The 132,425-nt window shown below is 44.9% G+C and overlaps 1 protein-coding gene and 1 long non-coding RNA gene across 2 annotated transcripts; both read right to left on the bottom strand.

Moving 5' to 3' along the window:
- Nucleotides 1–19,324: 19,324 nt before the first annotated feature.
- LOC146007035 (uncharacterized) lies at nt 19,325–27,057 on the bottom strand. The gene is made up of 3 exons (XR_014444206.1): nt 26,984–27,057; nt 22,690–22,795; nt 19,325–19,563 (listed from the first exon to the last, which is right to left on the bottom strand). It is a non-coding gene; the product is annotated as an uncharacterized LOC146007035 (long non-coding RNA).
- Nucleotides 27,058–27,203: 146 nt separating this feature from the next.
- RBBP8NL (RBBP8 N-terminal like) lies at nt 27,204–91,155 on the bottom strand. The gene is made up of 14 exons (XM_083150078.1): nt 90,850–91,155; nt 85,546–85,676; nt 79,375–79,470; nt 79,102–79,214; nt 57,404–57,476; nt 44,696–44,853; nt 43,105–43,138; nt 40,553–40,688; nt 38,852–38,885; nt 34,574–34,647; nt 32,137–32,282; nt 30,040–30,850; nt 28,336–28,426; nt 27,204–27,211 (listed from the first exon to the last, which is right to left on the bottom strand). Exons 1-14 carry the CDS (start codon nt 91,153–91,155, stop codon nt 27,204–27,206), a joined length of 2,211 nt encoding a protein of 736 aa, XP_083006204.1.
- Between the last annotated feature and the right edge of the window lie 41,270 nt (nt 91,156–132,425).

Below are 132,425 nucleotides of genomic sequence, written 5' to 3'. Positions count from 1 at the left end.
CACATCGCAGACTGTTAAATAAACTTGAAAGCTTGGGATTGGATATCAGCAGTAGAAAGAAAGAAGTAATAATGCCACTGTATAGGTCATTGGTACGACCTCACCTAGAGTATTGTGTTCAGTTCTGGAGGCCATATCTCCAGAAGGATATAAATACATTAGAGACTGTACAAAGAAGAGCAACTAAAATAGTGCATGGCCTACATCACAAAACGTACCAGGAAAGACTAAAAGATCTTAATATGTATACTTTAGAGCAGAGAAGGGAAAGGGGGGACATGATAGCAACTTTCAAATATATCAAGGGCTTTAACAAGGTATAGGTGGGAGACATTCTTAACAGGAAGAGGAGCAACAGAACACGAGGACATGCACTGAAACTAGAGGGAGGAAGATTCAGGGGAAATGTGAGGAAGAATTTTTTCACAGAAAGAGTAGTAGATAAGTGGAATAGCCTCCCAACAGAGGTGGTAGACGCAAATACAGTAGTACAATTTAAACATGCTTGGGATAAGCATATTGATATCCTTACAAAAAAATAAGGATCAAATATGGTTTGAGGTAACATGTTTAAAAAAAGGGGCAGACTAGATGGGCCAAGTGGTTCTTATCTGCCGTCAAATTCTATGTTTCTATCAGTAGTTAATGTTTGGGATGTAAAGTACAATATCTATTACAATGTAGTCTGTACATTTTCTAGGAACTAGTGACATGAATTTTTGTAGTCTGTTCATTTCAAATTGGTTTCTAAAAGTTAGCATGGAAAAACGGGGCTAAAATCAGTGAGGGGAACTCTACAAAATAAAAAGAACTAAAACTTAAGGCCCATACACACTGGGCGATTTTGAGCTGGAAGACGCTCAAAAGAGCCAGTTTGAGCGGCTTTCAGCTCAAAGCCGACCAGTGTGTATGGCCCGGCGATGAGCAGTGATGAGACTTGCTTTTTAGAATTGTACTTCATTAAAAAAGCACCCATCAATCAATTATATGTGTTTTTGAATTGTTAATTGGGTACTTTTTTCCTAGCACGGTGCCCACGATATTAAGTTGTACAGCATCTCATCGCATCACATGCGGGCGTATGGCATGCGATGCCACACTATATAAAATCAACTCCACGCCAACGTGGATAGTAGGGGTATGAAAAGGTCGGAGGAAGCGTACCGCAGCCGCTTGCCACGCTTTGGGTTGGCGTTGATAGTACGGGTGGCGTGGGGCTGCTTTTAATATTGTAAGCACCTATTACGGTGCTTATACAATTATTTATCTTATAGGGGGCACATTTAACATTGAAAACACCCATTAGGGTGCTTATACAATTTAAAATCGTATGCCATTGTATATGCCATACAATGGCATACAATTCGATGGTATACAATTTAAAATTGTATAACATCGGCTAACATCGCATCGCATACCATCGTATGCCTTATGGTATGCAATGCGATGGGCGCCGTGCTAGGAAACAAGTACCGTTAATTGTACTACACTATTGTCATATTACTACATACCTGCGTCATCCATACATGTTTTTGTACTTTATTTGCATATACCGTTACACAGAGTAAAAGATTAAAACTGAAATAGTCAGGAGATTATAGTGTGGTGTTTTATATTTTAGTGCCAATAGATGATGGTAAACATGCCTGATTGGTTAGAGACACCCAGTGGGTGGTGTTAGACATGCAAAATTGGTGGTGGTAGGCACACCCCTTTGACAGCGCACCCCCTACTAAAATGTGCTGCGCACACCTATGATATGAACATTCATATTTGGCTTACGGACACATTTAGTATGGCCCTATGCTGTAACTTTTAGTTGCCAGGAACACCCCTTCCTTTATGGGTATAATGCATATGAAAAAAAAAATACTTTAGCCAAATGCATTATTAGTAAGTTTAATTTGTATAGCCATAGGTGTGCGCAGCACATTTTATTAGGGGGTGCACTGTCAAAGCGGTGTGCCTTGCACCACCTATTGGGCATGTCTAACACCGCCACTGGGTCTGTCTAACACCGCCAATCAGGCGTGCACTCACTACAATATAAAACGTCTCTCAGCCACACCATTATATCCTGCCTATTTAAGTTTTGTTTTTATATTTTAATTTTTATTTGCGTTTTAAAAATTATGACAAACAACAAGGACCGTCCATTTTGGACCTCCTAGTGAAAGTACATTATATAGAGTCAAACACTGTGACATTTACATATACATACATACAGTTATACATCTAAACAAACTACAAACATTATTGACAGGAAGGATCACTATAATATCTTACTTATTAAACTTCATCATATATTACCGAATCTAATTTACTGCTTTCCTATATCTATATGCAACAATATGGGAGTTTCTACCCCTGGGGCCTCTTCTATGTACTTCGTATTAGAGTCCTCCATCTGCTGCTCTCTTCCGAAAAGCCTCCCAGTCTATCCATGATTTTACAATTCTATCGCTCTGATTTTTCCCTAAGGTCTCCATCTTATAACTATAATGGATCTTATTTATTACTCTCTGGGCGGTATTCAATGAGGCAGAATCGCCAAGTTTTATGGCGATTCTGTGTTTTTTTCGTGTGTGCCGGCGATTTTTGGAGCTGAAAAAGCGAATCACCCTATTCAACGACCTCTATTCGCCGATGACGACCGGTGAATGAAGCACCAATCGCCAAATGTTATTCTCTACAAATCGCCGGTTTTTGTCTATAGGAATTTTCATGGGGATTCGCCGGTAGTCGACGGGAATCACCATGAATCGCCAAAAGTGTATTCAATGAGAAGTTGGCGATTCTTATTTCTTGTTTCATATCGCCGTTCCTCACCGAGTGTCCCTCGTCATCTTTTTATGGTGAACTTTTATAGGAACCTGTGAAATAATTGGTTTTAAGTGTTCAATTTAACTCTGCAAGTGTAATGTATTATTATTTGCTGCCCTTGTGTGATGTGATGGTCGTAGAAGTGCTATACAAATATATATTTAATTTTTTCTGGTATTTTTTTTTTCTCCCACAAAGCACTGTTCTTACCCATGGTGCACCTCACTTACCCATGATTCTCCTCCCCACCTCACTCCTTCGTTTGGCCTTTGAGGAGATTACACAGCTTTTGCAGTCTGCTGTATTGGAATCGTTTTTTCAGGGTAATTTGCATTTTTCTTGCATTTCACTGCAATTTCTTACAGTACTGAAGCTGTTTAGGGAAACGCCGGATTGGCTGAGAATCGCCGTTGGGGGCGGCGATTCTCAGCCACGTTGAATAGGGTGACACAGCTAGTCCCGGCGACTCCCGACGAATCCCTACGCTTGGCGAATCGACGTTAAAAAACCGGTGAATGGCTGGCGAATGTAAAATCTGAATCGCTGTGACCAACGATTCAGGTCATTGAATACCGCCCACTGAGCGGATGGTGCCTGTTCTTGTTTCCACAATTGGGCAATAATAGCAATTATTGCAGAAATTATTTGGTTTAAGAGATATTTCTTCGAAGAGGTTAGGCTTGATGGGAGGATATGCAATAATATCAGCTGTGGTGTTAATTGTACTGCCAGGCCCAAGCTCTCAGAGAGCAATATTTAAATATCCGACCTGTCTATTAATTTTGAGTACTTTAGTAATGATTATTATTAATTATTAATTATTAAATATTTAGGTATCATTTATTGATTTAATTTGAGGGATTTAGTTGCTGTTGTTATTTTTGTGTCTTTATGTTTTATGTGAGTATGTCCCTTTAAGGATTGCCGGCTGCTATATTGATATGATAGCTACTGTGGTACATATACAACAAATCAAATAAAGAGGCAAAAAACCAGCATGAGATTGAGGCATGGTGGATTTTCGATGGGCATAAGGACTATGAATATAGTTACAAAAGAATATAATCCGTTTTTCAGATATACAAATGAGGCTGGTATTTGTGGGCTAATAATTGCGATGATCCCGGAGCACAAGTGAGGCTTAAAGCGCAAGAGACAAAATGGCCGCGGGAGCCTATAAATACATGCAAATGATAGTGAGGCTTGGAGCGCAACCCGGAAGTGCGGGTAAAAGGAAGGGCGCGAATATCGCCGCTATAAAAATGCTTGTTTTACATCTATGGGCTCAGACTGAGGAAGCCGCCGATTCCAGTGACAGGCGGAGAAACGCGTTTTTGGGCCCTATTCACCGTTGTTCCTGCACATATCCTATAAAGAGCGCATCATACGTGGATTACAAATTGTTCACCTAGCTGGCTGGTCCAGCAGGAGAAGGTCCCCACTGCAGCTAGTCCGGAGTTTATCTCTGGTAATTCTTGGAGAGACTGACCTGAGTTCCACTTACTTTTACAATAGCGCTATCTAATGGAATCAAGTGTACAGGACCGGTAACTATAAAAAACACCTTATAAAGCCTCATAGCTATTTTTCATAAAGCCTCATTTATTACCACAAATATAAGTGACTGAATCAAACGGCAATCCCAGCTAACCAAGCTTTTATTATATGTTTATTGTTGTTTGTCTTGTCTGTCTGTCATATTGTGCACATGAATTGTATGGGGGGGATTATAAATTGTTATGTTATGTTGTTTTAATAAAATGCTTTATATATTTTTTGCTAAAAACTTGGTCATTTATTACTGAGCAGATCAGCGCTTCTTAAAGTGACAGACGCTATTTTTAGTGTCTGCCACTTATTCTCTATATCTTGTACACTCTAAGGGATCGACACTCCCTATTAAGGAAGCAGCGATTTCTGCCCAGTTAAATAAATAATTGATTAAACTACGGATTTATATAAACATTGCTGATAGACCTATATAAATATTGTTTTTCATATTGTTGAATTTATACCCATTGGGGAATTACATATCACCTTATTGGGAGTTGGAGATCTGGCACGACTAGCGCTACGAAGTGGCCCCCGGGTCACTTAATTCTTTCTGGTTGTGTTTTATATCCGCTCTTTCCCCACATCTCCAGCACCCATCTGGGCTGTCTGGGGAAAAGCTGTTAATTTTAGCTGGGGTGTAATAAGTTTGGTAGAAGATTTTAAAATACCTTTCGGTATGCAATATGGATTTAGACATGTGATTCACTGTATTAAATAATTGTGTCCATTGCGAGATGTCCCATTCAAAATTCAAGTCTTTTTCCCACCTCTGCTGCCATGTGGTCTTCCTCTTATACTCTCCATTTTCTTGTGTTAGGGTTCTATACCAAAAGGTGATTCCCCCCTTCTTCTTCAGGCCATAGATATGGTGTATGCATTCTATAGGCAATGATGCTAATTCTCTCGAGACAAAAATATCTGATTGTAGGCAGTGCCTAATCTGCAGAAATTTATAAAAATCGGAGTTTGGCACTCCAAATTTGTTCTTGATCTGATCAAATGACATTAGTTGTCTGTTATCATACAGATCAGCGAGTGTTTTTATAGAGAGCTTTCCCCATTCCAAATTGAGGTTTGGGATTATTTTTGTTAAGGCATCTAAGGGTAGATGGCCTATAGGGGAGCCCAAGAGATTCATCGTTTCTAAGGGCAGTATTCAATGAGAAAATTCTCCGTGCATGGAGAGCGTTTTATTTCGCTCGCCATGCACTCTCCGTGTTTTTGCGGAGATTCTCCATGTTTGGAGATTCTCCGTCACGGCACTTTATCCACTATTCAATGTGGCTGATGCTCGCCGCCACTCGCGGCGAGTCTTAACCCCTGCAGCGGACGAGCGTCCGCGGCAGGGAGCTTTCAGGAAGCCGGGGGACGGAAGCAGCCAGAGAGATTAAAGTCTCCCTGGCTGCTCCAGAGGAATGTGGAGGGGAGGAGGGCTCCCCAGGACCCAGGCAGCACAGGCTGCCCCCCCCTGTAGCCAGCGGGGGACCCAGTATTCCCTGCACCCGATCGTGCATATTAACGATCGGGTGCAGTGAATATATGAATATCTAATGAGCGGTTCGAGCGCTCCGGCCCCCTACTGGCTGCACTGTGTAAAAAAAAAAAAATAATTAATTTTTTTTTTAATTAAATATATATTCATGTGCTATAAGCACATGAATAAAAATAACATGCCCCTTCACAGAAAAAAAACCTGATTTTTTGACACCAAAATTAAAAAAAAAACCCTTTTAGTTTAAAAGTTCACATTCCAGATCTCCATCAAAAGATGGAGAATTTCTACACGGAGAGAGACGGCGAAAATCACTTAGAAAGACGGAGAATATTTCACATTGAATAGGGTTGCTCGCTTTTGGAGAGCAAAATGCTCCGTCCAAGGCGAACAAAGCACAAATTCTCCATAAAACACTGAGAATTTTTCTCATTGAATACTGCCCTAAAAATTTATACCAATTCTGAAGTATGGCTCTCGTACTCTTTGATAGCTCCTTACAATGACTTCCAAATGAAGGTGGGAGCCATAGTAAGTATTCGAAGGGGATTATTGGCATATTGTCCGCTTCTGGGTCTAATCGAGTCCTTTCCGCTGGGACCACACATCGATCTGATTTGATCAATTAACGCGGCTGATTGGTATATTTCTAGGTTCGGGAGACCAAGGCCACCTCTATCCTTCGGAAGCATTAAATATTTCTTAGCTATTTTGGCACGTTTATTCCTCCAGATATATTTGTTAAATATGCTGTTAAATCTAGCCACCCAATATTTGGGTAGTACTTTTGGAATGGCCCGATATAGATATAATATCTTAGGGAGTAAGAACATTTTTAACATGGCGATTCTACCCAAGACTGATACTTCTATATTCATCCAGTTATTCATTTTTGTGTTTAATTGGTGAAGAAGAGGTGCATAATTAAAATCTATCAGGTTCTTTTCATTAGATACCAATTGGACACCCAAATACTGCAGAGCATTCTATTTACATCTAAATCTGTATCTTTCTTTCAAAAAATCTCTGTCATCAGGCGCGAGATTCAGTGAAAGGGCTTCAGATTTGTTTGTATTAAGTTTGTAATATGATACTCTTGAAAATTACTGAATAATATTCAAGAAGGGGGTCAAGGTCTGCTTAGGATTTGTCAAAAAAAGGAGTACATCATCTGCATATAGTAGTATTTTATGTTGACTTTTATTTATTATAGGTCCCGTGAGTTCTATTGACTGCCTAATGGTTTCCGCTAGTGGTTCAATCGCCAAGACATAAATTACCGGAGAAAGCGGGCAACCTTGTCTTGTCCCGTTTGTGATCTGTAGCTTCTGTGACAGGAAGCCATTGCAGTACACTCGTGCAGATGGAGCGGAGTATAGCGAAAGGATAGACCTCAAGAAACTCCCCTCAAATCCATATTTTTCCAAGGTTTTTTCCAAAAATGCCCAATTTAAGCGGTCAAAAGCTTTTTCTCCGTCTAAGGACAGAACCACCAGCTGAAACTCTTTCCTAGATGAATATTCCATAATTTGAATTGCTCTATAGATATTCTGCGTGGCTTGTCTGTCCTTGACAAATCCCGCCTGTTCTATCTTTATTAGATCTTTTAAGATTGGGGTAAGTCTATTAACAATCACCTTGGCAAGAACTTTAATATTACTGTTAAGTAGTGCAATTGGCCGAAAATTAGTGGGGACTGTGAGGTCCTTCCCCTCTTTCCCTATCATGACTATCCTTGCTTCCAGCATTTCTTCGGGGAATTTACCCGTTTTATTTGTTTCACGGAAAACCTGGAGTAAAATGGGAGCTATTTCTTTTTGGTATGTTAGGAAAAAATTATTAATAAAGCCGTCTGGGCCAGGTGTTTTGTTTATTTTAAGGGTTTTGATTGCGCCCACTACCTGCCCCAGATTCCACGGGGCGTTAAGCTTTTCCCTCTGTTGCTGGGATAGTCTTGGTAAGGCTATTTTAGAGAGAAAAGTGTCTATCTCCTGCGGGGTCGGTTGGAATGTGTCTCTATCTTCACCCAAATTATACAGCTTCCTCAGGTAATCTGCAAATATTTTGGACATTTCTGCTGGATTGGTTATTTTCACACCATTCTTATTAAATAATGCTGTTATTGAGCTTTTAAGCCTTGCTCCTTTGATTTTCCTAGCCATAAACCTAATAGCTTTATTAGCCTCCCCATACAATTTTTGTTTGAATCTATCCATTTGTCGATTTATTTGTTTAATATTTAGGGATTCTAATTCTTCTCTTAATTTGAGGAGATCTTTTAATATTTGATCATTGCCTGGTTGTGCTTGGTGACTTCTTTCAAGTTCTTTAATTTGCTCTTCAAGGTCTATGAGGGCTTGTCGTTCCTGTTTTTTTAATCTGGCAGTGATCTGAATAATTCTCCCCCGCATTACTGCCTTTAACGCGCACCACATATTGGTCGCGTTAGTCTGTTGAGGGTTATTAAATAGCAGATATTCATCCAGGGCTTCTTTTACTAGGTTTTTGGTATCTTGTGAGGAGAAAATATAATTTGGACAGCGCCAAATTCTAGGGGTTGTGTTGAACATCATTTGTTGCCATAAGATTAAGAGGGGTGCATGGTCAGAACACGTTTTTGGCAGAATGTCTGCTCTTTTTATATTTTGCAGTGTTATCCTATCTGTAAACACAAAATCTATTCGGGAATAAGATTTATGAACATATGAAAAAAAAGTATAATCTCTAACAGTTGGGTGGAGTACTCTCCAAATGTCATGCATTCCAGCTTTGTGTATAGTCTCATTAAACGTATCCACCAATCTTTTAGATGCGTGGGCTGAATTTAAGCTTTTCTGTTCTGATTTATCTAATTTCAGGTCTCTAACTAAGTTAAAGTCTCCCAATACAAATAGAAATCCCTCTGCTACCGAATTGAATTTCTGCCAAAAGGTTCTTAAAAAACTAATTTGTGAAGTATTTGGTACATATACTGAGGCGATTGTTACTTTTTTGTTGTTAAGGCTGCCCTTTAATATTAGGTATCTTCCTTCTTTATCAGTTACTTGTAAATCTATCTCTATCTTAGGGCCTTATTCTGGTTGCGGCAGCCAAACGTACGTTCCGTATCAGCGTACGTTTACCGTACGCGGACGTTGAGCGAAAGTCCACCCACAAAACATCCGGACGGCCACAAACACCGACAAAGGGGAGTGGCGTACACTTGAGCGTACGCCACCGTACTCGGACGGATCACCGCTTATACACCGACAACTGGCGTACAACAGAGTGTACGCCACCGTTTACGGATGGGACTCTTCCGTTTTCACACCGACATGTTACGGCTATTTGAGCGTTCGCCCCCTTGTACGGACGGGTCTCGCCTGTTTTCAATGGAAAACTCAGCGTATGTCACCGATCGTGAGAGTTAGCATATGTCCGTGCATGCTGGCACACCCTTCACATATATGGCCCTCATAATCTAGCCTTTCAACTATGATTAAGACAATTAAATGATTTATTCTAATTGTTATTCAATGATTGTTTTATGTATTTTTATCAAAATGAAAAAAAAATTGTTTGTATTCGAGTGAAAACGTTGACACATGTCGACTTGTGTAGATTGAGTGTGCTGCTGTTTAAAGTATATGAAAACACTTACTGAATGTGTGTAAATGGTTACCAAATAACTACCTTGGCATATATAAGCAGGTCTTAAAAAGACTAAATCTTAACTAAAATTAAACCAACCTTTACATGTAGAGAAGTGTAGAAAGATATGCTTCCAATGTGTTTAAGTGCTGTGTGTGGCTTGTAGGTAGTGAAATAATGGTTTGGACTTAATAGGCTGCAGCATTGCTTATTACATTCAGGTGTATGTAAAATGGGGGGATGGTGAACTGGATCTAAGCGCTGTAGGTCTGCAGGTGGATAAGGAACACGCGTGGTAACCCCGTACCACAAAATAAGACTGTCAAAGGGTAATGTGTACTGGACACATAAATTGTGTTCCAGAAATCCTCCTGCGAGCTCAAAGGGATGGGGGTGAAAAACAACTTTCCTATCTCACAAAGAAACGTTCCTCTTCTCCGCCTTAGGATGACCGTACGTGTAGTTACCACTGTGTATTCGTGTCTGGAAATTCTTAAATCAAACTGGTGTTTGACCCTTCACCACACTCCAAAGTAGAAAAGATACCATACATCCCTTGTAAGGGATTGGCGTCTCCTCTTCTCCGAACGAATGCGTTTCTTAGATTCACTGATTATTCAGAGGCTCCCATTTTCCACAGTACACTCCATGTGCCAAAAGACCATATAGGGACATAATAGAACCAAATATAGTGTAACACAGTTTTTATTTTCTCACAACAGTTAAAAAGTTAATCTGAATAACATGTATAAAAGAATATATAAAATATATAGAAAAACTTCTTTTCTCTATATCAAAGATGGTTAGTGCGCCGTATAGGGGAATTCAACAATTACCAGATGAGGTGGAGAACTTGTTGAAAAAAGTTCTCAATCGTGCATGAAGGATGAAGGTCCCGGAAACTGTCACATCAGGCAAGAAAACACCAAAAGGTTCCGGCAGAAGGTTCCCCAAGTTGGCGTCACCAGGTAAGGTCCAACGCATTTCGACCGTCTACTACGGTCTTTGTCAAGGATGTAGGCTTTTAGATTGTCGCTCTCTATTTAAAAGAGCAGGTATCCAATCAGGTGGAGGCACTATTCCGCGCCAAAAGCTTTCCGGCGTGTTTTTTTTTTTATAACGTTTTTATTTCATTACACAGTTTCAGATATACAAGACAATAGACCATTATAAAATACACCACGTACACAGACAAGAGAAAAAAAAAATAATCCAAAGAAAAATAATAAAACACAAAACCAGACACAAAACATATAGTCATAGCATCTCTACATTATACTAAATACGTAGGAGTACCTACCCCTCCCTCATTGTTTATTCCTCCACTTAAAGGCCTGCCCACATCTTCATTTATCAACAGATTGGATACCTCCCTGCTCCCCCATCCTCCACTGTCCCCCGGGCTCACTCCTCATTTCCCACTCGGACCCGTTTACTCCCTTACCCTCCTGAGGATCCGATCTCTGACCCCACTACACCACAGTATACGAATGACAGAGGGGGGGGGAGGGAGAGGGATAGAGATAGAGAGGCCAAACACAAGATCAGCAAAAAAAAAAAAAAAAAAGAGAAATAAAACCCAGTACCCTACTATGTTCCCTATGAAGAGGGTGTCTAGTGAGGCCCCATTACTGATGCCTCCCCATCAAGTATGGGGAATTGTGTCAATTACCCTTTAGGGTTGAAAATAAGTGGCGCCCTGCCCCCCATACGATATGTCCTCCCCCCGCCCTCCCTCTCCCCCTAACATCAGGAATGCTCTTGTTACTACCCCTGTGTAAAGGCATAATCAGTGCCCGCCCTCAATAGTAACCCCGTACTATGCTTCCCTACTATGGCGACAAATCAAAAAAATATGTGCCCGTGAATCCTTTATGTGAACGTGCATATTAATTCAGTTCATGTATATATAGGGGCTCGACCTCCGACCTCTAAAGCCGTCCGAGGTCGCCCCGTGCCCTTGCCCTGCCCTCAGTGATACTAACCTCCACAAAAAAAAAAAAAAAAAGGAAAATAACCCTGCATGTATTTACCTCCCCTCCCTCCCCCCTCCCTCCCCCCCTCTACATATTAGTCCCCACCCTATTACTACCTTTATAGAATCCTGATCTATTCCAGGGGCCCCAGGTTCTCTGATACTTAGCGAGCGTCCCTCTTGATGCATGTAGGTACTTTTCATGTTCACTGGTCTGATTTATCAGGTTAACCCATTCCCCATGATATGGAGCCAGTGGGGACAGCCATCGTCGAGCTATTGCTTTCCGGCGTGTTTGCCGGAAGTTCTCCTCATTACTTCCGCCCCACTTCCGTCATTTCAGCCAGGGCGTCAGTGCCACACTTCCGGTCCCGTCTCAGACGTACGGGAATACTGATGAACATGTATCTGCTGCGGTCTTTATAATAGATGTTAGTTGTTCATCCAAATTAAAATGCGGATGATGCAGGCATTTATGAATCACGATGTCTGTTTCCATGTTTGCAATGGATGCGGATATCTAATATAAAGTGCGGAATGTGCAGGCGTTTCTGGATATAATTTCCTCCAACAAATTAATACAGATTTTGAAAAAAAGAGAAATATAAAAAAAGACATATTAAAATCCAGGTACATTCAAAATGAATAAAATACGACAATTCAAAAAACATATTAAAACTGCAGGCATAAAAATGTTTTAAAAAATCTATAAGAACCATTTAATCTCAAAGTCTTTATTGAGGCCATGCGGGTGTAGAGTGTTGAGGTTAAAGATACACTTCATTTCTTCTTTTGCCAGCTGAGATACTTTATTCTTTTTTCTTGGGTCATCTTTAATCTCTTTGATGCCCAAGAATCTGACAATACGGCCTGATTCATCTGAATCGGGTGAAATCGTGCCCAAATCGCATAATGTATGGGGGCCTTAAGAAGTGTAGGGCCGTGCTAGTGCCTGGTGGGGAGACCTCCAGGGAATACCCAGGTACTGTATGTGTGTCATTACATGTGACACACCGCCATAAAGGGACCACACTGTATTGCAGGAGTGTCTATTACTGAAACAGCATCTTTCGGACAACAGACATGTATTGCCGGGGTCCCATCCCTTGCTTGTCTACATAAGCCAGAAGAAAGCACAAGTACATATAAAGCGGTAATCACTGTGTGACCAACCACATATCAACGTGTGCGCTGTCACTCCTTAAGCCCTTAATAACAGCAGATTAATAGCATAAGTGTCGGAGTGGGGTGAATTCCCCTTGTATTACGATACCATCTCCGGGGTAGCTGAGGTTCCTTCTGTGTGTGGTGTATGCAGGCAAAAGCAGGCTCCCGTGTCTCTAATGGATGACGGGAACCGGGTCCCGTTCTGAGTCCCTCCACGATGGGTGCAGCGCAGGGACGTGCAGTCAGGGGAGGCAGTGCCTCCCCTGTCATTAATGATCAAAATAATGCAAAGAAATTACTTATGACACATATTCTGTGTCATAATTATCTTCTTTATATTACTGTCATCATTTTCATTGCTGCACAGTTTTTAATTGATTTAGGAGGCACCGAAAGCAGTGCCTCCAGCTTACCATAACAAAAACCTGGAAGCAGGGGGCGGGCAGTGGGTGAGGACAAGCAGAGGGCTCCAAATGCCCATTAAAAATACTACTAGAAGTGGCACCATTACAAGTGCCTCAGTGACAGGAGCGTGCTTTCAGCCAATATGAAAGCACGCCCCTGCCACTGAAGCCGATGTGATTGGGCCACTCAAGCACCATGTAAATAGGGGAAGTAGCAGTGGTGCAGGTACCTGCGTATGGCGTTCCTTTAGAGTGCGTATGGTGATGTAGTAGTCAGCCTCTGCCCACTGACTTCAGTGCTGTGTGCAGAGTTAAATAGAAGAGCCACCGGCACCTGTCACCCACCACCCGTCCCGACAGAACAGCACAGCGGCAGCATTGAAGTGGCGCACAGTGAGTGGCTTCTCCAGTCCTTTCCTCTCCTGTCCTGCTTTCTTCCCTCTCTCTCACAGCGCTAAATGCCCTGCAACACAGCCTCCTGCACCTCCTCACACAAATTCCCCTCACAGCTCCAACTCTAACCCCCCCTTCATTTGCGGCACCCGCAAAACCCCCATTCAAGGCACCCGCAACCACCCTGCCCCCCCCATTCACGGCACCCTCAACCCTCCCAGTCCCTGCCCCAATTCACGGCACCCTCGACTCCCCCATGCCCCCCTCCCCCATTCGCGGCACCGGCGAAACCCCCATTCGCGGCACCCGTGACCACCCTGCCCCCCCCATTCGTGGCACCCTCGACCCCCCCAGTCCCTCCCCCAATTCATGGCACCCTCAAGCCCCCCATGCTCCCCTCCCCTAATCACGGCACCCGCGACCACCCTGCCCCCCCAATTTGCAGCACCCTCAACCCCCCCCCCCCCCCACACACACACAAGATACCATTTCTTGTCTTCTCTCCCCTCTGCAGCAAGAGCACCAGGGACACATCTAATCTACAAGTTACAGTACATGGGATGCAGACTAAAAGACTTAACAACCAACACATACTATACTTTGCATCAACAGTAGCAGATATACACACTGTATCCTGACAGTGACATTCTGCTTCTTGCAACTGAGCAAAAAACAATCTGATTGGTCAAACACCCCCCCCCCACCCCTGTGTTACCCCATCACATAGTCCAACTGTGCTGCACATAGTAATGAATGGCACCGCACTGGCTTTGCAAAGGGGCAGGGGTACCTGCTGCAGCAGCTCACCGACCAGCGGTTCTGTCAGTGCTGTACAGGCCAAGAGGGAGATTGTGGCGGTGAAACGACTTCAGCTGCGGTATTTGCCTCACCAGCCACTGACCTCACCGCACGTCACTGGTGCAGCGTCTTGTCCGGCTGATCTGCTGACCTGTCACCTCAGTCACGTGATTGATTTGTCCTGACGTACGTTTCGCTTTGGAAAAGCTTGTTCACAGCTTGTGGGGAGACCTCCAGGGAATACCCAGGTACCTTATGTGTGTGAGTACATGTGACACACCGCCATAAAGGGACCACACTGTATTGCAGGAGTGCCTATTACTGAAACAGCATCTTACGGACAACAGACAGGTGACCCATGATTTTAATTACCATCATACGGTCACAATTACTACATGGTGAAATATGACGGTATGATTGACGGTCCTCCTAAGGCAAACATTTTAATACAGAGGACATACTTTGTCCTCCAGCAAGACTGACCATAACATCACACAAAACTGTGTCAGATTGATCTACAGCTAATAACTTTGCAATAGCTACGCAACAGGCAGTAGGGACACTACTATTTTTTAATTAATAACTTAATAAAATGTATGTTTTAGCAAAAATTTAATACACAGGTTTCCCGGTAAGTGTGCTTCCACAAAGGGCAGTATTCAATGACAATACTCGGCATGTGCAGTGAATCCTGTTTAGGATTCGCTGCACAGTCGCCATGTTCAAGGGAGCTGGAGCCTTCGCTGCCAGCCTTCGCTGTCACCGTATTCAATTCCGCAGGGGCACGCTGCCCCTGACGGTGATTCTTAACCCCTGTAGCGGACACCGCAGGGAGACGGGGGACGGCGGCAGGCAGGGAGATGGAAGCCTCCCTGCCTGCACCGTACACTGTGGGGCAGGAGCAGGGCTCCCGGGGACATAAGCAGCAGGAGCTAGCAGGGGACGCGGGTAGGGAGCAGCTTGCACTGCTCCCGATCGTGCATATGTAATGATCAGGAGCAGTGATTATGTGAATATCTAATGAGCGTCTCTCGACTCCCGGCCCCCTGCTGGCTGTTATGTGTAAAAAAATAGAACATGGCGAATCAGCCTCATTGAATACTGCCCAAAGAGTAAACCTTTTTTTCTCCTTTTTACATACAGTCTTTCACTTATGTCAGGCATACCATCCATAGGCATAATGAGAATGAAATGAGACAAATATTGGCAAAAGGAACAAAGGTCATATATTTATATAAACTTTTTATTGACATTCTTATTAAACAATACAGTTATAATCACTGAAGAACTGAGCAACTTCCAGAAGTAATGCCCATGCATATTTCAGATGTCAGCAGGGCATGCTGGAAATATTACTTCCACAACTGGAATGCATAAACCCAGTGACCAGGATCCTCTATTTTATTATAACCAAAGTGTTACAACCATTAAAGAAATTAACATATTATATTGTATTATATTATATGAATCTATTATATGAAATAACATATTACAAAAAGACAATCATCTTTAATATTATTACATGATTAGATAATTAATGAATGTTCTCTAAACCCATCATAGTGGCAACTGGGAAAACAAACTGTTTGTATCAGCTGAAGATGTGTCTCTGTTGCTTGGATGAAATGAGGGGACATAGGGACAAGAATGTGCTGTTCTCCCACCAAAGCAATGCTTTTAATTATTAGATATCCATCTACATTCTTTTATGAAACAGTTCAAACGGTCAAGCAGACATTGATAACCAAAATATCAATTATTTTCCAGCTTGTTCACTGTGCTAAATATTTACTGGATGCCGAAACAGCAGATAAATATGTGAATAGTTTCTATTAATATACATAGCTGTGGAAAACCCATATAGGCACAGCTTTAGGCTTACCAGCCAATGTGGCAGATGTATGATGCCTGAGATAAACTGTAGCTAAAGTGGATATAAAGTGAAAGGTGATAATGCACCATCCAATCAACTCCTAACTGTCATATTTCAAACATAGCTGATTGGCTGGTGCATTATCTTCTTCCACTCTATCTCCACTTTATCTACAGTTTACCTCTTTGCCAGGCTAAATACATGTACCCCAATATTCCCTATTAAAAATGTAGGACAATAAGGCCGCACCAAATTTTGCTATAACAATGCCTAGATTGAACAGATCAGTTCCCAACAGACCCCATATTTTTTCTGTACTATCTATACATGTAGGGTTGGCATGTATAGATAGCTCAGAGCTGCAGGGTTTCAACAGGTGGCAGACTTCCCTTCTGTTTATGCCAGACCTCATAGAGAATGCATTATGCTGCTTAGTACTGTTAGAGTATATATATGTATTCATTCTTTATACTGATTAGACATTGTGGTGGCTGCAGTCCAAGGATTTACTGATGAGGAGGGTAGGAGGAACGTGGGAGAGAGTTCAGTGGCAAAAAAATGTAAAATCTCTCAATGTGTACAACTTCAGACACAACGGAGACTGTCATTTTTATGGCTAAACCGAAGAATGTAAAAATATATGTCCCAGCATGCTTGATTCAGGACACATCACTGTGTGGAGATAATGTGCAATAAAAAACACCGCCTTTAGAATCTAAATAACCTGCCGTGTATGGCAGTGGCGTGCGGTGGGGTGAGGCACAGCCTTTCCTGTCATACTAACATATATGCCGGAGTTTTATGTCAAAAATACAAAGAATATATTAAAAAAATCTTATTTTTATTATTCTAATAATTTTTGTAGTCAAAACTCTGGAGTAAAAAGTCTATGGCAGGTGAGGCAGTGCCTCACCTGGCTACCTTTTCTGCACATCTCTTATTAAAACTCAGCGAATCTCCAGCAGTATATACTTCTGCACTTGTGTATAATGCTGGCATGTACCCCATGGCTCATAAATCGGGTACAAATCTGGCTCTGGTACTTGCCAGGGACTCCTCAGCCATTTACCCCACCGCACGTCCCTGGTGTATGGTCTCTGGTATGTTGCTGATCAATGTATAAAACATCCTCTGCATTGTCTTGTACCCTGCCCCTTCTGAGAGTAATTGCAAAGTTGTATGGTGAAATACAGTATATTGTTCAGCTATAATGGGGTTTGTCTGTTTAGCCTGACACTAGGAGGTTCATTTACTAAGACAGGAGTTCTATTGAAGATATTGCTATGGGCAACCAATTAGAATCTATTTCTTATTTATTTGGCACCTTCTAGAAGAAAATAAATTGGATTTGATTGGTTGCCCTTCGCAACATCCCATCTTCAAAAGAATGCTCATCTTAGTAAATAAACCCTTAAGGGTCTGATCCAGGAGAGTGTGCATTCTAACCCAGTGGTAGGGAAGGTAAGAGAATCATAAGTGCTTTCACATATCTGTATCTGTTGCAGTGATGGGGAATACTAACTACACCTAGAGAAGAATTGTCAGGTCTGGATACATTACTAATTGGAAATGCTTTACAATATGGTCCTAACCTTGATCAACCCTGAACATACTGTATGTAAATGTTTTAAATACGATGCCAAGATACATCCAAACTATATTCAATGCAAACTATATGCACAGTTGTACTGGCCTTAAGGGGTACAGGAGAAAGCCCTAATGGGCCATACTGCCCCTACTCATCCTCTAGAGTTCAGGTTCCAGGCACCTGAATCATATTTTTTACAATGTTAGGAAAGGACTATGGTGTATTCTCTTATTCTCTACAGGGCATTGTTGGTATGAATCTAGTGTGAGATATGTATATATATGTGTATATATATATATATATATATATATATATATATATATATATATATATATATATATATATACATATACACTAATGGTTAGGCTGACCAATGTAGTGGCTGGCCTCAAACCATCTGTAGATTGGCCACACCCACAAACCCAGGCCTTACCTCTGCATTTTCCTGTGGGCTTTATGCCCCAGTTTGACCATATGCCATTCGCTGGACAGAGATCAAGACTGTTCTAAGAAAATTGGAAGACCCCCTTATATTTCTGGCACAGCATGGGTAGAGTATGTTCGGCACTTGTGTAGTTTCACGGCGCCAGCACGTGTTCGGTACTTGTGTAGTTTCACTCGCTTTGCACGCCCACGCTGCGGGCTCGGTGGCTCGCTATGCTCGCCACGCTATCTAAAATCAACTCCATGCTAACATTGATAGTGGAGGTATGAACTACCCATGTTGGCATGAAGTTAAGTTACTTTATTTTACATAGTTTGTGGCGAGCGTACAACCCGGAAGTAGCTGGCGCCGTGAAACTACACAAGTACTGTATGTTCTCTTTTTGTCCTTGTGAGGACTTCCATGGGTAGATTTTATTGTATAGATTATACTTTCTCTAGGCATATTTAAACAATATATTAACATTAACATTGCCTAACAATTTAACAAATAAATAACATATGGAAAGGTATTTAACCTGTATATCGTTTATTGTGCAAAAGATTTAATGCAATTAACATTACTACTGAGCTCTGTATAACAAGAAGTGTTTGGGGTTGTATAGTCTATGGCAGCATAAAAGATCATTCCAATGGGCCAAGTGCTGTTTTGCCACGCAATGCTCACTTTACTAGAATTTATATATACAAAATAATATAATATACTATAATCCTAATCTATCCTGCTTTCATTGTGTCACTCATTGCAGGCTCTTTATGGGCCTTATTCTGATCGGTGCGGCCCGATCAGGAATATGCGGCCGCGACCGTGCAGGCGAATCCCCGCCTTCCATACGGATCGCCACCTCCGTCCGTACGCGGATATGTGGCGATCCGCATGAAATTGGACGGGGATACGCCTCCTCCGTCTTGGGAGCAGCCCCTGCATTCGATGGTCGCCGAACATCGAATGCAGGGCCGCACGCTCCACCAGGTCCCGCCAAACAAGACCACACGGACACTTGTCCGTGTGAAATCATGTATGGGGGCGGGCAGCTGACATCCGGCGATGTCAGATGCCCGCCCCCTACACACGCGTCACGGCCTCATTACCATGCATACGCCCCGCGTTTGCATGGGAACGCCCATGAAACGCGGGGCGTATGCATAGGGTAATGAGGCTAAGTAGCCCCTCACGCCCCTCTACGCCCCCTGTGCGGCGTGTCAAGAATACGTGCGGCGAAATCGCCTGCACATGCGCAGAGTGACCTCTGCACATGCGCAGACGATCACCATCGGCGGGACGTACGCATGCGGAGAAATCCGCACCGATCAGAATATGGGCCTATGTGAGGTCTTTGTTTATAACATTGTCTTCTTGGGAGGTGTCGCTCTCTGCTGGTAATTCTAGGCTTTTCTTTTTCCTCAGCCATTTCTTAGAGGCTAAAAAACATAACATTTAAAAATGTCACTAAATGTATTAGAATTATACATTTCTTTCACACACACACACACACACACACACACACACACACTTATGTTAGTGATATATATATATATTCGGTACTTGTTTCCTAGCACGGCGCCCATCGCATCGCATACCATAAGCCATACAATGGTATGCAATGCGATGTTACGCGATGGCAGCCGATGTTATACAATTTTAAATTGTATACCATCCCATTGTATGCCATTGTATGCCATATACAATGGTATACGATTTAAAATTGTATAAGCACCCTAATGGGTGTTTTCAATGTTAAATGGGCCCCCTATAAGATTATTAATTGTATAAGCACCGTAATGGGTGCTTACAATGTTAAAAGCACCCCCACGCCACCCCCACTATAAACGCCAACCCGAAGCGTGGCGCACGCAGCGAGCCCGCGAGGGGCGGTGGTACGCGTCCTCTAACCTTTTCATACCCCCACTATCCACGTTGGCGTGGAGTTGATTTTAGATAGCCACGCTTCGGGCTCGGTGGCTCGCTGCGCTCGCCACACTATATGAAATCGACTCAATGCCGACGTGGGTAGTGGGGTTATGAAAAGGTCGGAGGACGCGCACCGCCGCCCCTCGCGAGTTTGCTGCGCACGCCACGCTTCGGGTTGCCGTTGATAGTGGGGGTGGCGTGGGGGTGCATTTAACATTGTAAGCACCCATTAGGGTGCTTATACAATTAAAAATCGTATAGGGGGGCCATTTAACATTGAAAAAACCCATTAGGGTGCTTATACAATTTAAAATCGCATCGCATGCTGGTATATGGTATGCGATGCAATACAATGCATAAGATGCCATACGACTGAATATCGTGGGTGCCGTGCTAGGAAACAAGTACCATATATTCTCTGATATGTATTCACATTTGCTGTCTGATGGTTCAATGGGCGTAATGGGCATTGAGTCCTGTTGGAGAAAGTGCGCTATATAAATTAAACTTACTTACGTACTAATTCATATATGCACACACATGCTTTAGCATGCACAATATATCTCATTTTCACAAGGGCCAGACCAGGGGAACTCCCAGTGAAGGAATGCTGTTTAGCAGTACTGAATTACCCTCCTAGTGTGCACAAAGTTAAAGGAATTAAAATTAATGAATTAATTGTTTTACTTTTAAGATTAATGTTATATTTTGTGTTCTATGTTGTATCTTAATGTATGGAATTTAAATGGTTTTTAATATTATTTCAAATTAATTAATTGATGAATTATGCTCAACTGTTAAAATATGTATTGTGGTCAGTGATGCATTTATTGTCTTATACTGAATTTTTTATCATCACAGTTTTTTTTATTGGCACTAGAATAAATGCTGTTGATTAGATTAGGGAAATGTATACAGGGACTTGCTCTATGTGTACGCGTACTAGAAAGTAAAGTAGGGACGTCATAAGCGTACGTTTTTCACGTCCTCAGAATCATTAATGCCGATTGGCTGATGATTATGTCTTAATTTTTTAATCAGTCACTAGCCACGCCGTCTGATAAAGTCGTATGACAAAACGTGTTATTTTCTTTGTAACGTTTGTGTTTACTTTGCCTGCCCGTCTTCTCAGTTGTCTGTTCCTGATGTGACTTCGATCATGCTGCGTTGCCTCTCTGGTACCGGCAGAGGGATTTTGAGATTCCAACTAACCCACAGTGTCATTTTATTTGGTACAAGCACTCTTATGTGCACATGTGTGATGTCCTTAAATAAAAATTGTAAATGCATTATGGAGCACATTTCCTGTTTTACAAGACAATCTTGTGCCAATGGATCCTGGGGACTACATATTGGAGGGAGCAGATGTCCGGTCTATCAGACTTTAGTGCTGTATTCACCTATATTCATCGTTAGGTGGTGGTATGCTGGACGGAGACCATTATTGCAGTATTTTAGTGCTACTTTCTGACAAAATAGTTTTTATTATATGTATATTATATTTATTATTAAGATTTTGTGCAAATGTTATTTTCACTTTCATGTTTTATGTTAATTTTTAAAAGCTAGTAGTTTAATATAATTTATTTAATTTAGTGTCATATGACGGGGTATGTGGATTTTCTATGGGCACTATATAGAGCTACCATTAGGCCTCAGATATGATGTGAAGGACAGAGAAGACTCTATGTCAATTTGGGCCCCATAGCAAAAGTTTGTAATGGCCCCATTCCTCACCTAATGCTGAAAAATGGATATAGCACACGATACTTTGACAGGCAAAGTGGGTCCCTCTCAGTTCTGGGCCCCATAGCAGCTGCACCCCCTAGTATGCTGTTAAGTTGAACAATGCCAGTACGGATGTTTAGTAACGAGAACCAGCATCTCCAACTTGAGTGCCTTCCATGATACTGTTTGTGCAGCGCTAAGGGCCAAAACATCATTGCAAGAGTAGTTTATTCAGATTTCTGCTCGCACCCCAGTAGGAGTGCAAGAAGAAATTATGTCAGTCACAGCAATGCACTAAATCTAATATCTCTGGGACCTTCTTCTTGGCGCTATTATCTACGTGCTGAATTGCATTGACCCCACATTGTATATTATAGACACCAGCTAGCTCATTTATATCATTCTGACTTGCAAAAGGATTCATGTTCTTTCAATAGTGCAAATCTGAGTATTCAATTAACTGCAGAGTTTGCCCTGTGACAAATTGCTGACAATTATTCAGCTGCAGTAATGTACTTTATTCTGTATGTGAAGTCATTGAGGTATTGGGTCTGTTTCCGAGATGGACGCAGTTCACATCACTGCTGTATCTTTAGATGTAGCAACTGTGTGAAAATATGCAAAATCCATAGGAGATTTCTGAATGAAAAAGACTCCAACATTGCATATCTGAGTGAGGTGTCCTAAAATGCAGCATTGGATTACCTGCAAGACCATCGGCCATCTAAGAAACCCTGATGTTACTAAGAGTGTATCTGATGATGTTGGACCTATTCGGCATGTGCTAAGAATGGGTCTTGCAAATGTGCAGGCACTCCAACCTCTGAATCAGGCCCTTTGTTGTGTGATATTAGATACTGTAACAGACTTCATGGGATAGACAGAGCAGACGTTTTTGTTATTGTTACCTTGAGATGTTCTCCTTTTCCATTGACCTTTGACTGGTTTTCTCTCATTTGTATAACTGGCTCGGGACATGTCTGCTTGAGTTTGCTCTGGTATTCCCATTTCTCCCTGTAAAAGACAGGAACATTTACAGTATGAGTACAAGTGTTCCGAATATTGTAAAATATACAATGGCGGTAAAAACGTTTTTGCCCCCTCCCTGATATCTTCTAAATTTGCAGACTTAATTGGTTTAAATCTTCAAACAAACTTAATACCAAGCTACCCAACACCAACTTGCCCTGTGTGAAATATTGATTGCCCCCTAAGTAACTCATTCAACCAGTGAACAAATCTGAACTTATAATTAGGTTCAATTAGACTAGATACAATGAAGCTTGATTACTACTCACCCTTTTGAATATAAATGTCACATAAACAGAACCTTTCCAGCAATGTGAAGTTGTCTAAAAGGCCTCACCAAGCAGCAAAGTATGCCATGATCAAAAGAGATTCCAGAAAAGAAAGTTATTGAAATAAATCCGTCTGAAAAGGGTTATAAAGCCATTTTTAAAGGTCCGGGGACTTCAGAAAATGTTAGTGAGAGCTATTAGCTCTAAATGGAGAAAGCTAAGAATAGTGGTGAATCTTACCAGGAGTGCCCAGCCTAACAAATGTCATCCAAGTACACATTAATAACTCATCCAGTAAATCAGAAAAGAACCCACAAAGAAAGAGATTGGGCAAAAATGGTATTCATTGGAGAATGACAAGGCCCAAACTACCGATAAGCAAGAGGAATATAAAGGCTCATCTCACAATTTCCAAGAAAATACATTGATAATCTCAAGCCTTGTGGGATCATTTTCTGTGGAATGATGAATCAAAAATGAAACTTGAAAGATATGGTTCCCATTAAATCTTCGGTAAAGCTAAAACAACATTCCACAATAGGAACATCATACCAACAGTAAAACATAGTGGCGGTACTGTGATGGGGATGCAGTTAAAATACTGGCGGTCGGGATCCCGGCGGTCGGGATCCCGGCGTTCAGAATCCCGACGCCGGAATCCCGACGCCGGAATCCCGACCGCCGAAATCCCGACACTTTCTCCCTCCGTGGGTGTCCACGACACCCCTGGAGGGAGAATAAATTAGCGTGCCGAGAGTAGTGAGGCACTGGGCCCGCTGCGTGGCGAGTGCAGCGAGCCCGCAAGGGTGGGCGATCCACGTCCCCCCCTTGTCGGGATTTCGGCGGTCGGGATTCCGGCATCGGGATTTTGAACGCCGGGATCCCATACTGAATCCCTGTGATGGTGTGGTGATGTTTTGCTGATTATGGACTTGCCATAATTGACTTAATCATGAGAGCTGAAGCTCTCTATCATCAGAAAATTCTGAGGTAAAATGTCAGTTACTCAGTCCACAATCTAAAGCTCAAGAACAATTGCCTATTCAGCAAGTCTGCCTCTGAATGGCTCACAAAAAACAAAATTAAGGTTTTCGAGTGGTCTAGTAAAAGTATTGTCTTGAATCCAAATGAGATGCATTTGCAGTACCGTAAACAAGCAGTTCATGCTTGAAAACCCTCCAACTTGGCTCTAAAAATTTATATTTAGATTTATATTCCTCCACAACGATGTACTGTACAAGACTGATCTTAATTTATCTATAGTATTTGGTTGCAATTGTTTTGATTTTGTGGCATAACTTATGAAACCTTTGAGTGCCAACACCTCTGGTAGAGATGTTCAAATTATCCGCTTAAAATGGTAGCGCCGCTCACGTTTGTTATATAGATTCAAACAAAAAATGTTGTGTAAAAAAAAAGATTATGATTGACATTTAATGAGATGCGAAAATGTGATTTGTGCGATTTATAGTAAAAAAAGTCTGAAATTTTCAGAATTTGCATATTTAATGAGATGCAAAAACCACGTTTCTGAAGGTGCGATTCACATTCTGAAGGTGTGATTTTTAGTAACGGCAGAACTAGCATCCAGATGTTTTTGCATTGAAAAGTATACAAATCGCATATTTAATGAGATTGCGAAAATGGGAAAATGTTACTAAAAATCACCACACATGCAGACCAGGTTATGACAAGCGAATTGGACTGGTCCTGGTTCCAAAAATACAGGGGACAAAAATATTTTGAAACCAGCACTGGGCTCCAACAGCCCGCGGTGTCATGCCACAGCCGGGGGACACTTTTTACATAAGGTCCCCCGGCCGTACCATGAGCACCGTGGCTGGTCAGCCTTGGACGGGGTCCCTGGCTTCACTGGCCCCAGGCTTCACCCGTCCAGAGACAGCTCACCCCGCACTGACAGCGGGGTGAGCCGGCTTCCTCCCGCACTGATCACAGCTTCTATAGCACTGTCCCAGCGCTACAGAGGTTGCTAGCGTGGTTGGTTGATGCTTCTCCATTTGCTGAGCTATGTGTCTCCATGGAGTCACATTGAGCCAAAGACGCTAGCAGCCTCTGTAGTGCTGGGATAGCACTATAGAAGCTGTGATTAGCGCCGGAGGTACCCGGCTCACCCCGCTGTCAGGGCGGGGTGAGCTGGCTCTGGAGGAGGGTCAGCGCTGGACCCTGGGTCGGTTAGTATATTGGTGTAAAAGTGAGGTGTGTGCTTGTGTGTGTAATAAAGTTCTACTTTTCTGAGTGTGTGTGTTTTATTTTAACATTCTTTTTGGGATTTTTGGGTGGTTTACTCTTTTATTATTTTTTTAGTGTTAGTGGGTTACATTAGAGTGCCTGACAGATGACCAATTTTTTTTCCCTCCAAAATATTATCACTTTGTTTTTGTGCTCCACTATCTCCTGTTAATCTATATGCCCGGATGGCGCCTTTGGGCAAATATGCTTCACTTACTGTAGCAAAGGGAGCCTGTACTTTCTTATCTCTCACAGTACGTATATCAATATATGTATGATCTAAATACTGTTTCATTTCATATGTCATTTTGTCTACTATGTCTCTGTCAGGACTTCCATGTTTTTTTATGAAAAATGCAATAAAAAGCACTCAATTAAAAAAAAAAAAAAAAAAACATTCTTTTTACAGCCCTGCATGCTGGGACTTGTGGTTTGCCAAGTCCCAGCATGCGGGGGAGGCCTGATTGCACTTGTAGTTCACCTGTATAAAGCAATGTTATGAATGAGTGTTTTAACCCTATCAGGCTGGCGTCCAAAGCCCACAGATGCCGGTGAGAGCCCAGGGCTGCAGCCCTGGAAGGGTGAAGCCTGGTGGGACTCCTTTATTGGGGGAGGTGTCCCCAATCCCCCAGGGACCCTGTCCAAGGCTGACCAGCCACGGTGCTCATGGTACGGCCGGGGGACCTTATGTAAAAAGTGTCCCCCTGCTGTGGCATGACACTGCGGCTGTTGGAGCCCGGTGCTAGTTTCAGGATACGGAGGACCCCCAGATTTTTTGTCCCCTGTATTTTTGGAAACAGGTCCAGCTCAATGAGCCCAGGGCTGGTTATGCTCAGGAGGGGGGACCTCATGCCATTTGTTTTCTTTTTTTTTAACACAAATTCAAACATTTCCTCAAATTCACACATTTTCATGACTAAAAATCGCACATTTTCATGACTAAAAATCGCCCATTATCGCACTTTTTTGCCCGGAACACGTATCTCATTAAATATGCGAATTTGCTGCAAAAATCGCGATTTCAAAAAGTTCGATAATGGGTGATTTTGAAATGTTACTAAAACTCGCATCCTATTAAATGTTACCCTATATTTCCTATATAAAGTAAACATTACAGATCGCTATGAAGAATACAAATGTTTGCTTGCCAATTTTCACACCTATTTGACAAATTCACTTTGCATTCAAAGTGTTAAGTTTAGGAAAGGGCAATTCACATGGGTAATAAAGGTGTTGGATCATGGGGACTCACTGTTCATGTCATATGACTGATATGAAACCTTTACAGTGAATCATTTTTGGGGATATTATAATTGTTATCTAGAAGTTACATTCTGCAAAAAGCTAGTGCATGATATACAGCCAATCTTTGATGTAGTATGGTAAGGGGCCTCATTCATAGTATTATATTTCCATATACATATTTGTACCTGAGGACAGGCATGGAACCTTATATGCATAAGAGGTTATAGCTGTATTGTTGCATGTGTGTGTGCAACCAGCTGCACAAATGGAGCCTCAAGAGATATGGCAAATTCAACCTGACCACTTAATTTTTGTACACATAGCCAAGTTCAGTATATATCAAGGTTTATGTGATTACTCTAAAATGCTGGTTCTCAATGTGTGTGGCCTTCACAAGAGGATTACAAACCTCACTCCCCGATGTGTCCAATTCTTCATCCGTGTTTTGGTGCGGAGAAACTCTCAATTGTTCCTCTTCTTCATCTAGTGTAGTAGGATTGAAATGTAATATTAAACATTTGGTGTCATACAAAACATTTCACTCCCCATTTCTTGATTCACAAGCAAGTCCCCCCCCCCCCCTTCATGAGATTTGTATTGTCAAACAATGAATTGTTTAAAGTACATCTTCAGAAATCTATAATAAATATTAGGTGCATTGGTAGATGCTGAGGCCAATTGGAACATTGGTGCAAAGTTAACCCCCCCTCCCACAGGTTCCCCACCCCTGCATTATGGCCATAGATGGTCATTGATGATATTGTGACCATTGCTCTGCACCTGGAGACTGTAGTAATTTCAGCTGACTGTGTTATATAGTGCGCTCATGTTATCTCAATGCACATTCATAGTGTCAATAGTCACAATGTTAACACTGTGGGGTTTATTTACTAAGATGAGAGTTCTATTGAAGATGGGATGTTGTTATAGGCAACCAATCAAAATCTATCTTTTATCTTCTAGAAGGTGCTAAATAAATAAGACCTTTTGGTACTTGTTTCCTAGCACGGCACCCACAATATTCAGTCATATGGCATCTTATGCATTCTATCGTATCGCATGCCATATACCCGCATGCGATGCGATTTTAAATTGTATAAGCACCCTAATGTTTTTTTTCAATGTTAAATGGCCCCCCTATATGATTTTTAATTGTATAAACACCCTAATGGGTGCTTACAATGTTAAATGCACCCCCATGCCACCCCCACTATCAACACCAACTCGAAGCGTGGCGAGCACAGCGAGCCCGCGTGGGGCGGCAGTATGCGTCCTCCGACCTTTTCATACCCCCACTATCTATGTCAGTGTGGAGTTGATTTTATATAGTGTGGCGAGCGCAGCGAGGTATCCGTGTCCCCTCGCGGGATTCACAGCTATCCGTGACCCCACGCGGGGCTCGCTGCGCTCGCCACGCTTCGGGCTCGGTGGCTCGCTGTGCTCGCCACACTTTCTATTCTCAACTCCACGCCGACGTGGATAGTGGGGGTATGAAAAGGTCGTAGGACGCGTACCGCCGCCCCTCGCGGGCTCGCTGTGCTCGCCACGCTTTGGGTTGGTGTTCATAGTGGGGGTGGTACAGTAACAAATGGCCTTTGGGGTGCATTTAACATGATTTTAACACGTCAATGATTTCTGTGAAAAATGGCATCGCATGCGATGGTATGCGATGCGATGCGATTTTTTCCTATATGATGCACATCGTGGGAGCCGTGATACTACACAAGTACCAAAATTTCTTTACCCAAAACCTTTTCTCACCTGTTTCCAATTCCAAACGTCTCTTGTGTCCTTTTGTTGATATATTAGTGGTATTTAAATCTCTTTCCATGTCTGAGACGGAATTGAAATCCTGAAAAAGCATTACAAAGGCTTTCATGTTATGTATGTACATTGACCATTGCATGTATAACTTTAGAAGGATAAGCAGTATGTACAGATATGATATGAAGGCACTTGTCCCACTTCTTCACTCACTGATGACACTTACTGATAGTGGTGTGGGAATTCATTCGGCACAGGGTGGGGTGGGTTGGTATTAGATAATGTTTGACTGTGAGCCTGGCTGTGGTTGGTTGGGAGTTTGAGTAATTGTGGACTAGGTAGGGGTATTGGGTGATGTGTTTTAGGCCCTCGGGCTACACCGGCCAGGGAATGAGAGGTGGTGATTACTGTGTGCTATCTGCAGAGAACTGCGGGCCTAGGATTGATCTGATCACTGTGTGTGTGTGTACATTGCTTGTTCAATTGTCAGTTGTTGATGCCAAATGAAGAACATGATCAACCACCACCTGACTGATTCCATTTACACCTTTTTATTAGTGAGAGCGCTGTGCCTTAAATACTAAAATAAACATTTCACAACACATTAGAGACTTTGAAATAATGAAGTAAAGAGAGATAAAGTAGCAGACAATTATCTCTCTCCAAGGCTCTCTTCCTCTCTCATAGGCCCTTATTCTGATCGGTGCGGCCATAGCCGCATATGCGGCTCCGACCGCACAGACGAATCCCCGCCTTGCATACGGATCGCCACCTCCGTCCGTACGCGGATATGTGGCGATCCGTATGAAAGTGGACGGGGATACGCCTCCTCCACCTTGGGAGCAGCCCCTGCATTCGATGGTCGCAGACCATCGAATGCAGGGCCGCACGCTCCACCAGGTCCCGCAACACAAGACCACACGGACACTTGTCCGTGTGAAATCTTGTATTGGGGCGGGCAGCTGACATCCGGCGATGTCAGCTGCCCGCCCCCTACACGCGCGTCACGGCCTCATTACCATGCATACGCCCCGCGTTTGCATGGGAACGCCCATGAAACGCGGGGCGTATGCATAGGGAAATGAGGCTAAGTAGCCCCTCACGCCCCTATCCGCCCCCTTTGCGGCGGTCAAAAAAAGTGTGCGGCGATTTCGCCTGCACATGCGCAGAGTGCCCTCTGCACATGCGCAGAGCGAAAACATCGGCGGAACGGCCGCATGCGGCCGTTACCGATCCGATCAGAATAAGGGCCATTATTATCTCACAACCTATTTCACACACAACCAATACAGTGGTCTAGTAACCAATTCCCAATATAACCTGACTGGATTAATGTGCTCAATGATCTGTTATTTGTCATTACTCTGAGTTCTTTCTATCCATACCCCATATACATATTTTATTATTAATTATTAAGTAAAAAATACGTTTAGAAGCAGCTTTTCAAAAGACTCCATTGTTCATATGGATTGAGCTGAAATTTGAAGTTTCCATTAAATATGCACATGGTTTGTGTAAGCAAGCCTCCACCTAAAATAAAATATATATTCTGGCAGCTGCATTTCACTAACCATATTTTATATTGGATTAGATTGGAAGCTTGTTATGAAGTTTAATGCAGATACAGCAGCTAGGCCCAGCACACTCCTATCTATGGCTAATGCTAAGCCACATCCATTCCCACCAGAAATATGGACTTACAATCAATTCATCTTGTACTTCTTCCTCTGTATTCCTCTCTTGTTCACTTTTAGACACCAACATCATGTTTTCCACCACGCTTTCATGTACCTGGTCAGAGCTTGACGCCCTGATGGGAGGGGATGGATTATTTCTGGATGTTGGGCGTGCATTGTGATCTTCACAAATATGCTTCTGTTCTCTCTTAAAATTGTTCCAGTTGCTGTGCTGCCCTTTCCTACCGTCAGACAAGTCAAGTGGCTTATCTGGAGTGGCCGAATCCTCATGTTCTCTCCTTTCTAGTTCTGCACACTTTACCTCTTTCTCTTCCCAGTCTTTCTCTTCTTCCTGATTGCTTAGACGCCTGCTGTTCTTCCAACCTGCATGCAAAGCCTGTATGAGAGACAGTTCCCTTTCTTCATGACTTTCCCGCATGAGACATTTTGAGACACCAGCTGGTGAATTTGGTGCTCTAGTTACTTGATTCCGCTTGGTTAAAATGTAATGGAGCTTTTCTCTCTGCTTGTTCTGATTTATTCTATTTTTTAAACCTTGATCCCTCACATATAATACAGCATTGTGAAGCTCTGCCATCACTGCCTTTTCCTCCCATTCATCTTCAGAACGTTTCTTTTCTAACACAGCCTCACGATTTTTAGCTAATAAATAATGTGTAGATCCATCGCTTGGTGCTCCTGGTCCTCGTTGTGCAAGGCGCTTTTGGGCAAGGTGTTGTCTCAGAAGGTTAAGTTGTTCCTCTGGGATAAAATGCTTCAAAGAGTCAAGTGGAGAAGGGTCCTCACAGGATTCCACATATCTCTCTTTCGAATGTCTGTGAAAAAAACAATCAATATTGAATGTTTGACTCTCCCTTAATAGCCAAGTATAGAAATAACCATTCTGTTACTTAAGGCCATATCTAAATGGTGATGAATAAAAAGATATATAATGCAAACATGGGTACTTGTTTCCTAGAACGGCCACAATCGTGAGTGATCGTGGCTCTTAATTAAGGGACACGATCCTCACGATGTGGCCGATTTTTTACAATTTTTTCACTTTGATTGACAGAAATCGGGTCAATCGGTCGGTCGCGACCAATTAAAATCGGCCGCGATGCGACCGACCGATTGACCCGATTTTTCCATAGACTTCAATGTTAAAAAATCTTTTAACATTGAAATCGGTCGGTCTTGTGCCATTATAATGGCACAAGATGAGATGGACTTGATTAAGTCCATCTCACATAGGGAAAAATGATAAAAAAGGTGAAATGGGCCAATATGACCCATTTCACATTTTTTATGTGCCCGCCATGACCCCACGATAGACGTGAACCCGAAGCGTGGCGAGCGCAGCGAGCCCGCGAGGGGCGGCGGTGCGCGTCCTCCGACCTTTTCATTCCCCTACTATCCACTAGGGCGTGGAGTGAGAATATAATAGTGTGGCGAGCGCAGCGAGCCACCGAGCCCGAAGCGTGGCGAGCGCAGCGAGCCCCGCGAGGGGACGCGTATACCTGTGAAGTTAGACGCGTCCCCTCGCGGGGCTCGCTGCGCTCGCCACGCTTCGGGCTCGGTGGCTCGCTGCGCTCGCCACACTATTATATTCTCACTCCACGCCCTAGTGGATAGTAGGGGAATGAAAAGGTCGGAGGACGCGCACCGCCGCCCCTCGCGGGCTCGCTGCGCTCGCCACGCTTCGGGTTCACGTCTATCGTGGGGTCTAGCACACTTATTAACATTTGGGGGGGCAATTTAAACAAATCTGGTGAAAAAAAAAAAAAAATCGGGTGAAAAATCGGTCGATCGGATCGGTCGCATCGTATGCGACCAAATCGCATGCGATGCGATCGATCCGTTTTTTTATCTTACGACCACAACGATCTAAATCGTTGTGGCCGTTCTAGGAAACAAGTACCCAAACATGTAATAAAGGTTACTGTTGCTGTAATTGATTTACAATGTCTTATATTTAACCTCTTAGATCCACCCTACAACTAACATGGCACCATATGTGCCAATATGAAGTTGTCCCATGATGCAGCTAAATACTGTAGCTGTTTTTTATAGTAATTCTTAACAGCACATTCACATTAAAAAATCATGTTATTTTACTTACGGGTCATTGTTTAAGTTGCGCTTGTGAAGGGATGATGTTGCCATATGTCCACTTTTGGCTCCTGGTCTCATAACAGCGATAGTGCCATGAAGTTGGTTGGAGATTCTTTGCTGACTATGTGTATTTAGTAGCACTTTCTGCATGTTCTGGAACATACAGTAACAAAGGAAAACAGGTCACTTTAACCAAAAAACACTTTTGTAAGCTTATATGATGGACAAATGACCATAGATGCATGCCATGGGAAGCTATCTGCTCTCTGATTGATGAATCATTGGGGCAGATGTATTAAGCCTTAACAAGAGATAAATGCAAGGGTGATAATGAGAGATAAATGGCCAGCCAATCAGCTCCTTACTGACTTTTTTCAAACACAGCCTGTAACATGGCAGTTAGCAGGTGATTGGCTGGATGTTTATCTCTCCTTATTACCCTTGCATTTATCTCTTGTTAAGGCTTAATACATCCGCCCCATTATTATTATGTTTTTTTTCCCTAAGGTGTCACAAAAATCTGCATTGCTAGTCAGGGAAGCAGTATGGAACACATAACAGAGATACCAAAATGTGAAGAAATGAACAAACAGAAAGCATAATGTCATGTATACTGTAAGACAGATTGGCAGGATGTATAAATGGTTTCATAAAGGACATACAAGAGTAAAGAAACAGGGATACAAAGGACAGGGAAAAAGCTGGCAAGAATGAAAGGAAGGACCTGATTGTGAGAACTTACAATCTAATGGAGAGGGTTTGGGGGAGGCAACAAGGAGTTTTCATTGAGAGTTGGGTGTGAAACTGCAGAATTATGCTCATGCCAAAACCATTGTTGTGATGCCCACTGACTTGTTTGTCGCTTGTGTACAAAGACATCTCTAGCTCATCGGGTGCACTACTGAACGTCTGGGCAACCATAGGCTGATCAAAATGTCCATCACAAGTAAGCCACTGGAGCCTTTGCAATTGCATATGAATTCGCAGCCATAGGATCAGACACATCAACATTTTTAAGCTGCAACCATTAGTTCCCACAAAAGGCCACTGCCTGATACTCACTTTGCAATGGTATAATCATTGGCATTGCTTCCACCACTAAATTAGTAGATGTGGTTGTGGAGAGGCTGAGACAGTGGGAGTGGAATGAAGATGATTGATAGTCAGTTATTGGTGAACATGTGAGATTGCAGTGTATGAAGAATTGGAGTCTGGTTGAGAGTATGATTGCATGTGGAAGTGTATTCCATTGGGATGGGGTGGGGAGTTAAATTGCAAGTCATTGTCAGAAAGCAAAGGGTGGGACGCAGTGTTTGATTTATTAGGGGCAAGATGTAATGGAGTCTGAGACAATCGGGATACCAGAAAATCTTTTAATATAAAAGGTATCATTTTGTTTTGTAAATGATTGCCCCTTTCTTTAAAAAAAAAAACCTGTGATTGTCCAGCATCCGGCACATCCTGTGTTATCGGACTCCATGACATCGATCCCAAGGTTAGAGATGTAAAGGCGGGTTACTGAGGAATTTCTACAGGGAAAGAGCATGTATTGGCAGCTGTTGCTACAGCATTCAAATTCACTTGAAGAAATTTAAAGAGGTGATCAAGAGGTAAGCCATATATGAGGAAGTTGCGGTATTTGTAGAAGCACTGGATGTGGGGAGGGAAGAGACAATGATGAATCTCAGCCAGAGAACATTAAAAACAGTGTTGTCCTTGACGAGGTGGGAAGCTTGTAACACTCATGAGGTACTATAAGGAAGATGATGAGCTTATGTTGAACCATGTTGGGCTTAAGATACTATTGGGACAGTCATGAGCAGAGACACCTGGACAGAGAGAGGGGAGAAGGTTAGTTAACAGTGGTTCATAGCAGTTAGTTCACCAGTGAAGATGTGTACAGAGAGAAGCAGACAGCCAAGGGGGAGATGAGTTGAGGAGTAGTTAGAGACAGAAATAGAGACAGAGTCAAATCAGCCAACCCCAATACATACAACAATGGGCACTTAAAGAATATTGGGCCTTATTCAGATCTGAGCTCAGTACAAATTTGTTTGTAAAATGGGCAAAACCATGTGCACTGCAGGTGGAGCAGATGTAACCTGTGCAAAGAGAGTTAAATTTGGGTGGGGTGTGCGCAAACTGAAATCTAAATTGCAGTGTAAAAAGAATGCAGCCAGTGTTTACCCTGCATAGAATCAAAATAACTCACACAAATCTAACTCTCTATACATGTTACATCTGCCCCACCTGCAGTGCACATGGTTTTGCCCATATTCCGAACAAATTTGTACTGAGCTCAGATCTGAATAAGACCCATAGACTGACCCACATCCTTATGACATTGTTGTATAATAAGGAGGAATGCCTCTCCCATTCATTAGGGCTCACCAACTTGATGGCGTAAAAAAAAAATGTATACAGTCGTTGCACACATAACATACCAAGTCAGCCTGTTGAACTTCACTGCCGATTGTCTTCACTCCTGGAGAAAGTCTTAACACAGCTGCATATGTTTCTGTTGTGGAACAATATGCATATCTGTCATTCTGTGTAAATCACCCACTCACTTATGTTTTGGCACATTTTTTTTTACCACTTCTACTTTTTTTATGACCTTCTCTTGTCTTCAAATATATATAAATCCAGGTACAGACCAATATCAATGAAGTATGAATAGAGGCACTCCCCAAGTTTAGAAGAAAATGGTATTTAATACATCACCAAATATAGTCGACGTTTCAGACTTAAGGCAGTCTTTTTAAGACAATACAAGAGATCTACGTGACACACCAAACTTTATTTCTAAGATTAAGGAGATTGATCTACCTTCGTAAAAAGTTTGGTTAGTGACAATGGATATACAGTCTCTTTATACCGGTATACCACATCAGGCGGGTTTGGAAGCGACCTGACAACAATTCATATCCAATCACTAGACCGAACCCCCTATTGAATTTTTTATGACACTCATTGAGCTGACACCTCATTTTTTCATGTATGGGCCAGACTATTGTGCCCAAGTAAATGGCACAGCGATGGGGTACAATTTGGCCCCATCCTATTCCAATTTGTATAGGAATTGGTATGAGCAGGGCCGGCGCAACCCACTCAGCGAGGGATGCAAAGCAGGTAGGCGCCGACCAGTAGAGGCGCTTTTCCTGCTCTGCACCCTGCTGCTCCTGCCGGCTGCCACTGCCTGTCACACGCCATGACAGAGACAGAGGCGCCGGTAACATGATGCTCTCAGCCACGCCGATGATGTCCTGCACGAGGGTCAGGGGAGGCAGAGCAGAGGAATGTGATCTGCAGAGGAAGGCTCTGCAGTATTTCTAGGAGCCACTAGATGCCCCCATGTGATCCCACTGTGTGGAACTGGGGCCTTATCAGTGGTGAGAGAGAGAGGCTGTCCGGGATCCTACAGAAGAGGAGCTACCTCCCTGACTGACTGAGTTTGTTTTTATGTCTGTCTGTCTGTCTATAGCTATCAATCTCTCTACCCCTCTCTCTTTCTCTCTGTCTATACCTGTCTCTGTGTGACTCTCTCTCTCTCTGTCTATACCTGTCTCTGTTTGTGACTCTCTCTCTCTCTGTCTATACCTGTCTCTGTGTGACTCTCTCTCTCTTTCTGTCTATACCTGTCTCTGTGTGACTCTCTCTCTCTCTGTCTATACCTGTCTCTGTGTGACTCTCTCTCTCCCTCTCTCTGTCTGTCTCTCTCTCTCTGTCTATACCTGTCTCTCTCTCTGTCTATACCTGTCTCTGTGTGACTCTCTCTCTCTGTCTATACCTGTCTCTCTCTCTCTCTCTGTCTATACCTGTCTCTGTGTGACTCTCTCTCTCTCTTTCTGTCTATACCTGTCTCTGTGTGACTCTCTCTCTCTCTCTGTCTATACCTGTCTCTGTGTGACTCTCTCTCTCCCTCTCTGTCTGTCTCTCTCTCTCTGTCTATACCTGTCTCTCTCTCTCTGTCTATACCTGTCTCTGTGTGACTCTCTCTCTCTGTCTATACCTGTCTCTCTCTCTGTCTATACCTGTCTCTGTGTGACTCTCTCTCTCTGTCTATACCTGTCTCTGTGTGACTCTCTCTCTCCCTCTCTCTGTCTCTCTGTGTCTATACCTGTCTCTCTCACTGTCTATACCTGTCTCTGTGTGACTCTCTCTCTCTGTCTATACCTGTCTCTGTATGACTCTCTCTCTCCCTCTCTCTGTCTTTCTCTCTCTCTCTGTCTATACCTGTCTCTGTGTGACTCTCTCTCTTTCTGTCTATACCTGTCTCTGTGTGACTCTCTCTCTCTGTATATACCTGTCTGTGTGACTCTCTCTCTCCCTCTCTCTGTCTCTCTCTCTGTCTATACCTGTCTCTGTGTGACTCTCTCTCTCTCCCCCTCTCTATTTCTCTCTGTCTATATCTATCTCTGCCTTCCTGTCTCACTCTCTCTCTCTGTCTATACCTGTCTCTGATTGACTCTCTCGCTCCCTCTCTTTTGGGGTAGATTTATTATCATGTCCCTAATGTTCGTTATGCTGCTAGCCTCGCTTTCAGCATAGCGGTTTCCCTGACACGCGATGTGTCACCGGCACTGGGACAGCTTATGCTTCAAAAAAAGGTTTTGTTAGCATACCTCTTCCCTGTTTGCTGTCAGAGTAGCGTAGCGCTGTGAAGTAGCACTAGCGGGTGTCGGGGGTCAGGACAGCGGCAGAATTTGCATATTTTTTTTATGGGCTATGGAAGGGAAGGCGCAAAATTTTAGGTTGCAGGGAGGCGCCAGACACCCTAGCACCGGCGCTGGGTATGAGCAAACATATATTTTGCCGAAATACAGTACCTAGCTTATTAGTTTACTGGAGAGTGATCTTTTGGCCCGTATGGGGATGGTGAAAGGATGAACCACTGATGAGTCCATGGCACGTAATGCAACTTGTGCAACGGAAGCAACCTTTTCTGGTCAGCAGCCATCTCTTATCAGTCGACGGGCTTGGAGTGACATCAGGCCGCAATAATAGATCTTTCAAATTTTGCCCACGACGTGCCGCAATCAAAGGGGGTGCTTCAGTAATTCCTTTGAACACCTGATCAGTGCCCAAAATACGCCAGTTGTTTTTAATGGATCTCTCCATGGTTTTCAGCCTGGTGTCGCATTTCATCACCACTGTCATGCGTTTGGAGTTGCACTTTTTTATCAGGTTGGGTGAAGTGTGAATCTCTCTTGCCCTTCTGAGGCTACTCTGTATATCTCTTTCAAGATATCCTCGTACCCGAAATCTCTCACAACATTCCTTTATTTGTTGTTCAGCTGCCTCTGGTTCGGAGTTGTTTCTATACACCCGCAGCAGTTGCGATATGGGCAGTTTTGATTTTAACCTATCAGGGTGATGGCTTGATGACCACAGAAGTGTGTTCCGATCTGTCGGTTTACGGAAAAGTGTGTACTCCAGATGAGTACCTCTCCTCAGTACAGTCACATCCAGGAAGAGATTCACACTTCACCCAACCTGAAGAAAAAGTGCAACTCCAAACGCATGACAGTGGTGATGAAATGCGACACCAGGCTGAAAACCATGGAGAGATCCATTAAAAACAACAGGCGAATTACTGAAGCACCCCCTTTGATTGCGGCACGTCGCGGGCAAAATTTGAAAGATCTATTATTGCGGCCTGATGTCACTCCAAGCCAGTCGACTGATAAGAGATGGCTGCTGACCAGAAAAGGTTGCTTCCGTTGCACAAGTTGCATTACGTGCCATGGACTCATCAGTGGTTCATCCTTTCACCATCCCCATACGGGCCAAAAGATCGCTCTCCAGCATCATTTGACATGCACTATGGATCATGTGGTCTATTTTCTACGCTGCCCCTGCGGCCTCCTCTACGTGGGGAAAACGATACGAACATTTCGCGAGCGCATGAACCAGCACCGGTCATCAATTCGTTTGGCGTATGCCCACCAGTTCACTGATAAACCGGTGGCGGCGCACTTCTTGAAGTATAAACATCAGATTTCTTCATTAAGTTATATGATCATTGATTGGGTCCCCCCGTTGTTAAGAGGTGGAGATCGGGGGTTGATCCTACTCAGGAAGGAGGTGAAATGGATCCATAGGCTCGACACGGTGGCCCCTAGGGGCCTTAACGAGAATAATTCTTTGTCTGTTTTCTTGTGAAGTGGTTCTAGTAATTTCTGGATGGTCTGAGCAACCTTAGTGACAGTGTCCTTTGTACTTTTGTCTTTTTCATGTACAATGTATATATTTTTTTGTGTACTAGATATTTTTTTTGTTATATTTTGTATTACTATTTTTGTACTTTACATTTTACCACTAGGTGGCAGTATATTGTGTGTGCTTTGTATGGTCCCCTCAGGCAGTAACAGTACGCAGTTGGCACCCTCGTTGTAATACTATTGCTGACTACTTGTGTAGGGCTGCGCTAGTTAGATTAGGCAGTTCATCTTTTTTTTCTGATTAATATGGTATACATGGATCTTATAATGCCCCGTTGGGAGCGCAATGGAACGCAAGCTTCCTAGCTGTGCGTTCCATGCGCAGGAAGTGACGCTACGCTACTGTACATGGACGTGGATGGAGCGCACGCTTCCTAGCTGTGCGCTCCACGCACGGGAAGTGATGCGTTACTGACGCACTTCCGGGTACGGCGCTATGCGCTGGTGTTGTGGATGATGTGTGGAAACTTGCCCAGGTGTGCGGCGCTTCCTATTTACCTGCGTGGCAGGCGAGAAGTTTGGCGCCTGTTACCTGTAAGGTATGGAGAAATGTTAAGGCAATAGCTTTGTGTTAAGCATATGTTCCAGGGCTGATCCTGGTTTTTGTACATGCTGTGGGGGAGTGTGCTGCTGCCTGTGGGGTGGATATAAGGCACACATGATGTCCTGTGGGTTATGCACTTTAGGAGGAGATAGTGGGGGCCTTGACAAAGGTCTGATTGGCAGACCGAAACGTTGGCCCTAGGCCCACTGTCTTTATCTGATGTGGTGATATGGAATAAAATTTCTTTGGAAGAAAGACCGGTAAGTGTCCTCATCTCTGTGGCTGTATTTATAGAACTGGACTTGTCTGGGACCCCTGAGCTGACACCGGCAGTTGCCACTATTTGGAGGAGAGTGTGGTCCTTACCCTTGGATATATGGAAAGTGGAACTCTTTCTGGATCTGAACCCCCGTTTACTGATTGGCTGATTTCTAATCGCAAGTTTACTATTTATACTTTATAGATATTGATTGCCTTACTGCGGTTGTTCTCCTGCTTAGTGTTTTAACCATTTATGATTTAGTTTTTGTATTGTATTAGTGTTGTGTGTCTTAGGATAGGTTAATAGGTTGCTCAGTTAATTGCACCGTGTCTACTCGTTTTGTACCCTCTCTATGGTGGTATGTCGCAGGCGTCTAATTTCTTTGATGATGCCTCTCTCAGTGAAGCTGAGAATGTGCATGTAAGCATCACTGATGATGAGGTAGATAGAGTACTTTTTGATCAAACGGATTTTGAGGAATTGCCAGCTGAGACCCCTAGTGACCTCTTCTTCAAATTAAATCGCCTCAAAAGACGGGAGGTGGATTTGGCCCTGCATGGGCAATTTTTGAGTGAATACTATCGGAAGAAGAGGATCCCTAGGGGGTTCAGAATTAATAATGTGCCCACCATAGGCCGAAAAAGTTCAGCATTCTGCATCAAATGGTGCGGGGTGCTGAACAAATGTTCTTCTGATTTAATGGTCCTTGTAATAGAGGAAGTGGGAAATGAGTTAAAGAAAATTAAAAGTGACATCAAGGAATTTGAAAAAACGTTTAACCCTACATTGGTTAAGGACAAATCAGGCGACTGGCTAAAAAAACTCCAGGAACAGATAGATAAGTATCGAGGTGATCTATTAGCATTTAAGAGAAAGAAGTGGGATACCGTTGAGATAGACTATCAGAAACATTCAGTCTATCGGTGGTTGAGTGGGGAGTCTTTTGACAATCGCCGCAGATTTAGACCCCATTTTAGAACAGGCTACCAGGGCCCCCGTGGGTCAGACTCATCCCCAGACTCTGACGCCTCCGCTAACCGACCCCCACTTGATCATACATCGTCCTCCACTTTTTTAGGGAGAGAACCCAGACCAAGAAGGGTAAAAGATCAAGGAGCAGGAGGTTACACCCGCGGAGGGGGAGATACAAGAGGCGGCAGATGGGGCAAGAACAGGAGAAATTGATATTCAACTTATCAGATCATATATTAACAGCGCCTGAGGAGTCCTTACTAATGAAGGGCTTAAGTTTCATTCCCACGTGTAAATTTGACACCTTTGACTGGTCCATTAATCATTACAAAATGGGGCGCAAGTTGCGCTTAAAAGAATTTTTTTCCAATAAAGCTGATCAGGGATCCTCGGCACCTATTTTTATGTCAAAACCTAGTACCTTTGACCCACCCTCTGTGAATCCCAGCTTAAAAACTTTTTTGAAAGTGGTAGATAGCGAAGTCAAGGGGAAACATCCACAGGATTGTAGAACATTTGACAACTTGACGAGAGAAGAACGCAATGCTCTGAGAGACCTGAAAGGTAATAAATCCTTGGTTATTAGGAGTGCGGACAAAGGGGGGGCGGTGGTACTGCAGAACTTTTCTGACTATGACCGTGAGGTCAGAAGGCAGTTGGGGGACACTGATACCTACCGCCCGATACCATCTAACCCCATGAGTATGATCAAAAAACAGATTGATGTGATCTTGTCGTATGCCCGCAACATGGGTTGGATTGATGATACTGTGTTCAAGTTGCTACAGGTGGAACACCCTAGATGTCCGATCTTTTACACTTTGCCTAAGGTGCATAAGTCGCTTGAGGCTCCTCCAGGGAGACCTATAATTTCTGCATGTGGCTCATTATTACAACCGTTGGCCCAGTTTGTAGACCATTTCCTGCAGCCAAGTGTGCAGGCAGGCAACAGTTATATTAAAGATACCAGCCACTTCCTGGAGGGCCTCAGCGACTTATGTGACCTTCCTGAGGATTGCATTTTAGCGTCTATGGATGTTTCATCACTGTACACGGTGATTCCGCATGAAGGTGGAATACAAGCTGTACGTGAGGCCTTGGCTATAGGACCGTATGAGGGACCTCCTGTGGAGTTCATATGTCAATTGATCGAACTGGTTCTGACTAAGAATCATTTTTTGTACCATGGCGGTTACTATATGCAGATATCAGGAACCGCCATGGGTTCTAATTTTGCGCCGGGGTTCGCCAACCTTTATATGGCGGCCTACGAGACGGTGCATATTCTGGGTAGACACGGTGCAAACATCCTTTATTTTAAAAGATTCATCGATGATCTGTTTTTAATTTGGAGAGGCACTATTGAGTCCTTCCACTGCATGGTGCAGCAATTAAATGAATTGGACAGTCCCATCCGGTTTACAGCAGTTGCTGACCGGGACAGTATGAACTTCCTGGATGTGACTGTACTGAGGAGAGGTACTCATCTGGAGTACACACTTTTCCGTAAACCGACAGATCGGAACACACTTCTGTGGTCATCAAGTCATCACCCTGATAGGTTAAAATCAAAACTGCCCATATCGCAACTGCTGCGGGTGTATAGAAACAACTCCGAACCAGAGGCAGCTGAACAACAAATAAAGGAATGTTGTGAGAGATTTCGGGTACGAGGATATCTTGAAAGAGATACAGAGTAGCCTCAGAAGGGCAAGAGAGATTCACACTTCACCCAACCTGAAGAAAAAGTGCAACTCCAAACGCATGACAGTGGTGATGAAATGCGACACCAGGCTGAAAACCATGGAGAGATCCATTAAAAACAACTGGCGTATTTTGGGCACTGATCAGGTGTTCAAAGGAATTACTGAAGCACCCCCTTTGATTGCAGCACGTCGCGGGCAAAATTTGAAAGATCTATTATTGCGGCCTGATGTCACTCCAAGCCCGTCGACTGATAAGAGATGGCTGCTGACCAGAAAAGGTTGCTTCCGTTGCACAAGTTGCATTACGTGCCATGGACTCATCAGTGGTTCATCCTTTCACCATCCCCATACGGGCCAAAAGATCGCTCTCCAGCATCATTTGACATGCACTATGGATCATGTGGTCTATTTTCTACGCTGCCCCTGCGGCCTCCTCTACGTGGGGAAAACGATACGAACATTTCGCGAGCGCATGAACCAGCACCGGTCGTCAATTCGTTTGGCGTATGCCCACCAGTTCACTGATAAACCGGTGGCGGCGCACTTCTTGAAGTATAAACATCAGATTTCTTCATTAAGTTATATGATCATTGATTGGGTCCCCCCGTTGTTAAGAGGTGGAGATCGGGGGTTGATCCTACTCAGGAAGGAGGTGAAATGGATCCATAGGCTCGACACGGTGGCCCCTAGGGGCCTTAACGAGAATAATTCTTTGTCTGTTTTCTTGTGAAGTGGTTCTGGTAATTTCTGGATGGTCTGAGCAACCTTAGTGACAGTGTCCTTTGTACTTTTGTCTTTTTCATGTACAATGTATATATTTTTTTGTTATATTTTGTATTATTATTTTTGTACTTTACATTTTACCACTAGGTGGCAGTATATTGTGTGTGCTTTGTATAGTCCGCTCAGGCAGTAACAGTACGCAGTTGGCACCCTCGTTGTAATACTATTGCTGACTACTTGTGTAGGGCTGCGCTAGTTAGATTAGGCAGTTCATCGTTTTTTTCTGATTAATATGGTATACATGGATCTTATAATGCCCCGTTGGGAGCGCAATGGAACGCAAGCTTCCTAGCTGTGCGTTCCATGCGCAGGAAGTGACGCTACGCTACTGTACAGGGACGTGGATGGAGCGCACGCTTCCTGGCTGTGCGCTCCACGCACGGGAAGTGATGCGTTAATGACGCACTTCCGGGTACGGCGCTATGCGCTGGTGTTGTGGATGATGTGTGGAAACTTGCCCAGGTGTGCGGCGCTTCCTATTTACCTGCGTGGCAGGCGAGAAGTTTGGCGCCTGTTACCTGTAAGGTATGGAGAAATGTTAAGGTAATAGCTTTGTGTTAAGCATATGTTCCAGGGCTGATCCTGGTTTTTGTACATGCTGTGGGGGAGTGTGCTGCTGCCTGTGGGGTGGATATAAGGCACACATGATGTCCTGTGGGTTATGCACTTTAGGAGGAGATAGTGGGGGCCTTGACAAAGGTCTGATTGGCAGACCGAAACGTTGGCCCTAGGCCCACTGTCATGCACTTTGCACTTTATCTGATGTGGTGATATGGAATAAAATTTCTTTGGAAGAAAGACCGGTGAGTGTCCTCATCTCTGTGGCTGTATTGGAGAACTGGACTTGTCTGGGACCCCTGAGCTGACACCCCGGCAGTTGCCACTATTTGGAGGAGAGTGTGGTCCTTACCCTTGCTTCACTGAACGCCTGGATCACCATACATATGGACATTATTTGTAAATTCTAGGCGCCACACCACAGTTGTGTATATATATATATATATATATATATATATATATATATATATATATACACAATTGTGGTGTGGCGCCTAGAATTTACAAATAATGTCCATATATATGGTGATCCAGGCGTTCAGTGAAGCAAATCAGGAAAGTTCATCCAAAAACTTGTTTATTTTAGTCCTTCAAGTTGTCACAGGCAAAACAATATGCAAATGTTTCAACGCGTTTCGTCTATAGTGACTTCATCAGGGGTACAACGTAAAAATCTTCCTAGAAAGAATTATCGCTCCAAGTAATTCTAGAAGAGAAAGATATCTCGTCCTTCTATGGATCTCATATATCACGCCTCTACTTGACTCATAGAAGCTGGATTTATGTGATATCTGCTAATACACATGTGGATACAAAACCAATATGGGTTTTTGGATGAACTTTCCTGGTTTGCTTCACTGAACGTCTCGATCACCATATATATGGACATTATTTGTATCGGTCGCTGTTGACACTTAGTTCCCCACTAGTAGGAACTAACACTTCCAAAACACACCCACAATAGTGTCTTCAGCGCCCTAGCTTTGTGATGTCTTCTACAATAATTCAATAAAATGAATAAATCATATAATAAATGAATAAATGATACACTTGTAGCTTCTTTTTTTGAAGAATAATTTTCTTTTATTTTCAAGAGCTATAGATCAGGGTTCTGATCTAAAGCTCTTGCAAAGAAAATAAAATTTGCATTGTGATTATTAACAAATTGTGTGATATTGAATGTCCACGTATTTTATCACTTTTTAACATTTATTATTAATTCTTTATGGAATTTATGGAAAATATATTGTAAAGGATACCGTTCTCACTATATTTTTTTCTCAGCCTGCGCTGGTACACCACCTTGTTCTTTCGCCTGTACTAATTTGGGACCTGACAACCCCAGTACCAGCTGCAGCTAGTAGCGCACCGATCAAATTCTCACTAAATATTCACATTCCACTGGCGAATCGCCAGCATATGAGAGATACAATATGAGATATGAGAAAACTATGAGAGATAGCAGGCGAAGGTTATTATAATTCACATTGATGCAGGATAGGTAAAGCGTGACTGACCTTCTGGCATCTGATGGCTGGCCGCATTTTCTGGGGTGTCTCTATCTTTGCATGGTTTGTCTGTGTTGTTTTTCTGATTTGCATGGGAGATTACAGGGTGCTGTCCATCTGAACTGGACTTATTCTCAGGCGTGTTACTTCTGGATCTATTTCTCTCACTACAGAGTAAAATACAAAGTAACTCAAACTTTATTTAAATTTATAAAGGGCAAGTGCACACAATTGTGTATATAGGGCCCTATTCAGACCTGATCACTGGGCTGTGAGTTTTTCAAGCCCAGCGATCAGGTAAACACCACCCCGTGCCACCCCGCACAAGCGAATTCCCGTCCATGTGCACAGCTGCAAATTAATTTTACCTTCTGATCACACCACCGTGTAAGCCAGTACTTCCTCAGCGCTATGAGGGCCGTGGGGAGAAGAAGGCCGCTGATGATGTCAGTGGCCCTCCCTCCCAACAGCCAGGGAATGCCTGCATTTATGGGGCACTCCCAGGAAATGCTGGGTTACCACCCCCAAAAGGGCAGCAGGGTGTCAATCACCCCGCAAGCAGCCAACGATAGCTAGTCATCACTGGCTGCCTTCACACGGGCAGCTCGCGCATGCACACAGCATACCAGGCATATGCGTGGTCATACGATTATCGGCAGGGCAGCAAATTCACTGCCCTGCATTAAGATCCCATAGTATTTTTGTGTAACAAACTTCATCTAAGTCAGTCAAATTTATTTTCTGTTGAACAGAGAAGCTCATTTATAAACCAAAAGAAACATAAGCACACGCCTCTTCTTTCTTCAGTGTGAACCTCACTAAAACATTATACTTTCAATTTTTTTAATCAGAAAAAACTGCAAATGATAGAATGGTCATTTCTACTATTCTACATATGTAAAAACAATTTTACATATATATCACAACAATTTTACATACAGAAACATATCTTCACAATTAAACAATCATTTTGTATTTTTAGCATAAAATTAGATCCTTCATACAAAGCTAATCTTAACAACTATTAAGCATGTACTTAAGAACAACTTTGTATATTCTATCAATATATATGTATATTTTATTTATTTATATATTTATTTATTATATATTTATATCATTTGTATATTTTTTATTATTTACGCCTTTATAAATATTTTTAAGTGAGTTGATTAATTCAGTGTAGCATCACTTGGCTTGGCCCTTCTGGTTATATATCTTTATATCTCTATCTATCTATCTATCTATCTATCTATCTATCTATCTATCTATCTATCTATCTATCTATCTATCTATCTATCTATCTATCTATCTATCTATCTATCGATAGATATAGATAGAGAGATAAATATATATATATATATATATATATATATATATATATATATATATATATGTATCATTATATAGAAAAGCAGTGTGACCTGGCACTGTGCAAATCCAATATATCTGGGTCTGGTGCCCTCACATTCAAATACAGGAGGGTATACAGCACAACAAGCATGGCACTCAGGACAACTAGTAAAAGATCACAGAGACACTGATGACCTCAGCGTTTTATCAGAAGAAGCGGCACTCAGTGTTTCAATACATCATTTTATCAAGCACTTGATGTATTGAAACATTGCATGTTATTGCATAAATTACCATTGAATGGATTATTTTGGAGTGCCGCTTACCTGTATCTGTTCCCTGTATTATCTATTTGATGCGGGCACCCACCATCGCCATGTACTAAGAGGCTGTGCCAGACATCCCAGGTTCTTTATATATATATCTCTTTAATAATTTATGAGAATATTTTTATTCATAGCAGAAAAAGGGATTTTTGTAAGAACTTACCGTTCGAATCCCTTTCTCTGATATGGTCCTGGTGACACAGCTTCACATTGGGATGTAGGAGGGTCCACAGGAGCCAGGCACCTATCCTAAAGCTTTTGGAGGGTAGGCTCCTCCCCTACTGCATCCCAGATTCCTCAGTTCAATCTTTCAAAGCCACTGGAATACATTAACTCAGTACAAACACCTGCACATATTATATGCACAATTTTAAATTTAACTTTTCAACCAATTATAACATGAAACATCCTAACACTGGCATACTTACTGAGCGTAAGGGAGGGATCGCTGTGTCACCAGGACCATATCAGAGAAAGGGATTCGAACGGTAAGTTCTTACAAAAATCCATTTTTCTCTTTCAATGGTCCTGGTGACACAGCTTCACATTGGGACGTTCCAGAGCCGGTCCTTTGGGTGGGTACGCTCAGGTCTGCAGTTCTCATACTGCCCGCCCGAATGATGCGTCCACCGACGCGAACTCATGGAACCTATCAAATTTGGCAAAAGTATGAACAGATGACCAAGTGGCAGCCCTGCAAAACTGCTCAGCTGCTGCCCCATGTCGAACCGCCCGAGAAGGTGGCGACTGATCTGGTGGTATGCGCATTAATCCTGGCTGGCACAGGCCTACCAACTTTAGTATATGCAAACGCTATAACAGAGCGCAACCAGCTAGCAATGGTCTGCTTAGAAGCAGGCCAACCATTATTATGTACATCATACAAAACTAGCAGAGTATCAGTCTTCCTGACACTCTTTCCTCTGTCCACATAAATGCGCAAGGCGCGCACAACATCCAAATTCCTCAATTTGCCCCTTTTCCTTGAACCCTCTGGGGTTGAAACACAGGCAGAACTATCTCCTGATTTAGATTAAAAGCAGAGAGTACTTTTAGTAAAATCTTTTGGGGTACTGTCCGAAAGACAGCCCTATCATCATGATATATAAGGGAGGGAGACTTGCAGGACAGAGCTCCCAACTCCGATACTCTCTTTGCTGACGCCACCGCCAACAAAAATACCAGTTTCCCTGTAAGGAATATAAAGTCAGCCGACCTTAACGACTCAAAAGGCGCCTTTTGAAGGTACTCCAGAACCAGATATAATTCCCATGGCGCTACTGGTTGCTTGTAGGGAGGTTTCAATCGAGAAACCCCCTGCAGGAAGGTCTGCACTTCCGCTTTTAACGCAATCCTTCTTCAGAAAGAAATTGACAAGGTCGAGATATGTACTTTGAGTGACTGACGGCCTAACCCAGAGGAAAGGCCATCCTGTAATAAACTCCAACAATTTAGCCATTTTAAATCGCGATGTGTGTGACTTCTGTCTTTCACACCATCGAATATAGGTCTTCCAGGCCCTATAATAATTTACAGAAGACACTGACTTTCTGGCTTTACTCATTGCGTTAACCACCGCCTCTGAAAATCCTATATTCCTCAAAATGGCGTTTTCAACAGCCAGGCCGTCAAAATTAATCGAGCTGAATCCAGCTGGTTGAACGGTCCTTGTTTTAGAAGGTCTGACCTCAGAAGTAGACGCCACGAGTCCACAGAGAATCTCTGAAGCCTCGAGTACCAGGACCTCCTTGGCCAATCTGGGGCCACTACAATTACTGGAATTGTCTGGGCCTGTATCGTTTTCAACCCTCTAGCCAGCATTGGAACTGGCGGAAAATCATAAAGAAGATTCCCCTCCCAGGGGATAGTCATGGCATCCACTGCTTCTGCCAGTGGATCCCACGTCCTGTCATAAAACCTAGGTACCTGATGGTTGAACCTGTATGCCATCAGGTCCCTATCCGGGGTTCTCCACCTCATTGTAATCTAGTGGAATACTTGTGGATTCAGCCTCCATTTCCCTTCCATCAGTTCCTCCCTGCTCAGGAAGTCGGCCTCTATATTCTCCACTCCTGGTATGAATATTGCTGATAATGCTAGAACATTCTGTTCCGCCCACAAGAAGATTCGGGACACCTCCCACATGGCCAGTTTGCTGCGTGTGCCTCCCTGGTGATTCAGATACGCCACAGCTGTGACGTTGTCGGTCTGAATGCCTAAAAGGGAGCCCTTGTAATCTTTTCTCCCGCCAGAGAAAACCTCTTCCACACAGCCCTCAGTTCCACGATGTTGATCGGTAAGGCAGACTCCTCTAAAGTCCACAAGCCCTGCAGACGCAGGCCACGACTACTGCCCCTCAGCCTCTGAGACTGGCGTCGGTAGTGACTACCAGCCAGCTCCAGGACTGCAGGGACCGACCCCACCGAAGGGAATCCACCTCCATCCACCATTTTAGGAAGGATCAAGTTTCTGAAAACAACACCATTTGTTCTGACATCATGGTCTGAGTATTCCCTGACCAGCCTGTCAGAATGTTCCACTGGGACACTCTAGAGTGGAACCTGGCGAACTGTAACGTCTCGAAAGACGCCACCATCTTCCCCAGCAGTTTGAGGCACCTCCATACTGCTGTGCTCTGAGACCCTGGCCTTTGCCTCTGGTAGAAACACCCGATGCAACTGGGTATCCAAAACAATCCCCAAGAATTGGAGTCTCTGTGACGGCACCGATTGAGACTTTTGTAAATTTAAAAGCCAGCCGTGAATCTGCGAAACCTGATGGTTTCTGCCAAGTGACTCTTCAACTTGTCTGCTGACTCCGCTTTAACCCGCAGGTCGTCCAAAAATGGAATCACCATGATTTCCCTCAGTCGAAGCACAGCCGCCATTTCTGACATTATTTTGGTGAATACCCTTGACGCTGTGGCCAGACCGAAGGGCAACGCCTGTAATTGCAGGAGAAGGTATCCTATTGCACACCCCAATAGAGCCTGATATTCTGGGTGGATAGGAACCTGCAAGTATGCGTCCTGGACCTCCATGGACGCTAAAAATTCTCCCTGGTCCAGGCTTAGCAGCACAGACCGTAGAGACTCTATTTTGAAATGGTCTACCCACAATTGGATATTAATGCCTTTAAGTTTAGGGTCAGCTGAAAGACCCGTTTGGTTTGGGCACCAAACACAGAGTGACATAAAAGCCTTTTTTCCACTCCGCTCTGGGGACCGGGACTACCACACCCTTCTCTAAAAGAGAATGAGCCGCTCCCAAGAGAGCTGTACGGAGCTGAGCCTCCTTTGGTAGTGGTGTAGGAATGAACCTTCTTGGTGGAAGAACTTTGAAGGAATCTTTTAACCCTGGGTTATATTTCTAACCCAAGAGTTCCGGTCTAACAGTGCCCCTGCGTCTTTGAACAGTGACAGACGTCCCCCCTCCTTAATCACCGCCGGGCAAAACCCCTGGCAGTCATGCGGAGGATTTGTCCTCTCCTTTGGTTTCTTATAAAAGGAACCAAATTTTGACTTTGGGGCCTTGCCCCTGGAGGACTGAGACTATCCCTTAAAAGACTGTCCTCAAAAGGACGCACCTCCTCTAGGGGAGGGCCGAAAGGATGGCCTGAAAGCAGAAAACCTTGATGTCTGCTTGGCTGCAGGGGTAGGCAGGAAAGTGCTTTTTTCCACCTGTGGCCTGCTGTTAGGAGAAGGGGACCCCTGCCGGACCCTAACTCCGTTGCCTCAGACAGGAGTCGGCAGCTGTGTGCAGAGCTAGGCTTCGCCTGGGCCCGTCTCGGCTGGGGAGCGAGTTAGGCCCGCTCCGCTCCGCTACAGGCAGGTCTTAAGGGTGGACAACACCTGCTGCCGAGGCCAGGAGAGCGCAAGGGGATAACCTAACTAACCCTGAGATGGCAAGGGACCCTAATCCCACTGAGAACAATGGCTCAACTACGGGCGTAACAATACGCAAAGGTGTACCATAAATCCAAAGCAAGTGTAACAATACACAGAGGTGTCTCAGTATAACCAAAAGCACAGTAAAGGAGGTTTGGGGGAATACCCCACTTATCTGTGCGCAGCAGGACAGGTCAGCTGGAACCAAGGAAGGACAGGAGACTGCACACCGACACCGGAATGGCTGGATACTGGATACAGACACTGGGAACAATCTGGAAGCTGCACACGGACACACAGATGGGCTAGATACTGGATGCGGACACTTGGAACAAACTGGAAGCTGCACATGGACACACAGATGGGCTAGATACTGGATGCGGACACTAGGAACAAACTGGAAGCTGCACATGGACACGAGGATAGGCTGGATACTGGACACGGACTCAGGAACAGGATGGGAGCACAGGAACACTTCTAGCAAAGACTGAAGCTATAACCGGCAGGAAGTAATAGATGAGGAAGGTTTATATAGTGAACACCAGGAAGTGATCAACACACATAGCCTGCAGGTGAGCATAGCAAGCTAGCAGTTGATGAGAACACCTGAGCCCTAATCACACACCCACACAGACAGAGTGAGCTGCAATGGCCCAGGCTGACCACCGGAGGTCACCAACAAGCAAATACCAACACAGACAGGAAAATACACAGGGAGCCAACACACAGGGGAATGCGTGAATCTGCGCATAACACCGATCCGCTGGAGGCGGATCGTAACAGTATCCCCCCCTAAAAAAGGTGGACTCCGGACACCTTAGTAGGATACGACAAAGACAGAACAGAGCTAATGTCTCCGATGAGACTTCTTCTTCTTCTTCTTCTTCTTTGGTAAATTGGTACAGGAAGCCGTCCCTGGTTTACAATAGGCTTCTTCGAAGACCACAGGGCCTTTATATACCGGATAACCATCAATCTCCGAATCAGAATCAGATACAGACTCAAGCCTAGACCTCAGTACTCTAGAAGCTAACATTTCAGGGGTATATCTGTTAGACGGAGTCAAGAAAGCACACCCCGCGGTAATAGCTAAGGGCTGGGCTTTCCACGCTGAATGACATGAGTTGTTCACGGGGGTAACATCACCAACGATCTCACTTGAGGTTGTGGCTATAGGGACCCCCCTTGAGGATATGGCCTTATGAGCAGATCTTTTGGCTGAATCTCCCAAATCCGAAGAAGGTTCTGCCGGCCAGGAGGTCGACCCAGAGACATCTGAATCAACCTTATTGGGGCCAAATCTTTCTAATACAGCATCCTTAAATGCTGAGAAGTTCTTTAACAAGGGATCCTCAGACTGAACCAATTTGGACGCCCATCTGAAAGGCACACCTCTGAAGGAATATATTAGATATAACACCAAATTGTCAGGAGTGATGCCTAAAAACGGTCTGGACTCCATGATGATGACATAATGTTCTAATAATGCAACAAATTGGGCTAAGTCCCCATCAAAGACTATAGAGGTAGAAATATTATCCAAGACATCAGACATTTCACTCTCTGTTACCTGACTGGACTGCATATCTGGGACTATGGCCTGTGGGGCTGAGACTTTAAAGTCTGATGGTCCTTCTCGTGTGGCAGCACTAAGATGAGTCTCTGGCTGAACAATACAGTGATGCATTTCTGACTGGGCAGCACAATGGTGAATCTCCGGCTGAGCAGCCCTAGGGTGAAACTCTGGCTGCGCAACACTGTGAAGTGCTTCTAAGTGAGCAGCACGATAATGAGTCTCTGGCTGATCCGCACCATGGAGAAACTCTGGCTGTGCAGTGCTACGAAATACTTCGGAATGAGCGGCACGATAGTGAGACTCTGGCTGAACAGCACAAGGTAGACCAACAGCTGTTCTCTCGAAGCCACCGGCAAGGCTGGAACTTAGCTGAGAAGCAGGACAATCAGGATTCCTCTGAGAGATGGGGCAGACAGAGTCCCCTTCTGGGGCAACAGAACAGACAGGGTCCCCTTCTGGGGTAACAGGACAGACAAAGTCCCCTTCTGGGGCAACAGGACAGACAAAGTCCCCTTCTGGGGCAACAGGACAGACAGAGTCCTCTTCTGGGGCGACAAGACAGACAGAGTCCCCTTCTGGGGCGACAGGACAGACAGAGTCCCCTTTTGGGGCGACAAGACAGACAGAGTCCCCTTTTGGGGCGACAAGACAGACAGAGTCCCCTTTTGGGGCGACACAGGCTTGAACCCCCTCTGGGGTGACACAGGCTTGAACCCCCTCTGGGGTGACACAGGCTTGAACCCCCTCTGGGGCGACACAGGCCTGAACCCCCTCTGGGGCGACACAGGCCTGAACCCCCTCTGGGGCGACACAGGCTTGAACCCCTTCTGGGGCGACACCAACTTGAACCCCTTCTGGGGCAACACCAACTTGAACCCCTGCTGGGGCTGCAGCCTCCGGGCCCCCACTCGGGGCTGCGGCCTCCGGGCCCCCACTCGGGGCTGCGGCCTCCGGGCCCCCACTCGGGGCTGCGGCCTCCGGGCCCCCACTCGGGGCTGCGGCCTCCGGGCCCCCACTCGGGGCTGCGGCCTCCGGGCCCCCACTTGGGGCTGCGGCCTCCGGGCCCCCACTCGGGGCTGCGGCCTCCGGGCCCCCACTCGGGGCTGCGGCCTCCGGGCCCCCACTCGGGGCTGCGGCCTCCGGGCCCCCGGCATCTGACCGGCTCGGCGGGCCCCCGGCCTCTGACCGGCTCGGCGGGCCCCCGGCCTCTGACCGGCTCGGCGGGCCCCCGGCCTCTGACCGGCTCGGCGGGCCCCCGGCCTCTGACCGGCTCGGCGGGCCCCCGGCATCTGACCGGCTCGGCGGGCCCCCGGCATCAGACCGGCTCGGCGGGCCCCCGGCATCAGACCGGCACGGCGGGCCCCCGGCATCAGGCTCGCTCGGCGGGCCCCCGGCATCTGACTGGTACGGCGGGCCCCCGGCACATGACTCAACCACCTGGGCTTTCCCTTCAAGGGTTTGCAACTCTGACTCCCTGGTCATTAAAACATCAGCACTGGGACCAGTAGAAAAAGGCAGAGTGCTTTTACTGGGAGACTCGGCAGAGAGCTCCTCTGCCACAGTGGAGACAGGCTTAGATCTGACAACCTGCTCAGACCTGGCCAGAGGAGATACCCTGTCGGCACCACCGGAATTACGCAAGCCACACGTCTGCAAGAAGTGGCCAGAATCTCCACAGTATAAGCATAGATTAAGGTTTCTACGCCGCTGACGCTCCTCTAACGGAAGCTTCGGCCGTAGATAACTTCTATGCTTTACCTGACCCTCTGGGTCTGAGGACTTGCTGCCTAATACTTCTGTAGGCAGGGCCTCATTAGGGGTTGAACGAACCCCAGTGACCTCTGGGAGGACCAGAAAAATATCAGTGATGAGTCTTTGCAGCTGCAGAAGAGACTGCTGCAAAATCTCCCACTGTCCAGGTTTTACGGCATTGAATGCCAAATTTAGAGCCGCTAATGATTCTTGCATGGCCTGCATGATATGGTCATGCAAGTTTATACACCAGCAAGAAAAAACTGACACAAGAATAAACTGACACAAGAATAAACTGACACAAGAATAAACTGACACAAGAATAAACTGACACGGGCAAAAAACTGACACGGGCAAAAAACTGACACGGGCAAAAAACTGACACGGGCAAAAAACTGACACGGGCAAAAAACTGACACAAGAATAAACTGACACGGGCAAAAAACTGACACGGGCAAAAAAAAACTGACACGGGCAAAAAACTGACACGGGCAAAAAACTGACACGAGCAAAAAACTGACACGGACAAAAAACTGACACAGGCAAAAAACTGACACGGCTGGAAATCTCTGGACTGAGAGGGCAGAACCCAGCTCCAGAGTGCTGTATGGCCGGTTATAATGTTAGGAGAAGGGGACCCCTGCCGGACCCTAACTCCGTTGCCTCAGACAGGAGTCGGCAGCTGTGTGCAGAGCTAGGCTTCGCCTGGGCCCGTCTCGGCTGGGGAGCGAGTTAGGCCCGCTCCGCTCCGCTACAGGCAGGTCTTAAGGGTGGACAACACCTGCTGCCGAGGCCAGGAGAGCGCAAGGGGATAACCTAACTAACCCTGAGATGGCAAGGGACCCTAATCCCACTGAGAACAATGGCTCAACTACGGGCGTAACAATACGCAAAGGTGTACCATAAATCCAAAGCAAGTGTAACAATACACAGAGGTGTCTCAGTATAACCAAAAGCACAGTAAAGGAGGTTTGGGGGAATACCCCACTTATCTGTGCGCAGCAGGACAGGTCAGCTGGAACCAAGGAAGGACAGGAGACTGCACACCGACACCGGAATGGCTGGATACTGGATACAGACACTGGGAACAATCTGGAAGCTGCACACGGACACACAGATGGGCTAGATACTGGATGCGGACACTTGGAACAAACTGGAAGCTGCACATGGACACACAGATGGGCTAGATACTGGATGCGGACACTAGGAACAAACTGGAAGCTGCACATGGACACGAGGATAGGCTGGATACTGGACACGGACTCAGGAACAGGATGGGAGCACAGGAACACTTCTAGCAAAGACTGAAGCTATAACCGGCAGGAAGTAATAGATGAGGAAGGTTTATATAGTGAACACCAGGAAGTGATCAACACACATAGCCTGCAGGTGAGCATAGCAAGCTAGCAGTTGATGAGAACACCTGAGCCCTAATCACACACCCACACAGACAGAGTGAGCTGCAATGGCCCAGGCTGACCACCGGAGGTCACCAACAAGCAAATACCAACACAGACAGGAAAATACACAGGGAGCCAACACACAGGGGAATGCGTGAATCTGCGCATAACACCGATCCGCTGGAGGCGGATCGTAACACCTGCTTAATAATCTCTTCCAGTTCTGAACCAAATAACAGCTTTCCTTTAAAAGCTAATGCCTCTAAGCCTTTTTAGACTTGTTATCTGCCTTCCAAGCTATAAGCCAGAGCACTCTCCTGGCATTCACAGACACTGAGGAAACTCTGGCAGCCATTTTGAGAGCTTCCTGCTCAGCCTGAATCACATTTCTGCAGCAGCATTAGGCTTCTCTGCATAGTAACAACACACAAAAAAAAACAGTATGTCAACTAGAGCACAGGTCACTGACCCACCAATCCTGGCCTTAGAGACCCAGACTGAAGCAATCAGAGGGCGGAGTGTAGTCCATCCTTTTAACCATTGCCTTGCTTGAAGGCTTGCACTGGTAGCACAGTGGCTTTTGATAAGTATGCCACAGAAGCCACTACCACTGGAACTTTCTCCCAGAGGTCTGCATGATCCTCAGGCATGGGATACAGGCTTAACCATCTATTAGGCCTCTAAAGCCTTTTATCAGGGGTTTTCCAATAAATCTTGTAAACCCTCGTCTGCAGAGAGATATCATTTTTCTCACGCTGTCTCTTAAAAACAACCTTAGCAGGAGTTTTTACTTCACAGACACATTCAATGCCTGTTTAACAGCAGTAATTAAAACCTCCACCCCTGAGGATGAGGACTCTTCAGAAACATTACCCTGATCCAGGGTATGTCTGTGTACTCTCCTTACTCACCAGCAGCTAATAATGGCACTGAATCAGACCTTTTAGGGGTCCCCCCAGAATAACCATAAAACTTGTCAAACAAGTAATTTAAACCTGCTGATTCCCATAGCAGTATCCTGCATGACCTGTATAAGTCAGGATCTGTCTGGGTCCGAGGCAAAGAGCTAGACGGACTGCTGAGAGAATGGCAATGGTCTAGGGAAGTTACCAGCCATCACTCTGCCTGTCCAGTAACGCACCAAAGCATTTTCAAACCTGCCCCGGGACTTAACCCTCGCAAGCTCCGATGCACTACCCTCTGGGGTTCACTCCCCATGGGTTTCACAGTAGCGCAACAAATACATAAGCCCCCCTTATCTGCTCAGGGACAAATTACAGTGTACAACCACTGCAAGCGCTCAATGCATTAAAGGCTCCCTCCCCCAAAACCACAGACTGTTGCTCAGACATGATATTCTCCATTAACACAGTCACAGCATTAAATGTACAAACATTATATACAGAACCAATATACTCAGTTCACTTAGCTTTCTGTAGTCTTCAGAATGGGGAAAGCGATGCCCAGGAAATCCAATCACTCTGTCAGGATCTGTAAGCCAGCTCAGCTCCGCTGCAAGCGTTCTGAATGGCGCCAAAACAGAGTGAGGGAAAGGACCAAGTCCCTGCTGCTGCGGGGTCTGTGACTTTTGGCGCCAACTACCCCCAGACAGCCGCTCCCATTGTAGGATCTCCTAGTTCCAGTATCTCCCCCTTAGCTGGGGACCACTCGGAACATGCCTGTAACAACACTGCTGTCCTCTCATGTCAGGAGCTCAGTGTGTAAGCTCCGCAGAAAATGGCCGCCGCCATCACGGAGCGCCTGTCCCCCATGATCCCCACCTAGCGTGAAGCCGGTTTCAGAGCACTCCGGAGCCCAGGCAGCTTCTTAAAGGAAGCTGTAAGCGCTGCACAGGGAGGCCAGACAGCGTCTCCCTCGTGCACAGTGAGCTGACAGGACACGCTTCTGTCAGCTCCTGCTGGGCTAGCAGTGTGAGGATTCACTAATGAGAATCCTCACACTGTGCCTACCTAGCTAGTGTAAAAGTTAATAAAATAATAAAAACCCTAACTAACTCTACTTCTTCGGCTGCTCCAGCAGCCCTTTAGAATAGCACCCACTCCAGTGGGCACCTAACACGAACTGGGGAATCTGGGATGCAGTAGGGGAGGAGCCTACCCTCCAAAAGCTTTAGGATAGGTGTCTGGCTCCTGCGGACCCTCCTACATCCCAATGTGAAGCTGTGTCACCAGGACCATTGAAAGAGAAAATAATAATTCATTTTCCAATAGAAATAAAACATGAAGGTACAAAATGCGATCCATTATAAGTATGGGTTTCAGGCACCTTTGCTCAGACAGATATTTTTGATCTTTTTTGTGGGGAAGAAAAGACAATGCCCAACCTATATCCTAAGGAATGACTCAATATAACTAATATTTTCATTTAAATGTTATGAAAATGGTATTGGAAAGAACCAGCACTTACTCCAAACATTTGATTTTCTTCAGCTCCTCAAGGAGAGACTTGTTCTCTTCCTTCATCAAATTAATTTCATTGGCTGCCAAAGAGAAAACACAAAGTCCTATGATCCTTCTCAAGTACCTTAACATATCTGCTCTGTGGATTAATTAATTACTATCAAGTGCAAAACAAAGTGTCGGACTGGGGTATGAAAGGCCTACTGGTAAAATGCAGTGTTAGAGGCCCATGTTTAAGGGTGTGGCCAGTCTCCACAGGGGGTGTGGCCAGCCACCACAGAGGCTTGGATAACTATAAGATACTTCATGGTCTGGGCCCTATATACATATATTACTGCTAGTGCATACATGATAACGTATCACATTAATAACAGCAATGCACTGTAGAAAATACAACATAGTTCAATGCATCAGGAGGTAACATAATTAGAATGTATAATTCAAGTGCACAGTCTAGAACAGGGTTTCCAAACTTTTTGGGGGTGTAAACTTCTTGAGACAAATAAACCGCTTGAAGAGCTAAAATAAAGAAAATAAAAAGAAATCTGCATAATAATTGAAAAATGCCCTTTACACATCATGCCACAAACTGTAATGCCCCAGACACAATATGCCACACATTGCAATGTCCAATATGCCGTATATATACCTCCCAACACTGGAGGCAGAGGAGAAGGGACATCTGCGCGTGCCGAAGGGGCATGACCTACTATCGTGGTACGCCTGTGAGGCCATTTTTTCCACTCTGAGTGCAGCTGCCCATGCCCCCAGCCTCTCTGAATAAATGCTTTGCCATATATACACATGCCACCAGCTGTGTCAGATAAACAATGCACCCCCAGATTGTGGTGCCATTCTAAATAAATACTCTGGTGGCACTGTGTTCTTGAGCCATAGGCGCACAACAAAAAACGGATGTAGCAATATGGGGTGCGGCCAATGAAAATGGGGATGTGATACACATATGCCCCCAATAGTGCAGTGCCATATATACATATGCCCCCAATAGTGTCGGACACACATATGCTCCCACAGTGCAGGGTATGCCCCCACAATGCTCGATTCCTTCTAGCACCCTGAGAAAGATATTTTGAAGCACCCTCCCCGATGCGACGACCGTGCTCCATTATACATATGGCATACATGTGATGCCCATTATACATATGCCACACACAGCGATGCCCACTATACATATGCCACACACTGTGATGCCCATTACACATATGCCACACACTGTGATGCCCATTACACATATGCCACACACCATGATGCCCATTACATATTATGTCACATAAGTGCCGCTTATCTATTTGCTCATTGCCAGGGGTTACGTGCTCGATGCCAAGTGGGTTTCATGTTTATTGCCAAGGGGGAGTGAATTGCTCTTTGCCAAGGGGGAGGTCAATTGCCCGTTGCCAAGGGGGAGGTGAATTGCTCGTTGCCAAAGGGGAGTGCCGCCAGCTGCGCACAATGTAAAGCTGAAAGCCGGGCAGAGAATGCTGGGATATACTGAAAGCCGGTCTGCCGCTATTTCCAATGCTCCCAAAGCTGGCAGCCAATCAGGAGCCGGCCGTGGTGGCTCCTGATTGGCCACCGGACCGTGAGCTCCCATTGGCTCGTGGTCCAGTGGGAGCATTCAAAATAGCAGTGGACCTGCTTTCAATATACAGCCGGGCAGCCCAGCGCTCTTCCCGGCTGTCAGCTTTGTGTGCGGGGCTGGCATGTTCCGGCATTGGAATGAGAGGAAGGCGAGACATGCGTGATGCGCTCTCCTCACCTCATAAGGGAAGTGGCAATGGAGGGACAGGCCGCTGGGCGGCTGCAGAGTGGTTAAGCGCCCCCGGATCGCTACCGCAAGCTACCAGTAGCTTGCGAGTGACGGGTTGGTGACCACTGGTCTAGAACCTGCTCCCAATAGGAGTGGCTCCTCCTAGGAATTAGGGCCCACTGTGTTTTTGCTCTGTGGGCCAGTCCAAACCTGCCAACACACAACAAACACCATCATACCAAAATTAATTCTTAGAGACTTTTACCAAGGAGGTTTAACTAGAAAACCTGAATGTGTGGAAAGCATAAACTCTTCAGTTTCTCATCTAATACAGAACAAAAACCTACATTAGCCAGCTCTGAGCTGGTCCAAGTCCTTGTGAACAGTGGAAATGACTGTACGCACCTTTAAAAAGTGAGAAATAACAATACAAATTCCACCACTCCTCACACACATACATATCTTAAGTAATGGTCTCAGCACTCATTAACCATAACACATGTACTCCACCTAATGTATCCACTTCACTGTGTTAGTCTTTCATGCTCCATGGAATAGTTCTACTACCCATTGCACTTTGCAGATCCAAACTTGCTTAGCACTGCACAAGGGACATTTTTGTGTTCAGTCCTATCAGATGTACAATGGACATTTGGTTCAGGAGGGAAATTGCATGCCTAAACTGTTCTATGAGGTCTGATGCATTGCACTTTGTTTAGCTACATGTATCTAACGTCTTGTATTATTACTGGTCAATGTGACCACTTACAGTATATAGTAGATTTCTCTACAAGATTTCAGAAGTATAAATATTCTTCATAACTAACCCAGCTCCAGAACCATATTTCTTTGCTTATTTTACAATTATTTAATAATGGTAATTAACATCAACTACTGTCTTATATATTATATATCTGGCCCACATGTACATTATAAAAATGACACAATACATATATGGAGCTTGTAAAAAATTCTAGGGACTCCAGTCTATGTACTGCTTGTATTCTAACAATCAATGCCATAGCAATGCATTTCTGTGCCCTAGACTGTTCCCTACTGCCCCCTGCACGTGACATCATGATGTCACAGAATAGGGGGCCAGGATCATGATGCTGGGCGCATCCTCAGGGCAGGCCTAACCACAGCCGATGACAAGGTTGGTCACCCATACCGGGCCCCAACCTTGCAAAGGGTCCCAATGTTCTGATGAGATCAGGGCTGTAAGCATTGCTGTGGCAGTGCAGTGCTAGTAGTGGTTTATAGAGGTGCCAGCTGGCCATCTGCCACCTGCCTGCCTGGATTATAGGAAAGGAACTTGCTAAGACTCCATTTGATAAACCCCTGGGCCTGGTCATCTGTCCGGCTCCCCATACTACTGAGTATGGTGACATCACGTGACACACTGCATGACGCACGATGCTGCACACTTCCACCTGCCCTTCCCTGTTCTGTCCCTGTAGTGGCAGCGGTCTATTTACCTCGGAGGATCAGGACTGCAGGAGAAACAGAGGCAGAGTGGACTGGAGCATTGATAGAGGGCTTGGCAGTACTAGGAAGGGGCATTGGTAACAGTGACAGTGCGGAAGTGCTGCCATTCACTCAGTTTCATTTTTGAATTTTTTTAAATAAAAAATATATATATAACCTATATATATAATTAAATAATCACCATGCAACGTAAATGTAATATGAAAGTGCAGGTGCTATTTATGGCCCCCCTGTGCCCAGCAGTAGTGCAGTGGATTTTTATTACATTGCATAGTGAATATTAATTATCTGTGAATTTTTTGTAATAATTAAAAAGACATTCAATATGCAATGTATTAAAAATATGCTGCTCAAGGGGGCGATGTTGGGGTGTTGTAATGGTCCCTAAGATTTCTGTTATCGTCCCTGGGCCTGGCACCGCTACATGCAGTGAGTTGCTCTTCCAGGTCAATGGAAATTCTGGTGCGGCCATACTCTGTGGTACCGGTCGTACATTCCTGAATATTGCTCACCTAACAATGTATGTTACAACAGGAGTAGTATGACAAGCATTTCCAGGTGAGGCTGAGCTCTTTGATCTTTCTTATATAGATTCTAATTGTTATATAAGCATTATATTAGGATTGTTTGTATCCAGTGAAAAGAAGCTTCTTATTTCATTTGGCTTCATTCCAATCCATGGTGAGTGGTTGCAATGCCCTCCATCATGCATGCATTTTTTATCAATTAAACTTATATGCCATTAGCCCTAACAAATTTAGGAAATCTGGCCAGGCTGGGACCGGCAGTGCCCCATGAAAAATGTACTATCTAATCTTATTTACTAACTCACACTGACCGCCCACAATGTGTGGGAGGGTGTGGTATAGCACACAGACAGTCAGGATCCCGACGGTCATTAGCTGGATGTCGGGATCCCGACTGCCCAGACTCAGACAGCGGGGGTAGCGGGTTCGCTGTGGGCACAGTGGCTCGCTACGCTTCCCACCTATTTTACTCTCCCTCTATGGGGGTCGTGGACCACCACGAGGGAGAATAGCTGATGGCCGTTGGGATCCCGAGTGTACAGGTTTCAACAGTCGGGATTCTGACGTCGGTGTAATGACTGTTGGAATCCTGACTGTCTGTCATCCATCCGGCACCCGTGTGGGAATAGCCTTAGTGCTATTAGTATCCTAGAACTGACTTGCCCTACAGGGGGTGAAGCCCATTTTTATTTGTATGTGCAATGCTCCTAATAAATTACCCCATGCAGAATAGCGATGGTGCCTCCAGCCCTTGCTAACAGAGTTTACTGCTATTACTGGTAATTTTAAGGGAAACCCATAATTTCCCTTCCTACTAGATTGTAAGCTCCTCCGAGCAGGGCCCTCTTCCCTCCTGTTGTCAAAGCCCACTTCTCTTCACATTTCACTCACAGCTCTCCTATACTCCAACACTCAGTGACCATCTTCGTCTGCATACTCATCTCCATCATTGGCCTCAAGCCTCTAGTAATACATTGATCTAGTCCTCACTACTGATATTCAAGCTGTAATGTGTATTGAACTGTGGCGTTCTTTATTTCTACTCTTTTTTTGTTATTTGTTCAATGTAATACTGTTTTGTCTCCCTGTACTGTTCCTTTGTACGGCGCTGCGAAACACTTGTGGCGCCTTATAAATAAAAATATAATAATAATAAAAATAATAATTTCTGTCTCCCTGATTTTGCTAACACCTGCCTAGGTTAATTTATTTATACATTATAAAGTTGTTCCAATGGGTTGGGTACAAGACAGACAGCAGCCTCCGGATGTACAGAATCCTGACACCTGCTGGCTAAGTATCCATTCCTAACCCTTACATTTTGGGCCTGGTTCAATTGCAAAAGCAACTTCTCTCTCTAATGGTCAAAACCATGTGCACTGCAGGTCTGGCTGTGATGCAACATGTGCAGAATCAGGCACTTTGTTCCAGATCATGGGCAGCTGTATAACATACTGTGTAACACAGAGAGAAGGTTGTGAAAATTAAGCATCCAGTGGGGATTTGCAGGAAATGCCCAGAGACAGGGCTTGTGACTTGCATCACTAAACTTACCCAGAAAGACTAAAAAATCTCAATATATATATATATATATAGTTTGGAGCAGAGAAGGGAAAGGGGGACATGACAGAAACTTTCAAATATATCAAGGGTTTTACAAGGTCCAGGAGGGAAACATTGTTCAAATAAAGAGAAGTGGGATGGAGGTAGGATCATGGGAAATCTGAGGAAAAATTACTTCACAGAAGGGTAGTGGACAAGTGGAATAGCCATCTGTCAGAGGTGGTAGAGGCTAAGGCCCTGTTCACACTGCCAGTGTCAACAACATGGCTTTTACCCGGCATTTTAATCCCGGGGACTGCAGCGCCAGACTCCGTTCTCATTGCTAAGGCATTTCCTGGGTGAAACAGTTCTACCCAGTAATTTGCCTTCTAACACAGGTTGTTTTGCAGTGTGAATGGGTCAACCCGTGTCTGCATACCCTGCTCTCCAACCTGGGTTAAAAGCAGGGTTGAAGACCTGGGAATTTCAACACGGGTTGAACCGTTCACACACAAAAAAACCTGTGTTAAAAGGCAAATTACCGGGTCGACATGCTAGGGCCGGGAATTTGCCTAGCAGTGAGAATGGGGTATAAGATAGTAGAAGAATGTAAACATACATGGGATAGACACAAGGATATCCTTACAAATAAATAAGGATCTAATAGAGTATGAGGCAACAATATGTTTAAATAGGGGGCAGACTAGATGGGCCAAATGATTGTTATCTGCCGTCAAATTCTATGTTTTTATGTCTGTGACAGGTAATTGGTAGGGTTAATGTAGGTAGTTAAAGCAGCAGAGACATGAGTATGGTCAATGTGTGAGAAACAACGATGGGCAGCTGAGTTGTAGACCGGATTAGGCCTGATTCAGACCCGGATGATATTTGCATCTTTGTTGCGCCTTTTGCCATGAGAACTGTCAACCTAACATACCACATCTTCAGAATCAGAATCCTTTTATTGCCAGGTGTACCAATACAAAAAGCATAATACACAGGAATTTGTTTCCGATAACTACCACCCATTGTGACATTACAAAACATGCAGTTCCTTACATTGGACACAATAACCGTACACAACATACTTTATAGGTAAGAGGCAACTATAGATACATGACTATATGAACTGGTTGCGGATTACGGTAATGAGGAATTGACTAGGATAGGTGCCTGGGGGGAAAAGCTGTTCCTGTGTCTAGTAGTCCTTGTAGGCCTTAAACTGTACCTTCTGCCAGACGGTAACCTCCTGAAGATGATATGCGCAGGGTGGGACTCATCCTTAATATTCTTGCCTGCTCTTTTCAGCAGCCTGACATCGTTCTGGGGCAATGCAAATAAAAAATAGTAGCTTTGCACACTGTTATGAGCCACAGAGTGGCTCATTCCTGTTTTGGTATTTTGTTATGTATTTTTATTAGAGATGTGCGGCGGCCACTTTTTCGGGTTTTGGTTTTGGTTTTAGATCTGGATCTCCCTTCGTGTTTTGGATCTGGATTGGTTTTGGCAAAACCACCCTTGTGGGATTTGGTTTTGGTTTTGGATCTGGATTTTTATGAAAAAATGCTAAAAATGGCTAAAATAACAGAATTTGGGCCTGTTTTTGCCCCTAAAGTATTATTAACCTCAATAACATTAGTTTCCACTCATTTCTAGTCAATTTTTATCACTTCACAGCTTACAAAATTGTTTTCATTTACTGTAGTTGGGCCAAAAGGGTATACCGAGGTAGCTGGATGACTAAGCTAAGCGACAGCAGTCAGCATCACATACATGTGGACCTTACACTTCCAACCTGGCAGAGCGGCACTGCAGTGGCAGACAGGGTGGCAGTTTAATAAACTATCCCAAAAAAAGAGAAATGCTCCAAACAGCAAATACAAAGAGGTATCGGCAGGGGCGTAACTAGAAGCTTGAGGGCCCCATAGCAAAAATCTTGCCAGGCCCCTCCCAAGAAGAAAATGAGGGGGTAGTGTGGGCAAAGAGGTTAGGTGCAGAGAGACAGAGGGAGAAAAGAGACATGGGGCAGAGACAGATTAAGAGAGAGGTGAGAGATGGAGGGGGTTGAGAGAAAGAGGGGACAGGGAAAGAGATCAGATGAGGGAGAAAAAGAGAGACTGGGGTGAGAGAGAGAAATAGAGACAGGGAGGGAGATAGAGAGCAAGAGGGGTTAAAGAGATGGGGGAGACAGTGATGAGAGGGAGAGCCAGGCTATGACAGGCCTCTTGTACTTCCTAATTTAATTCCCTCCGCACTGCGCCCTCCATACTTTGCTCTGTCCCCTCTCTGCTCTCCAATATAACCCTTGTGCCTTTATTAAGAGACCTGCTCCCCCACTGACCGCAGCAGCTAGGACTCTGCTCCCCCGTTGCTTTCTGCTGCCAAGTCTTTTCCTGTATACAAAAACAATTTGTGGGATATGGCCTTTCAATGGCGCAATGCTGCCTCTAGTGCGTACTCGTCCCTAGTTATCACCAAATAACCAACACAATAATACAGAAATATACAAATAGGATTTTCCAAACTGTATGAGGCGCAAAAAAACTGTCCAGATGTTATCCCAACAGTCCAATTTCCATCCAATCTTCCTAACCGTTTTACAGTGGGTCTCGGAGCGTATCAGGAAAAAGAAGAAAGAAGACCACCGATTAGATGTAAACTAGATCAGAAGACTTTTACTAATGAAGTCAAGAGAGTTGAAGAGCACAGGTGGGCGTACCCAACTCACAGTAGGAATAGCACTGTATGTGCACGTAGCGGGTACTTGTTCCGTTATTTACGAATCTTCTATATTCTCCCTCTCGGCTCTCAGTGTTGTATGCACCATAAAAGAAATTTGAACAAAAATGTGTGACTCTGAATAGATCAATACTATATATATTATTGTGGCAGGAGAAGAGCTTTCTAGGCGCACCTCACTCACTTATAACAGGAGGAAGGCACACATATAAAGGTTTCTTTTCCAGTGTTAGTGCATCAGGTATATACACAAGTGAAGTGAGGAATAGTAGGCGTACCCTACTCACGGTAAAAGTAGGATGGTCTAAGCCCGTAACAGGTTCTTTGTCTTTCTATTCAGAAAGAATTTCGTGACTTGTTCCACAAGTTGTGAATCTTCTATGTTTCCCCTCTTTGCTCCCGGTTTTTTGTGTACCGTAGAGACAAAAATTAAACAACAGTGTGTGACTCCAGATAAATCAATACTGTGTGTGTGTGTTTTATAACGGGAAATAGACTTTGTAGGCGCACCTCACTCACTTATAACAAGAGGGAGGCACACATATAAAGGTTTCTTTCTCGATATAGTTGCATCAGGTGTGTGCACAAATGAATTCAAGAATGGTAGGCGTACCCTACTCACGGTTAAGGTAAGATGGTATAGGCCCGTAGCAGGTTCTTTGCCTTCTTCTTTCAGAAATTCGTGACAATTATAATTATCTCCGTCCCATGCGTGTGGGTATTAAAAAGACAAAAAAAATTGCAATGTGTAGTCTCGTCATTAAATTTCTATATCTCAATAGATAATTTATGAGATTGTGAGATATTTCTAATACCAATGATTATGGTGAAATACTGTGTATATCCGTACCAAAACTCACACAGAGAGGTGTTCTCAGATTGTGCATAAAGGTATCTTTTGGTGCTCTCAATTTGTGAGTAGATATCCTCCACCAGATCACAAAGAAGTTTCTATACCCCATGTGAATAGAACATTTTGAGTGTAGATCGTATCGGCGTACCCCGACTTACGATTGGACAGATGGTTGTACTCCCGTAGCGTTTTCTTTATGCCCTGGTTTGTTGGTGTTGTACTGGAGTATTCTCATCCAGACAAATACCTAAAATGTAGAGGGCAAAAAAGAAAAAAGGACTATTTCAGAGTTTGTACCCCAGGAGCAGAAATTCTCCCTATTTGGCAGTCTAATGCCCCAATAAATGCTCAGTGTTTTTCCTCTGTAAAAAGACTTTTTTATTTTCCACTTAAAAATCCTTCATCCCCACAATGATAGGATGTTACAAATCCCAACAGATAAGACCCACAGTGGTCATACACAAGATAAAGTTCAAGATAAAATGTCCAAAAAAATACAAAAATATAAAAAAAAAAATAAAAAAAAAAAAAAACTTTTTTTAAAAAATTTCAAGTTTTATACATACATCCAGTGTCGGATAGGATAGATGTGATGGCTGCTCACTCTCCACACAGACTGCCGACGCGTTTCGGTGTCCTATCCGACACTGGATGTATGTATAAAACTTGAAATTTTTTAAAAAAAGTTTTTTTTTTTTTTTTTTATATTTTTGTATTTTTTTGGACATTTTATCTTGAACTTTATCTTGTGTATGACCACTGTGGGTCTTATCTGTTGGGATTTGTAACATCCTATCATTGTGGGGATGAAGGATTTTTAAGTGGAAAATAAAAAAGTCTTTTTACAGAGGAAAAACACTGAGCATTTATTGGGGCATTAGACTGCCAAATAGGGAGAATTTCTGCTCCTGGGGTACAAACTCTGAAATAGTCCTTTTTTCTTTTTTGCCCTCTACATTTTGGGTATTTGTCTGGATGAGAATACTCCAGTACAACACCAACAAACCAGGGCATAAAGAAAACGCTACGGGAGTACAACCATCTGTCCAATCGTAAGTCGGGGTACGCCGATACGATCTACACTCAAAATGTTCTATTCACATGGGGTATAGAAACTTCTTTGTGATCTGGTGGAGGATATCTACTCACAAATTGAGAGCACCAAAAGATACCTTTATGCACAATCTGAGAACACCTCTCTGTGTGAGTTTTGGTACGGATATACACAGTATTTCACCATAATCATTGGTATTAGAAATATCTCACAATCTCATAAATTATCTATTGAGATATAGAAATTTAATGACGAGACTACACATTGCAATTTTTTTTGTCTTTTTAATACCCACACGCATGGGACGGAGATAATTATAATTGTCACGAATTTCTGAAAGAAGAAGGCAAAGAACCTGCTACGGGCCTATACCATCTTACCTTAACCGTGAGTAGGGTACGCCTACCATTCTTGAATTCATTTGTGCACACACCTGATGCAACTATATTGAGAAAGAAACCTTTATATGTGTGCCTCCCTCTTGTTATAAGTGAGTGAGGTGCGCCTACAAAGTCTATTTCCCGTTATAAAACACACACACACAGTATTGATTTATCTGGAGTCACACACTGTTGTTTAATTTTTGTCTCTACGGTACACAAAAAACCGGGAGCAAAGAGGGGAAACATAGAAGATTCACAACTTGTGGAACAAGTCACGAAATTCTTTCTGAATAGAAAGACAAAGAACCTGTTACGGGCTTAGACCATCCTACTTTTACCGTGAGTAGGGTACGCCTACTATTCCTCACTTCACTTGTGTATATACCTGATGCACTAACACTGGAAAAGAAACCTTTATATGTGTGCCTCCCTCCTGTTATAAGTGAGTGAGGTGCGCCTAGAAAGCTCTTCTCCTGCCACAATAATATATATAGTATTGATCTATTCAGAGTCACACATTTTTGTTCAAATTTCTTTTATGGTGCATACAACACTGAGAGCCGAGAGGGAGAATATAGAAGATTCGTAAATAACGGAACAAGTACCCGCTACGTGCACATACAGTGCTATTCCTACTGTGAGTTGGGTACGCCCACCTGTGCTCTTCAACTCTCTTGACTTCATTAGTAAAAGTCTTCTGATCTAGTTTACATCTAATCGGTGGTCTTCTTTCTTCTTTTTCCTGATACGCTCCGAGACCCACTGTAAAACGGTTAGGAAGATTGGATGGAAATTGGACTGTTGGGATAACATCTGGACAGTTTTTTTGCGCCTCATACAGTTTGGAAAGTCTTTTCCTGTGTTGCAGCCGCTGGGCTTTCTCCTTCTGTCCCGCTCCCACTGGCTCCCGCTGCCAGGTCTCCTGTCTCACGCTAGCCACCGCCAACGCTCATCCTCCTGCTCTAAGCTGGTCGCTGCTGATCTAGCACTGGCTCCTGCCGCCAGACCTTTTAATCAATCATGGGGTTGCCAGTGCCACTGCCACCGCTGCTGCGCCTCCTGTTCTCCCAAGGGCTGCTGCCGTAGGGCCCCCGGCTCTTCTTCACTGTTGACCGCTGCACCTCCTGCTCCGCTGCCAGCGGCGCCTCCTATTCCACCCGTGTACTGGCGCCAGCAGCACTAGTTAATTTCAGGTGGGTACAAGCTCACGGCCGCTGACGTGATCGGAAAGGATAGCTACAAAAAACCCGATAAGCTTCAAGAGGGTGCAGGGGATTGCTGCGGGGCCCCCCAAGCCTCCGGGCCCCATAGCAGTTGCATCCCCTGCACCCTCTAAAGTTACGCCACTGGGTATCGGCTTTGTCATGACTGGTGGTAGCAGCTTCAGCACTCCCACTATTTCCTCCTCCATCATCCTCCAAAAATGTGTTTTTATTTTATTTATTACTTTTATTTATTTTTCTTACTTTACACTGGACACAGCCTGTCACACTGGACACAGCCCCTTGGACACTGGACACTGCCCCTGGACACTGCCCCTGGACACTGGACACAGCCTGTCACCCTGGACACAGCCCCTGGACAATGGACACAGCCTCTGGACACAGCTCCTGTACACTGGACACAGCCGTCACACTGGACACAGCCCCTGGACAATGGACACAGCCGTCACACTGGACACAGCCTCTGGACACCGCCCATGGACACAGCTCCTGTACACTGGACAATGGATATATGTCACGCTGGACACTGGATATATGCCGTCACACAATGGTTAGATGTCACACTGGCCACTGGATATATGTCGTCACACTGGACACAGGATATATGTCGTCACACTGGACACTGGATATATGTCGTCACAGTGGACACAGGATATATGTCGTCACACTGGACACAGGATATATGTCGTCACACTGGACACTGGATATATGTCGTCACACTGGACACTGGATATATGTCGTCACACTGGACACTGGATATATGTCGTCACACTGGCCACATGATATATGTTGTCACACTGGACACAGGATATGTCGTCAGTCGTCACACAGGACAGGACACAGGATATATGTCGTGAGTGACTCGTGACACTGGACAATGGATAAGATATAGGCCGTCACACTGGACACAGCCCCTTGTGTTACTGCAGCCCCTGTACACAGTGTACTACTCAGCAGCACTGCAGCCCCTGCGTGTGAGCACTGCAGCACTGAGTTAGTTAGTTAAAAAACACAGGGTTCAGGGCTAAATAAATCACAACACAGGGCTTAGGGCTAAATAAATCACAACAGGGCACGGGCCACAGGACAGCCCCTGGACAGTGGACACTGCAGCCCCTGCGTGTGAGCACTGCAGCACCTAGTTAGTTAAATCACACTACAGGGCTCAGGCCTATAAACAGTCACTGACTCTCAATACAAGTCTACAACACAGGGCAGTGAGGGCACAGGGCAGGTCACGGAGCACAGCACAGCACAGGGCAGTGAGGGCACAGGGCAGGTCACGGAGCACAGCACAGCACGGAGCACATGGCACGGAGCACAGCACAGGGCAGTGAGGGCACAGGGCAGGTCACGGAGCACAGCACAGCACGGAGCACATGGCACAGAGCACAACACGGAGCACACGGAGCTTCCCAACCACCCTCTTCCCTCTCCAAGATTGGAGTGAAGATGGCGGGGCGCGCGTGCGTCTTTTATAAGATCCCGCTCCCGCGAGAATCCGACAGCGCGATGATGACGTTCGGCCTCGTTATTGGTCCGGAATTCAGGCGGGAACTCCTGAGCCGGCTCGGATCTGACCCGGATCCCCGATATTCGGATCTGTCGGATCTCGGGGATCCGGACCCGCTCGAAAAAAGAGAAACAATGGTATAGTCCCAAGGCGCAAAGCCAGGATCCTGCTGCCGTACAGTGGAAGGTGAGGAACACCGGAATCCTCTGGTAGTCGATATTCTTTGGAAAGAGCCAATGTAAAATGGGTGCTGGATCCCTTGTTTTAACCAAGGTGGAGAGGACCTGTGCTGACTACATCTGTACCCCTGGAATTGCCTGGTTAGCGGTGGGTGGCCACGCACCGTCTCTTCAGGTAATCCTTTAACCTACCAGCATTGGGGGCAGTTTGTTTTGATGCACCCATTTTTTGTCACCTAAATAAAACTTTATTATTGAGTCCATCTGTACTCTCCTCCTTTCTTTGGGACCACTGGGAACGTATGAGCACCATTTGATATAAAGGGGACTCAAAGACAGCCAGTGGACCAAAAGATACCTTGATAGGAGAGGCATTATATTCGCACATGTGAGTACGGTACGCACCGACTCCTTCTTTGTTTGAGCACAGTGGTGTCCCAGAAAAATCTAAAGATACCTTGATGTGACTGCATAACAAACACTTCGAGTGAGTGAGGGTACGGGATCTCCTATATACCCAGGAACTTACCACCTCATTCCCCTTCGTATATATTTTTTTGTCACCAAGACATTACACTAATATATGTCTTCCTTTCACTCTTATACCCAATACATATGAGACATACATTGGTCTCATATATAGGGAGTTAAAACAAGGGATCCAGCGCCCATTTTACATTGGCTCTTTCCAAAGAATCCGGACCCGCTCATCTCTAATTTTTATGTTCTGTGTTTTGTTTGTAGGTTCTCTCCGGATTTAGTTTTCCGGGTTTTGCTTTATTCACTTGTCCTTGTTCTTGGATCTGTTGGATTGCAGCCTGTGCAGCACAGCTGCTCCAATGAGACCTGTAGCTTGGGTGTTCGGTCAGGCTGCTCAGGTGTGGCTTGTGTGCTCATTAGTGGGCTTTATAGTCTGTGTACACCAGCACTGCGGTGCTGGTTATGGAGTCTGGTTTCAGTCTTGTTCCTGGTTCACAGTCCTGAGAGATCCTGTCTGTACAGTGTTGATTCCGGTCCTGCAGCCTGTGTAGTCCTTTCCTGCAGAGTTCTGCTATTATCCTGTCTGCTGGCTGTGGAGCTGCAGTCTGGTGTCCCTGCTGTGCTAAGCCTTGTCCCTACAAGCCATCTCGTCAGTCCAAGCCTTGTCTGTTTGCTAAGGAGCTGCAGTCCACATAGGCCAACTTGCCCTTCTGCTCCACGGGAGGTTTCTGTCCTCCCTGAGCTTGCCTCGTTATCGGGTTTTTATCGCATTTTGGGATGCACTAAGCATCCCCCCCCCCCCGAGTTACCATGGCAGGGGGCATTGCCAGAAAAATCTGGTGATGCCCTATAGAAGCCTATGGGCTTCTAACGCGACCCCCCGCCGCCCCGCACTGACTGCCCCACACGGACCCCCACCACCCCGCATCGCCCCTACCCCCTCACCTGTGTCTGAGCAGCACAGAGCTGTGCTGCCCGGACCTGTGACCACCTCCTCCCTGCACTGATCCAGGGAGGAGGAGAGCCAACCCCCCCCCCCCCCAACGCAGCAGCCGGGTATGGGAGTGAGAAGGGAGCCGCTGCCTCACCGCAAAGGACAGCTCTTAACGCAAGAGCTGTCCTTTGCCATAATCATCGCATATGTTCGTGCATATGTGATAATTATGAATGAGATGGGCAGCGATAGGGGGCGGAGCTGGGGTGCAGATGTTAGAACATCCCCCCCCTTTAAACCGGTATCACTTTCTGGCATTGTCGCCTTTGTACTCCTCTTCCTTTTGTCCAGTCTGTCATTCCCTGTGTTATAGTCTGTTTTGTATCGTTTGTTGTTTTAGTCAGTTTTCCTCTTATCACCTCACGGTCTCCACTGGTGCTTTGTCTCCAACATAAGTCCATGCTGCAACAGAGTTTGGGTGGACCTAATTCACCCTTACAGCCAGGGCAGTTACAGGGGAAGACTAGACCGCAGGCACCAGTGGACCACTGAGGGGGATAATAGAGTTAGGGTCCAGACTAGGGACAGCTGTGGCAAAATCACTATTAGTCACAGCTTCACAGTTACCGGTAGTTTGTAATACCCGCTTCCTTACACACCAAATAAATAATCATATGAGCAGAAAGGAAGCTGTTTGGGCAAACATGGGGATCTGTGACATGATTGTATTGGGCTGCAGAAGCTTCATTTCTATTACTCCTGGAGGTTGTGTAACCCGTGAAATGTAAACAGAATGCCATGTACAGCTGGAAGCACTTCACTTATTGCTCCAAAAATATCTGGATGGTACGTCGACAATGACTAGGGAAGGTAGAGTATTGTAGCACTATGAAGTAGCTCTAGCGGGAGATGGGGGTCAGCGTGGCTGCAGAGTTTCAAAGATTTGATCAGAGGGCTGCCTAGTGTTTTAAACAATTCTGCCGCCACTGCTGACCCCCACCGCCCGCTAGAGCTAAAGTACCCAGACAGACACTGACAGCGATACCTTCGGCCCCCTCTCCCCAAACCTGACACCGCCAAAAGCATTCCTTCCGCCCCACACCCGCGGATTGCATTAGAGCAGATGTAGTCGAAATCAAATAATTGCATGCATTATCTCACAAGTGTATGGGCTAGATAACTCTCTCTGCACATGTTACATCTGCCCCACCTGCAGTGCACATGGTTTTGTCCATTAGCAAACCAAATGTGCTTTGCGAGTGAACCTGAATCAGGACCTTAGTACGGACCCTGGAATTTGCAGCAAGTTTACTTGTACTGAGTTCATCTCTGGGCTGCTTCCTGGATCTACTTATGACATATCCATATTACCATAATGGCAGTAATTAAGTAGCATTGCCTGGGGAGATTAAGAAGGTGGTTGGGGAATTTGATGTGCTTGCCTGAACAGGTGAATTTTCAGGGGAAGCTTGTGGGTTTGCAGGCTAGAGGAAAGTCTCATTGTTTGAGGCAAGAATGCCACAGAATGGGTGCGTCCAGGGAAAAAAGGTTCTGGGACCAGGAAAAGGATCAAATAAAGAATAATGAGAAAGTAGAAGGCGAGGATAAGAGGCACAAGTCTGGAGTGATTAAGTTAGGAACATTTTAGACATTTCTCTCTCCATTTGTAATCTCCCCTCTCTCTAATGTCCATATCTTCTTGCCAGCTTTGTATGTACTTGTTCTGTTCTCAAGAATATTTTGTTTTAACGACTATCGAGACAGAGGGTCCGATTCAGACCTGGTTTCTGCTGAGCGAATTTACACAGCGGATGATTATCGATACACTGCACATGCGTATGCCCGCATTGCGCTACTTTTTTCCTTCACGAACTGTACAAGGTGATTGACAGGAAGTCAGCATCTGGGGTTAGTAACTGACTGTTTAGTGGGAGTGCTAGGAAAAGACGCCAGGTGTGCCAGAAAATATGCTAAACATGCCAGAAAAGTCACTAGGCGTGCCAGAAAAACACTAAGCATGCCTAGTAGGCATGCCTAGGAAAACACAGGCGTGCCCAACTGTTTAAGGGGAGGTTGTGTGATGTCAGCTCCAAGCCGGAAATGTATGTATTCATCGTAGCTGCCGAGTTAGTCCCTGGCTACTCCAAGCTTGCGATGAATGGTGCCCAGTGGACAATTCATTCAATGGTGAGCGGCTTGCAATGGGATTTGGAACTTCTCATCGGCTGCAAATCCTTCACTAGCCATAAACATCCATTCACAGAGCATGCACATTAATTGGCAAGGTGGAAATTCACTATAGCGGGGCGACATATTCCTTATCGCTGGCCAGGACTGAATCAGGCCCTGAGTCCTGAAGACCTAGGGAATGCAGCGAGTGAGTGATTAGCAGTATCAAATGCAGCAGAAAACACCAGGAGAATTACAAGTGATACTGGCTTTTAGGGTATCCAGATAATAGATCTACAATATCTAGAGATTGACACTATATGGTCGACAAAAGTCAACACGCAAATGCTTGACCTTTGTTGTTTTTTCTCGTTTAACCAACATTTGCTTGATTTGCGCTACACGTGGATATGTATTGGGAATGGCAACCATGCAAGAAGCGTGGCAAGCAAAGCATGCCCAAAGGAGTACAGGTTTGTACTGATGGTGGTCACATAACATGGAATATGCAAGATGTGGCCATTTTGTGTCGACCATTGTCATGTCTACTTTTTTACCGCGTCAATGTTTTATACTTGCCGACTTTTTGTATTTTGACCATATATTTCAACCTACTGACTGTCTATGTAGCAGCACATCATCTTCCCTGATGCACATCCGGCTGCCACCACTATTATAAGTGGAGCGTCTGTGGATTCGCTAATATCTGCATGTCTCCCTCTGCACTCCCCCTGCCAGGGAGCAGCCACACAGATCCCTTACATGCCGATTCTCTCCCCCATCATGGGAGCCAGAGGTGTCATCTGTAGCAGTGGCTGAAATCCTGCTCTCTGGGATCACGGAGTGGGTGGTATTTCTCTGGGTGTCCACCGCTTCCATCTGGCTCTCAGGGGAGCTGCTGCTGTTGCGTGGAGCAGCAAGAGATGGGCAGGCACTGTCAGGGATATGTGCTGCTGCTGCTGATGTTGCTGGTTACCTGCTGTCCGCACCCACAGCTCAGCTGGGTACAGTGTATCCTGCCGGCAATGCTCCTGTGTAATTGCCATTCATTCCTGCCTGTTGCTGCATAGAGAGAAGGTAAATGGAAGGAGTTGGGGGTCAGTGACAGTGCATGATCTATTTTTATTGATAGGGGGGTCCCACAATTTTGGTGTCCAGAGCCCCCAAAGACCTTAATCTGGCCCTGGCTTTCATGAGCAAAGGAAGCATATGCGGTGAGTCTGGGAAAAACATCTGAATATGTTTAGGAACATGGAATTTGAAAAATCGGAGAAAGAATTTAAGTCAAAACTTGTTTTTCACAATGATTGTATATACTATGTGCTTGCAAGGTGATGGAAAACTACCAGTGCAGATAAAGAGATTACAGGACCTGCCACCAATAACTAAGTTAACAATTTGGAGGTACTGTAGAAAGCACCAGATCAAATCAAATTTACTATTGTGTGGGAATGGCTGTGCAAGTTCCACTAATTATTATGGGCAAGTCAAGAAAGGAGTTTATGTGCAATATCAGGGGCGCTGGAACGTTTTTAGGTTGAGGGGGGCAAGATATAATCTAATTTTGGCGCCCCCTAAATTGCTATATGTTACCCCCGGGCACTATACACACTGGCAGCGGCATATACACGTGGGCATTATACACAGGGCAGCGGCATATATGCATGGGCATTATACACAGGGCAGCGGCATATATGCGTGGGCATTATACACAAGGCAGCGGCATTTACGCATGGGCATTATACACAGGGCAGCGGCATATACACGTGGGCATTATACACCGGGCAGCGGCATATACATGTGGCCAGAGACACCAGGACTGACATTAATCCAGGGGTTGTCATTTACTCGTAAAAAGTGGAAAAAGTGGCAGTGTCACCCCCAAACAGATTTATGTGATTATGTCTGATTATGATAATCAGACATAATTACATAAACCTGTTTGGGTGTGAATCCAGGGGTAAATGACAACCCCTGGATCTGTCAGTCACTGGGGAAGGGAGGGTGAGAGGAGCAGCATTTACCTTTAAGTTTTAGTTGTGGCAGCACAGCGTGATGGCTGCTGCTGCGGCTGTTGTAGGATGCTCCCGCGGCTCCCGCCCATGCACTGATCCACGCGACCAGTCTCCCTCCCTACGGCCCGCATCACGCCCGCCAATCACTGTGGACGCATCACATCCACAGCCACTGTGATTGGCGGGCGCTGGTTCTCAACATCTCCCCGCAGCAGTCATCCATGTGGGCGGACGGCTGCGAATAGGAATCGGATTCTTGCTCGTCGGGCGGCTGCGATTAATCAGTAATATAGGCGGACGGGCGGGAGGCTGGATCAAGCTTAATCAGCCCACCGCCCGCCCGCCTATATTACTGATTAATCAGCAGCCCGCCCGCACAGCTATATTACTGCAGTAATATAGCCAGGCGGGCGGGCGGCTGTTAAACAATAAAATATGCAGCTGGACGGGTGGGCCGGACAAGCACCCCTGCTTTAGCGCCTCAGTAATTTTGGGGGGGGGGGCAAGCTGCCCCCTCGCCCCCCCCGTTCCGGCGCCACTGTGCAATATCTATCCTTGATAGAGACATCAGATAGAGATACTAGAGAAAGTAAAACAAAACTAAGACAACTTTTCTCTTTCAGGTCCCTAAGGCAAATAATAGGTCACACATCTCTTTGAATTGAATCTGAATTGACACCACAAATTGACAAATTATCACGGCCCCATTTATTGCTATGGAGATTGTCAGTTAAATTGATGCATTAAGTGAGAGATTTCAAAATCAAACTGGTTTTGCAGTGTAAATGATTACGGCTTTAAAATTTCTTACCAAATCTCTCACTTTCTGAATCTCTCATCCTATTAAATTTCACCTATTGTGTTGTACCTCTGGCTGCAGCTGCCACGGAAGGTACCACGATGCAGGCACCTCCCGTTGTCTCTGCCACCAGTCCCTGCAGAGTTCCCGGAACCTGTGCTATGATACAAACTCTGTACTGTGCATGTGGCCAGCTTCTATGGGCTGCTTTGGCAACAGCCCATAGAAGGGAATCATGGTCCTGGCACCTGTATAATACAAATGACAGGCACTGGGACCAGCACATGTGCAATACCGATATACTGTAGGTATTTTGCATGGCAGCCCACAGAAAGGCATCCCGGAGGGAGGGAACACCTCCCAATGGTACTACCTTGGTGACTGGCAGGTTGGACTTCCAATAGGAAGTCACTATTATATGTACTATTCTAAGGTGAGACATAGAACTAAGAAAGTGGTCATGGAGGAGACACTGGGCCTGATTCAGGAGGTAGCGTCCGCTCTTGCATCTGTTGTGGCTGTGATACTATACAAACGATAGTATCAGCCTGTCCCTGGTGTAGTTGCTTGAATGTGTAAGGACTGAGATGCCCACTTTTATTGTAATGGCACCAGTGATTCTTTAGATACCACCATGGACACTTGCATCTTTATCAGCATGCATTTAATAGCACCACATGAAATCTACATATCCATGACATGCCCAAAATATACCGGTAGTTTTCCTACAAGCTATCATCCTGTTGGCACCCACAGGGCCAGTGCTAGGGTGTCCGGCGCCCTCCTGCAAACCATACATTTTGCGCCTTTTCTCATTGCCATTGCAACAAGCTGCAGCCCGATTGTGGGAGCGTATGCAACATGCGATCCTATGGAGGATCTCAGGTGCATGTACATGTACAATACACCATCTCAGTGCTGTGTCCGCAAAATGTTGCAGGCACTAAAGGTGCCCATACACGCTGTGAGAATCGCTAGATCGCATCGCACGGCATGCATGCGATGTGTGTGCAATGCGATCCAAAAGCAGTACAAAAAGTATGTGCGTGCATCGCACGCTGCTATTGCAGCGTGTATGGACACCTTTAGGCACATAACCCAGCCCATTATTTAAAAAGTGTCTAAATTAATATAAAAAAAATCTACAATTATTTAAAAATTTGTTATAAACATGTATAATAAAAGACTCACTGTTCTTTTGCTGTTTAACTCTTGTGCAGTCTCTCCTCTTCTATCTGCGTAGGCAGGACGCTGAGGATGCCATTACACCCCTCTCGTGACTGAGGGGGAAAGGAGGGGAGAGAAGGAGGAGATGGAAGAAGAGGGGAGGAGATAGAGGGGGCGGAGTGTTGAGGACTGGCAGTGGCACTGGCACAGCACACTGAGAAGAGGGAAAGAAGGGGAGGCGGCGCTGCTGCCTGTTCGTCATTTGATTGAAAGCTGACAGGCGCAGGGAGCAATGGGTAGGGGGCGGATCCGGACATGACATGTCACCCAGTCATTCACAGACAGTGCTACATGCCTCAGCGCAAGTGTCCATGAGGAAGAGGGGGCAGGTCGCAGGAGGAGGACAGTGCGCGGTGCAGGGAGCTGCTCAGCTTCTCCATACTGCTGCCCGCTGTCAGACAGGCACTGTGGGTGGCATGCAGGCTGTGTGCATTCACGGTGCTGGGAGCAAATCTTGCCTCCCGCAAGCAGCGTGCAGGAGGCAGTGACAGTGAGGGTTGAGGCAGCTTTAGCAGAGCAGGGAGGAAGGGGGCGCCTTTTCAGCATGGCGCCTCCCTGCTTTGCAGGAGCTGCTGAGTGGGTAGCGCCGGCCCTGGGCACCCAGATACACCCGTTTACCCACAGTTGTAGATTAAGCTGTCTTGTGTTCAGCTCTGATCAGCCAACAGATGATCTACAGAGTTCCGTGTCTATGTCTCAGATGACCTTCAACGCACGCACTGTGTAAAAAATATATCAGATGCTGCTGTTGCTACACTTGCGACTCTAATAAAAGCCCATATTGGAAACTGACATATTCTGGATGCACTCACTGAGAGCAGAGATTTGCTGCATGTTGTGGAAATGATGGTTCTCATATTCTTGCTGCTTTTTCTTTGCCAGTTCTTGTGTCACTGTGCATCTGTCACATAGACCGGCTCTCAATCTAAGCCAAAAAAAAAAAAAAATATCTACATTGGATATGAAATAAGATTATTGCAAAAAACTAATAAGTTAGATAGAAAAGTCCCTACGTCAACAATCTATTAAGTTAAACTTATTTTCACTGCAGGGTTAGTTGTTGCAATTTTATTCCTTGTACTCACCTGTTCTCAAGCACCTTAATATTTTCGTTCAGTACTTTGTGTTGTTCCCGCAGTAAATGATTCTTAGAAAACAGCTCCTCAATCCTTTGCGAATCCCTGAAATGGGGAAGACAGGCTTTTGGTAAACAGGCCCAGCTGTTCACAATCCCCATTACTGGTAGAAGTTTCTGCTCACCTCACTCTAAGAGAAGCCACTGACACATTATTTCCTTGTGTAGTCACTTTGTAGAGTCACTTTTTAATGTCACTCTTTAAAGAGTTATTAATGCACTATGGGCCTAAATGGAAGTCTATCAGGAGGCGTTTGTAGGAAACAGACATCTCCTATAATGCATCTTCTATCTGAGTGCTGCATCTCAAGAAGCATCGGTCCACCATTGCGACTATACTTCGGCCACTGTTTCTAAGAAGAAGCTTATTGAGACTGGCCTTGGGAACTGGTCAGCCAGGTTCAGGAGGTCTGCATTAGATGCCACTGCCCCCTGCTCCACCACCCAAATGCTGCAGCATGTCAGTCATGCTGCTGTAAAGGGGGGCTGTGAGTAATGACTCAGGAGCCATTCTGCACATGCTCAGATCGCGTCATTGCACATACGCAGTTCTGCAAATATCGGATTTGTATGTATATCAGGATGCATACATATCTGAATCAGGCCTACTGTGCTCCCATCTTTCCTGTTCTCTAGTCCAGATCTTCTCAAACTCGGCCATCATGATACAGTGCAAGTGTTGAGTAGAACACACTTAAATGAAAATGACTGAGGTACTAATTAAGATACTTGTGCTCAAGTAGGGATGACCTTTAAACTGGACTGTTACTCTACCTTGAGGACTGAGTAGCCCTGCTCTAATTTGAAGATAATGCCTAATAGAAATACAAGTCACACTGTTTCCAAAACAACATACTTTTATGTACTTTTGGGGTTTACTGGATGCAGTTAAAATCCCGGCGGTCGGGATCCCGGCGTTCAGAATCCCGACGCCGGAATCCCGACAGCCGAAATGCCGACAAGGGGGGGACATGGATCGCCCCCCCTTGCGGGCTCGCTGCACTCGCCACGCAGCGGGCCCGGTGCCTCGCTACGCTTGGCACACTAATTTATTCTCCCTCCAGGGGTGTCGTGGACACCCCAGGAGGGAGAATGTGTCGGCATTTCGGCGGTCGGGATTCCGGCGTCGGGATTCTGAACGCCGGGATCCCGACCGCCGGGATTTTAACTGCATCCCGTTTACTTAGTGAAGCGGTGGACAGCTGAACATTTCTTACTAGTCTTCCTTAATAAATATGCTGTATGTGTTTCCAGTTGATAGATCTACAGTGTCTAGACAGACAGTCAAAGGTCGACTTGGTCAAAATGTCGACATTATTTATTTATTTACAGTTTCTTATATAGTGCAGCAGATTCCGTTGCGCTTTACAATAGTAGACAGTGGTAAAACAAACTGGGTAACAGGCAGACTGGGAGGTAGGAGGGCCCTGCTGCAAGCTTACGACATGAACAAAGGTTGACACATGAAAAGTGGACATGAGCTTTTCCCCAAAAAATTTTTTTTTTTGGGGGGGGGGGGGGGGGGGATTTTTCATACTTTACCATCCACGTGCACTACAATTGAGAACAGAAAAGTAATAATAATTATTCATATTATTTTATTTATATAGCACCCTTTCTTCAATAGGACTCATGGCACTTAACAATAGAAATAATGTAATACAGTACAGGAACAATGAAGTACAGTAACGTTTCTCATTGAGTAAACAAGAAAGTCTTGAATCTGTTTTTGAAGGATTCTAGAGTGGGGCTTCTGGAACTGTGTGGGGAAGTGAGTTCCATAGAGTCGGAGCCGCATGGCTAAATGATTGACCCCCAAAAGTGTGCTGAGCAAAGCGAGGCACCAGGCTCAAAGCATGGGGAGCAAACCTCTTACACTAATTGGGGGTCCATGTCAACATGTCTCGATATTGCCACAAAAAAAAGTGAAAGATCATGTTGACCTTTTCACGTGTCAACCTTTGTCATGTCAACATTTTTGTTAATGTCGACCTTCTGACCATGCCAACCTTATATCGACCTTTTGGTGTCAACCTATTGACTGTCTGACACTGTCTGTCTAATAATCCACACCAGCTGTATGCAGAACAGAAAATATTGGTTTACCCAACATATCTATTACTATGTAGCCTCAAATAACTATATATAAATGGAGAACAAATAGACAAATAGCAAACATAGACCACATACTGTAGATTGTGGCCAGAAAATAGTTCTAGACAAAAATTGTCTCAGAATATATTCTCGTCCTAGAAAAAAAATAGGTTGAACTCGATGGACTGATGTCTTTTTTCAACCTCACAAACTATGTCACTATGGGCCTTATTCTAGTTGACTCTTTCTGACAAAATCCTTCTTAGATGGACAAAACCATGTGCACTGCAGGGGGGGCAGATGTAAAATGTGCAGAGAGAATTAGGATGTGGGTGAATTATTTTGTTTCTGTGCAGGGTAAATACTGGCTGCTTTATTTTTACACTGCAATATAGATCTCACTTTGAAGTAAAACCCCACCCAAATCTAATTCTCTCTGCACAAGTAACATCTGCCGCCCTGCAATGCACATGGTTTTGTCCATCTAAGAAGGATTTTGTCAGAAAGAGTGAACTAGAATAAGGTCCTATGTCAGAACAACCAAGCCTCCCATGGTTATGAAGATCATAAAAGAGCAGACAGAGGTTATTTGCTTTAATTTAGCTGGATAGAACCTTTAACTTTGCTACCCTAGTCTACAGTATAACATCAATAATGTGAGCTATACTTTGGATTGATTATTTTGATTTAAATTGAGATTTGTAGGAACCATCACCTAACTGTTCTCTTTTCATTAGGAGCAGTGAACACAGAATATAACATTGTAAGTAATACCCCTTTTACACCAAAATCCCTGGTCGGACCCTGGTCTTTGAACACAGGATTTTCCAGGGTTGGACCCAGCTTCATACCCCATTTACACAGGACTGTGACCCAGGTCTGTGCCGTTTACACTGAACCTGGGTCAGCCCTGCTTTTCCCTATGGATGACATTAAAAATGTCCATTTTAGGACTGATAAACTGCCATCCAACCTTCCCTCAATGATTTAAAATAAAAATTAAAAGACATGACAAGTTAGCATTGAAAAATGTTGGTTTGTCTATTTTGTGAATTATTTTTCAAAAAGTTTTATTCAGTTCTCAAGCATACATAGCGGTATAAATGTGCAGCATCACCCATGTGCTCTCCCCAGCCCCCCCCCCCCAAAAATAATATAAATGATACTGCATCCAATTATGATTCCTGTATGCACTGCCCGTATCCTTCCTGGCTGCTGTCTTTTGCCACTGCAGCGCACTGTGGAAGGGCGTCCAGCACTTCTGGTATCCTTGCAGCACTACTCGGATGTCCCAACCTGGGTTAGGACCATTTATACCCCTTTTACACCGCCGAAAAATCTGGGCCAGCTGCGGGTCAGACCCGGATCATCGGCTGTGTAAATGGGGTATATCCGTGTCCATTTACACGGGTCCTCTACCCAGGTCCTGACCTGGGTAGAACCTGGACAGGACCCGTGTAAATGGCGGTGTAAATGGTCCCGCTGTGGGTGCAGGCACCCGCAGCAGGTCCACAGCGTGCAGCGCTGGGGAAGATGTGCCCAGCTTCTGCGGGAGGAGGGGGGTCCCTGCGGCTGCTGCGGGAGGAGGGGGGTCCCTGCGGCTGCTGAGGGTACCTGTCAGCCTGCGGTCGGAGCTCAGTGGAGGTGATGATGTGCGTCGCTGCTGTACCACCTCCCGGCAGCCGGTCCCTGCGGCGAATGGACAGTCAGTGTCGGCGGTCCCTCCAGCGCATGGGAACTAGTACTAGTTCCCATGCGCCAGAGGGACCCCCGCCACTGACTGTACATTCGCCGCAGGAACTTCGCAGCTGTGGGGAGAGGTACAGCAGCGGCGCACATCATCCACTCCGCTGAGCTCCGACCGCAGGCTGACAGGTACCCCCCCCCTCCCCTCAGCAACCGCAGGGACCCCCTCCTCCCAGCACCCGGGGACAGCACTCCCCATCTACCCCCTCAAAAATTGTATTCAAACAGTAGTAATTATTTATATATATATATATTATATATTTCTATAAATATATATATATATAAATATTATATATATATATATATTTAGATAAATATTATATATATATATATTTATATAAATATTATATATATATATATATATATATATATATATATATATATATATATATATATATATATATAAGGGATTGGGTAACAGGGCGGCACTCCAATCATTTAAACAGTAGAATTCGGTGCCTGGTCCATAATAGTAATACAGTACACTTACCCCCCACTGCGAAAGGAGTCCAAACCGGCACACGAGTAGTGAAGAAAAAAGACGTGGTTTATTCCATAAGTACAAGAGTTATGGCAGCGGTCCCGACAGCTGTTTCAACTGGGTCCTACCAGTCTTCATCAGGGGTAGACAGATGAAGACTGGTAGGACCCAGTTGAAACAGCTGTTGGGACCGCTGTTATAACTCTTGTACTTATGGAATAAACCACATCTTTTTTCTTTACTACTCGTGTGCCGGTTTGGACTCCTTCCGCAGTGGGGGGGGTAAGTGTACTATATATATATATATATATATATATATATATATATATATTTATAGAAATATATATATATATATATATAATATTTATATAAATATAATATATATATATAATATATATATATATATAGAATAGGTAGGTCCGCACTCCCAATCAGGATGGTAGGCAACAGTGGGGTGCTTCACTTAAGGTACCACAAGTGTACCATATATAAGTCTGTGGGCTAATCTTTGTATACGTCAGCCGAGAGAGCACACACCAAAAAAGTTCAGCAAAAAGTAAATGGTTTAATACATCACCATTATTAGGAAAGCAAGTCGACGTTTCGGACTAGGCACAGTCCTTTTTCAAGACAAACAACACTGTAACTCAACAGCTCAGCAACAATGCAGGAGGCACATTATTAGTAATAATGGTGATGTATTAAACCATTTACTTTTTGCTGAACTTTTTTGGTGTGTGCTCTCTCGGCTGACGTATACAAAGATTAGCCCACAGACTTATATATATATATATATATATATATAAAATATATAAGGCAGGGCTGACCCAGGTTCAGTGTAAATGGTGCAGACCCAGGTCCGACCCAGGTCAAAGTGCTGTGTAATACCCCTTTTACACCGCCGAAAAATCCGGGTCAGCGGCGGGTCAGACCCGGATCTTCGGCGGTGTAAATCCCTAACGCCGTGTCCCTTTACAAGGGACTTCTACCCAGGTCCTGACCTGGGTAGAACACGGCTAGGACCTGGGTAGAGGGCGGTGTAAATGGGAACGCCGGGTCGGATGACCCGGCTCCCATTTACATGAATGGGGAACGTCCAACCTGCGGACCGGAGCGTCCGCAGGTTGGACGGATTGTCAGTCTGACACTGACAGCCGGCGCTGCTGTCTGCTATACTCTGCAGACAGCAGCGGCGGCGGCGGGGGAGGGAGGTGAACGGATGCCTGTGTGCGGCATCCATTCACCTCCTGTCCAATGGCGGGGGGGTGCACGCGGGGACTGGGGGCAGCCTAGCAGCTTACCTTAGTGCTGGGCTGCCCCCAGCAGTGTTCCGGGTACGGCGGCGTCGATCGGCGCTTGAAGATGCCGGGAAAGGGCGGGAGGGGGGTGCGGGCGTTTAAGCCCGTCCGGTGTAAACGCCCCTAAACGCCGGGTCGCACCCGGCTTCAACCAGGGTCCAAAAAGCCGGGTGCGACCCGGCGTTTTGGTCTAAAAGGGGTATAAATAAAGCAGGGTCAGACCCTGGATACTCCAGCGTTCAAAGACCAGGGTCCGACCAGGGTTTTTGGTGTAAAAGGGGTATTACACCTAGGAGACCAGTGTTACTGGACCTGGGTTGGCCCCTTTTACACCAACACTGACCTGGATCCGACCTGGGTCCAACCTGGGTTATTCCTTGGTGTAAAAGGGTATAAGTAAGTTTATTTATATAGCGCACTTTCTCAAACAGGACTCAAGGCGCTCAGTGAACATATCAGCTGTATCCTGTCATCTACAGTGTAGTAATTGCTATGCACTCACCGGCATTTCTCCATCGTCAGGTCTGTAAGTTTTACCTGCATTCCTACAACAGAAGAAAAATATATTAAATGCTGCCGCTTCTCACTGAAGGCATATTCTAAAGCTAGTTCTTGTACTTGGGCATAAAGCAACTATTGTGAAGTTGCTAAACGCCTGGGAAATTATTTTATAGGACAACCGGATTAAAATGTCCTTTATTTCAGACGGATCAATCTTCCAGCCAGCTCTGCTCTTGTTATGGACACACCTAGTGCACAAGGGCAGAAGTTGTACAGGCCAAACTTTGCAGAAACTCTTGCTTGTTTATAAAAGGAGTGGTTAATAATTAGAAAAACAGCATTGTTGCTGCAAGCAATACATTGTAACCAATTAAAATTTGCTTTATGTGATTCTCATTCATGGTAAGCCAACATCAAGGAACATGTGGGGAACCTTGCAAGGTAAAGATGTTCAGTGGCAAAAATAAGGGCATTTGTGCTGTGTAATGTCCATGAAAACAGTTCTATTCTTCTTCCTAATGAAGAATATATAAATTTCCATGAATATAAATCCTTTTCATTGCATAACAGAACCTTAAGGCCTCTCTCTCTCTCTCCCTCCCTCTCTCTCTCTCTCTCTCTCTCTATACTCAGTGTCTGACATGTTTAATTTGTTGGTCGAACGTCTGATCTCTTGCACTTCGCAACTCTAGTTAAATTCCACTTGTGGATGAAAAGGTGGAACTGAGCAGCAGGGTTGCTGACCTTTTTTTCCCAGCAGGAATTTGGGGGGCGGGGCTTGAACGTGACATCATTAAGCCCCATCCCCATGCTGGAAAATTACCCGGTTTGCCAATCTCCATGGAGGAGGCGGGCTAAAATGATGCGATTATGACACTTTAGGGCAGGGGTGGGGAATCTTTTTTGTGCCATGGGCCGTTTGTATGGGGAAAAAAATCCTACGGGGGCCATATGTAAAAATTTCTCTTACATATTGTCCTGCTGCAGCCGTCCCATGCTCCAGCTGCTGCTGCTGAATAGGACTGACAGTCTCCGGCTCCTGATGATTAAGAGGAATCTCTTGAGAACTACCGACCTCTGGTGAGAATTCCTTTGTACTTGACTCCCGGCAAAGCTGCCAGGCGGCAGGGAGGGCCACTCAGACTGGCTACGGGGGCTGCATACGGCCCCCGGGCCTGAGGATCCCCACCCCTGCTTTAGGGTCTAGCTGGAAATCTATACAAAATATATCTATTATCTCTGGATGCGATTCTAGATTTGTGTAATAAAATAATAGAACTTACAAGTGGAAAAACCAAAGAATTTATTTACTGTGAAATAAATCTTGTGATTTGTTAATTAAATAAGCTAACTATAGCAGTTTGTTCATTGACATGCAAGTTAGCATTTCATTTGGGTAAATTACTTGTATTCTCTGTAAAAGGGAATGAGGGCATTAGTGTGAAAATTGCACTAGTCATATAGGGAAAAATACTAGTTGCCCTCTACAGAAAAGCTACGTAGTACTCACATGTGAGTGACACAATGAAAGGTTACCCTGTCTTGTCAGAACATCAAATGTGTGATATTCTGTTTATATGCTGTGTGCAGTGGAGTGTAATGGCTTCCCGCTATCAGCTAGAATGATTTTAAGAGCGATTCTACAGTTTTATAAAAAAAAAATATAGAAAACACTGTGCAAGTCTAGGGATTTTTTTTAACCCTTTGAGTGCCAAATTCTCTGTGAGAGATGTCGTCCTCCGACCTTGTCCATACCCCCACTATCCACGTTGGCGTGGAGTTGATTTTATATGTATATACTTTATACTATATGTATATACTTCACATGTATTCCGCGCTCGCCACGCTGCGCTCGCCACGCTTCGGGCTTGGTGGCTCGCTGCGCTCGCCACACTATATAAAATCAAGGGTCGGAGGACGCGTACTGCCACCCCTCACGGGCTCGCTGCACTCGCCAAGCTTCGGGTTGGCGTCAATAGTGGGGTGGCGTTAACAATGGGGGAGGGGGGGGGCATTTCACCCATGAGGGGGGGGGGGTGTTAGCAATTAAAATTGGGGTTTGGGGGGCTTTTTACATTGGAATCAATGTAAAATTGGGTCTCAGGGACCATTTCACATTGATTCCAATGTAAAAATCTTGTCGATCGCGTCGATCGCATCGCATGCATCTTATGCCGCACAAACACATAAGATGCATGCAATGCTTGCGATATCGGCCCGACACATACAATCTAGATCGTGGGCGCCGTGCTAGGAAACAAGTTCCAATTGTTCTTAGCCTTGGAGAGTGATAAAGTGGAGATAGATAAATTACCGATTTATCAGCTCCTAACTGCTTGTTACAGGTTGTGTTTGACAAATGACAATTAGGGGCTGAGGTTTGTAGTGTTTCTCTTTCTACTGTATCACTCTCTTAAAAATGATGGTAGCACAGTGTAATGTACTTATGAGCTATGCTAGTGCTATATACTGTACAATAAAAAAATAGTAATAATAATACATAACAGTATTAGTAACTAATAAATCAGAAAACAGAACTAGTAGGGGAGTACTATTGCACAGGCTTTATACAATCTGCAAATAGTTTCTCCTTTGTGGTTCATTGTGAGTGGTTTGAAGTACAGCTGTGTATTGTAATCAATTGTCTCTAAGATCCAGTTCTAGGTTTTACGGATTTAACTTTGGAAATGTCCCTATGTGACATAACTGACCCATTGCACAAAAATAATGTCTGAGTTACAGTGGCGTAACTACCAAATTTTTCATTGTGCTACGGTTTAGTGTCCATGTCGACATCCGGGTCAAAAAACAGTGAAAAACCCCATGTCGACCTTTTGACTGTCGACCTTGCCCATGTCAACATAATGCGTGTGTCGACCAAATGACATGTCGAGCTAAAGTACACCCATGTCAACCTAGAACCACGTCAGCCGTTCTGCAGGTCAACCTAATGGTGTCGACCCAATGCTTGTCAGCCTAACTGCTGTAGACCTAATGATCCATACCAGCCTCCACTGTCTCCCCTGCTGCTGGTTTACTTCTATGAGCTGCATGCCCCTAGGCATTCTAACTACCCTAGGCACTTGCTTAGTTCACCTATGTGTATGCCTAGGGCCGGCTCTGATAGTAGACAAGCCATGATGGGGAATGTAGTGCTCCAAACTCCTTCACATAAACAGATATTGTAATGCAAACATGGTTGAAGTCATGGATCAATAGCAAAGTGTCCATGGAATAATTGGAAATTTAAATTATTATTGTTCCCTTATAAACAGCACTGACATTCTGTGAAAGTATGAATGGAGTTACTTATGCAGTACATTGACAGCAATGTGTCACACAACAACAGATTGTGTAGTCACAGGATGTTAAGCTGCCTGCCACACACGTTAATTTACTTGTGCTCATTAACACGAAAATATTCTCTGCAATAACGACTCAAGCATGTGACAAACCTGTTTATCTAGTTTCCTTATTTTTACAGAACTCCAATAGATTTTTGCACTTCAACTTTCACTCTGATATTGAGAAGTCCTGAATTCTTGTTGGGTGCCATATATTTTAATGTCAGGAGAAAATTTAATTACACTCTGAACTTTGGCAGCCAATATTGTAAAAGTGTACCAAAAGTGAGAGCGACATCAATAATGATCCTATTGAAATCAAATACAGTTGTGCTCATAAGTTTACTTACCCAAGCAGAACTTGAGATTTTCTGGCCATTTGTCAGAGAATATGAATGATAACTCACAAACTTTTCTTTCACTCATGGTTAGTGGTTGGGTGAAGCCATTTATTGTCAAACAACTGTGTTTACTCTTTTTTTCAATCATAATGACAACAGAAACTACCCAAATGACCCTGATCAAAAGTTTACATACCCCAGTTCTTAATACTGTGTATTGCCCCCCTTAACATCAATGACAGCTTGAAGTCTTTTGTGGTAGTTGTGGATAAGGCTCTTTATTTTCTCAGATGGTAAAGTTGCCCATTCTTCTTGGCAAAAAGCCTAATTTTTGGCCTGTCTTGCATGAACTGCATGTTTGAGATCTCCCCAGAGTGGCTCAATGATATTGAGGTCAGGAGACTGAGATGGCCACTCCAGAACCTTCACTTTATTCTGCTGTAGCCAATAACAGGTCAATTTGGCCTTGTGTTTTGGATCATTGTCATGTTGGAACGTCCACGTACGTTCCATGTGCAGTTTCCGGGCTGATGAGTGCAAATTTTCCTCCAGTATTTTCTGATAACATGCTGCATTCATCTTTTTTTTTTTTTTAAATTGAGTATTTTTTATTAAAGTTTTAGATAATACAAAACAAAAAGCACAAGCTAAGGCAGCAAGACAGAGCATATATAGTAGTACATAGATGATATACAAGGTGAAGATGGCCCGCAATAAATATATAACAGTAAAGTGTAGTAGGTACCTCCTACACAAGTAACGTAAACAATAGCCCGCATGCAGGATGGGCAATGCTGTATACAAACTCGAAGGCGCCATTCGAGTAAGCTATTGGCAGGGGTATTGTTCAGATGATACAGTATAGCATTTAAAGTATAGGTGCAGCCACTCCACTACATATACATACCCATAGAGGAGATGTACATTTACAAACAAATGGAAAGCTCGCCTTGCCACAACCTAAATATAAAATAAACTCGCTAAGCCCAAAATAAACCTCCCCAAAACCCCCCACCCTGTATGACCTAACCCCAACTCTAGGTATACCTGGATCCCACCAACTAACTACACTACCTAACGCTAATAGTTACCCCACTAACTACCATATACTGTAGGGGGGAGTAAATCAGTGGCCTTTAGCTAACACAAGGTTGAGCTAATCCTGCCAGAAATTCTAATTTACCCCAACCACCCATCCACCCTCCCACCCACCCACCCACCCTACTAACTAACTAATGCGGATTACAGATCGGAGAACTGACAGGGGCTATGTGATTGGCCCTAAAATGACCAGGTTCTTCCTGTCTAGAGTATATGGGGACATAATCACAGTATTACAATAAGGATAACCGCAATATGAATTCGCCAGGTCAAATACACACTATTGTGCTGAGCAAGAAACTATAATGATAGGAGAAATTGGACAGATGCGCTATAATCATTAATCAGGCCAAGTCTGCGTCTACTTTCAAAGCTCTAATCTGGCCAGTTTTCAGATCCCTGGGGAAGCATGGTTGGCCTAAAGGGGCTATCACCAAGGAGATCAGGAAAACAACTGACATAGGCATATAAAAATACGTGAATACATGTTATCAAATTCCAGTGTCCGATCGCAGGTACCATCAGCAAAAAAGGAGCCTGAGGGGAAGCGGTAACACAGTCAATGTTCAAAGGAGTATTGTAGTACACATTCTTCAATTTGGGCACTCCCACATCGGTATATTCGTTCAGTTCAGGATCAGGCGTAGAAATAGACAGGGGCTTCATGGCAGGGGGTATAGCATTAACATTCTCAGCAGGTGTATCGCAGCATTCAGGATTAGCTGGAGAGTATGAGATACCTTCCCGAGTCTTATCCAGCTGAAGGAGGAGTCTGGCAGAGGAGGCATGTATTGCGTTCAGGATAGCTTGTACAAAAGATTCCATAATCACGTGTAAAATACCCAGATAAGCAAATTAGTGGCAATAGATAAACCACAGAGTATGATGGTGGTGGCTAGCACACCACCAACTGTAAGCGTGCACCACAGGTGCAGCACACATATAAAAGAGTATATGAAATCAAAGTACTGTCACAGGTAGCTAAAGCCTGCATACAGGATGGGGTTGCTTTCCAGGTGTCAGGCTGGGGTCTCTGTATTGGAGGAGCAGCGAGGGCAGAAGTGTCACAGTTTACTTGCCTCTACCGGGTCACACAACAGCAGCAGGATGCGATCCTCGCCTCCTTCATACAAAGTGGATGCTCGGGAAAGGCAGAGCAGGAGCTCAGTCACCAGGGTCTCCGGAGCTCGGCGAAGTCCGGAGCCGCACCAAGATGGCGCCAGCGCCCGGCCTCCACGCAGATATGTTGAGTGCAGGCCGCAGAAACGGATCTCCAGCGCGGTGAGAAGCGCGGTCGCTGCAGAGTGCTCTCAGCGGTGGAAGGACAGTCCCAGCAGCGCGCCCGTCCACATGCGCCGTCGGCGGTCAGGATAGCCGTAGGAGAGGTAGTCAAGATGGCGCCCGGCAGCCAAGTAAAAAAGGGCCCAAGTAGCTAGTGCAGGTCTTTCAGGTCACGCAGGAGAGCCACGGAGGGCACAGGGGAGGCAGGGCAGGCCCCGGAGGGTAAGTGTAAGGGAGTGGGATATCCACCAGCCCTAATACAGGATATATTGCAGGATTATATCAGAGCCCACGCCAAACACGTCTGCTCCTGCACACGACCAGGCCACGCCCCATGCTGCATTCATCTTGCCATCAATTTTGAGTTTCCAGTGCCTTTGTAGCTCACACATCCCCAAAACATCAGCGATCCACCTCCGTGTTTCACAGTAGGAATGGTGTACCTTTCATCATAGGCCTTGTTGACTCCTATCCAAATGTAACATTTATGGTTGTGGCCAAAAACTTAAATTTTGGTCTCATCACTCCAAATGACTTTGTTCCAGAAGTTTTGAGGCTTGTCTCTGTACTGTTTGGAGTATTGTAAGCGGGATGCTTTGTGGCATTTGCATACTAATGGCTTTCTTCTGGCGACTCAGCCATGCAGCCCATTTTTCTTCAAATGTCTCCTTACACTTTTTTTCAGAGTCCTTTATTTTTTAGCTGAAGTTATTTGTAGATTTTTCTTTGCATCCCTAACAATTTTCCTGGCAGTTGTGGCTGAAATTTTTGTTGGTCTACCTGAATGTGATTTGGTTTCTGCAGAATCCCTCATTTTCCTCTTCTTAATTAGAGTTTGAACACTGCTGATTGACATTCTCAATTGCTTGGATATCTTTTTATATCCCTTTCCTGTTTTATACAGTTCAATTACATTTTTCCGCAGATCCTTTGACAATTATTTTGCTTTCCCCATGACTCAGAATCCAGACACGTCAGTGCAGCACTAGATGGAAATGCAAGGGACTTTCAGGAGACCAGAAACTCACTGATGTTTTATGTTTATAAACACACTGATTACAAGCAAACAGATCACAGGTGAGGATGGTTACCTCTAGTAGCCATTCAAGCCTGTTTGTGTCAACTTGTGTGCATGTTATCAGGCCAAAATCTCCAGGGTATGTAAACTTTTGATCAGGGTCATTTGGGTAGTTTCTGTTGTCATTATGATTTAAAAAGAGTAAACACAGTTGTTTGACAATAAATGGCTTCACCCAACCACTAACCATGAGTGAAATAAAAGTTTGTGAGTTATCATTCATATTCTCTGACAAATGTCCAGAAAATCTCAAGTTCTGCTAGGGTATGTAAACTTATGAGCACAACTGTAGATAGAACAGACCAACATTATCAGATCATTACTGGGAACACTGATACAGTTCAACAATTAGTATTCTCATTGTGGGATTCTGATGGGGGATGTGGTGCAAAGTACCTAGATTTACTGGGGACCCAGCAGTGTAAACAGGGCTCTGGCCACCCAGAACCAGATTGTGGGACTACACATTGGCAGTACAGTTTGGACGCATGCGCAAACATTGGTCATTTCCAGCATGTGCCGTGTTTGCAAGAGACCTAAATAAAACCTAGAATCTGCATACACATTCACAGCTGTGTGGCTGTGCCAGCATTAGCATACAGTTCTGAATCACGCCCTATGGGGGTTATTTTGGTTTACTCTTTCTGACAAAATCCTTCTTAGATGGACAAAACCATGTGCACTGCAGGTGGGGCAGGTGTAAAATGTGCAGAGAGAATTAGATTTATTAGAGTTATTTTGTTTCTGTGCAGGGAAAATATGGACTGCTTCATTTTTACACTGCAATATAGATCTCACTTTAAAGTAAAACCCCACCCAAATCTAATTCTCTCTGCACAAGTAACACCTGCCCCACCTGCAGTGCACATGGTTTTGTCCATCTAAGAAGGAATTTGTCAGAAAGAGTGAACCAAAATAATCCCCTATGTGAGAAAATATTTTCTTTTATTTTTATCCGCTAGGTGCAATAATCCAGCCCCAATAAGAAAAAAAAGCTACAAAGTGATACAAATAAATTGAAACTACAAAAACTGCACTGAGGCAAGTCTATTCATGAGTGGTTCTCCTCAGGCCTGTCTATGCGAGAAGAAAATAATTCAGTCTCTCCACCGGCTTTACTCGTTTAACCAACACAGCCCATTTCACTCTCTCTTTCCCAGGACATTTTTCTCATGGTTTTGTAACATGTCTCATCCTGTCACTAAAGACAAAACACTAATCCTGACTCTAGTCTCAGTTAATGTGGTGAATTATGTAGTAAAGTGTTGGAATTACAATGAAATTGTATGTAGTAATATATATATATGGTACTTATGTAGTATCTGGACACCCGATTAAAAAATCGGGTCCATCGCATCACATCGCATGCGATGCGATGCGATGGACCCGATTTTTCCATAGGATTCAATGTTAAAATGGACTGAGTCCATTTTAACATAGGATTCTATGGGAAAAAGGGTCCTTTTCATTTCCCCACTATCCAACTACCCATGGAGTTGGATATAAACCTGTGGCGAGCGCAGCGAGCCACCGAGCCCAAAGCGTGGCGAGCGCAGCGAGCCCCGCGAGGGGATGCGGAATACTTTTTAACGAATCCGCGTCCCCTCGCGGGGCTCGCTGTGCTCGCCACGCTTCGGGCTCGGTGGCTCGCTACGCTCGCCACAGGTTTATATCCAACTCCATGCGTAGTTGGATAGTGGGGAAATGAAAAGGACCCTTTTTCCCATAGAATCCTATGGAAAATCGGGTCCATCGCATCGCATGCGATTTAGTCGGATGCGATGCGATAATCGGTCGTCCAGATACTACATAAGTACCATATATATATATATATATAACATTTTCACAAAAAAAGTAAATGTGAACTTCAGTAAGCCAATAATTATTTATTGGTATAGTGTATATTTGCCTCACAAAAATTGGGTGGCCCTCCTGGCCCCCCTAGAATGGTGGGCAATTCTCCCACATTCTCTCAGGAACCCCTGCATCCTCAATGGCCACAGAGACATATGCTGGCAGTTGTGGTGCTTTAGTGAGTAGAAGGGCTAAAATAATGCAAATCACTTCAGCCTCTCCTTCTCTTCATTGATCCGCAGTTCACAGCATTTGGCTTGAAATGTTACAATGCTTATGAGAGATTCAGGCAAATGACACGATTACATGGTAAATGGTCTGCAGATGATGATGTGGTAATACAGACTGCATAAAACAAATGCAGATGGTGAGATGGGATTCTGGGCTTTCTGGGAGAGATGCATTACCCTAACCATTGTGATTTTGTTGAGACAGTCTTTTTAGGATTTCCAGGCACTGGCCTACAGTAATGGTGGTGGGTGGGGCATTTAGGAGGTATCGATTTCTTACAAGAGTTGAAAAAGGTTGACAGTGTCTTGACAGTCAAAGGGTCTACATGTAGAAAAACCGACCTGTTCATACTTTACTATTCCAGGGGCAGAATTTAATAATGCGCGAGGCACCATGTCTGTAGCATGGTGAGCGCATAAGTGTACCGTGAGGAGACACGGTACACTGATACGGTGTCCATGTGGACCTATGTTGACATAGACACAAAAAAGTGAAAACTCATGTTGACAATTTCAACTGTGGCAACCTTTTGACCAGGTCGACCTAATGCATGTTGTCCTTTTTCCTGTGTCGACCTAGACAGTCGACCTAATAACCCAAACCCACAGGGAGCAGATTCAAATATGGTTGTGCTGGTAATGGCGCCAGGGCACAGATGCGCTGGAGGCACTGGTGTGTGGGCTGTAGGTGCTGGTACGGGAACGTTGGCATAAAGTATCCTGGCAACCTATGGGAGGACTCCCTGGTGCTGAGTAGCGAAGAGATGACAGCAACAGCATGACCCACTAAACAGCGCCTGGCAACCCACTGGTGGACATAATTGCCCCCAATGTGCCACCTGAGCAGGTAAAAGCCATCAGTAACAAGAGGACAGCGAGGAAGCGGAAGCTGGGAAGGGTGCAGCATGCCAGGGATTCTATGGGCAGGGGCATTATTGCCGTTAGGGTGGCCTGACCCCTAAATCCACCTATGTCTGCAGGAATTGTGAATGTTTGCATCTTCTGAAGGAGTTAAACTGATAAGGACATACAATGCTATGCAGTACTCCTGGATTTGGCATAATGTGCACGGTTTTGCCCAGTGTGAAAACAAGATTACTTAAGATGTGAGAGCCCACATCTTGTCAGAAGCACCCTAGAAGTGTTGAGGCCTTGAGGGCAACAGCTGCTTTGTGTGGTTCCTGCTCCATGTTTTATACACACAGACATTCATATCTGAAGCACTTCCTCATAAGACGGCATTGTGCCATACTGCATCACCAGGACACCTCAGCATGAAAGTGAGGCTAGATGGTGGAGACACAAATGTGTACACTGCCACTAATAGGTCTAGGCATGGGTGAACTATTAGTAGCTTGCTTGCCAGTTACCTTAAGATCCAGTTTGCATTTCAAAATAGACCAATTGAAGCGTTGAATACGTGAAAATGCTTCTGGCCTGGTATAGAATATCTCAGTTGAAGGGTCATATAAGATGGTACTCTGGTGATGGTGTGTTCTACAACTGGGCATTGGGCAAACAGCATTGTGTTACCTACAAATGGACATGTTTCTCTGACACCTCAGAGATGGTATAAACCAGACTGCAGCCATTGCTTGTGGAACATATTTTCGCACATGTACATATTTCAAATGTCATTTCTTTTTTTATGTATAGCAAACAAAATTCCAGTTTTCTTATCAAGTCCCATTAAGTCGTTGGTAAGTTAGACTATGGGGAGGGTGAAGATGTAGAGGGTTAACGAACTAAGGGAGAGAATTAAGATAATGTTATTGTTGTTGCCATGGCATTATCTACAAGGAATCTGTGACCCACAAATATGGGCTTTTTATAAGCATTTTGTCAATGACTGGACAGTTTCTGTGCGTATAGAAATAGGTTTGCAGAGTATTAATTGCACATTTGATACAAAGAAGTGTTGCAAGGTCATATTTCTTGCATTTCTGTATATGAGAGTCTGGGGCACTTTATGTCATTGCTAATAGAACCGGTCCTACTTGTCTTACCTAACACATCTTTGTCATGGATCTCCTTTAGTCTGTGCAGAGCTTCGTTAAAGCTGTCATTAGCCATATTTCTGCCTGGAAGAGCTACACTTCTTGCTCACAGGTTCTAGGCTATAACCATTCAGTTTTTGCCCTGGTAACAGAAGAGGAAATACATAGTTATATGAAAAAAGAGTCTCTAGCATCCTACTCATTACAATACATAGACAAAAAGCCTTCCTGCCCATTGCCCCAATACATATAAGATGCCAGATGCACTAAGCTTCAAAAGTGATTCAAAAGACGAAATGGTCCGACCTTCCGAAAACCAGGTGGGTTGACGGAATAGCCGCTAATCCACCTGCTTTTTACGGAAACACAGCCAAAACTAAAAGGTTTTGGCCATGTTTCTGGCAATCTCATTCTGATGTAAAAAGATGCTGGATTGAGGCAGGGAGGACGGTGTCAGGTGAGCAGCGGCAGCTTACACGTCCTCCTGTCGGCCGCCACCCGCACCCCTCCCGCAGCCTACCGTACCCACCTGCAGACTCCTGTACCGCTGCCGTGCTGGGTGAGAGTAGCTCACCCACTTCCCGTCGCTTACTTGGTCCCTGCGCTGACCTGGTGAGCATCAATCAGCGGTCAAATACGACATCTGGATTTGCCCGCTGATTGATTATGCGGGATCCATTCCGGCAAAAGAATGACGGAATGGATCCGGCATCAATTGAATATACCCCTAAGTCAGAAAATAGCATGGAGAAATAAAACATAAACAAAAATGAAAGAGTATAAAATGGAGATAATTATTTCACATACATTGACTAACTATTTATATGTTATTTATATTGGGCTACTGTATATAATCATTGCCTGAAGCTTTCCTATACTTTACATTTGAAATGTTGGGAGTGCAGCAAAAAGTTTGGTCTAGTTGCTCTGTATAGTGTGGACAGGGCAGCCGAGAGGAATGCCGGGCCCCGGTAGAATTTTGGGGGTGTGGCCTAAGTGTGGGAGGTGTGGACCAGGACACGCCCCCAAAATGTTTAGAGGAGGGTGAAAGAAAACTAAGAACTGTAATCTCAGCAGCAGCACACACCTACAGCATGTGCTATGCTGACAGCAGGCTCAGCTTGACCTCTCACGCTGTCAGTTAGACAGTCATGCTGAGCCATGCTGTAGAAGTGTGTGTTGCTATTGCTACCCAGGAGGGACAGAGGGGGAAGGGAGGGGTCGGACCAGGGCCCGCAGGGGCCCCTCCAGCAAGCCTGGGCCTGGGTAATTAGTACCTGCCCCCCCCCCCTCTCGGCTGCCCTGAGTGTGGATGGAGACTGCGCATGTATTGCAGCTGCAGAGCACACTAAACTCGGAACCTTGGAGATGCCGCTTACAGTAAGGAATCAGTGACAGAGGATTTGAGAGGAAGCATCATTTTGGGGGGAGATAACGAGGGAGTGTCTGTAAAAACGCAGTCATGTCATGTACATTTTTGGGACATGTCTCAGCGTGCAAATGTGATCTCATAAGCATAAAACATGGCACCAGCATCACAGCTCCTTTGGCTATTCCACTCGGCAATGGAGGCACACAGGGAGTAGGTGTTCTTTGCATTTGCTCCATGATGGTGAGCATGTTGCAATGGCTCTTTGGTGGCCATCTCTGGTCACTACTAGACAGCTGCTTCACTTGCGTTGCCGCATAGTTCCATCGCTGAAAATGATTGCTGCTACATTGGCATTGCGACCGCATCTAAATCAGGCCCATTATATCTTGTGTGTGTGCGACAGTATCTGTGTCTGACAAACTGATTAAGGAAAAGTCCTCATATAGTTTAAAGGACTACAACACAAAACCAACAATATGATGTGACATAATGCTATACAGTTACAATCAGGGCAGGTGACAGGGGGATCAAAGGGGACACTCGTACCAGACCTCAACCTTGTGAGGGGCCCAAGGCTCTGATGGGGCTCAGGGGATGTAAGCATGGCTGCGGCAGTGCAGCCCTTGCAATAGTTTAGAAAGGTGTTGCCTGCCCACCCGGCTTCCTGGAAGGAAACTTACATGGAACCCAATACAGTTACATGGGCCCCAATCCAGTAACCCCCACCTGTCCAGTTACCAGTACTAATGCGTTAGGTGACATCACACAACACATCTAACCATACAACGAACCAATGCTGCCTCCTCTCATCTGCCCTGCCCTATTATATTGCATAGTGAATATTAATTATCATTTTTTTCTAAGAATATAAACACATTCAATGTAATAAAAATCTGGGTGTGTCGTTGGATGGCCCCAGAGATATCAGTATACCGGGCCCCAAGATTTCTGTTGCCGGCCTGGTTACAATGGGGTAAATATAACACTTTAAGAGCAAGATACAAAAGCATGATTTTCAATACATTTTTCAAGGTAATTTCACATGAATCGTTCCTTTGTAAACAAGTTTTTGCAAGAGATATTCTAAGTACTTACATTTGTATAGGTTTTCTAGTCTGTAACCAAGTGTAATATAGGTGACCCTTATTTGGCAACATTTAACATAAGGTAGTTTAGAGACACTTGGCCACAGAGTCAGGAGACAACCTTTCACACTGAGGACTTCTCTGGGAATACCGGAATCTACTAAAGTTTGAATAATTTCTTCCCAGAAATCGGCGACACATTGACATTGCCATAGTAAATGAAAAAATGTGCCTATATTGGTGCTGCATTTAGGGCATGCTGATGATGCTCGGCCCTTAAATTTGGCCAGGCGTGTTGCTGTCATGTAAGATCTATGTAATATATAGAATTGAACCTGTTGTGTCCGTATGGCACTTGTAGATTGGGCGATGGAGGCAACTGCATGCCGCCATTCCTCCTCCTCTATTGGTCCCAGATCTTGTACCCATTTGTTCCTTAAAAGCTCCATAATATCTCCGCCTTTTTCTAAATTCAGCCTTTTATATATTTGACTGGTTAATTTCCTCTTATCTCCTACTTTTATTAATATTTTTATTGGGGATTCCCGGAGCACCGGATACTCACTTATGAATTGTGCCTCCAATGCTGCTTTCAGCTGCAAATATCTAAAAAAATATGACTTGGAAAGATTGAATTCGTCCCTCAGTTCTATGAAGGTCTTTATAAAACCAGAGGAGTATACTTGACCAATAGTCGTAATTGAATAACTATTCCAGGCTTCTCGTACCTGGATTGTTGTTAACTCTTTGAAAGTTACATGGTCGTCTATTGGATGTGACGGGTCGAGCCAAGGAGTATTAAGCTGTTTACCTGCCTCCTGCCAGATTTTAATGGCTTGTCTTACCAATGGTGGATCTTTTGGATATATAGTTGATTGTAATATTCTAATTTTGGGGTGTATTCGAGGTGTGGCCAAGTTTACCACCGCCAGTGCGGTATCTGTATCATCGAGATCCATTATCCATGGCCGTAGCTGAGTCAGCTGCGCCGATAGATAATACAAGCAAAAATCTGGGAGCCCCATGCCCCCTCTCTCCCTGTCTATCATTAATTTGTTTAACTGTATTTTCGGACGGGTATTGTGCCAGATGAAAGATGAAAGTTTACTATTCAGTTTCCTAAATAGAGTTTTGGGCAGGAAGACTGGGGTTGTTGAATAATGTAGAGCAACTGGGGTAGTACCACCATTTTAATTAGGTTAATCCATCCTGTCGCTGTCAGTGGGAGTCTACCCCATGATTTAAACTTTTTATCGAGTTTCTCAAGTATTGGGAGGACATTATACTGGACGAATTCCTCTGAGTTACGGGTTATCTGGATCCCTAAATACTTAATTTTTTTTGACCATACTAAAGGGCGGGGAGGAGGGATTTGGAGAATCGGAGTAGTACCTAGGTACATGATATGTGATTTACTCCAATTTATTTTGAAGCTAGAAAATTTCCCGAAATTGGCGATCACCTCAAGGACATAGGGAAGTGATCCCCTATAGTCATACAGATATATTAAGAGGTCATCTGCGTATAGTGAAACTACATCAGTCAGATGCGCCATTTGCAGGCCTCTTATATTGCTGTGGTTTCTTATCAGGCACGCTAGGGGCTCAATTGCAAGTGCAAATAGGAGGTGGGAAAGGGGACATCCTTGCCTCGTGCCCCTAGAGAGCCTAAATGCTGATGATGTCCATCCATTTAAGGAAACCCTAGCCTTGGGATCTTTATATAGCATTTGTACCCATTTAATATAGTTTACCCCGAATCCAAACGCTTTCAGGGTGGTCCAAAGATAGGGCCACTCCACAACGTCAAAAGCTTTGGTAGCGTCCAAAGACATTACCACTTGTTGACTGTTGGGTTCTGGGGGAAGCTGTAAATGGGTATAAAGCCTACGGAGGTTAGCAGAGGTTGATTTGCCGGGCATACAACCAGATTGATTGGGATGTATAATCTTGAGAATGCATTTTTTGAGCCTATTAGCCAAGACCTTAGCAAGAATCTTAGCCTCATTTGATAGAAGGTCACTTGCCTCTTTCCCCTGTTTAAGAATGATAGCAATCTTGGCCTCGACAATAGATCGTGGTAGCTGCCCCTCCTCAAAGCAACGGTTTAGTGTCGCGTGGAGTAATGGAGCTATATCTGCTATATGTTTCTTAAAAACCTCCGCTGGGATCCCGTCCAGCCCAGGGGCTTTATTTCCCGGTAGTTCTCTAATCGCCTGGCTCACTTCTTTAAAGTTTAATGGTCTATCCAATTCCTGACTATCGGACAGGGAAAGGCGGGGAAGATCAATCCGGTCAATAAATCCCTGCATCTCTTCTGGGGTAATGTTAAGCTCTGATGTATATAGCTCTCTGAAATAATCACAGAACATATCCCCAATCTGTGGGGTATCATGGATGAGGTGGCCGGACATATCTTTGATTGGGCCAATACAGGACGGAAATCTTAGTAAATTTCCCCATGTGGGTGGAACATGGAGTCACAAAACCTCAGGGGGTCTCTGGTGTAGCAGCACAGCTTGCAATAATACAATAAAGACATTAATAGGCTTTCAGATTCATGCAGGAACATTGTCTTCTTGAAAGAAATCATTTATTAATGATTATTAATAGAATTTTTAAGAATATATTTTGTACAAATATACTGTCCGAGATCTCTAAATGTCAGTTGCCCCTCCACAACCCCTAAAATGGTCCTGTGGTGTTAGCTTATACTGATTTGGAAGGCCCAATATATTTTTAACGTCTAATGGAAGTGAGATATGAAATGTAGGCAGAATGATTTTAGGCAATAAATGTATCAGCAGTCCTACACATCTAATGGGTTATACACACAGAGCGATCCATTGACTACATAGTAGGTTACAAAATAAATAGTGTTCACCACAGTGCGCAAACAAACAAGCAACAAGGTAAGATATATTCAGCTAAATAAAGACAAAATAGTTTTATGCCTAAGTAAAAATAATGGTAATTAAAAACAGCTGAATTTATCATTTATGTTTTCTGCCATAGCAGTGCAGGGCTTTGCCTGGCCACTCCCAGGGAACTGGGGGGGGGGGGTGACAAGCATTCAGGCAGAGGCGTTTGCTGTTCTGTACAGCGAGTACAGGACTAGACGGGTCCTGCAGAGATCCGTGTCATCGGGCATTATGTGGGTTTGATCACAGAAGTGATCCAACCAGTGGCGTAACTATAAATTTTGCTCCCCCCAGCCAAGAAATGAGTGGCGCCCCCCCTCCCACATGGCTATATATATATATATATATATATATATATATATATATATAGGCGTGGCATGGCGTGGAGCACCGTAGTAATATATATATATATATATATATATATATATATATATACACATACATAAAGACTCACTGTGAGGCTTGGGTGGGACACTTCCTCTCTGCTGCCTGCCCTGCTGGCTTTCTGGCTCCTCTCCTCGCTCTGGCCTCTGTCTGCAGTCTCCACTCCAGCGTGTGACGTGATGACGTCACACGCATAGGAGAAGCTGAGGCAGGGACCAGCAGACACTGCTGCTTCTCCTGCCTCTGACACCATCACAGGCCATGCCCCCGCCCACCCACCTGTCCTTCCATTGAACAGCCCGCCCGCACTCCCTCCCATTGGACAATGTTTTCTTTTTTTTTAATGACACTGACAGACACAGTGTCATGGCCGACTCGCCTGTGATCAGCGAGGGCACGGGCAGCGGCGGTGGGCGTGCGGCCGTGGCACAACAAGCAGCCACATACTATGTAGTGTGCCGGACACTCACTTGTCCGGCACCCGGCGCCCCCACTCCCGCTGCCCACAGTATCTCTGCCACTGAGTGTAGTGTGACAGACTCTCTGTCTGTCACACTCACTTGTCCAGCACCCAGCGCCCACGCAGCCCCCGCTCCCCCAAGCAGCAGCGGGGGCTGCCTTATGGTATCTCCGCCACTGGATCCAACCTGAATTAGCCCCTACATTCTTAAATATAATGAAAAAAAGCATTCACAGATGGCTTGCAAGTCTCTAGAATAATTTACAGTGTCTACGTGTCCTTGGAACTTTTACTATTGCATCACAAAATCTGACACCATCTATTTATTGCGCTGGACTTGTTAAATGTGAGGTATGAGTTATATATAACAGGAATACTTCATGTATGGATTGCCTGTCATATTATACATTGCATTCATCTTACAGTGCAATGGGTTTCTCATTGGGATAAGGGCATCAACATTTTTGGCCAAACCCAGACTTTCTGCATTTTACAAACTCCAATTTTAGACTAATGATGTCATGACTCAGTTATTGTTCATGTCAGTCCTGTTCCGGAAAAGAATCTGCCCGGTTTAGAACCTGCTATGCTGCCCGTAATTGCATATGCTTAAACAACAGGTAACATTTCAATCAGGGTGATGTCTACATAACACATATCTGATTATTATTTTATAATAGTAGGGCCTCAGCTATCCACTGGAGGTGTATCCTAGAGCAGTGATAGCTAACCTTGACACTCCAGCTGTTGTTTTGTTGAACTACACATCCCAGCATGCCCTGCATCAGTTTTAGCATGGCCAAATAGTAAAACAGTAGCAGAGCATGCTGGGATGTGTAATTATACAACAGCTGGAGTGTCAAGGTTAGCCATACTGTCCTAGAGCATCTAATACATGAGCTACAACAGGGAGTAAACTTTAGTCATTTACAGCTACATGGTACAGATTAGAATATTATGCATTTCAGTCAAGAACATTTGCTTTAAGACGTTCTTGGGAATTTTCATTTGTCACTACATAGAACTGTTTATGGCTACAAGGTTCTACGGAACAGCTGAGTTTTTCTTGTATGCAAACCGTGGCTCATTTGGCCCATTGTATAGAAAGCCGACATTGCAGAGAACTTGTTATTTCAGTTTATGATGATTGCCTTCTTGACAGACTGTTAACTCCACCTGAAGACTGTTAACTCCACCTCCTATTTAGAACAATGCAAAAAATTGTAATGCATCATCATACCTTAGTAGAGAAAATTATTATTGATGTGCCATGTTCTGTATCTTTCAGGCATTGTATTATTTTTACCCTATTTATTAGACGCTTCTTATGTCGCAAACTATAAACTGGACCGATATATTTTATTTACAACTTATTTTTACATTTTTCTTCCTGATAAATCCTATATAATAAAAGTCTAATACTGCTCCTCACCTGGGGAATGCAAGAGATGTGTGGGCGAGTTGTCAGGCCACTTGATGGTGCCTGGTGAAACAATTTGAGTGCTGCTCCCTTCAGGCATGCGCAGCCGCCGGCGCTGACATTACTGTTATGTTGTTCCGTCATTTTGACGGGCTGGTAACTAGCTTCCTCACAATAAATTACACGTTACACCTATTCAAAACTGGTAGATTTTCCTAATCCACAAAGAGAAATATACTCCCCTTTCAGATCAAACTTCAGGGTCTAACATGAGATTTTGAACCAGACTGGGTCAGAAATGTTCAGCCGGCTCTTCTTAAGCTGCAAATGGGACCCCAGGTCAGCAGATCCAGGCCACCCATTTACAATGCTTTCCAACCTAGGTCATTCTGGGTCCAACCCTGGTCACTACAGGGTTATATTTTGGGACCCTTTCAGACTGAGCCGTGACCCGGATTTACCCTGCAATAACCTTGTGGCAGTCTGAAAAGGGTATAATATATTTCTTCCATATTTTTGCTTTTTGACGTAGCTGGAATTTTTTTAAACTATTTCTGTTTTTATAAGAGAATGACTTGTATAGAGCACATGTCCCCCATTGCAATTTAATATGCAGTCCAGAAGTAATTACATGGCATCTATCGGCAGGTTTTAAATGCTTGATTTTGGAACAAAGCAAGAAAACAAACATCAATAAATCTGCAACAGAATTGTCTGTAGTCAAATTGTTTGGCTGTAAATAACAAGATCGGAGGAGTCGCAAAGTGTTGTTCATTCACAAAGATGTTAGCTGTTATCTAATAATTACATTGAGAATGACTATATTTTCACTTGAAAAAAAACACAAAACAATTTACAGTGAAGCGCTAATTACAATAAACAAACACACCTTAGGGCTGTCAGGTGTTCTAGCGCTGTCAGCGGAACCAACTCCATAGTCTTCCTCCCCGCTCTCTTCACCACACAACACTTCATCTATCACCTGTTGCCAATTAAAATACTATTCTCTGCAAAACTCTCTCTTTTCTCCACCTAAATATCTAACCAAATTGCATTTTTCCACACACTCTTTTCCACGAAGCTCTTTCCTGTCTCGTGCTCTCTCCTTCATCCTTCAATTATCTGTTTTCCATTTTCATGCTCTTTGTTCTCTTCCAGTTCTCTCCTTTCTCGTCTGTATTGTTTTGCTCTTCTAATTTAATTCAATTTTACTCCCCTCAGCAGTGGCGCAACAATATTCAAGGCCACGATAAGTAAGAAATAGTGCTCCCTACCAGTCATAAGCATCAAAAAGTGATAAAATGGAGAGTGAGAAAAAACCATCCAATCAGCTCCTACATGCCATGGCACAGACTGTGTTTGAAAAATGTCATGATTGGTTGGTTGTTTAGCACTCTCCATTTGATCACTCTCAAAGCTGAGTGTAAGACTCCTCCAGGGTATTCTGACGCAGTAGATGCACACAGTGTTCGTTTCCAACACTTTGCACTCTCCCCATCGGAGACGTAATCTTATCTCCCCCATTCCAACCACCTTTTACAGACTCCTTACCATATTGCACAATTCCTATTGTAAGACGGTTTTCAAGTAGCTCCCCTTACATGCATATTGTACAGAGCGCATAAAAATGCTCATTTGTTTTGCATACTTACCTCCCCAAATGCAATAACCAGGAAAAGCTTGACAACCTTTTTCACTGCCACCGAATCTATCCAATGCTCCAAGAGCACAGAACCTCAGCATGTCAGTGATGCCAGGGATAAGTTCTTTTTCAACAGTGCAGATGAACAGCCATCACCAAATAACAGTAAATGTCATGACTGCAGCAAGGAGCCTGTTGCAGGTCAGATGTGAGCGGCGGAAGTCTTATTGGGTTAGAATGAGAAATAAGAGTTATGCTAAGGGGGGAGTAGATGGCATTTAAGGACTTTAGAATCCTTGCAAATACAAAAGCAGAGTCAGAGAAAGAAGGAGGAGTTGAGCATCACCACGGCTGTGTCAAAATCGCCCATCCTCCAGCCCGTGTGTACACCCCAGCCGCTGCCGGAGATAAACCAGCGGCCATACCCAGCAGAAGCCCCTGTGTACAGCCGAATAGACACTGAAGGTCTAGTCATATTATTCTTGCATGAACTGTCTATTTGGCCAGGCGATAGCGATGCTGCGGGGGCACGTAATGCCCACTGTGTACACACTGTGCAATTCAGGGAACCCTTCTAAGCGATTTTGACAATGTAATCAAAATCAATTAGAAGAATCGCCCTGTGTGTACAGAGACATATAAAATCTGAAAGCATGCTCCTTCCCCGTTTCCAGCTGAACATCCCGGGAAAAACTCACCTAACTCATCCTGTCAATAGACAAGAAGGATATAAGAAAGATGTTTGCATTGTGTTAGCGTGTTGTTGTGGTCAATGCTAGGTGGGCTTTTTATTTTTTATAGAAAAAAGTAAAGAAGAGAAAAAAACTAAAAATGATTGAAATCACAATAAAATAGATAATAAAAAAAATAAAATAAATATTAAAAGTAATACAAACATATGTATGAAAATAAAATTATTTCACAGCAATATGATGTCAGGCGCCGCCGTCCGGGATGCCCAGCACCCGGACGGACGGCGAGTGCGGGGGCTAGCGGGGAGCCTGGTGACGCGGCCGATCAGCATCCCAGGTCCCCGTCGGAAGCCGGGCGGCGGGGCGTTGCTAGGCAACGGCCCCGAACTTCCGCCCAGCTTAGGCCGCGTCTGACGTCACGGATGGCGTCAGACGCAGCGGGGCGTCGGGGCGTTGCTAGGCAACGGCCCCGAACGTCCTCCCGGCGCGCCTGCGTCACAGAGGCGCCCAGTTCAAATAAATAGCCGGCGTCTGCTGGGCACAGACGCCGGTTATAGCGTTAATACCTGTGCCGGTCCCTGGAGCCTGGACTTGCTGCCAGTGCTCTGCGCTTCAGTGTGGTTCTTCCGAGCTTCCTGCTCTCGTTCCTGCATTCCTTGTCCCTGTGTCCTCGTCGTCTCCTCCTGCGTCCTGTGTCATCAGTTCCTGTGTCCTGGTTCCTGGCATCTGCGGATCTTCTGGTGGCCTCGGCGGCTCCGTGTCATTTCAGCCGGCGGTACCATCTTGCCTACGTGGACTCCTCGGGTGCCCTACCAGGGGTCACGTAAGTGCTCCAGTGGAGCCTGGTTCTTTTCTGTACTCTTATGGTGCCCGCCGTGGCCATATCCTTCTGTGCGTCCGCAGTCTCTTCTGTATTATTCATCAGTGTCCTCGTCTCTGTACTTCATCCCGTCTCTTGTCATCAGATTTGCCGTAGGTAGGGGTGTTCCCCTTTCTCTTCTGTGCCCGGTTTTGGGGAACTTCTTCCTTCTGGGTCCAGTTCTGTGTTCCCCGTCCTACAGGTGTTTGCGACTCGGTCGCACTGTCCCGTCATTGGCCCGGTGCCGGCTAGTTAGGGGTTTGGGATCAGATAGGCCCGTAGTCAGTCATTCCTCTTGAGATCACCCCTGGCGATCGCTTCCCCCTTGTCTCCACATAACACCTGGCTGCATCGGGGTTTGAGCTGGCTTAACCGGCTCATTCGAACGCGGCGGCTACAGGCGAAGCCTAGCATCACCGCAGGGGCATTCCATCTGCCCGGGGGACTCAACAGAGTCAGCATAGGGTTTTGCCGTGGCCGTTCTAATCAGCGGTCCCGGCCACAGGTTCACACCTGACCACTTTCCTCCCGTTACCCAGGGTTACGTGGTGCCTCGCCAGGCAGCGTGACTCTGAACAGTCCGTACCTCCCACTAGCAGTGTCACGCGGTGCCTCGCCAGGCAGCGTGACACCAGAGGTCGTAACATTATAACCGGCCACAAAATAGTGACGGAGGGGTGGTTGTGCTTGTTATATTCTCCAGCATCCTGTTGGGGTAGTGTGTTTGTCTTAGAAGTCATCATGAATCCCTCTGCTCAGGCATTTTCAGATCAGGTCCAGGGGTTGACCCAGATGGTACGGGAATTATCCCTCAAAGTAGCTACCCAAGAACAGAGGGTGCGCTCTTCTGATTCTAACATCCCCGAGCCTAAGATGAACCTGCCAGACCGGTTTTCCGGGGATCGCAGGGCTTTTTTCAACTTTCGGGAAAGTTGCAAACTGTACTTCCGACTGCGGCCGCGGTCGACTGGGTCTGAGTCTCAGCGGGTAGGGTTAGTCATCTCACTCCTACAGGGGGACCCTCAAACCTGGGCCTTTGGGTTACCTGCTGATAGCCCGGCATTGTCCTCGGTGGACAACTTTTTCAGCTCCTTGGGTCTGTTGTACGATGATCCTGACAGGGAGGCCTCAGCAGAGACACACCTTCGGGCCCTTAAGCAGGGAAAGGACCCAGCAGAGGTGTACTGTACCGAGTTTCGGCGCTGGTCGAATGACTGTGGGTGGAATGACCCAGCGCTGCGCAGCCAGTTTCGCTGCGGGCTATCTGACGAAATTAAGGATTGCCTGATCCAATATCCCACACCTTCTTCACTAGATAAGCTCATGGAGCTATCTATCCGGATTGATCGTCGCCTCCGGGAGCGTAGGTCAGAACGGGGCCTAAAACTCAGCCGATTTCCTTTGTGTCTGCGGTTCCGGAGGAAAGTGAAGAACCAATGCAGCTTGGGGCAGCACGTATTTCTCCCGAGGAGAGGAGTCGACGTATGAGTTCGGGTCTCTGCTTATACTGTGGGAGTAAAGGGCATGTTATCCGCAACTGCCCCCTCCGGTCAGTAAAAGCCAGGGCCAAGTGAACGAAGAGAGGGTTCACTTAGGCCTTCAGCTGTTTTCCTCTCTCAACTCCCTATTAGTCCCTGGAATCATCTCTTACCAGAACTCTAGGTTCACAGGGTCAGCATTTATTGACAGCGGCGCGGCAGGGAATTTCTTTGATATCTCCACGGCCCAAGAATTGGGAATTCCCCAGGTAAAGCTCCCTATACCGATTACTCTACGGGGTTTGGATGGGAGTATTCTTTTCAACGGGGTGGTTTCCTTACAAACACCCCCACTTCAGTTGTCGGTGGGGTTATTCCATCAAGAGGAAATTACTTTTTATTTGACCTCCTGCCCTGCAGTTCCCATTGTGTTGGGGTTCCCATGGCTTAAGAAGCACAACCCACTCATTGATTGGAGTCAAGGGGAGATTACACGTTGGAGTGAGTCTTGTCACGAGCATTGTTTTTCTGTTTCGCTTCCCCTGGGTTCCCTGTCGCTTTCCGGAATTCCACAGCCATATCTGGACTTCGCAGACGTCTTTTCTAAGGGGAAGGCTGACTTGTTACCGCCTCATCGTCCCTATGACTGTGCCATCCAGTTGATCCCGGATGCGCCCTTACCCAAGGGCAGATTGTATGCCTTGTCCGCCCCTGAGACCAAGGCTATGGATGACTATATCCAAGAGAACCTCACGAAAGGTTTCATTCGGCCATCCAAATCTCCTCTTAGTGCTGGATTCTTTTTCGTGGCCAAGAAGGATGGCACGTTAAGACGTGTATTGACTTCCGCGCACTCAATAAAATCACAGTAAAAAATACCTATCCGCTTCCCCTTATCACGGTTCTTTTTGACCAATTACGGTCTGCCACCATCTTCTCCAAGATTGATCTCCGAGGCGCCTATAATTTGATCAGAATCAGGGAGGGGGATGAGTGGAAGACGGCTTTTAGTACTCAGACGGGGCATTACGAATACTTGGTGATGCCCTTCGGCCTTTCCAACGCCCCGGCCGTCTTTCAGGATTTAATAAACGATGTCCTTCGGGACTTTTTGGGGAGATTTGTAGTTGTCTATTTAGACGACATTTTAATCTTTTCTCAGGACTTAGTGTTGCACCGGGCGCAAGTTCGTCAAGTTCTCCAGAAGTTGCGGGAGAATCATTTATTCGCTAAGCTGGAGAAATGCGAGTTCGAGGTGCCTCAGGTATCCTTTTTAGGGTACATAATTTCATCCCAGGGGTTCCAAATGGATCCTAAAAAAGTGCAAGCCGTAGTGGACTGGGTCCGACCCACGAATCTGAAGGCGATCCAACGATTTCTCGGGTTCGCTAACTACTATAGGCGGTTCATCCATTCGCTCTCCTCCATCGTGGCTCCGCTAGTAGCCCTGACCAAGAAGGGGGCTGATCCTTCCCAGTGGACCCCTCAAGTGGAGCAGGCTTTTGGGACCCTCAAACAGGCCTTTGTCTCGGCACCGGTCCTCAAACATCCATATCCGGATTTGCCTTTTATCGTTGAAGTGGATGCTTCCGAAGTTGGGGCCGGAGCAGTTTTGTCCCAAAAGGATCCCGAGTCGTTGATGCTCCATCCATGTGCCTACATGTCTAGGAAATTTTCTCAAGCGGAGTCCAACTACGATGTAGGCAATAGAGAGTTACTGGCTGTCAAGTGGGCCTTTGACGAATGGCGACAGTGGTTGGAGGGGGCTTCCCATCAGATTTTGGTGCTGACCGATCACAAAAATCTTCAGTACATTGAATCCACCAAGAGGTTGAATGCTCGGCAAGCCCGCTGGGCTCTCTTCTTCACGCGGTTCAATTTTGTCATCTCCTTTCGACCTGGTTCAAGAAACGCCCGAGCGGACGCTCTCTCTCAATGTTTCATTCCCCAACATGAGAGCAGATTTAGCCAGGAACCCATCGTCCCGTCTTCTTGTATCCACGCGGGCATTCACCAGACCTTGGAAGGTCTTCTTCTTCAGGCTCAGAGTCACGCTCCGCCCCTGACTCCGGAGAACAAATTGTTTGTTCCTTTGTCTCTCAGACGGAAGGTGTTGGCCGAGTGTCATGATTCTAAGACTGCCGGTCATCCTGGGGTAGCCAAAACTTTGGCGCTTCTGTCCCGTGTGGCCTGGTGGCCCGGCATGACGCGAGATACCAAGGAGTTTGTCCTCTCCTGTCCGGTGTGCGCCCGACATAAGGTTCCACGGGTTCGACCAATAGGGGAGTTGATGCCACTGTCCATTCCGGTTAGACCGTGGTCCCACCTGGCCATGGATTTTATCGTGGAGTTACCTGTCTCTGCTCATTGTACCGTCATCTGGGTAGTCGTCGACAGGTTTTCTAAGATGGCCCATTTTGTGGCCCTTAGACAGTTACCTTCTGCGAAAGAGTTGGTCACCCTGTTTGTGCAGCATGTCTTCAAGCTGCATGGATTACCCGTGGACATTGTCTCAGACCGAGGCCCGCAGTTTGTGGCACAATTTTGGAGACTGTTTTGTTCCGCCCTTAAGGTTAAGACCAGCCTCACTTCTGCATTCCATCCGCAGGCCAACGGACAAACGGAACGCTTGAATCAGTCTCTCAAACAGTACCTCAGGTGTTTTGTGTCCAAGTTGCAGAATGACTGGGTTGAGTGTCTCCCTTTAGCCGAATTTGCGTACAACAATGCGTGGCATTCGGCCTCTAAAACGTCACCTTTTTTTGCAGTTTATGGCTTTCATCCGCGGGTCAACTCGCTTGGATCAGAGGTCTCTGAGTCCTCATCGTCGACTGTGGTCCGACTCAGAGCCATTTGGAAAAAGATCCACTCTGCGCTTAAGGAGGCTTCATTGAAAGAGAAGGTACTTGCGGACAGATTCAGACGTCCTTGCCGTTTTAAGGTTGGTGATTGGGTGTGGCTCTCAACCCGGAATATCAAGCTCCACCAATCATCGGCGAGGTTAGGGCCTCGATTCATCGGTCCGTTTCAGATTATCAAGAGGGTTAATCCGGTAGCATTCAGGCTCGCGCTACCTAAGTCCCTCAGAATTGTGAATACCTTCCATGCTTCACTTCTTAAGCCTGTGATCTTTTCACGACGATTTCCACGGAAGCTCAGGGGCGGTTCTTCTCCAGTAATGGTAAATGGGCAGAAGGAATTCCGTGTGGAGAAGATTCTTGATTCCAAGTTTGTGAGAGGCTCATTGCAGTTTCTTGTTCATTGGAGGGGCTTTGGTCCCGAAGAGAGGTCGTGGGTTCTTGATGAGGATTTACATGCGCCCAGTCTCAGGAGGTCCTTCTTTCAACAATTTCCTTACAAACCCGGTGGTAAGGGGTTGTTAACCCCTCCTCAAGGGGGGGGTACTGTCAGGCGCCGCCGTCCGGGATGCCCAGCACCCGGACGGACGGCGAGTGCGGGGGCTAGCGGGGAGCCTGGTGACGCGGCCGATCAGCATCCCAGGTCCCCGTCGGAAGCCGGGCGGCGGGGCGTTGCTAGGCAACGGCCCCGAACTTCCGCCCAGCTTAGGCCGCGTCTGACGTCACGGATGGCGTCAGACGCAGCGGGGCGTCGGGGCGTTGCTAGGCAACGGCCCCGAACGTCCTCCCGGCGCGCCTGCGTCACAGAGGCGCCCAGTTCAAATAAATAGCCGGCGTCTGCTGGGCACAGACGCCGGTTATAGCGTTAATACCTGTGCCGGTCCCTGGAGCCTGGACTTGCTGCCAGTGCTCTGCGCTTCAGTGTGGTTCTTCCGAGCTTCCTGCTCTCGTTCCTGCATTCCTTGTCCCTGTGTCCTCGTCGTCTCCTCCTGCGTCCTGTGTCATCAGTTCCTGTGTCCTGGTTCCTGGCATCTGCGGATCTTCTGGTGGCCTCGGCGGCTCCGTGTCATTTCAGCCGGCGGTACCATCTTGCCTACGTGGACTCCTCGGGTGCCCTACCAGGGGTCACGTAAGTGCTCCAGTGGAGCCTGGTTCTTTTCTGTACTCTTATGGTGCCCGCCGTGGCCATATCCTTCTGTGCGTCCGCAGTCTCTTCTGTATTATTCATCAGTGTCCTCGTCTCTGTACTTCATCCCGTCTCTTGTCATCAGATTTGCCGTAGGTAGGGGTGTTCCCCTTTCTCTTCTGTGCCCGGTTTTGGGGAACTTCTTCCTTCTGGGTCCAGTTCTGTGTTCCCCGTCCTACAGGTGTTTGCGACTCGGTCGCACTGTCCCGTCATTGGCCCGGTGCCGGCTAGTTAGGGGTTTGGGATCAGATAGGCCCGTAGTCAGTCATTCCTCTTGAGATCACCCCTGGCGATCGCTTCCCCCTTGTCTCCACATAACACCTGGCTGCATCGGGGTTTGAGCTGGCTTAACCGGCTCATTCGAACGCGGCGGCTACAGGCGAAGCCTAGCATCACCGCAGGGGCATTCCATCTGCCCGGGGGACTCAACAGAGTCAGCATAGGGTTTTGCCGTGGCCGTTCTAATCAGCGGTCCCGGCCACAGGTTCACACCTGACCACTTTCCTCCTGTTACCCAGGGTTACGTGGTGCCTCGCCAGGCAGCGTGACTCCAGAGGTCGTAACATATGAACCATTTTATTAGGCTATATCAACTAACCAATGGTCATTGGAGAAGGTTTTTAATATGGTAATATAAATCATAGAGACTCCCTGAAATAACAGCAATCTCCCTCTCTCCCTCATTAGTCTAGCAATCTCCCTCATTTCACCTAGCCCACATTACACTGTTACATTTTTTGGGGAAAAAGGAATTAGAGATAGATACAGTTACATTGAATCATCTGCACCATTTCCCAGCACTTTATCAAGTATAATAGCTCTTACTAACTGCTTTGGGGATCATCTACATTTGGATATACTGTAAGTCATTTATGAAGATTCCTCTCAGATGTAGCAGTACACACCCACGCTTCTAGGTGCCACGTTCACAATCTCTTTTCACAATCTCTCCATATATGGAACTAGACACGCCCTTTGGGAGGAACATGACACGCCCCCTCAATGGGGCGCTGTGCAAAAATTCTACTACCAACTATAGTCTCCCTGAAACTAGTTTTCAAAAGTAGGCAAGTATGATATAAATACATTTTAAATCAGGCTTGCATATTGCCATTTTAAATCCATTGGTCACATTCATTGATAATTGACAGCTTTGACAACCTGTTGGATTTTCAATGTACCCCACATAGACAAGACAAGAGCATGTACTGTAGATATATGTTTTGTATTAAACAAGGTATACAAATGAAATACAATAAAGAATTACGTCTATTTTGTGTATGTATAACTGATAGACAGGAAAGGGTGTATATAACTGCATACTAGTACTTGTTATTTAATAATAGGTCAGATGGCGGATTAGCTGACGGGAGAGAATATGTAAACAATGTCCTAGAGCCAGTGACTGTACCAGATAGCAACCAACCTGTGAGCTACTGTACACAGCAAATGTCTGCCTCTAAACTTATACTCCAAGTACACTTAAGCATGCCCTCCATCAGGAATTTTGGGGCCCGGGACTCATTTTCAGTCCGGCCCCCCCTCCCCCTCCTCACTTGACTTATCGTAACCCGGCTCCTGTTCCCCCATCTCCTCTTCTGCTGGGCTGCAGCCCGGAGGTCCTGAAGGGCAGGCTTCTTCAACTCAGGATGCTGGCGGCCAATTAAAATGCAGCACCAGTTGGTGACCCAATCAGAGCAAACTCTGATTGACTCAAAAGCCGGTGCAGCATTTTAATTGGCCTTTGGGGTCCTGGGTTGGATAATCCTGCACTCCGGGACCTGCTTTGTTCAGCGCCGTGAAGGCAGTTGGGGGGTTGCGGTGGGCAAAATTAGCTGCCCAAGCCCTTCCAGAGGCCGGGGCCCGGGACAGCTGTACCCACAGCACTCCCCTATTGGCGGCCCTGCACTTAAATATATGGTGTTCAGTCCACAGCTCCCAACATTTGGAAAATAATCAGTTGGAACAACATCGCCTGCCCAGTGCTTTCACAAACCACATTCAAGTCTACCATGTCTAGCCTGTCCATATCCACATAGCAAACCACATTCTTGTGAAACCATGCGCATTTCTGGATGCAAGAATTGCGATGGCCCCAATAAAATCAGCACTGATAAGAGGAATACAATAGCCACCAGAACAGAGCACCCACTAGCAGACATAAGAATAATCTGCATTTGGAATTGTTTAAAAGATTTTTAGCCACCCAATATCCTTGGACATTGGGAAACGTGCATCGCTAACTACCATTTTCTTAAAAAGATATTTCTATTGCCCTTCTGTGTGATATCTTTTAGAAAATCGGGTATTGTGTATGAGGCTTAAAATCCACATTAACACCCACGAGATCCTTGTTAAATTAACGTGGGTTTTCTAAATGAATAACAAAAAACGTCATCCATGGGTTTTAGACCTGTGGTTACCCAAGTTAACTGGTGAGTTTATAGGTGACACATTAGTATGGACTCCTCCGCTGTGTGTTGGTTCAAAAACTTCCAAAGCGCTATACAGACATTTAGAGGTCCCATCGCACACAGCCATGTGATATAACAGGAAAGAGGAGGAGCTATATATATATATATATATGATGTGTGATATGTAAATAGTTTTTTTTCTTAAAGTTATTTTGGTATGCGGCCATTAGGTGGACACTGTCTAGGTTGACAAACAATAGGTCGACACATGATTTTTTTTTATACCGACTTGTTTATACTTTTACCATCCCAGTGGGCATATAGGGAGAATAAATTATTATATGCTCAGATCACAGCGAGGCCCGAAGCATTATAAGAGCAGTGAGCCATGCTAGGGGACGCAGTACACTAAGGGTGTGGTATAGGGTTCCGACAGTCGGGATCTTGACAGTGATTAGGCCGACGTCGGGATCCCAACTACCCGTCTGTCGGAGTTTTGACAGTCGGGATCCCGACGTCGGGACTGCGTCCGGCACCCGTACACTAATATGGTGTCCATGTTGACCTTTGTCAATATAGAAACTAGAAAACCCTGAAAAACTCAACCTTTTCCCATGACGACTTTTGTTTGAGTCGACCTCTTGACAAGTTATATTGACCATTTCCATGTGTCAACCTTTGGCCTGTCGACCAATAGTGGTCGACCTATGGACTATAGACCTTATGATTGTCAACCTGGTCATCCACACCTCTCATTTTATGGTGGAACATTACATAATAATTCCAAATGATAATTACAGTTCTATTCCAAGTTTAGTTTTTTTTTATAATATTGAGTTGACCTAAGAGTAATGCAGAGCCGTTTGTTAAAAAATAGTCAATGATTTCAGCAAACCAATATGGCCGCAAAGTAGAGCATTTTGCAGTTCTTACTAAAAACAAAATGCTGAAACATCACCATAGATATAGCAGTGTCTATAACTATTACAGTTTGCCTTTAGGAATAAACATACCATTGCAGATAACGTGGTATGCAGGGACTGCTTGAGAAAACTAGGGATAGTGTTCTTATTTGTTTGACTTTTTCATCATGTTTGTTTGATTATTTTCAACAACCTGCAGACAAAAGACTGTTTATTCTTTTTCTTTTTCCTGCATGGGTGACAGGGCAGTGCCATTTAATCTGAGACGTTTCCACCAGGTTGTTGTGTGAGTACAAAGCTTCTCTTATGTGACGGCCTATACTCCTGCATTCCTGCGGGGTAACATAGGAGCAGGTTCGCCAACCTCAGGTTACATCTCTGTTGTAAGGCTCCTTCCATAGCCATTGATTATGTTTAATATTAACCCTTTAAATAAAAAAAGCAGGTTTATTACCATCATGTCTTTTATTTAATCTCTTCTACATTTTACATGGGGAAATTACTAGACCCAATAGATGTCAAAATATGTAGACATAATGTCATCAAAGTGGCCATTTCCCCTACATGGCAAAGGCAGCCATTCGGTAGGCCAATCAAATTGCTTAGAACTAGTGACATCACTGTACTATGAAATAATCTGAGATCCAGAATAAATTTGATTTTACAGTTCATTTAATTATATGCAAATGAGCTAAATGCGGACGTAGTTGTACACCTACATTCCACGTTTAGGAACTCATGTTGACCTTTTGACTGTTGACCTTCCCATTGTCAACATAATGCTTGTGTCAACCTTCCAACTCTGTTGACTTTAGCCATGTTTACTTATTTCAGGTGTCGACCTTCAGTGGTAGGCCTAATGCATGTCGATCCTTCATAGGGTTGACCTAATGACCATATCCCTTTGGAAGTGACAGTCACAGCACTGCCAGTACCTGGAAGATGATGCTGGAGCCGCCACCAACTCCCGGAGAAGATAAGTGAATGCTAGACCAATAGGAATGGTTTGTTGACAGAACATCGTGCCGACATATGATCCGTGTAGATATGGTAAACAATGACATTGTTACTGTTGACATGCCGAGCAGTTCAACAGATTCGGCACTGTCAACATTCTCATATTGACCTGATGCGATGTTCACACAATTTGGTTTTCAATGGCTTTGCATTTAATATTATAAGAGTGTGATACACCATTCTCACTGCCAGGCAAATTCCCGGGTCTGGCATGTCGACCCAGTAATTTGCCTTTTAACACAGAACTGCTTCACCCGGGAATTTGCTTTAGCAGTGAAAACGGGTTCTGGTGCTGCAGCTCCCGACATTAAAATGTCGGATAAAAGCTGTGTTGTTCACACTGGCAGTGTGAACACGGCATTATTGAATTTTTTCAAACATGTGAATCTGCCTCAATATAAAATATATATATATAGACGCAGATATATCATACACATTGTATAGTGTGTACCCTCGATCTGTAGTTACCAAGCTGTCAATTATTGGATCGGCCCACTATTTGTACTACACATTAGTGAGACAAATCCAGGGCTGACTTGGATGTAGCTACATGCAGCATATAACAATACATTGGGCCAAATGTAATAGGGTGAGAGTTTCAGAAAGTGAGAGATTTTGGGAGAGTTTTCCCCTTTTTTTTAAAGCAGCAATCAATTACATTGCAAAATCAGGTTGATTTTGCCATGTAATTGATTGCTGCTTTAAAAAAACATGGGGAAACTCTCCCAAAATCTCTCACTTTCTGAAACTCTCACCCTATTACATTTGGCCCATTGTGTCAATTTACAGTGTATCGGCCAGCGTTTACGGTGAATATGATGTATTGTTATATTGCAACTTAATCCCGCCATTGTTGGGTTTTAATACCAAAAGTTATTAGAAGGTTCAGTAAGTGGTTCCGTTGAAGGATTATGATCATGTGATCTGTGGCGGTTCTATTATGCTTTTATGCACAAGTCTGATTTATATCGCTGTTGTGCGGTAAGCTAATCATTTTTTGAACCAAAATGAAATTATGCAAGACTATTTGAGGTATATTTACAAATATATGAATTACATATAGTTTATTAGTTTCCACATTGGTTGATTAAACTTTTTGCTATATACATTATTATATCTTTGTTGGCTTTTTTTTGAGCCATTGCTTTTTATCATTAAGCAATATTGCTTTATTATCACTTACCTAGAAAATTACGCCGCTTGCCTTATGTGTACATTGGATATAGAACATTTTGTGCCATATATCAATATAAAAGGAGAAAAATAGAATATACAGAATAATGGCATGTGAAAGAAGAATTATCGGGGGAAATTTAATAGGATGAGAGATTAAGAAAGTGAGAGATTTGGTAAGAAATCTCCCATTTTTTTTAAAGCGCCAATCATTTACACTGCAAAACCAGTTTGATTTTGCAGTGTAAAAGATTGCCGCTTTAAAAAAACTGGAGATTTCTTACCAAATCTCTCACTTTCTGAATATCTCATCCTATTAAATTTCACGCATAGTCTGAGATCTGTAAATGTGCCCTAGTATAGCAATCAAAGTACTGTACGGCCTAAACAAGAAAGCGCTTAGAGAGGAGCTGGCTATTTATTCTATTGATCTTGGGGACATTTTTTATATCTTCCAACATTTGCAATTGCCAATTGGGCTAAAATAAGCCATTCCCCCAATCCATTCATACTCAGACCACATTTTGAATTAGTCTGCCTCCTTTACAGTAAGTAGATTAGGAATTCTAGCAGATATGGAACAATTCATATCCGATATATATAGATACATCAGAGTTTTAATTGTATAAATAGCAACATTCGGATATAAATTAGACCCTTTATCAAGATGTAAAAATGTAAAAACCCTACTGCTATTTACTGCAAAACCTAATATATTTCAATGAAAAAGCCTCTTATCTAGACAGCTCCCTATTTATTTTATATATGGTGATATTACCTGCACAGTCCTGCACACTACTCCAGTATCACAACATATGACCTTTATGAGCTGTAGACTACTTATAAAGCCAATGCACAACACATATCTGACTTACATGTCCTTTAGAGAAAGCTCGCGAACCCCCAGCCTCGGTGACCACTTAAAATTGGGACTATCTTGAAACAACCAGCAGTCCGACCACACACCTACCAAGCGCACAAATAAAATAAATTTGTCTTTTTTTTTTCTTTCTTTTTGACAAACTTGTTGAACAGGTTTAAGTTCCTTCATCCCTGCAGCAGGAACGAGGCAAACCATACTCAAAGTGGACAGACCGGTCCTGCTGTTTCCCAACAAAGCTGTAGAACTTGTATGGTGCTGGATCAAATAGAGATACGATTGTAGCACGCTGGGATTTGGGCTTGTAGGTGGAGGCTTTGCAGTGAGCAACAACATTACTTACAGCATGAGGGTGATTGTCTCAAGTAATGGAGCAGTGTTTCCAACATTTGGTTCTCAAATCTCCTATTCACTGCAGATTTACAAGATATCTGTGCCTGAGCACAGGGCCACCAAGACATCATGCGGGCCCATTTTTGGGGCAGCTATGTCACATGCAGTCCCTTAAATTGGTGGGGCGGCTGCCCTTGCAGCCAGGCTGCACAGGTAGGGGTTGACCCTAATTGCTGTGATCACTGCAATCACAGCTATTCCTGCAGTAGTATGACCATTAGATTGCGAATGCATTGCTGGGCAGTCCTTACCATGCTGTGCGACTTTGCCTTTTTAAGCAGAATCTGTTACTGATAATAAATAATGCCCTAAGTTTGAGAGATACTAGTCTAGAGTAAATTTAATTAGCACCTTCTAGAAGATAATAGATAGCATCTGATTGGTTGCTATGGGCATCATCCCATCTTCAACAGAACTCCCATCTTAGTAAATCTACCCCATTGTCTTAGATCAGTGGTCGCCATCCCATCGCTCGCAAGCTACTGGTAGCTCGCAATAGCGATCCAGGTGGCTCGACCACTCTGCAGCTGCCCCCCCATCCATTGCCCACCGCCTCTTTACTTTTGAGGGGAGAAGAGGGCATTGCACGTCTCTCCTTCCCCTCACTGTATCCCTGTGACTGGGTCGTCAGCAATCAGAGCCCGCGGGCCGGCAGCCAATGACGAGCCGGCACACGAGCTTTGATTAGCTGACGACCAAAGTGAGGGGAAGAAGAGACATGCAAAGTGAGGGGAAGAAAAGACATGCGATGTGCTCTGCTCTCCTCCCCTCAAAAGGGAAATGGAGGAGGAGACAGACAGACAACCAGCAGGGGGACACCGGACTATCCTCTCCCCGGCAACTTTGAGTTGTGCTGCTGCTGGGAAATTCTGGCAAATAGGGGGCATATGTGTTACTGGCACTGTGGGGGCATAGCTGGCACTGTGGGGGCATATCAGGCACTGTGGGGGCATACCTGGCACCATGGGGACATACCTTGCACCATGGGGGCATACCTGTTTCTGGCACTGTTGGGGCATACCTGGCACCGTGGGAGCATATGTGTATCTGGCACTATTGGGGACATACAGTATGTGCATCTGGCACTATTGGGGCATATGTGTATCTGGCAATATTGGGGCATATGTGTATCTCGCACTGCACTATTGGGGGCATATGTGTATCACACCCCCATTTTCATTGGCAGCACCCTATGTGGCATGTTGCTGCACCAATTTTTTGGCGAGCACACAGTACCATCAGAATATTTATTTAGAATGGAACCACAATCGGCACGTGCAGATGTCCCTTCTCCTCTGCCTCCAGTGTTCTAAGCCTCAGAGAGTTATAAAGCGGAGATAACGTACCAGCCAATCAGCAGTAACAGTCATGTTACAGGCTGTGTTTGAAAATGACAGGAGCTGGTTGGTTCTCTAGAACATGTCCAATGTAATGGCATGCGTCTTTAACACTCTGAATGCAAATCGGATCTGACCTATGACAGGATTTTCAGACCAGGTAGCATCCGACTTTTTCAGACCAACTGGAATGCATTGTATGGTATATCAATTGCAAACCAGGATGTAATGGGAGCCAGGTAAGAAAATCGCATACAACAGCTTTACAAAGTCAGACATTAATAGAGTTGGGTCTTTTTAAGTTGTATTCTGCAATGTTGTAAATCAATAACAAGTACACAATTACAGCACATTTAGTTGTTATTATTAATTATTACCAGTTATTTATATATATCACACAATATTTGAACATTCACATCAGTCCCTGCCCCAGTGGAGCTTACAATCTATGTTCCCTACCACATGTACACACACATTCACTTTAATTCTAGGGTTAACTTTGTTGGGCGACAATTAACCTACCAGTATATTGTTGGATTGTGGGAGGAAACTGGAGTACCTGGAGAAACCCACGCATACACGGGGAGAATATACAAACTCCGCACAGTTAGGGCCATGGTGGGAATCGAACCCATGATCTCAGTGCTGTGAGGCTGTAATGCTAACCATCTATCATGCTATGCCTTACATTTGCAACATATAAACATTATTAAAATGCAAATAGGATGCACAAGCTTCTGCTAATTAGAAGTATATGCAGCATGTCTATATTTGTATGTAATTGAGACTGTATCTGCATACAAAATGTTATGCTACAGTGTTCTCCTGCCAAACACAATAAAGCTGTATACACATTGTGCAATTTGAGTATCTGATTTTGACTAGTATGAATTCGCATATCATAAATCGCAATGTTTATACAGTTTACAATGCCGAAGCTTTCCCCCATGGGATCGGTATCGGAAAAAAAAGACTGTGTAGACAAGCCAATCTTTCTTAGATTTTATACAGTCCAGTGGTCTAGTATAGTCAATATCGGCGATAGTCAAAATCTCAAGTAAATATAGTCAATATTGTATGGTTGTGGGCTCTGGGAAATCACATAGGATTCCTACATAGCCAAAGTCTCACCATGTATATGCAACTCAACATAATTTGGTATGTAGATACAGCCTTAATTACACACAGAACATGCCGCGGCTGAATTGGCATATCAAATTATGTTACAGTACAAATGTGCTGTAAATGTAAAATTATAAAAGATATTTCACAAAATCAAATGAATGCCTACTCACCAGGAATGGCCAGGACTCCAGGCCAGGAAAATCAGGTCCCCCTCCCTGCCCCCTGAAAAGGGGGCAAGTCCCCCGCATTGTTGCCGGTCTCCCTCACCACCCTCCCTGTAATTTATGCTTCTTAATTATATAACCAGGCATTTTATAAACAATTTGTGACACTGCAGAACATTCAAGCAATGGCGAACAAATCAAAATGTGCCTACAGTCTTCTGTGATTTTCTTTCTGGACAGCAGAGAAAGGGTTAACCTCAATGACATGTTATGTTGAGATTACTATAATGGGATTACTGTATAGAACGGCTTTACAGGGAGAGAAGGAAGCTACTATGTGTATATTCATACAATTGTGAAGTGCTGCTGAGGATCTGTGTGTAAGGTGATGCCCCACTTACATACCCACACCCTTCTTGGAGGAACCGGTTGGTCACATACTTTTCACAAGGATGAGAAAAATAACCCATAGGCCGGGACCATAGGATCAGTTCAGCAGACAGCAAACAAAGCTCACAATAAAAGCTCATCTACTGGCTGACAGAGTAATGGGCATTTATTTGTAAACGGGATACGGTCGTGTTGTCGACCGTAGGTCATTAGGTCAACAGGTGTCAAGGTCGACAGGTGTCTAGGTCGACATGGGTGAAGGTCGACAGGTGTCAAGGTCGACATGGGACAATATTGACATGGTTTTAGGTTGACACAGTGTTAGGTCGACACGGGTTAGGTCAACAGGTCGGAAGGTCAACATGGTTTTGTTTTACTGTTTTTTTTAGCTGACATGCGGTATTTCGTGCCCTACCATTCACTAGGGCGTGGTGGGAGAATAAAATAGTGTGCCGAGCACAGTCAGGCACCGTGCCCAAAGCGTCGTGAGTGCAGCAAGCGATGCAAGGGGCTGCGGTTGACTTCCAACTGTGCCCATGTCGATCGTGTTGACATTCGGGTGGGGGTGTGGTTTGCTGGGAGGGGCGTGGCCTATAATGGTGCCATTCCGTGAGGCCACGCCCCCATTTCACGCTATGGGGCATGGCCCAGAGGCTCTGTGAGCCTCTAGCCATGCCCCCAGCCCCCCTGGCTGCGGGTATAGACGCTGTGCGCATGCGCACAGCGTCTATTTACCGCTGGCCATCAACTAACAGGGGGGACTCCCAACTGCCCACTGCCATGGGACACTGCCGGCCGCGGGAGGGATGCGAGAACATCCCCAAAAACTGAAATGTTCCCGCGGTTATTGGGGCGGTTGGGAGGTATGAGGATATATGAAGGAATACATGTCACGGGACTCCTGCGAAAAGTGCAGCTCATAGGCTACAATGGACTTATCTTCAGATGGTGTTAGCTATGAAGGCCAATCTCCAGAATGCATCCCTACATGTAGGGATTGCTGCTGTCTACGGATGCCAATCCTGGGGAATTCCCGGGATCCCGGGATTGGCATCTCTAATTTAAAAAAATCCTCCCATGTGCCCCAAACTGACTGCTGTGCACATTTAGAGAACTTACATACAGTACATGGTGCATCGGCCGGTGCGGCTGGGGAGCGGGCCAGACGTAGCAGCCGGTGAGTGGGGTGGGTGGTGCCGCACTGAACGGCTGGACCAGCGGCAGACGAGCAAGCGGGGCAGGCGGTGTGAAGGTGCTGCCTGCACAGCATGACTTTTAGTTCACGTCATGCTGCGCGCCGGGCCTGGACAGCCGGGCAGCGTTTGAGCGCAGTCTGATCCCGAAATCCTGAATTTTGGGATTTCAGGGCCAAATTCCAGGATACTGGGATTGACCACCCTACTGCTGTCTATTCATCCAACTTGTGATAAGCAGGCTATTATAATATACATTTGTATAGAATAATAATTTTAATATAATTTTGTTGTCCAGGTCCACTAACTTAACAGCGCTGTGGATGTGGTGTAATTAAGTTAATGGCAGACTTGGATAACAAAATAGCCATGGTGTAAGTGTCTCACTGTCCAGTTTGTGTAATAACTAAATACTCACGGATTCGGCATGAAAAGCCGTGGATCGCCCCCCCTTGCGGGCTCGCTGCGCTCGCCACGCAGCGGGCCCGGTGCCTCGCTACGCTCGGCACACTAATTTATTCTCCCTCCGAGGGTGTCGTGGACACCCACGGGGGGAGAAAGTGTCGGGATTTCGGCGTTCGGGATTCCGGCGTCGGGATTTTGAACGCCGGGATCCCGACCGCCGGGATTTAAACTGCATCCCAGACTCACATGGCGCTGCCTGACATGTTCTTACTGTCTCACTGTGCAGCAGTAAAAACATGTTAACTTACCTTTAGAGTCTCTTCTCCAGAATGTGGGAGGCTTGTCCCCCCTCTCCAGGGGGCCAGGAGGGGGACCTGATTTTCAGGAGCTTCCCGGCCATTCAGGGAAGATGGGCAACCCTTATAATAATAAAAAAGCATATACTTATGACATGGAATATGTGTCATAAGTATTTCCTTTATTTACATTTAATCATTAATGACAGGGGAGGCACTGTGTATTCTTCCTGTACACACAGGGCAATCGCCACTACCACCGATACCTACAGTAGAGGGGACCCAGCATCTGCAAGTGCATACATAATTACCGAAACTGGCGGGCGATCTGCTCCGTCACCTGTACATGTACAGATGACAGAGGGAGTCGTTAATAAACCATGTACATCAGCTGTCTTGTTCAACTTGCACACTAGGCAATAAAAGAAGGGCAAAAATGAGCGATATTGCCAATTATATTGCCCAGTGTGTACAGGGCTTAAGCTTGGATTTCCTCTGTGTACTCTGCTTTCTTCCCAAATCCAAAAATATAGTGGTAGGTTAATTGGCTCCTGACAAAAAGCAACCTTATGTATACGTAGGAGTACATGGACTAGTGAACATGCTTTAAACAGTAAATTCCACTGTGGCCGATTGTAATGTAAATAGACAAATATAATCTGTTAAAAGATATGGAATGTGTGTGAACTATATCAATACCTGTTAGTAAATGTACCAGCAGTGTAGTGTACACAGTGACACCTGCTGACTGTACTGTGGTCATTCTTGATGTTAGCAGGGATTGCTGGGTATTATACATCTGTACTGCCACCTCATGGATTCCCTTGTAATAACAGGTTGATTTATCAAAGCTTGAAAAAGTTATTGTTGTCAAAAACGGGAGATTTCACCATCAAAAAGAGTTTTTTTGTTTTTGTTCTGTATATCAAATGGTTACCACTGGCCATAACCCTCTGGGAGAAGTATGTTTACTAGCTTTCACTAATGGAGTCTACCCCATTCCTTTTCATAGAGATTCCTATGTAACACATATCGCAGTGGTACAGCAAATGATGGTTGAGGTGAGATTACCATGAATGAGGCTAGTATGGGAAAAGGGGGAGAGAGAGAGAAGAGTTGGTCTTAATGGTGGTGAGGTAGACAATAAAAGGAACAAAGATGGTGGAAGGTGTGTGGGTAAACACGCTGGGGGTAGGGGGAAGTGTGGTTCCAGGCAACAAACTGCCCGCAAAGAAAGGAAAATATAATGCTGATGCACACTATGCAATTACTATAATATAATGATTTAACATTGAGATTCCTGGTATTTTTATTGGCCAATAAATGTTAGATAGCAGAGTTTATTATAATAATTGTAGAGTATGCATCAGCACTAGATTTTTAGTTAGGGGGTGGGGTTAGAGGGGAATGGTCTGGTACAGCGACCACGCTTTTTGTCAATTTGGGGTTGAGCATTGCCATCGCATGCAGTTGAGTACTGTGCGATTCTTAATAACTTTCAAAATTAGTTACACAGTTTATGTTGTAGTACAAGGGTTAATTAGCCCCTTATGGGGCCTACACACATCGTAGTGATATGTGGGCATTTTCTAAACGATTTTAGTTCATTTAACTACATCGCTCAGAAAATGCCCCTACATCGCTGTGTGTGTAGGAGCCATGACAATGTACATGCGTGGCCCCGCGCGTCAGCCCATTAAGAACCAGCACGCAGGTTATTAGTTGGTCGGGACCAGTGTTTTTACCAGAGACCACTGGCCCTGACACGTCGCTCAGCACACAGCCCGGTGCTGTGTGCTGCGCGATCAGAGCATTCTAAGCTATTTAGCATCGCTCAGAATGCTCTCCTACACACATTGCTACATGTGTGGGCCCTATTTTCTAGTCTGCTGGTGTTTTAGGATTTGTTGTTGCTGAAACAGTTTTTGTCTCTGGTTATTTATTATAAAGGTGCATACACACTGTACAATGCCTTTGAACAATTTAATGAAAGACATTGATGATCAATTTCCCTTGAACCCAGTGTCCTGGACGAAACATGTTGACGAAAGATCTAGCTACAGTTTATAGGCTTTTTTAAAAAGATATCCAAATTGAGCTGCACAGTTGACGAACAACCTTGATGAACAACTGGCTGGTACGCGCATCATCATTCGTCATTCGTTGCACAAACACTGAAAGACATATTGACCAATATCGTTCAGAAGGGCCAAAATGAATGAAATTGGTCAAAAAAATTGGTCCGTGTGTATGCACCTTAACTGTCAAAACATATATATCTGTACCCAATGTAATTTGCTACTTTGTTTCTATCTCTGCAGTCAAATGTTTCAACTTCCTGGAGTTTTATATAGCAAAATGGATCCATGTACTCCTTTTTCTCACACCAACCATTTTAGTTGCCCTTTTTTGAACAGTCCCTAATGTATTTATGTCCATCTGGAGATAACTAATGACCTATAGAAGTGGGCTTATTACTACTTTTCTCTACTGATTCCTCTCCCTATGCAAACAAGAATCTAAATTGGCTTCCTCATTGCTTTATTACATTGCTTACTTGCATTCAAGTGATCTGAAATGATGACTCCTAAATCCCTTTCCTCCTCTGTAGTTTCCATTATCTGGGCCGCCACTGCTGTCTGTGATCTCTATATCTTTGGGGCAACAAGTTCTGTACAGCCCTTGGTCACTTTGTGGTTATACCCTGTCACCTATTTGTGGCTAAATATATATTTTGTTTTTACAGAGACCTTTGGCTCTTAACTATGTAATACCACCCTGTAATGAAAGTGAATATGAGTAGGGGAAACTCTGAATGACCCTTCGTGTTTTCTTTCTGTTTCCCCTTTAATTTGTTACTTAGGTTCATGTGAAAACCATATGAAATACAAAAATCTGACAGAGATCCCACTGACATGGGTAATTACAGACCTATTTCTTTGTTGAATACCGATTTTTAAATTGTTTGCTAAAGTTTTAGCCAATCGGTTAGCGCCAATTTAATCAACCCTAATCCACCCGGATTAAGTCGGCTAAATACCAAACCGCCAGCTCTAAAATAATACTAGACGTCTTATTGAACTGATTTATCTAGCCAAAAAAAAATCTATGTCCACTTTGGTGGTGGCCCTCGACGCGGAAAAGACCTTTGACAGAGTAGCTTGGCCCATTATCCAAAGCACCCTCCTTCGTATGGGCTTTGAGGGTCCCTTTCTAGATGGTATCCTTTCTTTATACAACAACCCCTCAGCGTCTGTTTTAGTAAATGGCCTAATCTCTGAGCCTTTCCTAATTAAAAATGGCACCCGACAGGGATGCCCCCTGTCACCTCTATTATTTGCCCTGATTATGGAACCACTTGCTGTCAGAATCCGTCTTGACTCTAACATATCAGGCATTAATACAGGCCATACTGACTATAATATTGCTCTCTATGCTGATTATGTTATACTGACTCTGACTAAACCCCTCCACTCTCTTTCCACTTCACTAACTAAAATACAATCATATAGCAAACTCTCTAATTACAAAATAAACACTACTGAGGGGGAGATTCTCTAACAATCGTTGCGAGTCCTGCTAATTTCCGAGTATTTACCGCTTGTGCATCGCCGCGTTATCTCTCCCCTTTTCTCCATATTCTCTTTTCTTTAGCTTAAAAAAAGGGAAAAAGAATTGACAAGTATGTTTGATATAATACATAAACAGCTTTACAGAAAATGAAATTTTAAATATCACTACAGGTTGAGTATCCCGTATCCAAAATGCTCGGGACCAGGAGAATTTTGGATAACGGATTATTCCGTATTTCGGAATATTTTAATATTTCAATGATGTATTTTGAAGTATCTTGCATTAATGCTGTATAAACACATAATATACACACAAATATATTTTATTACCACATAAAATACACACAAATATATTTTAATTGTTCAAAAAACAAGGTTTCAAAACGTGAAACAAAATGTGTGTACTAACTCAGCACTGAATTTGAATGCCAAGCAATCATTGTCTTGCACATATATAGTGCCAGTTACATATCATGTCCCCAGTGATGCTGTTACAAATGTCCCCAGTGAGTTTCTAGCAAAAAAAATTTTTTTTTTCACTTTCTGGAATGTCCGTATTTCGGAATAATTCGGATAACGGATATTCGGATACGGGATACTCGACCTGTACTTTGAAAAAACAATTTAGAAACCAATTACAAATCAATTAAAAAATTAGATACGGTACAATTTAAAATGTTATAAATATATCTATTTACACTGTGATGGAAACAAGGGAGGGGGATAAAATTGTGAGGAATGAGGATTTTCAAAGGTGGAGGTGAGTATAAATATATCCGCAGGAGCCATTATTTCTTAAGGCCCTGGTGGATATCACCAGGGATAATCATCCTTGGATCTGCATGTCAATTTTATTACAAAGTTCTGGTTAAGGCCATTGGGTGTCAGTGTCTTGAATTTGTGTATCCATCTCATTTCTGCTTCTGCCAACATAATTTCTTCATCTCTGTTTCTTCATTCGCTCTTAATGTTTATGAAGGCCACAAATGTTTTTCATGGCTTTTGTGAAGCAGTTGTGCACATTCTTAAAGCGGTTAAAAAATGAGTGTGTGGCCAGGACCTTTTTTGATGTTTCCAATATGTTGTTTTTAAAGCTCTGCTTTTGAATCTAATATAAACAAGGTTGCATTCACATTCAATCATATTTATCACACTAGTTGTGTAGCATGAGGTAAACTGTTTGATGTCATATTAATTTCCTTTTACATTTATTTGAGTGTATTTTCTTTCTGCTGTTTTTGTTTCTTTGCGACCTTGACATGTTCCACATCTATGGTACCCTGTTTGTTCATATTGAGCGAGTATTACTGCCTTTGTAGATAAAATGCGTCTTGTCTAGAATCGCTTCTTTCAAAACTGGATCCTTCTTAAGTAGATGCCAATGTTTACCAATGATTTTTTCAACCTCTTTATGTTGACTTAAATAGCCTGTGATGAAAGCCCATTCATAGTTGTCTATTTTCTCTGCCTTCTTTTCTTTCCCTTTTAACAGGATTCTTCTGTCCATTTTGATTATTCCGTCCTTGGTGTTTTCCAACTTCTTATATCCATAGTCTTTTGCCGTTACCCTCTGTGTCACTGTAACATTGGCAAATAAATGGGACGTTCCTGCAAAAAACGGGACAGTTGGGAGGTATAAAGCTGACGTGCCCAGCGATCTCTGGAATGGTCCACATTGATGCCCCCAAATCATTGCAGACTATCACTTATCCGACCTCATCAGCCACACTGCAACCAACTGCAACCAACATCACCGGAACTAAACTGCACATACACAGTGTGTCTTCTGCACATGTGCAGATCATTAGCCATCAGAGATTTGGGTAAATATTGGATTTATGTTCACCTCTGTATCAGGCCCATGGTCTTACACTGGGTACACATACCTCTCAACATTCAGCCTGAGGGAGGAGGGACGCCTCGCGCACCTTAAATTTTGGAATGTGTGGCCTCACGATAAGGGGACATGGCCTATTACCACAAGGCTACGCTCCATTTTTCGCCACTGTGGGGCCATGCCCAGCAGCTCTGTGTGCTCCTGGCTATGTTCTTAGCCCGTCAGGCTGCAGGAATAGATGCGCACAGCGTCTATTCACAGGGGCCGGGGGGGGGGGGGGGGGGGATCCCAACTGCTTTAATCTGCTAATTGGGTTTGGATTGCACAATATTTCACATTTTTGGTGTCCATGATGAAATCTGTCGACATGGACCCCTAATTAGTTGCATGGCTTGCTTAGCTAGCCATGCTTCAGGTGTGATATCTTGCTTCGCACACTTAAACGCTGCCAGTTGTAGTCCACGTGAATTGTATGAACAAGTTATTTAAATTGTGAAAAACTCGATGTCGACATATTGCTTGTGTCCACCTTTTGCCAAACTCAACCTAGTGCATGTCGACATTTTGCCTGTCAACCAGTAGTGGTTGACTGTTGACCTACACACTCTCCACCTAATAGCAGGAACAACGTATTTACACATATGCCTTTATTTCCCAGATATGTATATGGCACATTGATTTGTATAGATTAGTGGAGTGTCTGGGCACATTGGTGCTAACACAAAAGTAAGCAGAAGTATCCCTACATTGTCTTTCTATTTCTATTTCATGGGGGAAATTTACTAAAGATTGACGATTACTGACAATCCATAATCGGCAAATTTACTAAGCTCACGAATTCTAGCATTCATATATTCCTATGGTGAAGTCATTCAAATTTGGCTGCCGATTTACCCCGCAGCCAAATACTGACAAGTATAAAGCCTGCACAGATCAGTCAGATCCTTGCAGGCTTCTCTGTGGAAATAAAAGAAGAAATAATAAAAAAAAATGGTGTGGGGTCCCTCACCACGAGTATAACCAGCACCAGAGACTTTGAGCCGATGCTGGTTGCAGAAATATAGGTAACAAACAGATTAGGAGCTTTCCTGTATTTCTAAATTCAGCACCGGACTCTTAAGGCCCCCATACACTATGCGATTTTGGGCCGATTTCGGGTGAAATCGGCCCAAAATCGCAGGACTGTGACATCTGATCCGATGCGCGGTCCCGTGCGCATCGGATCGGATCAGGGAGGTCGGACGGTCAGTACATATGATCACGTCTGACCTCCCTGTTAGCTGGCGGCGCCGGTGAGTGCTTCAGAGAACGGCTAGTCATTTGACAGGTGTTTTAAAAATATAATACCCGCCACTGCCCGGCCCCGACCGTCCCGCAGCGCTGCTAAATGATATATGTGAATGATCACAGCGCCCGGCCAGATCATCACACACAGGCGCCGCCGGCTAGTTACAGCGTCAGGACCCGCTGCCCGCTCCGGTGTCCCCCTGATGAGCCCTGCTGCTGACCACACCGCCCCCAGGTCAGCACTCAGTACCCCCGCTGCCCGCCCCCCTGCTGCCCCTGATTACCACCGGCCCCCATGCCCCTCACTGCCCACCCCCTGCCCCTCACCGCCCGCTGCAGCTCCCTGTACATGTGATAAATTGCAAGCAATTTATCACATGTAAAATTTGGCTCATCAAGTGCCAAATTGTATGTGAGCCTCCCGGGGAGCTGCCGGGCGGCTCACAGGAGTATTGGGTCCGACTTGTCCTAAGGACAAGTCGGCCTAATGTATGGGGGCCTTTAGACTGGTCCAGTTACAAAAATACGGGGGACAAAAGAATAGAGGTCCCCCATTTTTTAATAACCAGCTCCAACAGCCAGCGGTGTCATGCCACAGTAGGGTCAGCCTCAGTTGGGTCCCTAGGGGGCCACCGTCATGGGGGTGCTGCGGGCACAGCTGTCCTGGGCCCAGCCACTCTGACAGAGAGTGAAGGGTCCGGGCTACTCACCGTGCCCACTGCCCCCCCCTCTGCTGACGCAGAGACAGTTGGGGCTGTTGCAGAACCGCTGTGTGCTGTGCAGGAAGCTGCTTGGGAGAGATACTCCAGCTCACGGGCCTCCCCTTCTCCCTCTGCCCGCAGCCTGTGTGCCCTCGGCTCCTGTGCAGCTCCCTCCTCTCTGGGGAGCAGAGA

Source organism: Crinia signifera, chromosome 6, assembly GCF_055691185.1.
Source record: "Crinia signifera chromosome 6, ASM5569118v1, whole genome shotgun sequence".
Classification (NCBI taxonomy): domain Eukaryota; kingdom Metazoa; phylum Chordata; class Amphibia; order Anura; family Myobatrachidae; genus Crinia; species Crinia signifera.
Note: the sequence above shows the minus strand (reverse complement) of the source record. Positions and strands in the feature narration are given on the sequence as shown.

What these genes read in the sequence shown, in the direction of transcription:
- RBBP8NL (XM_083150078.1), bottom strand. Translation starts at nt 91,155, where the DNA reads ATGGAATCTTTTGTACAAGCTATCCTGAACGCAATACATGCCTCCTCT. An exon ending in AGGCTCCTTTTTTGCTGATG is followed by an intron (nt 85,677 to 90,849) that starts GTACCTGCGATC and finishes ACTTCACAATAG; the next exon opens with TTGCTTTATGCCCAAGTACA. An exon ending in AAGAAAATCAAATGTTTGGA is followed by an intron (nt 44,854 to 57,403) that starts GTAAGTGCTGGT and finishes TTTACTCTGTAG; the next exon opens with TGAGAGAAATAGATCCAGAA.